Here is a 144179-nt window from a genome sequence, read left to right as displayed (position 1 = left end):
TTAAAAGTCAAAGTTTAAAATTCAGCATAAAAACTTATAAATATCTAATGGGCTTTGAAGTACTCATGGAATTTAGGGATGGATTAATGTGTCCAATTTAATGGTCTCTAACAGATAGACATCCTAAGTCTTCCTTCAGGATTGGTGAGGTACTATGGCTTTGCCCAGAGAAGATGATATCTAACACTCTCAGAAGGATATGAATTGCATTCAAGTAATTGAGTGCAACTCAGGCTCACATATCTGTTAATGCTCATCACTATGAGTACTTTATTATTCTTCACTGATTGGAGAAAGAATTGAAATGTTTGTTCTCTATGACTTAGAAGTCAATAATTAGGGATAAGTAGATGCCTAATGTGGTTAATAGATGTGGTAAGAGCCTGACAATGTACTTCTCTAGATATTATATATCTACAGATCCTAGAAAAACAGATGAATAATTTTCAATAGTATTGTTCTTTGTAAGATTATAAAAGATTTTTATAGAGCTGATTTTCCTTTTCTAAGGGCTTTTATTTGCAGCTATGGGTGTCAGACGAAGTGATCCTTTTGGGCTCCTTTCCCGAGAAATTAGAAAAAATATATTCTTTACAGATAATTCCTATAAGTGACCTGTATAATGGAATAACCATAAACATAACATCACTGCACACTGCTCTATTTGCTATATCTGACAAGGTAAAAACAATGAGCATATTAGTTCATCTGTGCAGTTTAGCTACCCTTCTAAATAACAGTTTATGCTTGGCTAAGAGTTTTTCCTGTTGTAAGTAAAAATCTCATGGAAATTGATTGAAAGGAAGTTCTTCAAAGCCTTTGAGGATATAAGCAGTCACACAATTATTTAATTTTTAGGTTGCTCTTATACATATAGACCACTTAAGTAATATTTTTTGAAAAATAAGCAAAATTAAAATAAGGTACCTAGTGAGGACTCCATAAAACACTGGCATAATAGGAGTTCCAAATCGTGACTTTACAGTTGCTACTTGGAGGAATAAGCACCTATTTTCTATTCATTTCTGTTTAGGATGTAAACCACAGTATACAATTAATTAATCTCTCTTAATTCCTATACTGATTTGTGAATTTTATTAAAAAATTCAGGTTATTAGTTCAGTATCCACTTGTCAGGTGCTAATATTGCTGGGTTTTTTCATAAGTGATGGAGGATGGCTTCATGTGTGACCAGCCTCCAGTGTACATCACTGAATCTCTGTGAAAGATACTCCACCCATCAATATACTGCCCAAGGAAGGACAGAAAATGGTGAGAGGAGTAAGAACCATCACCAAGTTAGCCTATGGCAGAGAAGAACATCACTGCTAGCAAAGCTGTTTTTGAAAATCAGCAGTTCACAGATCAGTGTCAACAGGCCTGTCTGACTATAACTGTATCTGTGTCTCTGCTAATGAAAGAAAGTTTGAGTGAAGACTGACAGTAATTCTGTCCAGTTCATTGCTCACTATTAGTAATGAGATGTTGATCACTTCATTCTAGAAAACAGATATTGCATAGTTCTCCTTGGTTTTGGGTTGAATCTCTCTTTGAACATGTAATATTCAACATTTAACTTATGATGTACTTGTTTATAAATCCATGGCTGGAGCTATTCTGTCAACTGTGTTGTTTGAGCAGTATTAGGCTTCTTTTTTTCAGTAGGAGGACTGAACGAATTACTGAGGAATAATTTATTAGGGTCCCCCTTTTTACTTCCACTATCAGTTCTAGAAATATTAATAGGGTGGTCGGTTGAATTCCTATCCACACATCAAACTGTGGATTCTCTGGGCTAGCTCTTGTGGGTGCTAGAGCGACATACTCAATTTGACTGCTAGGGTTCAGGTGCGTGTCCGAGAGATTCTTGAGAATGGTTGCATTTTCCTCTTAGCAGTATTTTTCCCATATTACTGATACCAGTGCCTTCCAGCATTTATCTTTTCTTTGTGGCTTACAATTCCAAAAAAATAGGAAGAAGTTATGTGGGATTAAGTGTTTGTTCAGGTTCAGCCTTTCATTCCACATTTTTCTTGTAGTGCAAGAAATGGAGCAAAGGTCATGTCCCCTTTAATTTGCCTTGCTTACTGTATTATTTTCTTAGCTAGCTTGCTGTACTACAAGCAATAAGGGCTTTAGTTATGGATGTGAAACTTCAATAATTTACAAACCTACAAAATCCCTCAGAGGCCAGTTGTACTTTATTATCTCAAATTAATTCTTTCCAACTGATAGGCTCTGTGAAAAGAACCCTGAAGCTGTAGAAGTTCCAACAGCTGTTTTTCCTGCCCTGGTTTTAATGATCAGTATTATTCATAACCCTGTGACTCACTGCCCAGTCCTCCACAAACTCTGGTCCATGCACTCCTAATTTCTGTGTCCTGACATCTGTATCCAGGTGCCCATAACACTCTGCTCCCATGAAATGAGCTTACATCAACTCAAGCACTGTCAGAGAGATTTCACAGTGTCAGAAGCAAGATTTTATCCAATAAAAGTAATATGAGTTTGTTGAAACTCACTTTTTATTTTACTTATTAATAAAAACAAAGACCTATTTTGAGGCACTGTAACTGCTGCTACCACTAGGAACATAATCAATACTCAAAGTAATAGAAGCAGCTTGGGAATGTGGTTTCTTTGTGTTGACTTTACTATTTGAATCACAACATCTGAATTCCTGAAATAAAATAGATACGAATTTCTAGCTGCATGTGGAGAGAAGCCTAAGAATTAACAGAAAATGACACATCCTCAAATATAGTATCACTTAAAAACTCTTAGTTGTGACACATGTTGCAGGAACATATTTTTTAGGGGTCAATTGCAACAATCCCAAGACACTGAACTGTGGAAATAGCACCCCCTGCCCCTGAATACCTAGTTCATAAAATTGAATTTCATTGTTTGGTTACTACAAGAACCACACAATGGTTTTGGGGCACACCCTGTTCTTTAGGAACTGACTGCAGCTCCTCTGCAAGCTTTGGCAGGATTTCAGGTAATTTTATGTCTCCCCATCACTTCCTGCATCACAATATTGAAATGTGGTCAAATGTTTTTTGTTTTCTTTTCTAAATTTCCAGTCTCCAGCACTTTCTCATAGTATTGGAGTCACTTTTATTAGAGTAAAGTTAGGCTCCACTCCAGGAAATGATAGCTATTTTGCCCACAAGAAACTTTCAGATTACATGCTTATTTAAAACAGTTTTGTTTATATTCCAGAATGCTTGATTCTCTTCAACAAATTAACTTAGTAAATGGAAACATAATTTTCCCCTCCTCTTTTTATGTCTGTTTATTTAAAGTCTTGAAGGTTCTAGCAGATAGCTTCTTGTCAGAGATACTAAGTGAGCAAACTAAAAAGACTGTGCTCCTAGACCTGCTGTTTGTGAATAGAAGAACTCATGGGGGCTGTGATTGTAGGTGGGTGTCTTGGCCACAGAGATCACAAAACTACTTGGTTCAATGTGTTTAATGTAAGGAGAAAAAGAAAAAAACATTTAGTGGATTATCCTGAGAATTTGCTTTTGAGGGCTTTCAAGTCCATGGGGGCAGGTCTGTCTTTGAGAAGTTCAGGAACAGGCAATCCCATTGCAGTGTAAGTGAAGCAAGAGGAGCAAAAACTCCCTTGGCTGAGCAGGGAACTCCTCATGGAGCTCAAGAGGAAAAGTAAACTGTATGACCTGGGAAAGTAAGGTCAAACTTTGCAGGAAAGTTACAAAGATGTGGTTCATATATGCAGGGGGAGACAAAAAAGGTCAAAGTTCAGTTAGAGTTGAGACTGGCCAGCGATCTGTCAGACAACAAGAAATGCCTTTTAAGTATGTTAATAACAAGAGGGCGTCTAAAGAAAACATTGGACCATTACTTGTTGAAGATAGTTAGCTGACTAACTAGGGATGAAGAAAAGGTGAAGGCATTTAATGTGGCTTTTGCCTCAATGTTTAATAATAGACCTGGGGCTTACCAATGCCCTGAGTCTGTAGACCCACCAGTGCAGGAACTGTGAATTTCCATTTTTGGACACTGAAGTTGTAAGGGACCAGCTGTATCAGCTGACTGTTCTCAAGTCCATGAGGCTTAGTGGGAATTTTTTCAGTTCTTCAGCATCTATTAAAGATCTTGGAGGTTTCTGCTGGTTGGAAACAAGACAGCAGTATTTCAATTTACAAAATAGGTATGAGGGAAGAGCCGGGGGACTTGTAATGGTTTAGGAATGGTACTCCCCACTTCACTGCCACCATCGAGGCTCTCTAAATCATGGGATGCTCTCTCCCGCCTCCACTTCCTCTCCCCCTTTCAGCTGTGGTGGAGTAGAGTGGAGAATTGAGGGCACAGAAGGTGAAGCTCACAGGCTAAGGTAAGAATAATTTACTGAAAACAGCAATCAAATAAAAGAATCAGTAACAGCAACAAAATTAATAACAAAAGCATACAAAAGAGAGAGGGATTAATGTGCCAAAAAGTATGTTGTGGAGCCTACCACCTCACTGCACCCATGTCACCCCAAGCAGGAAAGAGCCCATCCTTCTGGAAAGTGACTCCTTTCCTCCTTTCCCCCTGCTTCTGGCAATGAGCTGGTATAGAATAATCTCTGGGTTTCAGGAATGCCCCCTCCAGACTACTGAAAAAATTACCCGTGTCCTGGCTGGAACCAGGACAGAACTAAATTGAGTTCCTAAATAATTATGTAGAAGATTATACTAAGTACTATTAAAAAGCATGTACAAACAATGCATCACATACAGTCAGCATGGCGTTACAAAGGGAAAATCTCGTTTAATTAATTTGCTATTCTTCTGTGTTCAGGTCCATCTAGTGGAGGAAGGGAAGGCAGAGGATATGGTTTCCCTGTATTTTTATTAGGCTTTCGATACTTTTAAGGGAACTTTCCTGTCCTGGCAGTCACACTTGCACCAGTTGAGCTGGGACAGAAAGCCACTTCAGTGGGCAGCTCCAGAGCTGCTCAGTGCCCTGCTAACTCCCTACACACAGCACACTCACACTATCAGACAATACTTCCTCACTGACTCAACACCGTGTTTTCCAGAGTAGAATCTCAGACATCTTGGTCCTTAAAATAATTTAATCTTGGTGCAATAACAAAGTAACAAAATCACAGCTCATGCTGGGTGCCTCCCAAGACGGGTCCTCAAACAAAGGAACCCCTGGACTTTTATACTGTCACCAGTATAGGCTTGCAAGAGTCTGGGGTCCTTAGCTCCTGTTGGGTCTCTGAATACTGGTCCCCTGGCTGCAGGTCCCTCTGCCCTTTGTTAAGGAAAGGTTAGTAATGTGGGGCCCCTTGCCTGGAGCTCCTGTCACCCAGAGCTCAACCTGCAGCTCCAGTGCAGCTGGACCCAGGGTTTTCTGCACTGAATCTATTCTTCAACAATAGTGTGTCACAGTGTGCTAAATCCCGGCTGGATGATAGCAGGGGTGTGACAGACCCCCCCCTTTCCAGCTCTGCAGAATCCCAGCTGCCAGCAGAGGTTCAGCCCAGGAACAAAAAGACAGCAGCACAGGTCCTGGGGTAGAGCTGGAGTAACTTCATTCAATGGCTAAACTCCCCAGGACCCCTAACTGAGGGCAGACTCTAGCTTATAAAGGGGGCTAAGCTTATAAATGGGGGAGGTCTCCGGGGAGGATACAATCTTTAACCAGTCGGGAGAACTGGGGGTGGAACACAAGGCAGGGAATACAGTGTGTAAACCAATGAAGGATTTCAAGGGAGGAAAACAGCTTAAGTAAACTAGTGGGGTTTCAAAGGATACAAAACTGACGGGAAAGTTTCTAAAGGGAAGGGTAGGTTCGGGGAGGGATTGACATTTAGTGGAAGGAGGAGTAAAATAGGTTCTGGGGAAAAGGGTTGGGACAGGAGGAGTTAACAACTGGGAAGGGGATGGTTTGAAACTTGTGGAGTAGCTAGGTAGCAAACAGAAGGACTGACACTTAACTGAATAAAAATGAGGGAGCAATTTTAGAAACATAAGGTACAGAATGGGAGGCCTGGGCCAGTTTAAATACCAGGAGAGGACAATACAGAGGGATTGCAAAACCACAAATTAAACAGTGAATATGCCAAATAAAGAAAACGAGCTACAACAACAGTGTCCCTCCCAATATCCTTCTGGACAAGTTGTTGAGATGTGAGATGAGGAGTTTCATGGAGAGGCGGGTGAAGAGCTGGCTGAGGGACTGAACCCAAAGGGTTGTAGTGAATGGGGCAACATCTGGTTGGTGACTGGTCACACCAGAGGTTGTTCCTCAGGGCTCCTTTCCAGGGTCAATTCTGTATCAGTGCTGGAGGTGAGGGCACCACTAGCAGGTTTGCTGATGATGCAGACTGGGAGGTGCTGTGGATTCCCTTGAGGGACAAGAGGCCTTGCAGAGGGATCTGGATAGGTTGGAGCACTGAGCAATCTTAAATGGGGTGAAATGGGTCAAGTCCAAATGCTGCATTCTGCACCTAGGAAGGAGAAGCACCGGGCACAGGGGTGAAGTGGGAGAAGGGTGGCTCAGGGTGGGTCAGCAGAGCCCGGGCAGCCCCAAGGACAATCCCCATCCCAGAGCGCCCAGCACGGCACAGCCGGCCCAGGGACGGGATGGTCCCGCTGGGCTCAGCCTCGGGATGGCCTCACCTGGGGCCTGCTGGGCCCTGCAGGTGGAGAAGGATGGAAAGGTCCTTCTGTGTGTCCTGAGGAGGGAAACAGCTGGTGGGGGGGCTGGAAAACATGTCCTGTACGCTAATGGAGGGGTTTGGCTTGTCTGGTTCAGAGAAAAGGAGGCTGAGGGTGATCTCACCACTCTGTAGCTTCCTGAGGAGGGGAAGGGCACAGGGAGGTGCTGAGCTCCTCTCCCTGGCATGCAGTGACAGGATGTGTGGGAATGATTCAAAGCTGTGCTGGAGGAAGTTTGGACTGGACATTTCAAAGCATTTCTTTACTGAGAGGGTAGTCAAACTTTGGAATGGGCTTCTTAGTGACTTGGTCAGTGCCCTTGCCTGTCAGTGTTTAAGAGGCATTTGGACAACACCCATAATAACACAGCTTAACTTCTGGGCTAAGGAGCCATTCAGCTTTGTGAATCAGGAGTAATTCTACTAAACCCAAGGATTTTATCTTGATCGTATTCATTTCTAAAAAAGGAGGAATAGATCTAACTTACACAATGACTAGAGAAAGCATTTTAGTAAATGTGTAGGATATATTCTATGACTATATGATTTGTCCAAGCAGATTTAAGTTAGACACAGCGCCTGGTGTAAGCAAGAAAAATGCCTCTTCACCATCCAGGTGCAGTCCTATAAATACTGTTTCTGCAGTAGCAATAGTCTGATCCTCTTTTATATTCCTCTAGCAAGAAACAAATTTTCCAGAAGTCATGGGAAGCCTCAGAAAAGATAACACAGATTGAGGATGGATCATGGGTACAGGTGGCATGCTACTGTTCTTCCCCAACATTAAAATTGTCTTGTCTTCAGTAATTCCCATCACCATAGGAGAAATTTTCTATTATTCAAACTGTAGCAATCCTTGTTTCACAGTGGAATGTATGTTGTCTGAAAGTAGAGGCTGGCATTCACACATAATTACAAGTTTAATGCAAAGCTCAGGAATCATTCAGTTGTAACAATGATTCTGATCAAATTTTTACTGAAATTTTACACATTAGTCAAGAATGTTTAATTTGTAGAAAAGATTACTAGAGCTGCAGATCAAGGTGATTGTATTGCCTTGTCCACAGGTTGTGCGAATGTCATAAACTTCAGGCATGAAAAAAAATCAAGCAGATCTAGTCCCTGGGTATGATTCAGCTCATACTTGGTGACAGTTATATGTGCATGTGGTGATGGAATGCTGTGCAAAAATATCTGACTTCCTGATGTTGGAAAATTAATATAAGCAGTAAACTTACCGTCCAGTATTCCTGGCAGGCTCTGTAATGTTTCTAGGATTATATATTGTCAGCAGTTTGCTGACATAAATAAAGACATCTATTTGATGCATCTCCAGGTTAATTAAAGCTGCATCATAAGACCTTTAATGCGGAATCCATCTTTCAGATTGAGACACCTCGATTTATGTGGTTATATATAGGTGTCTGCATGTGCACTGTACTCACCCTTGTATCACAGACACTGGGGCTCTAGGGCATACCCTAGAGCTGACCCCAGCAATTCAAGCCACAGTATAGCTTATATACCTTCAAATACCTTTTTAATAGATTCCTCAGTTCCTTTGCAGTATCAGTTCACATTCCAAACATTTTCCTAAGGCTATTTGCAGGCCATGAACCTGGATGCAGTGCACATGCTATGGAAATTAAGGAAATTATATAGAGATTTTGATTTATTAATGATTAATTGTTCTCTGTCAGGTTTCTTTTCTCATTTTGTGCTCTTTAAAACAAGTTTTTGACAGAGTAATATTTTAACTAATGTAAATTTTAAACAACTAGATAAATAATGAAAACCATAAGCATATTGGAGTACATCTTATTTTTCATGGATATTATCCATAATATTTTATCAGAGGTTGCATTTGCTCTTACGTAATGGAAAAGCTTTGCAGTACCATTGAAAATGATTAGGAGCAGCAGGTTACTAAACAGCTAGAGCTTTCACAGAAACTGCTATGGTATCCCTTCTCACTTGATTTAATATAAAGTGAAATGTGCTTGACTGGAACATATATGCTTTGACTATTGTGCTTGAACCACATCGCAAAGGCAGAATTGAAACCATACGTTAATGGAATGCGGATATTGATGACAGGAAGGATGTTCTCATAAACAGAGATTGGAATCCATATATCCCTCCTCCTTCTGCTTGTTTTCATCTGCTGGCTAAGTAGAGGATCCCACGACTTAGTTTGTATCAGTTCTTGGAAACAAGCCCAATGGTACAGTGGACCACAAGAAAGGTAACTGCTTGGGGACATCAGCAGAAGCAGCATCAGAGGTTGTAAAACATCAGCACAAATGTGAATTTTTGCAAAGTCCTGTGTGTGAGTGCAACAAGGTGCAAATTTTTTTAGTGCTAGTAGGCACATTTTTCTGCTGTGATATTTAATTGCTGACAACATGCACATGAGAAAGCATTCAGTGTCGAGCAGTTAATTTGTCTTCATATTAGTGGTGTAATAGCTGTATAATATATATTTGATTGGTTCAAGACAAGTTTTATCTGAATTTAAAAAATGGCTGCTGTGAGATGACTTTTGAGGAAATAGTTCTCATCCTGACAAAGCAATAGGACATTTTTGCAAAATGTTCTTATTTCATAATATGCATAAATGAAACTGGCATCTATTTTGCTGCAATTCTGTTAATGAAAGCAATGGGATTATTTTGTATTTAACTTCTTATTAATTAATTAAGAGGCCTGGTAGTAAAACCATTAAACACTATATAAGAATTTTCACCATTTTAGAAAACTTGCCAGAATGACTTTTCATCCCTGTGACCCTTAAAAGTCAATTGGCTCTCTTCTGAAGTTAAAACTGCGTTAGAGTCTTGTGGAAGACTTTTCTAGAGCTTTAGCATAAAGTAGTATCTTGAAATGACACTTTTCTGCTAAATCCATGAAACTTCCCAATGATAGTTAGAGAAACCTTATCTACAGTCTGCTGGTGGTTGGGTCCTGGCCTTGGAGACTGGGCAGTGGTAGGAGCTTGTGTGCATCTCTTTGCTTATAGCATCACTTTGCCTATAGAACCTGTTAGTGGTGAATCTGAATGATGGGGTTGGTGTGGGAGAGAAGGCTGTGAGTCTTAGATTTGATTGTTCCATCTCATGTTTGACATTCACAGCTCCCATATTCTGTTTACTAATTTGTCACAAACGGGATGTCATTTCTGTTTACTAATTTGTCACAAATGGGATGTCATAAAAAATAAACATAGAATACAAGCACTTCTCCAAAAAGATGGTGATTAGATATTGGTTGATTAGAGAGAACGATTTTAAATATGTAAAGGACATATTTGTGAAATTATTCTGACTAGAGTATAAGCAGTGTGCCTTTCAGAGTAGAATAACAAAATTCACCTGTTGGACATATTTATTTATTTATGCTTTTGTTTCAATGAAAATCTATTCTGCTCTTCTCTAGCCAGTTCTATGCTCTCTCCAGGCAATTCTTGATACAGCTAATGTTTCTTTAATGTCAATATCCAGATAGAATATTCCAGTGAGAATATTTGAGGGCAAAGAAAGAGTAAAGATTAAGTTTTTGTTTTAAGAAAGGCTGACACACAAGTGAGATGCGGCAGGATGAGGGTAGGTAACACTTTAGAGGGAAGAGAAAAAATAATTTTGTCAGGAAATGCAGTAAGTCAAGAGAAATGTCATTCACAATGAGCTGAATTTAACTAGAACTTTTCCAGATTTCTCCTTTGTATCATGCTCGTTTTTCTTGTCTCTTGTTCCCTTCCTGTTCTGCATTCAGTAAAGTGAAGAAATTCCTAAATAGGTAGAAAGTTTATTCTGTTCTGTAAAAATAAGCAAGAGTAGAGTAAATAGTTATGTCAACTCAAGGTCCCAGTGTTCCCCAGTTAGCTGGAAAAATTGTTCAGAAATAGCTGTTTAATTAAATTTTTAAAAGGTAATTATATGTGCATCTTTCTTTATGTGTACAAACTCAACTGCTTAGTGCTACCACATTAAGTGAAAAAATTCAAGCATTTTCTTCATTGAAAATAGCTGAAATTCCTCCCTGGGTACTTACATAGAAGGGTTCAGAGGAAGTGATGTCTGTGTCCCTCTCTATGCCTCTTCCCCTTAAAAAAATCCCCAGACAAACAAAAACCAAACAAACAGACAAACAAACAAACAAACAAAAAACCCTCCCCAGAAAAAAAAAAATCCCAGATACTGTAGAACTCATGCAATTCAGGAGCAGTAAGACAGCTGGCAAACAGAAAGTTGGTGGAGTTTGCTTGTATGGCAAAACCTAAATCTTAATTTGCAGAGTTGCAGATACTCTTCTAATGTCTTCAGTTCATCCTCGGAGCACAAACAAGATTTCAGCTGATTTGTAAACATGAATGCAGAAGATCCAGCTGTGGGAGGAAATGACTAATAAGGAATGCATGACAACTTAACTTACTGTTGACTTCTTGGGTGACCAGTTCAAATAGCCAGAGGATGTGTTAACTAAACCAACAACCAGATTCCAGTGGGTGGAGGTTATGACAACATTTGTCTTTCCAATCCCATGGCTGCTGACACAGACACAGGGTAGATTCCTGCTGGTTTTGTAGAGTCTCTGACACATGGAGCAGTCTTGAAGTTTGCAAAGCTCATTTTATCTTTTGGTACAGAATAAGAGCTGGGGAGAAGAAGTGATCTAAACAACCAAATAGTGAATAGCTCTAAGCCCGTGCCGATTTTACCTATTTCGTTTTGACTTAGAGCAGGTTGAACATTTTGGCAATTGCCTAGCAAGTTAGAAAACCAAAACTTTATTCATAAAGTCACTTAGTCAAGATATCCTAGACAAAATGATGCAAAGCATTAAAAAAAAAAAAAAAAAGAAAGAAAAAAGTACAATGATTCTTCTCTGAGCTTTTCAGTAAGACCAGATCTTTCTTACTGGAGTACCCAAGTACGGTGACCAAGTAATTTGGCAGGCTCAGAGAGGATTCAAGCTCTTAAGAGTCTCTGCTGTGCTCAACAAATCATGCTGGTTATGGATATTTTACAAAACTTTTTTAGGACAGAAGTCAGAGGAATTACTTTAGAGACAGTCATTTTAGTCACTTCTTTTTTAGAAGAGTGATAAAATGATCTGTTATTGTGACATACCACTGTACTATTGATAATCACTGTTTCAGCCTGTTGCAAAAAAATCCTTCCACTAATGACAAGGAAGGTACACAGCTGTCCTTTTTGTAATATCATGTTCCATGAGAATGAATTTTCTCCTCAAAAGTTTCTGTTAAATTTGGAGGTATTGCTTCATCTTTTTTTTTTTTTTGTAAAAACTGAGGGAAAAAGTATTGCGAGATAATTACCTCTGCTTACCTAGCAAGTCTAAATTAGAAATCGTGTTCAGATCACAAGTGGAAAGTGCCGGAATGCAAGAAAATCTGTTTTCCTATTGTTTTTATTTTTATTCATTCCGGTTTTGTCATTACTGCAAGCTGCTTGAGCTGGATTCCTATAAATCTATGGAGCCTGATGGGATTAATTCAAGAATTCCTAGATCCTTCTGATGTTGTCTCCAAGCTCTCTCAATGATTTTGAGTGGTCTTGAGAGTCTGGAGAGGTCCCACTGGACTGGAAGCTAATGAATATTGTCCCACTTTTCAGGAAAGGCAAGAACAATGACCTTGGAAACTACAGGCCTGTCAATCTCTCTTCAGTACCTTGTGAAGTACGGAGAAGATTATTCTGACAGGTTTTGAAAAACAGCTGAAAGACAGTTCAGTCACTGGTCACAGCCAGCACAGCTTCATGAGAGGCACATCCTGCTTAGCAAATCCGATTTCCTTTCATGACAAGGAAAGGGAGACCTCAATGAATAATAAAGAACTGGCTAACAACCAATTATATGAAGTTTAACAAGGGAAAATGCTGGATTCTGCACCTAGAATACGCCAGCTGTGGATGTATGGGCAGATTGGGGAATGCTGGACAGCAGTGCCATGGAAAGGGCCCTGGGGCTCTGGTCCATGGCAAGTTGAACACGAGCCAGCAGTGCCCTGGCAGCCAGGAGGGCCAAGCGTGTCCTGGGGACATCAGGGACAGCATTACCAGCCAGGCAAGGGAGGGGATTGTCCTGCTCTGCTCTGGGGCAGCCTCACCTCGAGTGCTGGGGGCACTTTTGGGTGTCACAGTACAAGAAATATACTAAACTATTAGAGAACATTCAGAAGTGGACAACTGAAATTTTGAAGGGTCCGGAGAGGAAGTTGTACGAGGAGTGCTGAGGTCACTTGATCGTTCAGCCTAGAGGAGTCTGAGGGGAGAACTCACTGCATTTCCTTGTGAGGAGAGAGTGGAGGGGCAGGCACTGATCTCTCTGACCAGTGAGAGGACTCAAGAAAATAGTGTGAAGCTACATCAGAGGAGGTTTAGGTCAGATGTAAGGGAAAGGTGTTTCAGCCAGAGGGTGGTTGGGCACTGGAACAGAATCCATAGGGCAGTGGTCACATCAGTAAGCTTGCCAGAGTCTTAAGATGCTTTTGGACAATGCTGTCAGACACATTGCATGACATTTGGGGCTATCAGAGCTTCCCCTGTTTGCAGACTTAACTGGTGTTAATTGACTTGTGTTCTATTGACAGTATATTATTTTTAAATCTAAAATCTAGACCATATACACTTAAGTATAGCACCTCTTTATTGATTTTTTGTACAGTAGAAAGATGCATTTCAATAGAAGTTACTGTAAGGTTCATTGATGAAATATGTTCCTGTGAAATAGGAAAGCACTGCAGAGGGATCAGGATAGGCTAGATCAATGGGCTACATCAATATGAGGTTCATCAAAACAAAGTCCTGAGTCCTATACTTGGGTCACAACAACCCCAGGCAATGCCACAGTCTGGGACGGAGTGGCTGGAATATTGCCCAGCAGAAAAGGACCTGGGAGTGCTGGTGGCATTAGCTGAACATGAGCCAGGGTGTGCCCAGGTGGGCAAGAAGGCCAATGGCATCCTGGCCAGGATCAGCCATGGTGTGGCCAGCAGGGCCAGGGCAGGGATTGTCCCCTGGACTGGGCGCTGCTGAGGGCACACCTGGAGTGCTGTGTCCAGCTCTGGGCTCTCACCAGCCCTGGGCCCTCAGTGGAAGGAGGACACTGAAAAGCTGGGGAGAGTCCAGAGAAGGGCAACAGAGCTGGGGTGGGGTCTGTAGGAGAAGAAAGACTTACGAGGAGGGATTTAGGGTCATTTAGCCTTAAAAAAAGAGGCTCAGGGGAGAAAAATCCCTGAAAGGAAGCTGTAGTGAGATGGGGGTTTATATGGTGAGGATTATATTAGATACTAGGAAATTTTTTTAATGGAAAACAAGGTCATACTTTGGAACAGGCTTGCCAGGGAAGTGGTAGAGTTATCATGTTCATGGCACTTTTGGACAGGGTTTAGTGGTGTCACCATGGTGGTGTTAGATTGAATATTGGATTTGATCCTTGGAAGCCTATTCCAACTGTAACAAATCTATGAGTTTATGATTCCATCTATTATATTTTACAAACATTTAGAATTAAATTTGGCCAATATAAGTCAACAGAACTGACTTACTGACTTTTCAATGAAATCCTGACTTATCCCAGTTGAGGTCTAAGGTCATAAAAATGTAAATCCATTACATTTTTTTCTGAAATGCTAATTTTGAAAATGTCTGAGAACTAAGCTACAAGTTGAATATGAATGGATTTTGAGATGTTATATACTGAGAGACATTATATATATATATATATATATATATATATATATATATATATATATATATCTGAGTGACATTTGTATATATATATACTCTCTGAGAGTAAGTTACAGTCATGATTATGGCACTGGACTAGGAGTTAGAACATCTCAGACTCAGGCATGTGTAAAAGATGCTCACATTCAGCACTGCTAGTTGTGAACTGACTGTTTTCTGGTATTTGTCAGTTTAGATTATGACAGAGGGAAGCAGGTGGCTCAGGCATAACCTTACACCAGCATGTAAATTCAGCCTCTTGATCGCACGCCAAAACAAAGAAAAGGTTTTCAAATCAAACTGCAAAATTACTTCAGTTGTATAGACCCACAGTTCAAATATGTAAAGCTCTGGCAAATGAAAGGAAGTGCTACACTTGTATTGCTTGAATCTTAAACCAATTGAGACTGTAAACACTGAAAACATCTGCACATTAGAAGGTGCATGAAAAATTTATTGTTAAAACTGTGTGATGTTTTTAGCTAATGTGAAAATAATCTTGGGGCTTGTTTTAAGGTGTGAGTGAAATTCCAGGGATAGCGTAAGCAGATTGTTGTTTTTCTTCCACCTGTTGGTTTTCCATCTGAATTTTATTTGTTCTTTCTTTGCTTTGCATCTTTATATATTTGTTTTCTTGTTCTGTGTCTAATTTTCTTTGCGTCTTTTGAAACTCACTTTCATATCAGGATTGTCTCTGTCTCTTATTCCCCTAGAAAGGAAACAAACATGACAACCACAATGTTTGACATTTAAATAAGGAGTCCTTCCATCCTTTCACAAAAAAGTACTGGACTAACTGGTCTTGGTTATGCTGTTTGAAACATTCAGACTTGCCAGGAATACTGAACACTGCCTGTCTTCAGATACAATAATGGTTAACAACCTATTTTTTTTGCATCATAATCTTTTCTATTCCCATCCAGGCTCTATTGTTATGGCTTTTAAGTCTTCTGCAATTTTTTTTTTTCATTCTTGGTCTGGTTTTTATTTTTCCTTCTACAGTGGGAGGTAGAAGACAGAGTGATAGAAAAATACTTAATTAGCTATTAAAGCTAATGATGGTTTCAGTACAAGACAAAGAGTCATGGAAATCATAAGCTTATCCTTTCATACAAAATTATGAAATTACTGCTATAAAGTTAGTAATTTCTTATTATCTAAACCATTAGATATTGTGTATTCATTCATAGGAGACTGAAATAGATTTATTCCTTTAATATAAAAGTTCTATGCAAGTGAAGATCCAATAAAGTCCCTTAATGATATTTAGCTTTTAATTTAGCCAGACCTGAGGGATTAAATTATTCCATGTGATGTAAAACCAGCAATTTATCTTAGGCAAAAATCTGCCTTGCCATTCCAAAAGCAATAATACTGTGCTTTGTTTCTGTAGCTTTAGTCTCAGGTAGACATTTTTAGGCTATCTCCTGTGCAGTTTTTGGTGGATCAACACCATAGCAGAAAATAAAGTTTTTCTCCTTGCAATTTTGTATATAGTGTGTGGAGATGCATGGTAACTGAATTTGGCAAAGAAATGTTACAAGATAAGGAAGCAAGTCAAAAAGAAAATATGTAAAAATTTTAATGTGATGAGTTACAGTATCTACATACATTCTGTTAAATATGTTTTCACATTTTACCATGTTTTGAAAATCAAAAGATATACTGAATTTTTATTAAAAATATTATGCCTTAAGTTTTAATAATCCTGTGCAGAGTACTTCAAGTGTAGTCTTGATCCAGTGTAGTAGTACCTCTGGTGTAGTCTTGATCCACAATAGTTCAGGGAAGTTCTCAGCTGATAAGGTTGGAGCTTCACTGGGGTGGCTGTGAGGCCCTTGCATCTGACAGTGGTGCCACTGCTGTGCAAGAGACTCTGTAAAAAGGTGTAGGTCCTCACCTACAGTCCAGATTTAATTTGATTGCAGTAAGGACTGGGAGTAAGATCAAAAGGAAGGAAATGTTAGTGGGTTTTTTTTGTAGGTTTTGTGTGTATGTGTGTGGTTTTGGGGTTTTTTTGGTTACTTTGTGTTTTTTTTTTTTTTTTTTTTTTTGGTGGTTTGGGTTTTTTGTTTGTTTGTTTTTGTTTGGTTGGGTTTTTTTCTTTTGGTTTGGTTCTTTTCTGTTTTGTTTTGTTTGGTTTTTTTTACATGTAAAGAAACACTGAAAAATAAGAATAAGAATTGGCTGTAATAAACTTCCTGAAACAAAGCAGCAGTAAGGTGGAAGAAAAATAAGGATTGAAGTGAGAGGTTTTGTAGGGGTTATTATTGTTAATCAGTTAGTTCTGCTTGATCTCTAATGGAAAGAGAACCTTCCAATAGGAGTGGACTAAATGAAAAATGGAAAAGGTACGAAAAGAAAAGATGAATATGACAAACAAACAAACTGAATATTCCATTCTCAAAATTCTTAAACTGAACATTCCATTCAAAATTCTTAAACTGAACATTCCGTTCTCAAAACTGCCTTAAAATATGAGAGAAGTACTAAAGAAAATTGCCCAAAAGTGAATGACTCTTTTCGATTCAGATTACAAGAGTTCTCCAAGCAATGATGAAATTTTAATATATTTGCCCCCTTGCACACTCAAAGTGCAGAAGCTCTAGGCATGAATGCAACAATGCAAAGCAGAATATAGAGCTGCTTTAAAACCTGAATAATTGCCTACTCAATAATAACACATAAGACGTTTGATATCTTTCGGAGAATTATAATGTAGTTGTAAAAATGTTTTCCCAGACTGACACTTAGGTATTCAATCCAGCAGCACATGTGTTTTCATAATATTTGAAAAACCTGTTTGGTTCTTTTTCAAATTACAGTAGTGCAAATGAATAAATAGAAATAAAACTAAAAAGAAAGAAAAAGGGAGTTACTGCTTTCAGATGTTCTTCCACACTTCTCTTAACTCAAGCATTGCATTGTTTTATTAAATGTAATTTTGGAAGCCCTTCCAATCCACTCTGTAGTGGCTGTGGATTGGTACTTTTGGCTACTCAGAGAAATAAACATTTTGAAATAACTAAATGCATAATTTTTAAAAAACTACTCCTGCACATTTTTAGCCACAACATACCCAATGAGAAATGTCAGGCAGTTTTAAAACTGGAACATGTGGAAGTTTCACTGAGACAGATAATAATACACCACAACAGGGGTGCACATTATCAGATTGCTGGTAGACTTCTTGGATGTGTTGTTAGTCTGGAGACCAACCTCTGAGAGACTTCAGTGTCTTCAGAAGTGGGTTAGTAGCCTTCATGATTTAACTCCAGCTAGCAACTCAGCCCCACACAGCCACTCAGTGCCCCCACAGGGGAATAGGCAAGAACACTGGAAGAGTAAAAGTGAGAAAAGTTGTGGGTTGAGACAGAGACAGTTTGATAGGGGAAGCAAAACCTGCACACACAAGCAAAACAAAACAAAGAATTCATTCACCACTTCCCATGGGTGGGCATCCCCTGGAAAGCAGCATTCCTCACAAATAACAGTGACTTGAAAAGACAAATGGCTTCACTCCCTCCTTTGTCCTTCTTCCACCATCTTTACATATTGAGCATGATGCCCTGTGGGATGGAACATCCCTGTGATCAGCTGGGGTCAGCTGCCCTGGATATGTCTTCTCCCAGCTTCTTGTGCACCCCCAGCTTCCTCACTGGCAGGTTGGGGTGAGAAGCAAAAAAGACCTTGACCCTGTGTGACTAAAACATGTCTGTATAGTCAACACACTTTTCAGCACAAATACAAAGCATAGCCCTATACTAGCTACCTTAAACAAAATTATTCTAGATAAAATCACTTTAGAACATTCCTGTACATCATTACTAACTTGTAATTTGCAAGTTAACATATTTTATTTTGCAAGTTAACATATTTTATTTACTTTTTAGAGTTCCACATATATCTTTTCGCTTTGAACAATAAAGATCAGGAAAAGAATAATTGAAAATGTTTATAATGTATGGTGCATAAATGTATATAGGTTTTATAGTGGTTTAAGTAGTTTAAGATGCAACAGCTATTATTAAAAAAAATTTAAAAAGCAGCAACTAATATGGAATTGAAGAGACCTGCTTTAGCTTTTGCTTTAATTTAACTACCTTTTAATGCTCCCTCCTATTACGGGCTTGATGTTGCACATCAGTAGATGATAGAGATTAAAAATTGCTCAACTGAAAAAAAATCTTGTTAGGGGTTTTAAATGTTTCAGTCTACTTAACTCATTGAAAATATGTGGTTTGTTCAAATGCTGCGTGCCTCTTTATGGGCAGAATAGAACTCCTTTCCAGATCTCCAGTTCTTGATACGCTATGTAAGAAGATATATGACCAAGATTTTGGTTTTCAGAATAGGTACGTGCATAGAATAGACTTTCACAGGGATAGCCGTAGTGTAATCACGTCAAAGGTATTTTGTTATCTCCCTTGTCCATTCTGTTTATGCTCAGTCAAAAAACCCATAAATTTTGTGGATGTGTATATTGTTCCTGCAAAATGCTCCCCAAGAAACTGCAGAGTAGTGGTATTACACATCACCTGATTCTAGTGTCTTATGTCTGTTTTGGCTTTTTTTTTTTTCATGGCTACAAAGTGTCATGTGTCCAAAAATGCCTCTTGGTGCATCTGAAAATATGTATTTCATTCCCTTGAAAAATAAGGGTGAGATTTTTCTCACCTATTATCTTACCCAATGTGACTACCCCAGATGGTCAATGGCAGCAAACTGTTACCTTTGGAGATGGTTTGTACCATCCTAAAATGTCACTTTATATGTCACTGAATCAAGAATAGTCCCAGTTACCATTTAGATGTCTGAATACAAATCAGATAAACATATATTTATAACACTACCTATAACATCTGAACCAGCAAGTTTAAAAATGTACTTCAGGAAGGAGTTTCCTACTGAGCACATTTTTTGTTTCAGTGAAATATATGGAAAACAAAGGTATTTTATCTCTGAAAAGGCAGTGGAAACTGCAAGTGTATCTGCTTAACCAGAAAGAATGATGTCAAAAAATCAAAGTCAATTTTAATTATTTACGTCTTTGTGGTTTGACAGACTGTCCATTGCAATTAAAGTAAGATAAACCCACAGGACTGCAGTATCATTCCTGTAAAGAATGATAAAATTCTTCCAGATGTCATGAGCAACTCCTCGTCAGTCTAATATCAATTTATTTGGTAAGGATCGACATTTGCATCCGGCTTTTCCAGTGGTGTGAAATTACACTAAATTGTTGCATTGCAATGATACTCCTAACTGTTTGAAAAAATGTATGTTTGTGTTCTCAAACTGTAATTAATTTTCAAGAGAGTATAAACAAAGTAAAGAATTCATTTTGATGTGTCATAGTCTAGTAAATTAATAAATGGAAAACAGGGATGCATTTTCTTGGCTGTCATCCTAACTGCAAGTTCTTTGTAAAATACCTGTTACTGTGTGTACTGCTTACTTAATGAGTACTGGGAATACCCACTGGCATAATTGGGTTTTTTTTTCATATGAGGGAAACTGAAAATATGAAAAGGTGAATTTTCTTTGAGCCGTGGAGATCTCTGAGTACAGGTACACACTGAAGGCTGATACAGAGCAGAATTATTTTATTTTCTTCCAATTTTTTAGTGCAAGCTTGTCAGACAGGATTTCTCAGTACTTTTTCTGGAGGACAAATATAAATGTTATAAAAGTTGTTTGGTTTATGTGACTTTAAATCTGTGCTGTCTTCCTTTTCTGTGAATTACATTTCGAACTTTTAAACACCTTCAGGTTTCAGAGACAGCAGCCATTTTTCCTTGAGTAATGCTTGAAGGGAAAACACATACCAATTTCCCACATTGCACTGTCTTCTTTGTTTAGCTCATTTTGCAGCTTTCAGATTGGAGCAGAGCTCAACACAGATTCAGGTTCAGCAATAATCCCAGAATTTTTTATTTTTCTAGTCAATTTTTTATTTTGCTAGAATGGATTCAACAGGAGGATTTAAGAGAGCTGTAGATCCTTGGACATGGCCTTGTATCATGCACACTCCACATCTCTACATGTGCTTACAAATTGCTGACAGCAATTTTGTGGCTGTGTGCAGTCCAGGTAGCAGTAAGAAAAATTTAAAAAGAATGGCAATAGCTGTTTTTCTGAAGATTTTGCAATGAGCCACTTGTCATTATTTTAAAATCAAGCTGGCAACACTAGAATGTTGTCAATGAAGTCAAAACAAATGGTAAGAAAAAATGTGTGACTCAGAAGTTAACAGTATTGAATCCAATAATAATTCAATAACACTTCTATAGAGTAGCAACAATATTTTTTTTTTTTGAATGGAGGAAAGTTATGCTGTATGTTGCACTAAGTGAAAGTAAAAGCAGTATTTCTAAACATACAGTCACAGTATTAAACATACAGCATTGTCAAGTTCTGTGGAATTCGTGTGGAATTAACATATTACAGATTTATTTTCCTAATAAAATGCAATCAAAAAACCAATTAAATGTAAATCCACCATCCATGAAAAAATAAATGGAGATTTTTTTGTAGGCATTTTTAAAAGCATTTCCCAACAATCCCTTTTTACTATTTAGACCTTAAACTGAAAATTTCTGATCAAATTTTCTCAGAATTTTCTTCAGAATGACTTGAATCAGATTCTGGACAAGTTTTTTGCAGACAGGAGGGATTGCACAGTGTACATAGTAGTCATATTTTTCAGATGGTGCTTATTGTCCTAAGTATTTTTCAGGTATATCTGAATAAATAAATAAATAAATAAATAAATAAATAAATAAATAAATAAATAAATAAATCCAGGTACATCTTTTAATTAACATATAAAATTATTCTTGCACAAGCTACTAAATCAGGCAGTTACTCTCAGGTGGTAAGTTTTGCTGTTGTTGCGTTAAGTTAGGAATATGACTGTGTTAAGCCAGCTTAATTTCTTGTTAGAACATTTTATCAAGATATAAAATAAATGAGATACAGATTCTGCATACAAATTTGGTCAGTATTACCTAGATAGAATAAATCATTTGTATCTGAGTGTATCACTAGATATAAAATATGAAGGTTTGACCATCAGATTATTTCTTCAATTTTTGTTTTTCACTGTCAACCTCTCAACTCAGCATTTCCAGCAATTTCATGTTAGGATGTAGTCTTAGTAGGCCACGAACTAAAATATCTTGCTGTTGATATATCTGTAGACTGCCTTTTGTTTTATATGGTTCTTTCCATCACTGATACTATTTTCAGATCTAGGTGTTGTGCAATGAAGCAGAAAATCCTCTGCCTTCCTCTACCTCTCAGACCCAGAGCCACCATGGTAAAAATATTAAGATTAAATGTGTGGAATACATTCTCAGATGTCTCAAATGAAACCACTTTTTATGGAATTATTATTGGGAATTATTTAGGAGTAAACAAAGAACAAAAGCAGGAAAATATAATTGTATTAACAAAATTAGTGTGTATTGAAATTGCATTCTAATATGTAATGACTTTATGCCTGTAAAACGTTCCTAAACCCGACTACAGCAAATCAGTGCTTTGTGCCTTGTGCTCTTTGTGGTAAGTTTTAAGAATCCAGGGGTAACATAATTAAGTGCCACTTGCCAATATTTTCCAGTGCTATGTAAAGTTAACTGCGCATATAAAACATATTGTCTCCTGCTGCTGACTTTTTATTGTCCTGTATCTGTATTAAATGCTGAACTGGTATGCTTAAGGATATAATTCTGTGCAGGAAACCACAATAAGGTCTGGGAGTAATTGCAACACAAGATCAAGATCAAAAGATAAATTTTTTCAAAAATCAGTTGACATTTTTATCTAAAGGGTTTTTCTAAATACAGTAATTCTGATGATCAGTTCATGGATAAAGGTAAATGGGAGTGAGACCAACTGATAGTTAATGTTGCCACATACCTAAACAGTTATATAGGGCTTGATCAAGCCATGACATTGCCTTGTCATCTGGCTCAACACTTAGTTTGAAAACCATTTTGTAATAATGTTTTACAATTCTTCCAGCCATGAACACTTTGGCTTTAAGACTAGGAGTTTGGCTCAGTTTTCCTCTGATGGAAAAGTTGTTCATGAGAACAATTGCCAGCCCTGGAGATCTATACAAGACATGGTTGAACATGGTCTGCCTTCCATTATAGTTTGCTCCAATGAAGATTTTCTTTCTGGTGTATGAGGTCAGGAGAAAAAAAAAGGTTAAATAAAAGAGGCCGTTTCCTCTTTGTTTCATTCAGCAGGCCCCTTGTCCTTGATACAAATTGAAAGGTACCCTAGACTCCTGAATCTTGCTATTTTGTACAAAATACCCTTTGAAATACTTTTTAATTTTAATTTGGGAGGGAGAAGAATTGATTTATGGTTATTGATTTATGGTTCCAATGTTTCAGAGACAATTCAAATTGAGTCCACAGCAACAGAACAAGCATCATTGTAATCCATACAGCATGTGCCATCTGTAGAGGATGTAATTGCAATAGTGTTATAAGCTGTTCTCTGTTGGCCAAACATGTGGAACATTCTCTAGATGTTCTATTTGGCTGAAAATGTTTAATGCCGTGGTATTTTGATTTGGGATGAACATTCAGGAACAATGTTCTGATCCTAAGCATTGAATAACAGCATCAAACAGAGCATTTAAAGATGGGCTTGTAAAACACAAGAACTTATAAACTGCATACAGGCCTCCTTGTTGTCAGAATGGAGAGGCTGCACTTTAGGGCTTCAGTAGGAGATTAATGAAATATGCTTAACTTCCTGTAGACAGATTAATCTCATCCTGGTCTGAGATCTTAATTCATATCAGGGAGTCCAGTTTGACCAAAGAAATAACAAATGAGCAGCTAATTTCTGTAGAGGGTAAAGCGTATAAAATATCAATTATTGCTTTTTTAATGTTAAAATTGATTGCCTAAAATTATGCCTAAACTTTGAGAAGTCATAATTTTTAATGACAACACCTTACTGTCATTTGTTGCCTTGATTATGTGTACTGTCTTCCACAACATAATGACTGGCAAAGTTGTTTTCCCTATCTATTACTCAGAGGTATGCTCTGAGTAATTGGCAAGCATGAACTTTTCAGGGATTCATCCATCCCTTCTGGAGCAATTTCCATTCTGTGTCACATCACAGTTGCCATATATATTTTGTTCATTTGTGTTGGCTGAGGTAAGATTATCTGTCCAAATCCTCAGCTCCCAGGAGCACATCACACAGAAGAAAAGCCTCCTTAGGAGGCAGCATGAAGCTTAGGTGGTGGATCACAGTAAGGTGTACAACACATCTAGTGTTGGGAATCCTGACCAAAACCAAAGAAGTGCCTGTGAAATTTAAGCAGTAACCAAATAAAGTTGGCAGATTAAAAGTGTAGAAGTGTGTAGTGTGTGACCTTAAAGAAAAGAAGGCTGAGTAATAAATTTCTTCAAAAACCTACCTACTAACCACATGGTGTTTCTGAAAGCCAGGTAAATAAAATTATAATTTTTGATGCAGTCACCATATCTGCCAAAGACACAGTTTTGAATCTTTCTCGCAGGCATTTTTATTTATACTCTCTACATGTCTTGCCGAGGTCCTATACAGCCACTCTGGCAGCTGAGATTTGAGGTCAGAATTTCAGTCCAGTGTCTTACCCACAAGATTACCTTTATGCTTACACACTAGAGACATCCTTTGAAAAGTTTGGTCTGTGTTTAAAATTGCAAACAGATTTCCTGTCTTCTACAGTAAACATTTCAAAGAGGGATAGCTTTTGGTTCGAGGTGACAGAGTATCTAGCACTCACAGTTACCCTTCAGAAGTGGAGTGTAAGGCTGCAATAATGCATTTAACATGGGCTTTCCCCATTCTACCTAGCTTCAGCTAGAGAGGTTCGTTCTGTAAAAGCCAAATAGAACAGCACTTTTATATTTTTTGAGATGCTTTCATCATTTGAGGTTCCTCAATATTTCAGTGCTCATACCACTCAAAGACAATGCTAAAATGCATTTTGAAAAGCAATGTTTTTTGACGCTCTAAGTTCAGAACAGGTAATTTTGTAATTAAAGACCTATATTTAAATTGCATCAGGGCACCAGTCTTGAACTCTTAGTTTCAGCATCAAGTAGGTTTCTGTAAGACACTGTTTATATTCAGCAGCTTGCTCTCAGCACGTACCGTAACATCAGTGCCTGTGCAGATTTTTTGTCTAAAGATAAGCTAACCTTCATACTGCTCATTTATCACTTAAACACAACCCAATGTGTTTTATAGATCTTTCTCACTTCCATTCCCTTCTGACCTGCATGATGAGTATTTTTACCTTTTGTTTCACTGGAACAGTGGCCAAGCGAACATCCCTGACTGCATGTAGCAGAAGTGTTAGCAGGTGTATTTACAATGTCTTCTGAAATATGTGTCACAAAATTGAAGTGTGCCGTCTTTTTTAGCTATAAATTTTGCAGACCTTGCAGCTGAAGACTTGCTGCCTTTTTTTTTTTCAATAGGTTAATGGAATCTCCTGAGTATTTTTTAGAGTAAAAAGCATAGTCTATCATTAAACATAGCATGTGAAGAAGAAAATTAACACTGCAGAGTGTAGGTGTAGAAGTGCATGGTATGTGATCTTAAAGAAAAGAAAGCCAAACAAAACATCATTTATAAAACCTACCTACTAAATGTATAGTGACAGTTAAGTAAGTGACAGGTAATTAAAGCAATATCTTGGTACTTAGTCTTGCAAGTACAGTTAAAAATCTGTTTAAAGAATATGAGTTCCCTGAAAATTAAGGGGAAGAATTGAAGTGTACTGGTATTCTTGATGTTCTGCACATCACTGTGATGGGGTTGTAGTCAGGGACAGAGTTCTAGGCTCTGTGGATTGGATTCAGGACATTCTCTACATTAAAAAGCAGCTTGATGTAGGCATTAGAATCACTTTGTATGTCTGAAGTGGCACATATCATCACAAGGAGAATAAAAGAATGAAATTCAAACTTCTTGTCAAACTTCCCATCCCTTTTACAAAGCATATTGATTCTAGTGTTGTTCAGAGTAAGCTGCTATCATATAATTTAACAATAGCATGTTTTTAATGATGACTCTTGTTTGAACAATATTATTTTCACTTCTGAAATTTGGCTATTTTGTTTACTAAGTCCAGTAAAAGTTAATCTGCAATTTGAAAAATAATTACAAGAAAACTTCTGGGTGGCATACAATTATGAAAAATTCTTTCAATTTTTCTCTTTTGTTGAGTTCAAGATAAATATCCTAAAATGGGACACTGATTTTCCTTAAAATATTCCAGACTCATATAATCATTTAGCTTGGAAAGTACCTTTTAGGTTGTCTCATCCAACCATAAACCCAACACTGCCATATCTATCACTAAACCAAGTCCCTTAGTGCCACAGCTACACATGCAAGGTGGGGACTCAACCAGTTCCCTGCACATTCTGTTCCAATTTGAAAAACCCTTTCAGTGAAGAATTTGTCCCTATTATCTAATTGAACAGGAAGCATTTCAGGAGTGAACTCCCATCGCTCCTGTCAGAAGGCAGAGAAACAAAAACCTTAAAGGCTCTCTAAAGCTGAACTGAATTAACTATCTCGTAATAATAAGCAGTATTCCTGGGTATTTTTGTTGTACAGTATTAGAAGTAATGTTCAGAAAATGGCCTGTTACAGCAGACAGGCTAACTACTTATTTAGAGATATTAAAAACAATATCTAAGATAGCTCTAGATTATTATAGATGCAGTTAGCTGTCTGTTAGACACTGAGGCTTGGCAAGTGTTGGAGTAACATAAACATGTTACATGTGTTACATGTTAGAGTAAACTAACTAAATTAAACAGTTGTCTATATGAGGTTTATATGAAAAGTGAGCCAATTTAGCTTGACTTACTTTCTGGCTCTCGAGAAACAAATGTATTAACTAAATTGTTAGAGCAGAAAAAGGATAGGACATAGCTACAAGCCTGTAGTGAGTAATGTTGGAGGGCTGAGAGAGGAAACTCTTAGTTCATACAAATTTTGGCTCTGTGTCTGGGTTAATATTTATCTGTACTGGTTATATGCTTTCCATGAAGCCCTCTGATCCATGGTCAAGCAAGTTAAGCACTTATGAAAATGAGTGAGGTCACTGATTGTTGAAAATTCTCTGAACTATTGTTCACTGACTACATGAATAGGAAATGTGCAAGGACTGGCTTGGAAAATGCAGGAAAGGAGCTGGGGACACATATGCAACTGAATGTCATGTACAAAAGAGACAAATGTCATTTCAGAAAGTTATTAAAAGAATGTCTCTCATTACAGTTAAGATGTGTTTATTTTGTGCTACCTTATACCTTGAGCACTTTTAGGGGAGGGGACACCTCTGCTGAAAGACACAGAAATTGGAGATAACTTGTCATAAATAATACAGATGATAAGCAGTTTAGAAAACATGACTTCCAAAGCAGGTATGAAAGAATTTCATTTGTTTAGTCTGGCAGAGAGAAAAATGAAGACGGGTGTGATAACAGGCTTCAAATGCATAAAAGGTTATTGCAAAGAGGATGGTGATCAAGTGTTTTCATCTCTTATGAGCTAGTTAGATTAAATAGTAGAAAGGGCCATTTATATGGGATTCTAAGAAAAACTTTCACATCAAAAGGCCAGTTCAACACATAAGCAAGCTACTTGAAAAAGCAGAAGAATTTCCATAATTAAATATGTTAAACTGTTGGATGAATGTCTGTCAGACATTAGGTATAGATTATACCTTGGACAAAATTTCTGGAATAAAAAATTATCAGTTTTTTATCTCTAGCTTGCTGATAAAATAATAGTGGTAGTAATAAGTATTAGGCAAATAGAAGATTAATTGCTTGTTTGTTTTACTGGATATTGCCTAATTTTGTGTGTGACTCATTAGTAAGGGATTCATAAGAAACAAAACTAGCACAAATTTTTTCTTATTTGCTATGTTCCTGCAGCAAACTGTTGTCTTAATGATTAGATGAATAGTTTTAAATTCATTTGCAGATTAAATAGAAATGAGGATGTAAACTAATGTTTAGTAAATTAGGCATATATTGTTGCTAGATTTGTTTTTCTCATTCCTTTGGACTCTTTGGGAACTATCTACAAAGAGTATATTCAAAATTATTGAATTAAATAATATCTCTAATAAAAAGCATACAAATTGCATTTATCATCTGAAAGACATGTGGGTCAACTCCATAATATATAAACCAGTCAGTGTTATACAATTTCTGCAACAAGATTTGTGAACCAGAGAATGAAAGTACTGTAATAGCTAATAGACCTCAAAGGAAATTTAGACCTTATGAAGTAAATTAGATTTTCTTTAACAAGATAACAAGTTTGACAGATAAAAGTAATGTGTAGATATACTATATTTTATAAACTTTCCATTAGTCATTGTATCTTATTTCAGTAAAAAAAAAATCCAAATTATGAAGTAGCAGCAAAACACATTGGTAAAAAGCAGTATTCAGAAAAAAACCCAACTGAACATACAGGAGTTCCATATTAGGCCTGCTGTTAGGGTTTTAATCACTGCCCTGGACATAAATATCAATTTATCTGTACAAACTGACATCATAAAAAACATTTTGTGGGAAAAGGCGATCTAGTGTTATGCTCTGATTATAAGTAGGGGTGAAAAAAACATTTTTTTTTTTATTTTTATCTTTCTGGAAGGATACTGTAGACACTAGAGATGCTGTAAGAAGAAAAAAAACAAGAGAGAGAGAGAATTAAGAGCATTAAAATTTATCAGAGGAGAAACAACTTGCCTTATGAGTTGAAAGAATTTTTACTATTTAGAAACACAAGGAGTGACTTGATTTTGGTCCTTCATAGAGTAAAACACTAGCTCTCTCTGCCTTTTAGCTACAGTGAAAAAAAAAAAAAAAGAAAGCTGAAGCCAAGATTTACAATAAACCAGAAAAACACAATTTCAATGAAGCATGTGACTGGGACAAAACTGGACTTTGTCTCTCTTTAAATACTCTTGTCAAGATAAGATCATTTTCAAGTGGATATACTTCAGTCAAGCACAAATTAGACAAAAGTCTCTTACAATCTGGTTGAGAAAATACAGCCATGATGGAGAAATTTGTGAAGACAAAGTGATACTCCATTCTTGTTTCATGGTTTTTGGATGTGTGAAGAAGGATAAGAAGATAATTGTCTTGTTTGCAGGTGTAATTACTGAAAAGTTCAATAACTGAATATGTATAAAAAACTGTTGTTCAAATACTCAGGATCAAAGGCACGGCAGTTGTGGTAGTGTGGAAGCAGTGGTTCATTCCAGCAATGGAAGCAGCATGAAGTGTGTCCAGGGAGTGGTGATCACTGCAGACAAGAAGTTAATACAGATAATTGCACAAGACCAGGTCTGCCGGCCCCGCTTCTTGAATTTTCTGCTTCAACTCCTCTCTTCTGTCTTGGCTTCACTACTTGTTTCTGATTTTTATACTTCCCTTGCTCCTAGTGGTGTTTCTAGGAAGCAATATTTTGGGATGAGTGAGGGCCTTACCTGAACATGCCATCCACTGACTGCATCAGATCTGTTTGGTCTGTTTGCACCTCTTTAACTACTTCCACTGTTGGTTAAAGTTGCCATTCTTCCAAAAAGTGAAGTCTGATGTTGTGTGGTGACAGCTGCCAAAGGGAAGTACTCCTTGCCTCAGAAAGTCCCAGGATCTTCTAACCACATTCAGTGGCAGAGCTCTTGTTCATGATGCATGCTAAACTGTCTCAGGGTGACAGGCTCTGTCACGTACCCAGGTGGGCACAGATTACTGCAGAGACCTAATGCTGTGTCTCTGTACAGTATTGGCTTATGCATTTTTAGGGCAGAGTAAGAGTGAGAGTGTGTCTTGTTCAGTTCTACCTAGGTGGCAGGAAATCTGTTGTGGATTTCATGCTCAATAAAAAAAAGACAGGAAATGGCACAAGATTTCTGTGTATTGCAATAGTACTCCCAGCAGTCCTCTGTTTAATTAGGGCCATCCTTGTTACATGGTGCTTGTTTAAATGTAATCTGGCTCAAGTTAAGAAAATTCTCCATATTTATATAAAACACAATAATGTTACCAGGAAAATGTTTACAATGTGGACAATCTGTGAGGGCTTGAAACAAACAAAATCACATTTGATGTAATATTTAGAAGCCAATAGCAGCTTACTTCTAGGATTGATTTTGAAAAAAAATTTCAACTTCTCCCTAAGGCTCAGGCACTGCCCAAAACTTAAATTGAAACTTTGCTGTGAGATTCTGCATGTTAATTTAACTCATTCTTCCCAATACTCTTATCTTCCTGTTGTGTTCCTCATCTAGTCACATTTAAATTTTTATGTTGCTTTCCTGACATGATGTCTGTCCTGGCCTAGCTGTGTGATCTCCTATTCATAACACTCCACATGTCATCTTGCTGCACTCTGGGCATACCTTCTAAGATAAGGAACACTGCTCTACAATGTTGTTACAATCCCTTTTATTCTCACGTATTGTAGTTCTGAGGTAAAAATTTGCTTAAATGAGAAGCAACTTGAGGTAAATTATTTTCAGTCAAAGTTTTGTGTGTCTTTAAATGTATTCACTTGCCCCTTTCTGCAGCTCTTTGTTGACATAGGTGATCCTGCCACTTCTCAACAACACTGAGCATTTATGTTGGTCATTACAGTGCATTGCCAATGTTCATGTTATGCTTCTCTGGAATACATGTGGTATTTCCTTCCAAAGCACAATAGAAAATTATTATGTTTTTCTCACTAACTTTGTTTACTAAATTAAAATAATGAAGTCTTGTTTGGATACTGTATTCCAAATGGGTAAATATCAATTTACTTCTAATTCTTTCCTTAGCCTTTTGAGTAAAAAGTGCGGTGTTCTGAAATACCATCATGGTGACATACTTCAGGGGTTATGCCCTATTGCTATTTGGCTCAGATGCCAGCTGCACTGAGTCCCTTCATTATGAGCATTAAGAACACAGCTGCTCAAATTTTTCTTCTGTCACAGGGCTTGGCACTCAGTAATTGTCTTTCTAACTTCACCCACCCATAAAGAAGAGGATTCCACTGAGAGTTTCCCTAATAGGTCTTACATGACTTACAGGTCTTGAGATATTAGCTATGATTCTTGCTTCTGCCTTCAGTATGTCTGAAGGGGTTTTGTTCATGTTCCTTCCTTTAGGCTGAAGAGAATAAAATCCTCCAAATGGAAACCTGTATAACCTTTATTTTTTTAATAAATCACTATTTGAATTTCAGTAAAAAAGCCTAACCTCCTTAAGATACATCTTAGAAGTATGCATAATAATACTTCATTGATGGCACTCATTTATTTGTTGTTCTCTGTCATATTCCACCATTTCAAAACATAGATAAGTAATCATACTGGATCATTAATGTGTATTAACTTTTGGTTTTTGGCATCCAAAACAATGGAGTTTTGAAAACAGGAGTAGCTGTAGTTAACATCTGTACTTATGCTGTGAGCAGCAAACTGACAGCTGCCAAATATACAGAGAAATGGTAAGGCATGCCTTAATGATTTTGAGGTCCAAGACTTTGTCAGATGGAGTTGTAAGAGTTGTGGAGTTTAGAGATGGACATTTCCTTTGAAGGTTGCTGATTAAGCAAACTTCCTACTTGAGTTGTAGAAGCTAGAGCAGGGAATAGCATGGATGCTCCTCCAGAGCTAAAGAAATGAAACTAATAGAATGAGATTAGCAGGAAGCTACCAATGGTGCAAGCCTCTGTGCTTGTGTGTGTTATTTGTAACTGTTGGATGTAAATGTTATTACATAGTATATACATAAACATATAATTAATTTAAGAATATGATGTTTAGAATGTGCAGCACACGATGTATTTTATGATATATCCATATCTGTTAGGGCTACAATTAACTGGAAGAACAATTTTTCCCTCTTCTCTCTGTATTTTAGTTATGGGGAATCTTTGCCATGCTTGTGGAGTGCAAGCAATACACAATTGTCATGAACATCGTGTATTTTCCCTTTTTCACTGTGTATATTAAAATTGTGATACAGACTGTCAAAAGAAGAGACTGCAAGTGGTTGAGCTGTCCCCAGTTAAATAGAGGACTCTATGGAAAGAATGGTCAGTCTGCTATTTGATCAACTACAACACTTTGTTTAAAATTATCTGAAGAAAAAAACCCATTAAATAAACACTACAATGTATTAAGCTGCCATCAGAACAAAAAAATACATTAAATATGAAAAATTTGTGGAAGAAATTTTTCATTGTGAGTGTGGTGAGGCACTGGAACCGGTTACCCAGAGAAGTTGTGGGTGACCCATCTGTGGAAGTGATGAGGCCAAGCTGAACAGGGCATTGAGCAATCTGGTCTAGTGGAAGGTGCTCATTCATTCCTCATTAAAGGGAGGGTGGGAACTAGCTGATCTTTAAGATCCCTTCCAACCCAAACCATTTCATGATTCTGTGATTCTATTTACAGGTTAATTTATAGTGCTGTTAGTTAAAGCTGAAATAAGTCAATTTTCTTGAACAATATCCGTAAGTCAACTCAGACTAGGAGGACATGCATTTTGAGGAGTGGGTTAATGAGGAATTTTATTCTGTGTGACATCATTCTTGTAAGAACCACTGAAAAATATAATAATTATCTATGAAAATAGAAAATTTGCTTTTCATGCAAGTTACTGAGTACTGAAAGAAGGTACTGACCTTTTCATTTTGTAACTGCTTGTGTCAATATTTCCTCCTGCAATCAGTGTGCAATGGAAGCTTGAGTCAGACCCAGATTGCATCTCTCTACAAAGGTTAGTAAGATGGGACCGAATAGCTTACTGACATTTCCTGTCTGTCAAAAAACCTTGTTCGTTGGCTGCTTTTAGTCACTCTGATTTCTTCTACTTAGAAAGATTTTAAATACTAATGATTCTCTCCTGTTGCAACACACTTGCGTGCAGTAACTGGGTAACTGTATGGCTCTGGATAATTTTAAGAGGATTTCTACATATTACTGGCTTGAGTTTGAACTTGTTGGTAGCAACTGAAAGTTATGCCTGCAGCTAATTTTCTTGTGTTTTATATAGATTCAGTAGATGGTTAGTTGGATCTTACAAAATATTGCTATAAGTTACTTTGGAAGAGATCTGCTTCATGCTTGTGTCTGCGGCAGAATCAGCAATGTAAACCATTCCTGATCGCTCTTCCATGCTGAAAACTCAGTAAGTTGTACGATTATCTAGATCAGCTTACTTCAAAACTCTTAGTATTAATGAGGTTTCTCCAAATAACTTAACTTGAATTTCCCTTAATTCAGTTTGATAATTTTATTCTTAAATTACCTGTGGTTAAAATAGAGATATTTTGCTTATCAACCTACCAAAACCACCAGCTCAACATATTTGGAGAAGCAATTTAATCTCATGTTTCCCCAGTAGTTTTGAGCTTCTACTTCAAAATCAGATGATGTTATATGTGCATGGTGATATGGAAATGCTCTCATACGATGATCATAAGAATTGAGGTTTTTTGAGATTGTTTTATTCTTTAGGATTATAAATTTCTTTCTAAGATCTTATCTAAACCTATCCTCCTTCAGCTTAATTCAACTTTTCACAATTCTCCCTTGTGAAAAATTTCTCTTCAGCCTTTTTGCACACCCCCTGGAAGGCAGCAATGAGGTCTCCCTGGAGCTTCCTTTTCTCCAGGCTGAACAAACCCAGCTCTCTCATCCTGTCACCACAGAAAAGGTCTTTCATCTCTGTGATCAGCTAAGTGGCTGTCCTCTGGATTTGCTCCATCATGACCACATATTTCTTGTGTTGTGGACTCCAGATCTGGCCAGAGTACTCCAGGTGGGGTCTCAGTGGGGAGAATCACCTCCTCTGACCTGCTGGTCAGGCTTCTTCCACCCAAAATGTGGCCATCTGTCTGTCTTGCAAGCAGGTGTTGTCCTGTCATGTTAAGCTTTTTAACCACAAACATGCCCAAGTATTTTTCTCTGGGTGAGTCTGGATACATTCTCTGCCCTGTCTGTACTTTTGCTTGGAATTGCCCTGGCCCAGGTGCAGGACCTTGCACTTGGCCTTGCTGAGCTCCCTGAGGTTTGCATGGTCCCACCTCTCAATCCTGCCCAGATCCCTGTGGATGCCATCCCTTCCCTTCCCTGTGTTGACTGCCCACCCAGCTCAGGGTCACCAGAAAACTTTCTGAGACTGCCCTGGATCCCACTGTCCACGTCCCTGACAAAGGTGTTAAAATGTGGTGGTCCTGATATGGAAAACTTCACAACATTATTAGTGCAACCATGCCACAATTTTTTTTTTTCTGCTGAGGAGGCCATCTCTCAAATCCATGTCTCATCAGTTTACAGAAAAAAAAATATTTCTTCTAAAATGTTTTGTCTCCAACAGTGAGCACAGAATTGTAGCCAGAGGGATTAGCAGAAGAATGGGGAAATTTTATAGTATTCCTTAAAGTACACTTCCAAAGCACTTAGAAACTCAAGTACTTCTTGGGCAAAAACCATGTGTCTAGTATTACACATCCTCAGTGGACAAGCTCATATGACTGTCTGAATCTTACTGGCATTCTTTATAACAAAATAGATGACAAGTTTGAGGAAAATCTAATACATGTAAGTCTTAAAACTAAGCATAATGTCCATCACATGAGTGCTGAGGACTAGTCTGCTGTTATATCCAGTCCTGCGTTTCACAGGCAGGTTTCAGCAATGGCTGTGTTTGCAAGGTTCTACCAGAGGGTTTTAACTGGATTTTCTTCACAAATGAATTTTCATTTTTAATTGCTATAAGTAGGAGGTGTTGTTAGAAACCTCACGCTGTATTGCATTTCATCTGCAATGAGAAAAACTGTGTCAGGCCTCTGACAAAAGTCCAAGGAAAATGTTAAATGTTACAGAGTGGAGGGAAGAAACAAAGGATTGCGGCAGGTGGCTCAAACTCAGACGCTGTCACTTTCTGACTGTCAATGGAATTGGCTTCACATTCTACACAGGTACATGTAATCAGATTCAAGTTTGACTTTGTTGACTGTTATGACTTTGTTATGAAGAATAGTTGGGACATTACACCAGTCAGGGGAGTAAAGGGCCAACCAGAGCTTCTGTATGAATGACTTCCTCAATCTTGAGGCCCAGGCATTCATCTTCTATTTGATGATGGCTTTCAGCATGAACATATGCTGAACCTTGCTGCAGGATTTTGTATTAAAGCATTTTAACTGTTCTGACACTGTACCTTCCTACTGTATCTACAAATTACCATAGAAATGTAATAATTACGGCTATCAGCAAGACTTTTCTCTCACACTATATTGTTCACTTAATAACATTTAAGAAGCAATCAGTTAAATAAATAAATGGATTAAATCTTATCTGTCTCTGTCAGGCAAAGGATACAGTACTCATTTAATATGATAAACAGAGCCATATCTCTTCTTTTAAAGCTGGAATCTTATAGCTTAAGTTATATTTAAGTGAGCACAAACTGTGTGCTAAATCAGTAGCACTCAAGAAGTTGAATTGCCTGACCATAAGGAAGAGAAAGAGACTGATCCCTTTTTTGACAAGATTGCTGATATCTGTATCCTATTTCATCACTGAAGAAAGATTCAGTCATAGACCAGGATAAGTCATGTATTGTCTACCAGTTAATAAGAGCAATGAGGTTAGTAGTAGTAGTAGTATAGTAGTAGTAGTAGTAGTAGTAATTCTAATAATAAAAATAGCAACAGCAGCAACAATAATAATGCTAATGACTCCTTTCCTCGAGTGCACCATGGAAAAGGAAGGAAAGAGGCAAATATATTTTCATTTGCAATGTATTTTGTGCATGGTTGTTGTTAAAGTTACCAAGTTATCCTCAATACATACTTCCTTTTTGAGCCTAATTAGTACATTTACTGGTGTTTGTGCAGTTTCAGGGGAGACAAGGGTTATCATAACACTACAGGGTCACAAGCTCGCTGTGTCATGTCCTACGTGGAACCAGAAATGAGAGTTGTCTGTTTGTGATTTTGATGACAATATGCTGCAGACATCAGTACTCTAAGTTCCCTCAGTGAACTATTTATTAATATTGCTGATACACGTAAAAGAAGGAAAAAAACAGAGGTAAATACCTTAAGTGGACAAGAAATACACCACACACAGCAGTACAGGAGTAATGCACATTTTTGAAAACATGGGCAAGAGAAACTTCAAGAGTATCTCTAATGTAGGAAAATATAAAAATTATCTGGACATCATGTAAACAGTGGGAAAAAAGATATCAATTTTTCATTACTCACTGAATCACCCAGCAATGTGCACTCACAGCCCACAGAACCAATGGAATCCTGGGCTGCATCCAGGGCAGTGTGGCCAGCAGGTTGAGGGGGTGGGTTCTGCCCCTCTACTCTGCTCTGAGGCACTCTGAGGTTGAAACCTCACTTGGAGCACTGTGTTCAGCTGTAGGCATCCCAACATAAGAAGGACACAGAACTTCTGGAGCAAGTCCAGAGGAGGCCACAAAGCTGATAGAAATGGAGCACCTCCTCTACAAACACAGGCTGGAAAAGTTGGGGCAGCTCAGCCTGGAGAAGAGCAGGTTGTCTGGACACCTCATGGCAACCTGCCAGTATCTGAAGGGAGAATACAGGGAAGCTGGAGAGGAGCTCTTTGACATGAGCTACAGTGATAGGTCAAGGAACAATGGGTACAAACTGAAAGATGATAAATTTAGGTTAGATGTATGGAAGAAATTCTTTACCATGAGTGTGGTGGAGCAAATTGCCCAGGGAGGCTGTGGATTGCCCCAGTAGTGGAAGAGTTCAAAGCCAGGCTGGGTAAAGCCTTGAACAGCCTGGTCCAGTGGGATATGTTCCTGCCCATGGCAGAGGTTCCAGGGATTAGATGATCTTTACAGTCTATTCCAGCCCTTAACATTCTATGATTGTATTCTGCATTAATGAAATAGCATACAGTGACGCACTAAAGGTCCTGGTGAGGAATTTCAGGAGTGGAAATTATTTTCATTTGTACTGCAGTAACTCAGAAATCACTACTCCCTTATCAATTACTTGAGATTTAGTCACAGTTTGTTTCTTTTGCCTTTCACAGGACCATGTTTTTATAAACTGTTGAAGGAGACAAAGGACATACAAGTTTTTTTTCTGGGATTGAGAAGTTAAAATACACAAAGCAGGTATGAGATGCACTGTGATTCATTAAAATATTCTAAACTTATTCCAAGAAAGCTTCCATATGGTTAAATATGAGATTCAAAAAGTTTGGGAGGTAAGGGTAACTATGAATCATAATTTATTTGTTGAAAGCTAATCAATTTTTCATCTTCTATTTTTTGCTAACAATGCCATAGGAAATATTTTTTCTCTGTTTCTGTTACTTGAAGTTGCATTGAAATTTTTTCAGTCAAGGATTTTTTTCTGAAAAATACCATCAGTATCAGCGCATTGACTAGCTGGAGCAGAAAGTGTTGCATGTTATATTTTTCTTTCGCCAATTTAATAGGAAATGAGGAAGATGAATTTGGTCCCACAGTCTAACTTAATGGACTAAATAATGATACTTGATACTTCAAAAGAAGGGTTGTTTTCATACATTAGTTTCAAGATCACTCCTTGAAACAGTTACTGTTTGTCTGAATAGAGACAGCCAATTACAGGAAGGGCAGGAACTACAAAGTAGTGCTCCTACTTCTAAAGCTTGCCAACCTTTGGTAAACTTCATAACCTGAAATGTCTTGAATAAAGTCTAATACAAAATATAACTATTTTTCCAAAATTATTAGTACATGCTCTTCTTTCTAAATCCCTTTTATCTTTCATCAGTCATGATGATGATTTTCATGCTTCCTCTAAATTCATTGCTTTTTTCCACTGTATAAAATTAGGTGGATTCAAATACAGGAAGGGTCTGGAGCATTTGGTTGTTATTAGTGTGGAGAAAGTGGCCTCACACATACAAATATTAAAATGATTTTTGTTTGGGAAGGATACAGCACAAAATCAGAACCCGTAATACAACAGATCTTTTTCTTTTTATTTTTATTGTGCAGTACAATTTTAGGTTAATAAAACAAACAAAGACAATACTTTTATTCTCTAATCCCCACATTTTCTTATTTTTATTTAAATATAACATACTATACATTGTTGCTCAGTGATTTTGGTATCCCTTTTATTTTCTAAACCCCTCCCCCTGTTTTCCTTTTACTCAGGAGACTGTTATGCTCAGGGTGACAGAAAACAGAGCTTATGGTTGAGGACCTGGGATACTCTAATATCTGCAGTTTGCTCCCACTATAGTGGGCGTTACAGTATACCAAACACACAGGAATCATTGATTCCCTCAAGGGTTTTTTATTTTGGTTAATTTTCAGAAACCACTCTTCATGTCACAAATGGCTCCTGGCTCACTTTGGGAAAGTGATATTTCCTGATCTTGTCATTTGAGCAGCATGGTGTTTTGAGTACTATGATAATATTTATGCATAATCCTCCCCTGACCAAGTCATCTAGGTAAGTCTGTAAGAAGAGAATTTCATTTGTACCTTAAATGTTCTTTAAGTTGTCATTCAATACTGCATTCATCCAACTCATACTGAAGGTTCAGTATGGGTGGTCCATTATGTCTTGTCAGTTTTAATTACTGATTACAAATTTAAACAACAGAGACTCACTTTTATAATGGTAGTTCAGTTTTGCTGTACGCTGCAATTACATTTAAAATCTGAAATTCTTATTTCTCTTTCTAGAAAAATGTCATTTGTGAAGAAGAAAACTGGAGATAAAGTACCATGAAGTACAAGTATCAACTAAAATATGTTGTCTCTCAAAGAATTCTTAGTTTTAAAACAGCTGACTTTATTTAAGGACAGGAAATATAATCTGACCATTTTGTATTTTATGGGAAAGCTTTTTTTTTTTGCTTTTTTTTTTAAACAGCTAATATTTAAATAACAGATTAAGATTGAAGTGCTGGTTAAACATTGACTTAAATAAGTTATAGAAGATTCCAACAACACCAGCCTTTATAGAGGTTAAACATTCTCAAAAAGACACATTATGCAAGGCTCTCCTTTGTACCAAAATACAGTCTCCAAACAATAAAAAATAAAACCAACTTTTTCACAACGAGAAATATTGAAGATAAACTGCAGCATCAATATAATCTTATAGTTATCAGTTAAAGTATTTAAAACAAAATAATATTATACTACTTTTGTTTCTTACTAAAGACACTGCAAAGGCTTATTTATTTATTTAGTGGAATACAATGTGAAGACAGTGGTACAAATTGTTTGATGTACTGTTTTCTATTTATCTGCTCTAACAAAATGAATCTCAATATGGTTACACTGGTGAGCTATCCAGAGCTCTCTAAAATTACTGCGTAAAGCAAAATATAAAACAAACCTTATGTACCTTTAATTGAACAGACTTCATATTATGCTTAACTTTATTATACTGCAGTTGCTCAAGTTAAGCCACGGGACGAGTAACACTTCATAAAAATGTGCTGGATATTATGTATTTTGAGCCTTCAGTTACTGTGATGGTTATGAAAGGCATGCTAAAGCTGGACACCAGCACAGCTTTTCAGTTGGCTCTCATATATAATATACACGTGAGTAATAATCTCTGAAAAATGCAAGAGCATGATTTTGGATCGCAAGAGGATGATTTTGGTCTTGCAGCCCTTAGCTAAATATCCTTCCCACTATGTGCCTCTGGTTCTTCAAGTTGGTACCAAAGGCAAATGGGTTGAATGAGAGTATCAATTGAGTAAGGTGTGCAGGACTGTGTTGCCTTCTAGCTTACCTTTCAGTGGCCAAACGTTACGCTTAGGAATTACACACTACTGATTTATTTTAACACTCACAGTCTCAGTGATTTTAACAGGGCTAACCACATCAGGGTTCCAGCCCAATGCTTGCAGCAGAATATCACTGATATTCTGATAGCAGTGTGTTAGGTCCTAGCTCCAAACTGAAATCAAAGTCAGGTGAATATACACACAGATGCATTGACACCCAAGTACAGATGTGGCTCCTTCTCTCAATTTCAAAATAGCAGAAAGAAAGTATTTCTTGAAGGTTTTTCTTGAGTGCTGATAAGTAGAAAAATTTCTCCAATATAAAGACACTCAATACCATAAATCCAAGCACTGCTTGTTTGGTCTTATGCTTAAGTGCAAGACAGTTTAGGAAAAAATGGAGTTTACACTCTAAATTCTGCCTTTAAAGCCTTGTCTAATTCTCTGAGTACTTCTGAGGTTCTGACATTTTAGTAAACCTCTCTGTGAAGTACTAAGAAAAAGGGAAAATAAGAAAGAAGCAAATGAGGAAACATTTCAAATAAAAAAAAAAAAGATATTTAACATCCTATTAAATAAATAACTTAGAGAGAAATAAAGAGAAATGAATTTAGGACATACAAGCAAACCATACTATTCATTTTGTTAGAACAGTTATACACTACTTTGCTTATCCTATCCATTCGTCCACAAGGCTTCTCCAGAAATGTCATTATTTGTGCATATGACCCAAGTGCTTCCAGTAAATGCTTGTGTGTCTAACTGTTCATTGAATCATTAGGCTTGAATGAGCAATTAAGGACTTTGATAAGAGTTAGTATTCCATAAATAGCATTCCCCATGAAGATCACGCAACAGATTGTCTTATGTCCATCAAGGTCTGTTGCAGTGATTAAAAAAAAAAAAAAAAGTTCACACTGGCAATAAATTCCATCCCCTTTGATCCAGCTTCATTTTGATTATAAGATACGACAACGAACTAAATAAAGGTATTTCATGTGCCAGCAATAAGTACAAAACCTTCAAAGGCTTCCCCTGCTCTCATTTCAAACATGCAGATGTCTGTGCTACTTCTCCGCATCTACTTTTTAAGAGAATTACCAAATATTCTTGACATAACAGCCTTTGGTTCAACTGCGCCAAAAAAAGTTTGTTCATCTACGACATGACTACCATAGGAAGAAAGTGAGCTGAAGTGTTTTTCCTTCTTGTTTTCTGTCCTCTCTTTGTGGTTCCCCTCCCATTCAGGGCCACAAACATTTGCCTTCCATTGTGCTTCCAATTTAAGGATGCATATGTGTTATATCCATTTTCTTCTATTCTTTCCTTCAATTTGCAATCGCTATTAAACTCCTTCTGTTAAAAGAAGAAAAAACCCACAGATTCAGAACAAACACAATATTTCAGCATGCTGAAAACAAATACTTTTAAAAAAATGTTTCAAAAGATTGTAGTCTCTTGTATATGACGCTCTTTTAGGATTCCACAGTGTATTTAAATGAAAGTTTCACAGCATATAAAGCATCATCAGTTAGACTGCAAAAAGTGAAATTAAAAAAAGATATAATTAATAATTCAATGCATAGATATACCAGTTAAATGATGTAATTCATTAAGAACTGAAAATAAACTTCGCTGTGTTGGAAGATGGCAAGAACATTAAATCAAGGTCTCAGTCATAAACTCAAAATCATAAGGAAGCAATCTTGGATCATAAATCACATTTCATTTAAAAATATAACTCTTAAATACCTTGCATGAGATTATTGATACCATATCTTAAACAAATAATAATGGAATAGGACTATTTCTTATTTAAAGTAAGAATCTTTAGACCACACTGGTAATGAAAAGGGGATATTTTATTTTTGGATTGGTGCAAATCACTGTTATACTGCTATCAAAATTCATATGGGGCCTATTCTCTTGGCTGACCTGAAAAGAAGCATAGCCTAAAAAGGAATCATGTATGATCCCATATCTTATTGACTAAACAAGGTTGGAAGTAATTTTATGTATGGGACCAGGAGAATCAGTTGTCAGGCCGTTAGAATGAATCAAAAATACAAGCCTGTGGAAGCATGTAGGGGAGCCTACTTATTTTTCATACTGTTAAATGTAATTTTACATAGATACACTTTTCTATAAAGAAGCCAAGAATAGTTCTTTTCATAAACAAGAAATTCCTATATATAAAGCCATTCAATTCAACAAACTACTTATATTGCTTTTAGGAGGCTTTTAAAACATAATTAAATTAAAATGAAAAATCAGCATTTTGTTTTTCCTGCACTTCAGAAAATAATGTGCCATTGCATAGCTCAGGGAGAAGCAGGTCAGAATCTCAGAGTATGATACACTAACTACATGCACTATTCTAAATGTGATCATGAACAAGACAAGAAATAAGTCTGAATAATAAATCAGGTTTTGTGTTATTGAAATAAAGTTAAATATATTTTCCATACCTATTTATTTAAATTAGAATTTTTATACTAGTTAATGATAAGGACTTTGATCTAGTGAGAATTTTGTGTGAACAGTTTGTTTCCCTTAGTTGCTGCTACAACTATTGAAGAACTACTTGATGGTATTGCAGGCATTCAAATTAAATTTGGCTCCCAAAGTGCTCTTTAATTTTAGGATTAGTAGTTATTTGAACAATGATCAGTGGGGAAGACATTATCAAGGCAAGAAGCTTTATAAGACCTCTATAGGCACCTCTATTGCCTTCACCACAAAGCAGCCATACAGATAATTTACCAGTTATTTTCTGTAATATGTCACCTCTAGGATCAAGGTATTAAAAAGGGAGGTGCTCATCAATCACAGTTCTAAACCACAGTAACTTCTCCTCCCTGCCAATTTGTTAAAGAAGCTTTAAAAAGCTAATTTTGTTAAAGAAACCTGTGAGTGAGTATTTTCCCCCTCATTTTAACCACAATCAGTCAAATGGAAAAGTATTTCCTTAACATAGAAAAAACTTTGCTTGTTTTCCTAGATGCAGAATTGTACTCAAATCCAACTTATATTTCTATTTTTAGATACCAGAAAAGATGATGTTTTGATGTGCTTAAGAAGTCTTACTGGCAGGGGTCTGAGTGCTACACAGGACTGCTTTGCTCATTTCCAACAATTTCAGTATAAGTCTGCACCAATGTCTATTGTGCACGTGCTCAAGGGTGTTTTTACAATTTTATTGGTTCTGGTTTTGGTATTGGTATCCATCTGCAAGCTGCCACACTGTAGTAATATGAGGCTAGTGCAAGTCCTGGGATTACTGGAAAAATAGTAACAGAAGCATTCTTGAAATTGCTAAAGTATTATGGAATTGGTTTTGATAAATCATTTTGTTGTGATTTTATGATGTGAATATTGAAAAATTATCTCAGCTGGAATTAAAAAAAAAGGCTTCCCACATTCGTATCTTCCTGTCAACACTATTTGTAATACACTATGAATTACCGAATCTTATGGCAGCAATTTCCATCTATGGTACATGAAAGCTGCTTCGATGTCTTTTGTACATATATAGTGTTGGGACAGACTCTAAACAGACTCTCACCACACCAGGCAAGGCTGACAGCTGGGGTAAGAGATTCTGGCCTGGGCTTTGAGATGGACCATCACAAATGACTGAAGTGCACAACTGAGATGTGTGAAGTGAAGGTGGAGATCTATGCCAAAACCTTCACCTACGTACAGAAGCATACCCATGATCAATGACTGTACTGAGTAACTCAGTACACAGTTTTCTCTCTCAATAAGCACTGATCATCCTGTATTTCTGACCAGTATAAATCTAGAAATTAAAGCTACATTTACAGGGATATAAGAAAAATGTCTTTGTTCTTCTCTCTCCTAATGTGATTCTTTGACACTGTTGTAGAGTTTAGAAAACCAGATGTAGGTGACTAGCCACAGTGCAGGTGAGGGAGGCAGTGTATATAGTTTGCATGAACTAAACACAATCTGTAGAAATGTTTCCTTAAGTAAGAGGGCAAAATAACAAGAGGCCCCTTGAGTCTCACTTGAGATTACCATTACTGCATTTTTTCAGCAGAAATAGGAGGTTTGCCTACATTGCTCAACAATAAACTCAGTCCCTATATGTGACATCCTTTCTGTAAAGCATATGGATGATCTGAACATTAAGCAACCTGCAGAATGGCTCATAACCTTTCCAGGAACTGGAACAACATTGCAAAACTGCAAACCAAACCAGATGTGATACCAGAACAATCTGGTGTTTGTGTAATCATGGGGATGTGTGAGGATTCATTTGAGTTTAGTTGTTAGATTTATAGATCACATCACTTTCTATTAAAAGTATTTGGTTAGTTTTTGAGTTTCCTTGGGTTGGTTTGTTTTTGTTTGATTGACTACTTTTAGGTGTTGATATTTGGATTTTTTTCCCCTGAAAGTATCTGTAACCCCGAACTTACACCAATACAAATTAAGTATTTATGGACAACTTTCAAGTGTTACCTGAATTCTGCTCAGATAAATCTTAGCTGCTGAAATTTCAGTTCGTGTCTCTCTGTACTGTCCATAATATTAATCATTAGTTAATATAGTCAATTTAAAGCCTGCTACTCTAGGAATCTTCTTCAAAGTTTTAATTTATTGCTTTGGTGTGTTTACTCCATCAGCTCAAGTTTCCATGATTTCAGGCACCTTTATTCCTCTCTCCCCCACCCCTGAACTTCTGCTAAGTGTGATTGCACTGTAGAAAAAAACAGTGAAAACAAGCCTTAAAGATTAAATTTTGTGAGACCCTCTCCACTGAACACTCCTTAATAAGGAGTGTGACTGAGGCAGTAAGCATGATAAGTCCCAGCAGCTATGTTGGTATGACATGAGCTTAGCAAACAACAGGAAGCTTGTGGAGAGGAGTGATCCTGGTTTATCAGAGGATGAAATTCTGATGAACAGCTCATTTCAGCTCTAATTAGTAGCAATACAGAGACAAGCAGTGTTTCAATAGGCAAGGCAGGGAACTGTGCTGACTCCTGAAATCCATTTGGAATGTGAAAAGGTACTTACAGAGCCGTAGACTTTTCCTTTTTTGTTCATGGCTAAATAGTAGTTGCTCTTAATAGACTTAACCGCCACAACTCCAATTTCTACAGATGTTATCTCCAATATGCCTAAAAAAATAAATTGAGCTATTTAATCACTTTGTTACAGGATTTTCTCACTATAGAAAGATAATAAACCAGAAAAATACAAAACTTACAATATTCAGGACCAACTGACCAAAAAATTCAGCAGAAGTATTCTTTAAACCACTGCAAGAATATACATAAACACTTTTTTCAATTAACATGTTTCCTAACCCTGCATTTTACACCCCATAGAAACAACTTCCTTCTTCCTAGCATAGATTTTACTATAATTTATCAGAAGAGATATTGAAACCATAGCATCAAATTAAAAAGATAGCATATATCAATAGAATATTGGATTTTTCCCGGTCTTTAAAACCCTAGGTAAACATTTTTTTCCTTGTAGAACATTTAGATAAACTAAGTCTCTTGGTTGCACTGAGCTGATAAATTCACTTTTGGCAAGTGTGTTGACAATGTGGGAAATAGTAAGACCAACACTTATGGCCACACTATCTTTGTCTTTTAGATATCAGAAATATTTTTCTCTGTTTGTAATAAATATTATTCCTCCCTGCCCCGGCTTTAAAACAGTCTCTTTCTGTCACATTGGATGGTTGAAGGGACCTGTAATGGGAAATACACCTTTTCATCTCTTTTTTCTGCACAGGAATATACTGATTTAGGAGTAGGAGACTGCATGCCTGGCTCCAACATTTGTCCTGTTCTCCTGACATTCATGTAGCAATAGTCACATCAATATCCTGGCTAACTCAGTGTGGTACACCAAGAGAGAAATTGCAGGAGAGGCAAAACTGTCCTCCTTGATCAGGTTGTGATAGCTTACACATACCAGGGCCATGCCAATGATAGAGGCAGATCAGGGAGTCCATATTTGCAGGGCTCTAATCTGTATTATTCTTAAAATGTTGCTCATTTTCTCAACAAAGAAAAGCCAAAGTTGCTTTCATGATCTTCTGAAAGAGCATTGTTACAGAGGACTGAGCAGCTCTCCCACAGGACATCTGCTAAAGTAATTGTGCTCAAAATCAGAGTAAAGTGGACTAACTTGTGGATAGCAAACTAATAGGGGGCAAAATCTGATCCAAACACTACTACAACACCATGATTGACATTTTTTTTTTTTTTGTGTGTGTGTGTTTTCCATGCCAAAAAGTGATGGGAAGAATTCAGTTAATTCGTTCTGCAGAATTGTATTCTGAACTGTGTGTGGGTCCATTTCTAACACGAGTAACATGACAAAAAACCAAACCAAACCAAAACACAAACAAAGAAGTAAGAAAAATATTGGTGTAACATGTGCCATCATAAATTTTTATGTTGAAAGGGATTAAACTGGTTGAGATTTTGCCATACTATCCTTGTAACAATAACATCATATTAGGCTATTTCAATTAACTATTTCACTAAGAGCTGAAGGAGAGCGGTGCCTAAATAAAAAACTTGTACAGAATTAACCCATTTTAAGTGTCTTGACTTGAATGATGGACATCACTGCTTTTCAGTAAAATGCTTAAATAAAAACAATACAAGTATAATTAATGAAAACATAGTCTGGTTTTTCTGATAAAGTTTGTTTGCAATTTCATACTCCATTATATTCCTGGTGGAGCAACTGTAAGGAGTCATGAGGGGAAATGTTAATACATTTATTATATCCACAACAACTAGCTTGTTTTTAGCTGGATAAGCTCTTAAGCTGTAGCCAAACATAGAAAAAATGTTCCAAATTATTGTCAGGATGATAATATCATCACTAGTGATCCTGGATTTATTCTCACTGAGTGTGTGCTGTGTACTTGAAAGTTGAAGAAGGTATAATTTTTGTTGACAATTTTGCATATTCTATCCTCTACAGTATTTCATTTGGGAGAAGTGGATATTTTAATGGATATTTTTCTTTCAGATCTGTTTCATCTTGATCTGTTAACCCTTGGGAAATAGGGACTTAATTTGATACTTTGATACTTTGCTACTCTCTGTAGTCCGCAAGAGTTACCTGCTAGTGACAAGCACAGTTACAATCTAGATTTTGTCTAGATTGCAAATTATTCACTGTGTTTAAAGATCTTCTCAACAGAGGAATCTCTAATTTGATAGAAATCTTTTGAAGGCAATAGGAATCTTTTATTTTTTCAATGATGTAGACAAATTTCAAAGATCAGCAGTCACCTACTCATCTGACACGAATCTGCAGGAAAGCCTAAGAACTTTCTAGAACTTTGAAATAATTTAGTTTGAATAAAAATAAGTAAAATGAATTTGATGTAAGGGTGAAAATATGCATTTGATTATTCTTGAAATATTATTAAATTCGCAGGAATATATTTAAAAAGAAAATTGAGATATACAGTATGAAGCTTAAAACTACAATGGTTTCCTCTTTCCCCATCTCCCTTTCTTTTTTTTTTTTTTTAATTTTCCTATTCTATTCCCAACAGTATTAACTTTTCATTGAAACTCTTTTTTTCTATCTCTAAGACTGAAGCAAAAAAGGCATTTCAATATGCTTCCTTGCATGCCTCTTGTATCTGATTTTATACCATTTCTTGGGCTCAGGTATTTCCATCCCTAAAGACTTAGGTACAAGAAGATCTCTGAGGTAAATAATTTCCATGACATAATGTGACTTGTAATTATTCTTGATAATAGGTAGTTGAAAAAAATTAATGTTATTGGGGTAAAAGTCTTAGGAGTTATTTATTCTGGTTTCATGCTTCTTAGGAACTTGGAAATGAAAATGAACTAATTAAAAAAAAAATCAAAATGTTCTGGCCTCTATTATTGCTTTAAACCAGATAGCACACTATAATTTTATAGCCATAACTCTTTAAAACCCAACAATTACAACGAATCCCCACATCCACTGTAAAAGCATAGCTTTCAATACCCAAATAATTTCCAATTATAAAGATTTCAAATATCAAGATGAAATGTACCCTGTAGCTCTGCATGTGCTCTCTTTACAGGTCCCGAAGGCTTTAAACATATTCCAAATAGAACCCAAATGCATTTACCTTAAATAAACTGTATTTTTATAGTTTATAAAAGGGATCATTATACATATTGTAAGGCAACAGAAATCTGTTTGTCTTCTTGCTTTGCACAGAGGGTCTGTAAAAACTACAAGTAAAAATTGCACTTCCTTGGTTATATGTTAATTAAAAATGTCCTATATTTTATAAAAATGCTGATAATATGAAGCAAAAAACCTACACAATATCCTAGAAATGGAATGAAATTATGTCAAGCAATTCTTAGTAAAGGCAATTTGATAGAATATCAGATCTGTTGTCAAGGCAGAAGCACAGTGGATGTAAATGTGGTCTGCCACAAGGAACACTTCATTCTGGGACCAAATTCAAATTCTTTGCAGTGTGGGACAGTGCTCATTTTCCTGTAGTTGTATCATTTGTGTAAGGAGTTCTGATAAACCCTTTCAGAACACCTCCAACAGTAGTTGCAGTCCTATCTATGCAGAAGAACAGAACACCATGCACCTTCCTACAGCATTCAAAGATTATCCTGTGTATGCAGCAATCCACAAACAATCCCTCCCCTATCTGAGTTTTCTTCTTTCTGCAAAAATATTGTAGATGAAGAGTGAGTTCAGCTGGATAGAATGTGATGATGACTGAGAGCTTGTGAAACCTTTTGGTTTCCTAAATGGTGACAAGAATCTGTAGGGCCCATGAAGGAAGCTGCAGCTCCTGGCAGGTAGCTGGAGAAGACAGGACTTTGTGTGGCTGCAGATAAACTGACTTTTCAGAACTTTGGCTTTTGTGCCCAACAGGGAGTTTCTCTGAAGGGATACCTTTGTCTGCCACTGGCTTAAGTCAAAACAAGTTGGTGTTCAGGCATAATGTTGAAGACATGCTAGTTCAAAAAGCTGTTCTTAGTAGGCAGCTTGAAAAAAAAGTGGTTTGAAGCAAATCAATTTGTTGGATGTAGTCATGGAAGGGTGAAGTGCTAGGGTACATGAGGACACTGCCTCTGTTTCTACTCTGTTTCACCAATTAGAGCTGCAAGTTGAAAATATCCCCAAGTGACAAATTATACTGATATTCCTATATTTACCTGTATTTTGTGATAATGGAAAAAGAAATATGATGGATTAAAAAAAAAAAAAGAAACCTAGAAAACTGAAGATGGCAAGCAAGTCTTGCCTTGAAAGCTTTTTCAATTAATGCAAATGCTTCCACTGAAAGGTAATCTTACAGACTTTGTGCTTGAATTTGAAAGGGAGCTTAAGATACAAATCACACAATCCACAGTGCCACAGTTATGCACAGAAACCTCAAATAATAACCAACCGGAATGGTAACCTAAGCTTTGACTTAAAAATTAAAGTTTATTTGAAGTTAAATCAGTTCTGGTTTTAACACTTGATTCTGGATTTTATTAATATTTGATTTTTTTTGAGACTGCCATCATTCCTACTGTAAATCAGAAGTTAATGTATTTAAGACCACAAAACAATCTGCTAATGTGCCATATTTAGGTCAACTATAGCCAAAGAATCAATGAGCCATGAATTATCCAATGCCCACATCTAATACATTTGGATAAGCCTGAGATATGTATCTAAACTTATGGAAAGTTATGGTAACAAAACCTTTGAGCCTTCCTATAGTATCAGCAAAAGTATCAGCATAGTCTCCTCTAGTATCACCATAGTATCACCATAGTATCAGGATAGTATCACCATAGTATCAACATAAGATGTGACAACTCCAAGGTGCATAAAAATCACATTAAAGACTAATTATTAGAGCCCGTTCTCAGATCCACACAGTCTGTACCAACTTCCTTTTCATCTTTTACTGCTTTTATGGCTTTAATTTCAGAGCAGGGCGCGGATGACTCAGTCAATGGTTCTCTGTAGACCAAGCAAATTGAAGGGTGGCACCTGGGATGAGAGAACCTCTTAGTGATCCATAATGAGAGCTGTTGGTTAGCAAAGGAGGAGTTTAGATTTAGCTACAAAATTGGCAGGAATCAGTTAGCTGGTCTACATCTGGACACGTAACAGAAGCAATTAATTCAGGATCACAGCCTACATTTTTCCCTCTGGTCAGTGAAGACAGCCAACTTCAAAGGACATTTCTAAACAACACCATTCCCTCTCTTAAGTTTCCAAAGCTAGATGGGTTAAACTGAAGCAAAGGAAATGCTGGAAGTGACTTTGAGGACACATCTATCTTGTCAGTTATGATGAGTTCAGTTGTTCCCTCAAGGACACCATGTCTGTCACTTTCATCACTAACGCACAAGCATCTTCTCAGATTTAGCTGAAGTGGTAGGGAATATAAACATGTTTGCTTCCTTCAGATGGATTTAATTCACGTTGTTGAGATGGAATGGCTACACATAGAGCACACAGTACCTGGTTCTGTTAATCAGCTCAGATTTCTTGAACTCTGTGTTTTGAGCTAAGATGGGAAGACATAAACAGCTGCATGAATGTTGACAGAAATTGTTGATGTCTGAGCATCTCAGCCTGCTTGACCCAACACTGCAAGATTTGGTAACTTTCAGATTAGACACAGACAGTGCAGGAATACATTATCTGATCTGGTTTTGGGACAGAGAAGATATAAGTGGCGACTCATACTAACCAAGGAAGAGCAGTGATTCATATGCCAAGAGAAAAAAAAGGAAAACAAAACACCACGACAGTATAGTACATATGATTAGATGCAGGGTTGCAGTTATCTGATTAGATCTCTTGACAAAGATGCCTTAAGGAATTTCAGCCCTCCCTGGCTTCTTTTTCCTGCCTCTGTGCTGAAGTTCACCAACCCTTCAAATGTAACTGTTTGTGGAGCAGCACTATAAACAAAATCATTGGAATGATCTGGCTTGGAAAAAAACTCAATAGAAAACAAATCAGCCTTAAACCCTAAGGACTAAACAATCCAAGTTTTTGCAGTCAGTTTTAGTAGTATATATTTTCTGGACCTTCTAGTGCTCTCTTTTTGGTCTCTTTCCAGATGACTAATTTTTTTGAACTGAGGTGCCCAAGACTGGACCGATGTTCTAACTAAGGCCTGATGGGTACTGACTTGAGCAGAATGACTACTTCATGTGTTTATAAGGAAACTTGGATCCTAATCCAAATCCTAATCGAAACTTGGCAGTCCATGTATGTTTCCATTTTGTAGACAGGACCAGGCACTCAGGATTTCTGCCAAATCTTAAATTTCCATGTCTCCACAGAAACATGCAGGAGAATGGAAAGCTTATAAGTGAGTAGTACAGATCAGTACATTTTCTAAAGGCTGTATGGACCTGCCTGGGTGAAATCCCAAGTTATCTTTGACATTCATGATTACTTTATTCACCTCCTGCATTTTGCCACTTATATAAGATTCAAAGTGAACAACTTTAATTGGAAGAACCTGGATAGAGGTAAGGCTATTCCATCCATCCCAACAGACTAGGGAGGGATAACAGACAGCTGCACTGCAGAAGAAACAGTCCAAATGCATGGTGGCTGACAGAAGTATCTGTACATCACCTGCAATGTGTCCTTTCCCTCCTGGGGAAGGGAGGAACTCCTAGCTGGGTGGAATGTATTGGCAAGAGAACTAATGTGGGGAAATCAGCTAGCAGATACAATACCTGTATTTGCAAATGGGGTGCAAATGACAATTAAATGGAGCCAAACAGTATTTAGACACTGACAAATACAAGCAGATGGAAGTGCGCCAGGGTGCTAAAGCAGCCAGAGTATGTACAAACAGATTAAAAACTCTCATGAGGCATTGTATAGGCTTTGTGGGACAGGAAACCCAGTGTGCTGCAGACGTCCTCTGCAATTTGTCTACCAACAATCTTTATCCAAATGAGAAGTTTGTTGTCTGCTGCTGTCTGACAAGACTGTCTGACACATACTGTGGCTGCTCTATCTAAGGCTGCTAGATCAACAGCTAAATGGGACAACAGTTCTCTTTCATCAGTTTTGTTTCATTTTGGACCTCATTTGTCCTTATGGTGGATCATGAGTCCCCTTTGTGCAAGAAAACAGAACTGGAAACATATGGTCTGTTATTTCCCCATCTCAAACACTTATCTTATTGTGGAAGGCAGGAGACAGAGGCATAACTACCTGCATAGCTATCACAAATCTTGGCAGTGTGCACTGCACTGCCTGTGGCAGGTAGGATCTTCTCCTGAATATCTATGGCCACAATAACTTAGTAATAGGGGAAAATGGAAAAAAAAAAATCACAAAATTCTAAAGGCTCCTCTTTAAAAAACCATTAAGAACAGTTTCTAGCAGTATTCTGCTACTGCTGTGTTTCTCTGGGAAAAAAATGATGTTTTAGTGTTTTCCCTGCAAATCAGAAAGCTGCCAAACACACTAATCCCCAACATCAATTAGTTGTTGGTTCTAATGGTTTATGTCTGTCTTTGCCTCACACGGGAAGAAGGAATCCATGGTATTTTAAAATATGGGATCCACATGTTTATAATGAAAGATTACCCCTGGACAGCTATAATGATCATTACTTTTCACATAATTATATTTGGTGGTAGTTACTCATCAACACTTTCAGCAGTTTTCTTCTGCAATGCCACAAATATTCCTAATGTTACTTGATCATAACAATCACTTTTTCAAGAAAAGTTTAGAAGGACTCTGGGAACAGAATGAATATCTAAGAAGTGTAGATTAGAGCAGTTGTATGGTATGGGTAACCAGTATTTAGAAAATCAATGCAAACTGTATTTCACTGTATCTAAAAATTCCTTAAAATTCACATCTGTTTTTTGTCCCTCCTGGCTTTTTTTTCCTCCAGAATTTTTTTTCTTAGCCAGTCTGGATATGATCAAATAAAGGCAGACCTCTGACTTCAATACTTATATTTATATAGTTTGGGACAATGTTGTATATGATTTGATGGGTGGCTTTGAGTAACTTATAACCTAGTTGGTACTTTGCAAACAAGCCACTGTCTAAACTTTTTCAGACAAACTATTTGTCTGAAAAACAATCTTGGAGTAAAGAAGGATAAATTAGTTGCATGTTGTTACTATATGAGAAGATATTAAGGCCAGCAGTTTAGCAGCTGAAAAAAACATAATGACCTCTGATCACTAGTTTACTGTTTTATCCATTAATTGCTTTTCTTTCTCTGACATAAATAACTTTATGTACTTAATGCATCCTAAATGGCAACCACTCAAAAAGAAAGCATTCAATAACTGTATTATTCTTGTTGCAATACTATGTGACCACTTCTCAATATTTAATGCTAGTTTTTTTTTCTTTGTCTTACCTATTACGTACATTTCCTTCTTCATCAAAGGTATGCAGTAAAAGCATGTAACAAGGTTTGTACTCTAGCACACATTTGTAAACCATGGCCTGCTACGGTGCAATCTGATATATGTCTTGCACAGTGTTTTCATCTTTAATACTTGACTGTTTCTAACCTGGTTAGACCTGGTATCTTCAGACTGCTAGTACAAACAGTTCTTTTTAAACTTTGATGAGCACTGATAAGTCCTGTCTTCTTAAGCATTCATTCAACACCTCATAAAAAAGCAGGTTTACAAAATCGTCAATCTTGCACAGAAACTTAAAAGGCTGATCTGAAGAGCACAATCACTTCACACCCTTCTGCTTTTATTATCTTCAAGTCTCCTTCTATATTATTTCCATCTTCCCTGCTGACGTCTTCAGATAACAGCTAACAAGCATGTTTTGCACAGAGGATTATGTGATCTAATTGCACGTGCTTGCAACTCATGTCTTCTCCTTTTATAAAAACTTTGGTTCCCTAGACTGGATTGCTGAAATTTTTTGGGGCTCCTTCTCCTCCAGCTGTGTAAGCGTGTGCACAAATGCTCACTAAACTATGTTTAGGACATTTAAAATACAATCCACAAGGTTTGATACATTATTTCCAGTTTTTCTGCTCAACATTCTGTAATTTATCAGCAGAAAGCGCACTCAGCCAACCAACCACAATCAACCACTCAGCTGACAGTGAGTGTGGTTTGTGCTGTCATACCAGCAGAAGCTGTGTCAGGAAACGTGTAGAGAGCAGGCAAAGAATGTCCCATCCTCTCTGCACATTTCTGTGTCAGGGTCAGAGGTACTTTTGCTTTCACCACTGCCTAATGCTGCAAAGAGAACCTGTCCCTAGGCCATTTGAAGAAAACTGTCCAGCAATGATATTCACACCTTAAGGGGCTGGTCTGCTGTGTCCCTGAGAGGGCTTGATTCAGTTTTCCTCAGAATGTTACCACTAGAGACTTCACCTGTATGTCAGACACACCTGTGGATTTTCTGTTCTGAGTGTCTGACATATTGTGAAGGCTGTGTGGCAGCCCACCACTTTGGTCTTGGTGTAGTCTGATGGCAAGGTCGTGTAGGCACTGCTCTGCAAGGTCTGGCATCAAACTGTTAAAAAACAAAGGAACTGAGACTGGCTTGGTCTTGCTTATATATATGGTCCCTGCAGTGAATTATATTGAAAATTTTATGGGAGTTGATCCCAGTAGAAAATAGTTCATGCCAAATAAAGCTAGGTGTGAACTAACGTGTGCAGTGTAAAACAGGAGGGCTGGATCCAAAAGCCACCTTGGGAAATAAGCTATTTGACAGTGTAGACCTGCAGACAGCTTTGGAGATGAGCAGCTGAAGAACAGAGCTGCCGTATAATGGGATTTTGCTTGTGAATGCAGAAATACCTGAGAATGTCAGATAAATGGTGAACATGCTCCTTGTATGCCTGTGCACAGACATTAAATGTAAAACTCTCTACAACTGCTTGTGCATCACCAACTCAATAATTGTATTTCAGGTTCCATCTATTTTTCTATTTTTCTACAGGCTGTGTAGCTGCTGTGTAGAAGAAAGTAAAAAAATAAGTTAGGGGTAAAAATAGGAAAAAAAAGTAATTTTTCTTGGGAAAGTACTCAACAAAGTCCTGGTATTTTCTGTCCTCAGTGTATTCATTAATGATTTACAGTAATGCCATGAAAACCCTTCTAATTATACTAAATTATTCAGGGTACTAAATCTGAAGGAACTGGGAATAATTGCAAAAGACTCTCAGAACCCAAGCTGATAAGGCAATAGAATTCCAGAAAAAATTCAGTGTAGGTGAATGTTGTAAAAAGTGATGCACACAGGAAAATAACATTAGGTTTATAAACATGGAATGTGTTCCAGGATGGCTTATGGCCCAGCTGCTAGCTCTTGGTCTTACAATAGCCACTAAAAAAAATTGGTATTTACTGGGGAAGAGTAAGGAATATTTAGGAAATGAAAAATACAGCCACAAAGTTTAAATTCATCCATGACTTCATTTTAAATGCAAATGCTACCATTGTCTCTTGTTTCATAAAAGAAAGAACAGAACTGGAAATGCTACAGGAAAGAGCAACATGCATGATCAGAAATAATGGTTAACTAATACTTTTGAGGAATACCTAAACTAATATTTGAGGAATACCTAAACCACTGGGCTTTGCAGAGTGGAACAGAAATGGCTTCAGTAGCAAAAATCTGTAAGACTAGGTAACTTTGAGAAAATGAAAAAGGAATATATACTATGCACTGAATCTTAAATGAAATTACTGGCCAGAAAACAACACTTTAATGTTTAAAACAAAAGAAATTATTTTTTTTCACACTTGTCAGATTACAGCAATCATTGTTAGGATGTCAGTTTACCTCAACTGAGAAGCAATCAGAGCTTCTCAATTAATTCCAAAAATATGTTCTTAAGACAAGCAAATCAATATCATCATTAGTCTCTGAGCTGCATGCTGATGCACACTAGGGAAGTATAGCAGGCAGTCAGCACTGTCTGCTTCTTCTTCTCCTCTTGGGGCTTCTCCCACTGCTACTGTCAGAGTCAGGAAACCAGACTGACCTTTAGTCTGAAGTAGTGGAGTCACCCTTTAATTCTTACATATACATTCCCCCATACAGAGAAATGAAAAAAAGCAGAGAAGCAGCCTGCAAAGACCAGTCAGGAGAAAATTTCATTAAATCTAATCTGATTTTAAAACTGTGTAACAGGTCTCGTCATGAAAATGGCTATGTAGTTAAGCTTTTGACACAACCACATTACATTATCGTAAATACCCTAGTTTAATATAAATTTATTTTAAGTAGGATGAAAAACAGGCTAGAAAACTGTATTTAGGCAATTGTTGCCAGTGATTCACTGCAAAAATGGAATTAAGTTGAGGAAACACAAATGCAGGAAGAAGAAGAAGAAGATAACTATTTTGCAGAAAAGTTTCTGAGTGGTTACTGGTGTACAGTGTGGCCTTGAGGGAGGAACATGAAAAGTGAAAAGCTTCCTGACACATCTAAACATGTTGAAAATGCGAAATTAAAAATCTTTCCATATAATCCAGCATTTGGAAGGATTCATCTGAGTTCTTTGCTTGTTTCAAGGTAGCCTAAAGAGGGCAACCAGCATAGTGATAGGCATAGAAAAACAAGATTTGTAATTAATTGAAAGTTAAATAAAGTTTATCTTAGGAAGAGGAGAGTTAGGAGGAAAAAGTGCGACAGTAACTTTCAAGTACTTCAAAATTTTCTGGGAAAAGGAGGAATATTCCATGAAAGAGACCACAGAAATAATGGGCTCAACTACACAGAAGAGTAAGAGAGGATGTTAAAAATAATAAGATTTTAATAAGGGTGATAAAAACTCTCTTTATTCATTAAAGATACTTTGGAGTGTGTGCAGACTTTAAGAGCAGGTGATAAAAGTGTCCAGCTGAGTTAATGATAGATATTTTGTGGGACAATGGGATGTACCACATGATCTCTCAAGAATGCTTCCAAGCCCATAAAACTCTGCTTTCACACACAGGAAGCCAATCAATTATTTCTGAATATGCTGGACTTACTACACTAAAGAACAGTATTTTTTACAGTATGTGCATTTCAATGTACTTACAGTGTGCATGGCGTGCTGCTGATTTTTCACTACAAAAGAACCAGTTGTAGCTACTGTATGGTATTTCTGGTTAGTTCACTGGAATTCCAGAAGTGCAAAGAAACTAAAAGACCTAGGCAGCAGCAGAAGGTGGTTCAGATTTAGTGTAGTCCTAGGCAATAGCAGGAGTGTCATCATTCACATTTTGCTCACAAAAAATTCAAGACCATAATTTTTTCACATTGCATTGTCTTCATAGATTATATATACTTTGGATACTTGCCTCTAAATTGTTAGATTTATGTCCCTTATCCCCATGTTCTTCATTTGCTTATTTTGTGCTTATGATCAAATCCAACATTAACCATATTTCCTTTTTTGCTTTATTAGATAAATAAATCAAAATGCAGACTCAAACACTGCAGTCAGTGCTGTTTATACAAGAGGCATTGATTTCTGTAAATAAGTAATAATTGACAACTGTACTAGTTCTGCTAGACTGGAAAGTGAAGGGACTTCTACTTAAAAAAGAAAATAAAAATGGGTTTGAATACTGGTAAATCCTAGAGAACCTGTGATTCACCACATGAAAACTGAACCCCCAGCTGCAGCTCCTACAAGAATCACTAATTTGTGGGTCTCCTTTTACAAATCAGGCTGACAGACAGCAAGTATCCTACAAGACAAAGCATTTAGTGAACTAACCACCTAGGAAAATTTGATTCTTAATGGCCATTTTTTTCTGCCCACCTCTATAAAATTACTTCTTATTTCCTATTCTTTACTTTCCAGTGCCTCTTTTTATCCTGAAGCCCACACTGTAATCTCCTCCCCCTTCCCTGTAGACACTAACAAAAGAACTTGATAGAAACAGATTAAGTTGAAACAGGTGACTAAGGATCACAGTGGCTTCCTTTAATCTCTCAGTTTATTTATTTGCTTTACATATTTTGCTGTTTTAAACATTTTGTGCCAAGACCACGCTTGGGAGTTCCTTGCTGGTTTTAAACTAGCACAATTAACAACAATTACAATACTGCTGAATCTATTGTCATGCATCTGTTCAATCATAATTCACTTCCATGCAACTACAGAGCAGTTGAACTGCCTGACTCCACTCAGTCCCACCAGTTACATTCTCAGCTGCCTATGAAAGCACAAAAGCCTTCAGAGAGAGCAGAAGATAAAAATCTGGAGGGAAAGATAGAAGAAATTTTTCCATCAAGGTAAAAACTTTATTCCAAATATTTTCTGACATAGAGTAACATAATTTGAAACTATTTGTGGTGATTTTTAATTTCCAGGTCTTGTATATTTCACTTGCATAGGGAGCAACAGCAAAGGCTCTGTAAAATCTTTAACAGGACAGAGATGATGAAATCCCAGTTGGCAAACCACCTTTCCAGCTCTCTGGTATCAAAATGGAACTGTTCTGGTGCAAAGGGACCTAGCATGTTGCCTTAAGTATCTCAAAGCTTCCAGTGCCATTGCTAAAATATCATCTGACAGGTTCCAGTGCCCACTGACCTCAGAAATCCCTTCTAAATGATCTGACAACTTTATATTCCAATCTGTAATGTCAAAAGGAACAATTCCAGTGCTAAAGGGGCACAGGAAAGGGAGAAATGTGGCCACATTCCCAAAGAAAGGCAAGTTACACACAGTCAAGAAGATGGTGAATTTCCAAAGGGTGGTGTAATAAGTTTATGCCAGACTTACCCTTCTCCTCAAATTCCATTTCAACAGAACATGTGAGACAAATGGGTAAGTGACCAGGCTGTCACTGCTCTCAGCTATTTCACCATTTGTTTGCTCAAACACATTTTAAGTCCAATGCTCAGAAATGGAAAGATTTTATTGAGAAGTATGCTCTGTTTTAGAGAGACTTCAGAGAAGCCTTCTCTCTTCTTAAAGGTGTAACACATATAACCAGCAATCAGTACTATCACAAATTATACTGCAATATAATTTGCAGTTGATACTTCAGCAATTCCTGGTTTCTGTGCTACTTGTAATGAGACATACATAGCTTGGAAAACTATACAAAATACATTCTTGCAAATCTATTATTTGTAAATTTTTACAAATTGTAAAAATTCACAAAATGTAAATTTTTACAATTTTTAATTTACAAATCTGTAAATTTTAATCTGTGGATTAAAATCTACCAGTTTTCTTAGTGAAGAACTAAAAATTTGTAACTTCTCACATTTCTTGCCTAGTTTCTCATTGGAGCTACATCCTCATTTATATGAAAACTCTGAGTTATTCATTAACAAAAGTGAATGAAAATTTCCAACATAAGTGAAAGTTACTAGGAGAAGCCAACTAATACTTAAACTTCACTTCTTCAAGAAATCTGGCTTACGTCTCGGTAACAAGGGTCTAAGGCAAATCACTGATGGATTTGTTATGGGACCACTCTAAAATGTCTTCCCACTCTACTCTCATAAAAAGATTTTTATCATGTACTTTAAAAACAGGCCATTACCTCTGTAAGTGTTAACAGACATGCCCCTGAATGCCATTCCACTTATTTTTTACATATTAGCATACATATTGCCACACCTGGAAAGCGTGTGACCCTCATTGCAGGATCATTAGCAATCAGAGCCAGTAAGATCAGTTTGGGAAGCCAGCAAACAGTTGATTCTGAGGGTTGATTGATTTGCTGCAGTGACCTTGCAGAATAATAGCAAAACTTGAAAGAGGACTCTGCTGTCTGAGATCTATGTCAGTGTTTTACCTGGTGACACTACAATAATTAAAAAATCAAATTTTCCTAAATATCTCAAAATATTTGTATAGCAGTGTCTCATTCCCAGCTTAACAATTTCAGTGTTCTTGGATATAGCAAAGATCTCTAGATGCCTTTTCAATTCAGACAATGCTCCAGGTTGAAAAAGCCTTTGAAGGTCTGCTAGTCAAAACCTCAGGGGCCAAATCCAAAATCTTCATCTGTTGTTCTATTTCTTGTTTTTCATTATCTATGTTATATCTGATGTGGCTGTCTTGAAAAAGAGTTAAGTGACTCCTGTAACTGAGGATCACTGGAATCCATCTCTATCAACTACACCTTTCCAAACTGGATCTGTCACATGCAAACTGAAACCTCAGTGGACGGCACTGTGTTGAAACTGGCATCAGGTTTAGAATCTGGTCCTGATTCCACTGTAAATGAATTAGAAGCATTACACTCAGAGAAGATCACCGACTTTTGACAAGAAGGTGGCTAATGGGGCACTGTAAAACACATGCAGAAGACAGTGACAGCTGATTCTGATTTCTCTTCCAACATGTGGATTATGTTACACTCACCCAAGCGCTGAGCTTTCATCTCAAGCAGTCGTGAAGGTGAAGGTTTCTAGGGGTCTCATTCTCTAATTATGCCTGACTTAGAATTCACTTAACTTAGACTAACACAGATAGGAAGTCAAGTTCTGTTAGCTGCTCCACCTTTCACCTTACCACACATCTGGGAAATATTCAGATCAAGATCATAACCTTGCATTTTGGCATTAGCTACCTAAAAAAACATTAAGATATCACCAACAATTTGCCTTTGACTGGGAAAATTAGAAGCATATTTGAGATGTAAACACTGTTGTGGCACTAATATTGCTGGTAATGATTAAAGGCTGCTACTTTAACTATAATGGAATAAACCAAAACTGACAGTCTCAGTCCATGCCCATTTTCAATTTAAACAAGATAAGGAAATCCCAGTGGTATATCATATTCTGAGCAAGGAGGAAAGCTGGGAATATTCACAGATGAGTATTTTCAATGAGGTCTACAAATGGAAAGAAGTATGTGTGAAGTACTGTAACAAATTTGTGGTTGCAGAGCAGAAGTGAGGATAGTACCCAGCTCTTTCTGCTGTAAGAGGCCTCTCTACCACTTGAACTTATAATTGTAAACAGGACCTGTGCACATCCTTAGAATTGTTGCAGTAGAGGGTAACATTCATTAGCCAATTTGTTTTGTATTAATTAGTCAACTCATTAGAATATGCTGACCATAACTACATTTCAAGAAAAGATATCAGCAATCAGAAGGTAACAATACAGGAATACCAGGGGAAGCATACCTGGGGCATCCTTCCACGTGCAGGAATTGGGGAGTCTCAAACTCCCTTTCCTCTGCAGTTTTCAATTCAAACTACAGGACTGGAGTCTAGAGTTGGGTCTGTGTTAGGCAGGATTTGCTCCAACAATCATAATGGTTAACTCTGCTTACTTCTAGGATTATTTCGGTGCTGAGGTTTCTGCTAATTAAAAAAAATTTAAAAAAAGATTACTGCCTAATGTCAAATACCTAGAGGCTTGGCAGAGATCAAATTGTAGAAGCTGAAGTCAGGGTAACTCACTAGGAAAGAAACCAAGTAAGACAAAACTTTGGATTGGGATTTGGTACCACCTAGCAAACAAAAAATTAGGTTGTTCTAAAAATTGATGTCTAATCCAAGGTTAATGCTTATCTGGTTATATGATTAGCCATAATCATATGCATAGATGCTAAATGTGGAAGTTACCATTCTCTTTTATAGTGTTAAATGCAATAAGTTGCAATACATGAACTGTCAGACTAGATGCTATTTATCTTTCCATACCATAAAGAACCCTAGGGTTTGGTTTATACTAGCAAATTTTATCTACTTGTGTTTTTTTCCTCTTTTTACCAACTTTTCAGGTTAAAACTATAATTCTTGTAAAAAAATCCGAATTTTATACTGAAACAATTTTTTTTAACTCATCAGATTTTCACATTAATGAGCAGGAAAACAGTGATCGTGTGAAATCATGAAGCTGTATGTGCTGCTAAAGATTATGAAATGAGATACAGCAGACATTAACAAAAGCATCTGTCTTGCGTGTTTAGTTTCTTAAGCCTTTGAAGTGTTTCAAATATCAGTGGAGCCTTCTTCTCACCTTCCCTATTGCCGTGCAAGTTCAAAGAAAACATGTTACAGAAAAGCTGAATTGTAACAAGAGCTTTCTAGCAGCTTTGAACTGCCACATACAGTTTAGCAATTGTAAGAAATGCTATAATACATAAGTTTATTAAATAGTTGTTGTACTAATTGGTGTTAATTTAACTTCTACCCTGTGGTGGAAAGAAACTATAGATGCTTGGGGACACCAGGAAAATACAGGCTGTACACTGGCAATAGGATTCATTGTGAAAAATCCATTCATTGTGAAAAATTCTAGAAAACAAATGTAATAAAAACTTCAGGCAGAAGAAAGCATAAAACACTAAGTATGCTTTTTTTTTTTTCAAGATAAAAATATCTATTTTATCTGTAACCAAATTTGAATATCATTGCCTCTCATTGAAGTGGTGCACAAAGCACATAGTTAGCACTTTAGAAAGGGTAGAAAAATATACAAAAATTTGAGGCAGGAGTTTGCCTTAAGAGAGAATTTAAAATACCACAGAGTAAACTGAATACAGATCTTCTGAAACCCTTGGAATTCATCAGCGGTTGTGACTAGAGAAACTTGGGTAACATCACTTACCAGAACAATTAGAACTACAAAGATTTTGCAACAGTTGAGGCAGTAAAGAGAATATTTTAAAAGAAAAGATATTTTTTCTGCTTGTTAAGACATCTCAGCATCTGAGAGAGCAAAGCAAACCTACTTTTGTGACAAAGTCCCATGCAGGCTAGGAGCTCGCACTACTCAATTTAAATAGTTCAACTTGAAGGTAGTGCCGTTAGGGACATTACACTGTATCTGAGAAATAACTCTTCCTCCAAAGACGCAAATAATGTGTTTAAGTTTATATGTTTTATAAATATGTGCATGCTTTTTTACCTATGTTAAATGTATTTCTTACATAAATTTATGTCTATTTTGTATATATGTAGCACATTTTTATCAGAGGAACAGTTTCCTATTTTGCACTCGTACTGTTTAGCAGGAAGGGATTAGCACCATGGGGCATTGGAACTTGATGATCTTGAAGGTCCCTTCCAACCCTGACCATTCAATTTTTTGTAAGTGCTCACCATGCCACTGTGTTAGCTCTGCAGAGGGAATCAGCCCAGTGGCTTGATTGCTGTTAATTCTCAGTCTAGCTTGTTTAAAGCTAATCTTAAAAGCTTTGTAATACTGTAGTGAACAAATTGTCTCTTCTCTAGACTAAGGCTCACCCTTTCTGTCTCAGTAATTCTGATTCTCTGTGCTTCTGGGCCATTGGTCCAGTTGAGCAATGATGCTTCCACTTTGTTCCTATCTTATCTTGTCTTAAATGGTAGCTTTTTAGACTGGCATCTGGCTGCAAAGGCTAAGTTGCCACAAAAAGTTTTACATTACTCTTTACTTAAAGGACACCTGAAAAAAAATAAATAAGTTCAGTGATAAAACGGAACTGACAGATGTAATATCTTCAGCTATGCACCTGCAAGTGTCTAAATTCACTCGTCACAACGTTAAACTGCATGCAGGAAAAGGGATTATTTTCATATGTGTGTTTTTGCATATGTACTAAACGTACTAACATTGTACACAGACATGCTTATTATGTTGCTGGTGTTAAAACAGAGATCAACAATATGAGTGCTAGCTACTGATGTCATATATATATTTACACACACATATTGAGCCTTCCACATTTAATTTAAATATGCTCCTTAGCTCTGAAGAACATTTACCTGGATGCAAAATCCCTGGTATATTTCCCATTAGAGGCCAAATTGCTACATAGCTGTCAAATTGTTCATACTCTCAAATTGAATTAAATGGGTATAAAATGAACTAGCCAGTGATATTAGTATTTTTGATACAAAAAATGATGTAGAAAAAGAAAAGTTAAGGGATTCTACATGCAAGAAAAATGATAGTGACATACTGAAAATATTACATGTAATCCTGGGGCGCAGGGTGAATTTGTTTCCCTTAAAATTTGATATATTTTAGCACAGGCATGAGACATCATTTATCTTCCCTTCTCATATTTCTACCCGCAAGACAGATGTCAGTGTTGTCTAATGGATAGATCTTGTCTAAGCTATTTCCCATCTGGAAGCAGGCCAAAAAAAAAGTAATAACAGCTAGAATGAGAAAATGATATATTTCAGAAAATATTCCAAGTTTTCACTAATTATGGGCATCTTTTCAGCTTAGTTGTGTTTAGCTAACTTTTACCAAGCATCTATGAAGACTATGACTTTGTTTTTGTGTCATCAGATAATACATGTGATTACACATACATATCCCTGAGATAATAATATCCACCTCTGATAATATTTATGAATATTAAGCTCATTAATGTAGGTGTTTGAATCCTTTTCCATACCACAGAAATTGTCTGCCAGATGTCCATGATTTTTCTGTGTATTATAAATAAGCAGAAACATCATTAAGTGACATCAAAACAAATACATGTTGAAAAGAGAAAGTGATGGACTGTATTCTGGTGTGCACTCCAGCACAGGGCTGAAGTGTATTCAAAAAGGATGCTCACAGACTAATTGCAATTGCATCTACAAAGCACCATCAAAAATATGTCTGGACAAGGGACTCTTAGTTAATAAAGAGATGACAAAAAACCTTTGGCTTTGCTATAAGGGAATTGTTAAATGTAATTATAAAGTGCAGTATCTGACAATAGGTGCACAAAATGGCTGCATTTATTGATTTTCTTCCTGTGAGCCATCATCACAGCTGACAAATACAGTGGTGACAGCAGTTTTAGTAGATATGTCATCTATAGTCAAATCTCTTTCTTCTCTGACTTCTCCACCTAAGATATTTTCACTTGCCTGGAAGTCTTGTTAACCGTGGAAAAAATCCACTTGAAAAAAGCCTGAGGCCCCTGAAAAAATCATGAATAATTAAAAGTTTAGTGACTATAGCAGAATTATTACATAACACAGTACACAAAAACACAGTTCATGATACAATTTCCAAGGCAACATTATTTTGCCTTGATTATTGCAGAATATTTTATTTGTGCCACTTGGCACAAACAGGGTGGGCATATAAGATAAACACATAATGAATTTCAAGACTGGCTTAAATCTAAAAAGTTCATTCATTGATAAGTCTGCTCCCCTAAAATCACTGTGGTATTCATTCCAGCCCTGCATCCCTCTATCTCTTTGGAGTATTTTGCCTCCTGGGTATCTCGTGATTGAGCATTTGGCTCATAGGTCCATCAAGAGATACTATGATTGTAGTCTGGTGTGCAAGTCTAAATGCATCACTGGCCTTTTTTGTACTGTGTTTTGGCTGACATAGAGTTAAATTTCTTCACAGTAGCTCAAATGGTGCTGTGTTTTGGGTAAGCAGTGAAAACAGTGCTGATAACACAGAGATGTTTTAGCTACTGCTGACCAGGGCTTACAAATCCAAGGCATTTTCTGTCCCTCACACTGCCCCACCAGGGAGGAAACAGGGCAGCACAGGAAATTTGGAGGTGCCACAGCTGGGACAGCAGACTCCAACTGGTGACAGGGATATTCCACTCCATAGAGTGTCATGCACAGCAATAAAACTGCTTTGGCGAGGGTGTCTGGCCAGGGCTGCCATTGCTCAGGGCCTGGCTGGGCATTAGTTAGTTGGTTTTACCCTTCTGATTTTCTCCCCAGTCTCGCTGGAGGAGGGAGTGATTGACCAGCTGTGTGGAGCTTTTGACTCACCAAAGTTGCTTAAGTAATTCTAAGAAGTAATTCATGGAATTTGCTCAAGTGGTCCTATGATTCTATTATTTAATAAGTTTAGCTGTATGACAACATATTAAGACTGAAACTAAAAATATGATATTAAATGGATTAGTGCCTTTGCTAATAAAGTCAGGTGTCAAATACTTAAATAGTAAAGGATGTGCATGAAGCCTTGTGTCAGAGTTTTAGCAGAGAAAATAACTTCATTTTGATTTATTCAACTTATTCCTGTCACTAAGTCATCCATTCAAAATTAAGAAGTGGTTTGCACTTTGAAAAATATTGGAATTTGTTACAGGAAAGAAATAAATGACTAACAATAAGAAAAAAGGTGTCAGAAGATGAGTTCTGCTACTTAAGGAAAAAAAAATAGGAACAGTAATGAGAATCAGCTAGTTTAGCAACTAACTGCCTACTTCTCTTTTGCTTAATAAATCAGTTAAATGAAAAGCAATTTTGACAAATTTTTATGCTTCCAACAGAATGTACATCTTGTGCCTCCAACATAATGTCATTTAATGTAATGTAACTAACAAAACAGTGTTAAATTGTTGGGTTTGAATTTTTTAGCTACATGCTGATTTCTTTCCAAATGTGGCTTGACAAAAGGCATATGTAAATGATTATCTTGCAAATAACTAACTTATCATCCACCATTTTCTAGCAAAACCAGAAATGAAAAATAATGAATCTGAGTAGCTGTTCATGAAGTCATATAACTATGCCTATAAAAATCTGCAGATACTTTGCGGTTCGTAAAAAGAGTGTTAAACGGTACCAAACACTGAGAATCAACAAAATTACTAAAACCAACAAAAGCAAAATTATTATTTTTAAATTACATGTTCCTGTTGGATGCTCTAAATCATATTAGTATAAAGAACTGATGGCAGTAAAGCTGAGTTAAGTTACTTGTTGTGTGAAGCCATTCTCTGTTTTCAAATTATAATGAACCATAAAAATTATTGTATGCTTGGGATAGATGACAAAGCATCAAATTTCTTGCTTTGTCTTGGAGACAAGCATGGATCCTCCTGAAAAATGATCTTAGATAGCAATTTCGACATGACTTTGAACTCTTCCTTGCCAGCATCTTAATTTGAACACAGTTTTATCTCAAAGGGTCTGCTGGACAAATGGCTGTCCTCAAATATTTTGCTCTCTGACATCTGGAGGAATTGCAGAAATCCTTGTGTATATTAAGTTCAGATGACGCATAATTACAAGATAAGAGGAATCATTTTGTCTCTTTTTTTTTCTATGTATAGATTCATCTCCTACTAATGCATTTACATTCACCCTTTGGATTGCATGAAGACAGCAAGGTTACAACTTGACTTCCATCTGCTGATAAACACGGACAGACTGTGACCCTTTACAGTGCCCATGTCCTTGTGTGGGACGTGTTATTTTTCCCTCCAAGATGAATTCGAATATTTTTTTTTTAAGAAAAGCTTCACCTGGCGAGGTGCTCCAAGGATGCAGGGCCTTAGAGGCAGGTTTTGGTAAAAAGGTGGTATCCTGAGAATTCTGTCCTGTGGTAGCTGGCCACACCTGTCCATTAAATTTTCTTTACAGAGTGGAATAAAAAAAATACATGGAATGCTTTACCTCTGGATGTTATCAAGAAAGAAAATCACCCCAGCAATGTTGGGTTTTACTTCTGATTCAGGAGAAAGACTAGTCTTAGTAATTCTGAAATAATATAAAAATCATAATATAAAGTTTTTCTCCACTGCATTCACTGAAAATGCATGGAAATAAATGGAAAATGGCATAAAAACTTAACATGCTTTTTCCAAAAGAGTATAATGTCAAGGAAATCTGATAACTTTCTTTCATGACTGGTTGGTTGGAGTTTTTTTGGAAGAAGGAAGATAAATGGGATGCAATCTATCTGGCTGAACTTCAGGAAAGTTGATACATATTCTGTGCTTTCGCTAGTAACTTAGACAACAATGCAAATTGAACTGGTTGTGAGACATTGAAAAGTCTCAGACATATTAAAGCAGTTGTAGTATATAAGAAGCATTTTATGAGACTAGTGAGTGGAGAGGTGGGGTGTAATTTGGTCATTTAAGGGGGATACACGTTTACACATCTGGGGTACTCTGAGAAACTGCACTTAAACAGGTATTCTGCCAAGACAACCATGCTAGAAGTTGATTTTTCTGGAGCTGCCTTTAAACAGAATTTTAAAGATTCCATTTAAAAGTTAAGGTAAAGAGTTGCTCTTGCAGACAAAAGGCTCTAATATCAAACAAAATAGAAGTCAGCTGTATGAAATATTTTTTCCACCTCCTCACCTCACAAAGAGGTACCTGCTTTTCAATATCACATTATCAATGCAGGAACCAACTCCTCTCATGTAAAATATTGTTTTACAAAGGAGAACTGGAACTCAAATGTTTAAGCTAAATGTTGTTATTGTGAACCAAAACTGCAGAGCAGTATTTCTGAGTAATTTAAGAAAATAAATCTGATTCCTAATGCATTTCTTTAATTAGAAATTCATTAGGAATCAGATTTAAAGTTAATGGGAGCCAGTAGAAAAGTTTCTATGAACTTCAGTCTGGATCCTTTAGTGGCACATATCTCAGTGAAGTCCATTTCCTTGCAACTCAAACTCAACCCTCTATTAGACATATATTACTTTATCACAATCTGAAAATATACACACCACACAGAAAATGTCTGTAAGATAAAACATAGCAAAATTATGTATTAATGTATGTTGATGATCAACTATGTCTGTGCCAAATACAACCAACAGTTGTTTTTAATCAATCTACAGTGAAGGACATATTTTTCTTCAAAGAAAAAAATTATAATCACTCTATCAACTGCTCTTAGCAAACATATATGAGGGGACATTTCCTATTTGACCTCTAAAAGGGAAATATTTGAATACCAAAAACAAAACAGCAAAATACTTCCCACTCACAAAGACAACCAAAAACTGAAGTAACTCAGTAAAATAAAGGCACCAAACCCTCATCTACTTGATATCAAAGCTGCTCCCTTGGAATCAGTGGACATGCTCTTTTATGTCACTGTGAGGTACTGCTCCATTTATTAATGTTCTAATGGTAGTGTAAAAAGTTTCTTGAATACAAAGTTGTTTGGACTTTGTGACCATGATGATGCGTAAATGCATTGGTGGCATGTAACAGCCTAATGAAGTATTTGATTTTTAGAATTTCAGTGATTTAGTGACTTTCAAATGGGGATATTCAGAGCTTCTATCACTTTTTGAATATTGATCATAATCTACAAAGAACCAATGTCCAGAAAATGGTTTTTTTTTTATTTCTCTGACACCATATTTAGAGACTACTTGAAAACACACACACCCAAATGGCATCAGCAACTTCAACAGAGTTAAATAAGCCTGAAACCAAAGCATGCACGAACCAGTCTCAGATTTGTCCTTTGCACATTGCTACATTATTGCAGTAGCTGCTTAAAATAAAATGTCACTGTAAGAAGAAAAAGTGAAGGTTTTTCCTTGCTGCTGAGGAAGTAATCTCTGCTGAGATCTGCTATGCACAAAGACCTCCCTTGGAATGCCTCTGTCAGTGACTACCAAGAGCACTATCTTCTCAATTGATTATTTTGTATGAGATAAAATCTGGATGACACTCTTAAGACTTGAAGGTTGTGAAAGGTAGTTCAAGTGTTGCTGTAGAAGTGCCATTCTTCTTCAAAAATCAGTGGTTTACACTAGTGAAGTGTAAACTGGCCTCAATCCCAATGAAGTCAATGGCAAAACTACAGCTTCTTTGAAAGAGAACATTATCAGGTTCTGCAATTCCAGTTGCTGCTTTCTTACTGTGGTGCAATACAACAAACAGATGCATAAAATTCACTGAGGACATGGTATTGTGACTTTATCTCTGTCAAAAAACTAACTTCTGCCAATTTAGGAAAGAAAATGAAAAGAGAATATTTTATTACTCTGTCAAAGATAAGACATTGCATCAATGTGTCATGGAAAGATACCTTTGATTTAAATTAGAAGAAAAACGTTTGTCTTGGGTTTTAGAAAGAGTTCTCTAGTGATTCCCACCAAAGAAACATTCAGAATGACATTTATTGCTTTTTCTTTTAAGGTTTATTCTGAAAAAAAATTCTAAATAAAAGGCATAAAATGAACCAACTGCTGAACTTTCTGCTTCCCTTTTAGTCAGTTGCAATATTTAATATACTGCCACTAAGTAACTCAAGCAAGAAGAAGGTCAAGAGCCCTTTTCATGGCTTTTCAGTGCACAGCTCCCTTTGTTCAATTTAATTCTCTGAGTATTTGTCAAGAACCAGCCTCCCCTGGTTCACCTTTCAATAAATTTGTTAAATGTGTTTGGGGCTCAGCTTACTCCAGAGCATGTTGCAGTTGTTCTACTCAATCTTCTCTTACACTAAACTTAGAGCTAGGGAAGGAAATCTTTTGTTCCTGAAGCAGAAGCAAATGCTTCATTTTGTAAGGTTAAGGTCCTACAATTAATACAAGAAATCCTGAAATCCCCAGCCTGATGAAAGTTCATGACCTGTCCTTTTCTGGCTTTTGTTGTCATTGCTTTTCCTAGAGACACAGGTGAAAGACTTCACTTGTACTGAAAATTTTCTTTCTTAGTGCTGGTACAGCACCTCAAAAACCAGCCCTTGTGATCCCGCAATCCAGCTTCCTCACACAAAGAAAATTGCCTCAAATCACCTAAACAACTAAAAACCATGAAAAAGCAGCCTGACCTCTTTTAAGTATACTATCAAAAATATTCAGTATTTATTTTAATGAGAAAACTGAATCAGGGTAATGCTGCTATAAAGGAGAACATACCTCATGTATTTGAATTACAAACCATACAAAATTCAGTTAATTGCAGAAGCAGAAAATCAGATTCTTTTATAAGTTATTCTTCTTAGGAAGAAGGAAGTTGTATGCCTAGGTGCTTAACTACATTTAAGGTGGGAGGGCAGGAAGGCTCTGCAGAGGGATCTGGACAGGCTGCTTTGATGGACAAAGGCCAATCATGTGAGGTTCAACAGGGTGAGGTGCTGAGTCCTGTACTTGGGTCACAACAGCCCTGGGCAGTACCACAGGCTTGGGAAAGAGTGGTTGAGTCCATTTACCCAGAAGAAAGGGGCTTGGGGTGCCCAGGTGGCCAAGAAGGCCAATGGCATCCTGGCCTGGATCAGCCATGGTGTGGCCAGCAGGGCCAGGGCAGGGATTGTCCCCCTGTACTGGGCACTGCTGAGGGCACACCTTGAATCCTGTGTCCAGCTTTGGGGTCTTCATTAGCGTGAAGACTCAACTGCTGCAGAGGGCAGTCTACTGTCCAGAGGGCAACAGAACAGGGTGAAGAGTTTAGCAAACATGTCCAAACATTCCATCAGGTTTAGGAGCAGCTGATGGAATTGAGGCAGTTTAGTTTGGAGAAGAGGAGGCTCTGAGGGGACCTCATCTCTCTCTACAACTGCCTGAACAGTGGCTGTGGCCAGAGGAGGGTTGGTCTCATCTGCCATGTCTCAAGTGAAAGGACCTCCTATAGACCACAAGAATTAACAGCCCCAGGGGCTAGGAATCAGGCAAGGAAGGCAGGAAATGGACATGGCTGAGTAGGGAACTGGGGGTCAGACTAGAGAAAGAAGCGAATGCATAGACAGGTGAAGCCAGGACAGGTGATGCAGGGAGAATATGGACACAAAGTTCGATTACATAGGGATGGGGTGAGGAAAGCCAAGGACAAGCTGGAACTGAACCCAGCAAGAGATGCAAGGAATAACAGAGCTTTGTGAGTCACAAAAGGGAGGTGAAAGAAGGTGTAACCCCATCTGGTGAACAGTGCTGGAAACTGGTAAGAATGGATGGGTACTCAACAAGATTTTTGCTCTGCAGTAGCACTTGTGGAGTAATAAAACACAGTGAGATGATGATGATGTTCAGGCAATTTTAAGCATTTAGAGGAGAAGAATTCTTTGAAAGCAGTCCTAAAAGCAAAAACTCAGACTTGAGCCAGATGATCAGCATTGGTGTACCATTATGAGGTTTCTGCATGGACACCAATACTTCTAACAGTTTTTATATTAAATCATCATGCAATATTGTCAAAAACTACTGGTTTAAGAAACATTTTGGCCTGTGGGTATGAAACCTCCAAAGAGCTCCAAGAAATGAAGAAAAACTCTTAGCAAAGCAACTTTTATAACTGGGCCCCATGAGTGTGGTAGGAGTGGACTATAAGTAGTCCATGCACCCTGCAAGGGAAAAGGAGGCAGTCACCTGCTATCTCCAGCCAGGGCATCTGCCTTTGGACCAAGCCACAGTCAAAAGTCACAGTGTGTATTAAAAAGGCCTCTTGCATCCCAGGTCTCAGCTGAACCAAGCCCTTCTTATTCATTTGCTTTTCCACCATGATTTAAAAACAGTATTTCCTCAAAATAAGAGAATGAGAAACATTTGCCAGAAAGTTATCATCTAACTGAGCTAAGATCTGTTTGTACTGGACTAGAGCCAAAAAACTTCTCAGCCCCTTGCAGCATATTAATAGCAAAAGTCAGGTACACATCTAAAATTCCTGGATTCAGCTTGCAAGTTAACACCGCACAATATGTCCCACTCAGGCTGGCTCTGGCCAATCATTATACAACGTGAGGCATTTTCAAATTGGTATTTATCAATTTCAGGATGACCCCTTTGCTCTCGTATTTCCGTGCCATGAATTTCTGAGGAGTGCTGACTTCAGAGCTGACAAAGATGCCAAAAGCTGACTGCTCTCTGCCCCCCACTACGTACACAGAGCAGTGCAGTGCTCTCATCTGCAGGAGTCAGCCAGAGGACTCTGTTTTTGTTGGTTCTTTGCTTTCTGCATGGCTGAGGTTTTCAACCCTCAGAGTCACCAATGTGCCTCCAGGCTGGAGCTTGTAATTAAAGTCTTGGTGCCAGGATTTTGAACATTCTATTCTGCCTCTAGTCAGGATGAGGAAACTTTCAAAATAATTATCCAATTTTAAAGACAAAAGTAACAAATGGGTATCCAAAGAGCTGTAAGGTTCAATATAGACTATTTCATTATACACTTAATACAAACACCAGGCCTAAGTTTAGCAGTGATTAAGACTGAAAACTCTGCAGAGCTAAAAAGAAATAAATCTGTATTGAGGGAAGCTGCTGTGGTGGGAAATCTGCCCTCTACACATTACCACCCACAAAGCCATATGGGGATTCCATGGATAAATATGTGACTGCTAGTTAGAGCTGGGTGGGAAACCATCTCTCTAGCCCAGGAAACATTTCCAGATTTCAGAAATGTTCTCATTCTGCACCATGGAGGCTCACGAAGCTACTGCTAGCACTGAGATAGGTGGGCATTTGTGTCCAAAGTAAAATACATTACAGAGCAAGATGCATAGTAAAAAGATAGGCTTCAAAATCTAGAGAGTTGGGAAGAAAACAATTAAATGGCAGACTTTCTGATCCCTAGAGTCAGATAGAAAAATTGGAATAGGGTACACCTTATTGCACTCCTGACCAACTGGCAAAAATAGCATACAGGAGGATGAACAAAGCCCAGAAGAACTACAACACACTCCCCTTTTTCCCCTTTCTCTTTTCAAATACAAGTTCTTTATGGATTTTAGGATTTGGTCATTGGATTTTTTGGGACTGAATATCACTGAACAAATCCAGACCACCATAATCAAGCTGGTGGCCTATGCCCTGCTGCCTTCTTTCCTAAAGGCTCTGTGGCTAGAGCCACAAGAAAAACTAAATGTTCTCATGTACGCTCTTGACCAAATCACAGAAGAAATCCCATTCCCAGGTCAAATGAATGCTGATGTGAGCTGCTACAGTGCCTCTCTACTTTTCACTAACCAAAAGTTTTCATCACAGATTACCAGCTACATCAGTAGACTGCCAGTGGACCATTCAATGCCTCATTTTATAAAGGGTAAACAAACTCCATTTCATATTACCTATAAACAGGTGAATTTTCTGCATTTTAAACAGTAAAGATGGTAAAAGTCTGCATTTTACTGTTTAAAATGCATTTTCTGCATTTTAAACAGTAAAGATGGTAAATTGGAAGGCTAAATGGTGGTAAATGATGACCACAATTATCACTATTACTTCAGCTAGTATTCAAGACTATTTGTCATGCAGACATGAGAAAGCTGATTATGTTATCCTGCTGCATCATATTCAAAGCACTACAGGATTTTTATTGCTTCCTGTTCTTCCAGAACATTATTTAATTAGCTACACTGCTCCGGCTTTGAAAATTTGAAGTACAATTGCTATATATTACTCTCTTCAACAGGTTGATGAATGTTAAATTTAGTTTAGTTTTGATATTTCAAATAATAGACATGTAAAATTTAGGATAAAAAGGGTTTTTTGACTGGTGTAGTGTGCCTGTTTTGTACTTTTTGGCACACCTTATAGTAGGAGAAAAACAGTACTTTTTCCAAAGCCTCATGATTTATATAAAGAAAGAACAGTCTTCTCTAAGGATAAAAAACATTTTGGAAAGCTGTGTTTGAATCCAGTATTGCAGTATCATCTCAACTAAATGTTCATCCTATATATATATATATATTATATATATATATATATATATATATATATATATATATAATATATATATATATATATACAGGAAAAGAACTACCGAAGCACTTTGATAAACTTGAGTGTCTGTTGCATACAATGCAAATATTTTAGTAGCAGTGAAACATTGTCCAGCTGTCTCTTCTAAGCTTTCAATCCAGTTTAGCAGGAAGCCAAGTGGTCCTAGGCTGCTACATAAATTTGGTGACATCTGAAAGAAGTGGTGTGCTCAGTTGGACAGACTGGTTTTGCATGGGAATATGTCGCATTAGGAAAGTTACAAAGCAGCTGGAGATTTAATACAGAATCTGTGATGGATAAAATCCAGGGCTACTGGCTGTGCTACTGACTGCCTTTACTCACACCATCTCTATTCAACCAACACATGCAACATATTAACAATGCAATAATTAGTACACATTCCTGTCTGCTATTTAAAACTTGACTCCCAGATGCTGCTTTGGTCTGATCTCAGTTTTATTACCTTTGATGATTCCCTGCACTTCATAATACCAGACTCCATTGCTGTTCATTAGGTTCAACAGTGGTTAGGCAGACACTAGCTGAAGCCAGGTTTCTAACAGAAATGCCCCTGCTTTTATTTCATGTGTCTAACTTCTGTAAATTACTGTAAATTCTTCCTCCTAGTTCCCTGCAATATATGTTCATGCATATCTGGGCAAAACAACTGCAGCCAGGAGAACAAAACCAGGCAGTTAGATAGGACAAATTACATAAAAAAAGAAAAACAAATCAAAACAAAACCAAACTGAAATGAAAATCAAACCAACCAAAGAAAACCCCCTCACCCAACCCAGAAAAATCAACCCCCCCACACACCCCGATTTTGCAGAAAACCACCTTGTGTAAGGTATCCTGGTATCCTACACCCTCCTCTACCCTTTTCAATTCCCTTGGTTTCTGTATACTGGTAACAGTACAAGGCATCTAATGCCCTCCTACAGCTGGGCAGTAAGACCTCGTCTTCTATATGAATACTTCTGCTAAGCAAATGTTCATGATCTATATGGCAGTGATGATATTTTTGTTTAAGGTATTAAGGTATGCACATTAACACTGATAATGACAATGTCACTGATAATTGATGCTGACGCTGATAATGTCATGTCAGTTGGACATGACTTTATCAGTAGATACCCAAAGGGTTAGTTTCTAGCATCAAAGATTTTAGATTTCTTTCAATTTAAAATAAATATGAAGGAAAAGGTTTTATACAAATATAAACTGTCAAGGTTTGGATTGGATTGACCAAAAAAATTATATTTAAAAACTTCTTTACCAGCTTCTTTGTTTATTCCTGTAGCAAAATATGCTACGTTAAAGGGGGAAAACCTAATTACCTAGTTTGTAACAACTGGAAATATTCACAGTACAGCCAGAAATTTTGAGGCTTAGCAGACGTTGACTTTAATGAACATCCTGGGACTGAGTTGTTGCAAGTGTTTATATAAGTCATTCAAAAAGGAACAGGGCTGGAATTTTTGTCTGCATGGAAATCTTTTTAACATTTTTATTCAGTAAATCCCAAACTAGAAAACAAATGCCCAGAAGAAAGAGTAGTATATGTCTTGACTGACAGCACAAACCCTTTGAAAGTGCTAATGTTGATTTCCAGATAACTTTATTTCAATTTAGCTTAAGTAGATTACATTTTCAAATTTTGACTGACTTTCTTTTTTGCCTCAGAAAATGTCTAAATTCACTTTCAGTTTTCTGTTATATTCTTAAGTACAATTTCAATCTTTTCCTAGCTTTTCCTGATATGTATTTTACAAGAGGGTCATCTCTCACTGCACAAGGAACATGAATTTAAGAATGGTGCAATGGTCAAACTTCTGTTACCTACGATGAGAAATTTTTTAACATGGACATTTCACATAATTTTCTGTTTCCAGATATGTTTTACACTTCTCTACTTGCTGATGGGATGGAATGGAATAAACAAACAAAACCAACAAGCTACTCAAATTCTTTGGATCAGACAATGACTAATTAAGTGTTAGTGTCCATGAAGTGTGTCAAACCAAACAAGGGACGACCGGAGCCTGTTTGCCACACTCTTAAACCTACTTATGAAACATATAACTGGTCATCTTGATAATGGAAAAATAAACAACAAACAACTCATTAAAGTTGGGGTGTGCAGATTTTGTTCAACTGAAAGTGCTATGGCAGCTCACAAAGAAACCAAAGCTGATCCTGCAAACTCCTTCATCTGCATGATATTCAAACTCAAGAAAATTATCCAAGTGACTGCAATAGGTTTTTGAGATAAAGAATGAGATCCTTAAAATTGTACATGTACTCAAAAAAATGGAACAGGCCATACTCACTTTGAGAATCAAGACCTCATCTGACATAATAAGGTGTGCAATATCCCATGGACCATCTTCTAGAAGTGAATATTTAATTCTCCTTTTTTGGCTTGCATTATGAGTTATAAGACGTTTCCTCCAATATGTGGTTGTGGGAACAGCAACATCTAACATGTCCAAAAGGGATGTTATCTATACACGATTTTGTGTGAAATAAAATCTCCACTTTACACTGTTTTATTTCAAAGCAAGCACTTTCTGACTGTCCTCTTAGAAAAAACTGCTGTCACAATGCAGTTAATTGCTATTTTCAGGCATTATTATATCAACAGCCTAGTTGGTTTCAATTAATATGAAATAGAATTCATCTTTCCTTCCACCCAATGTCCTAAAAAAAATTAAATACAAACTTAATTTAACAGCACTCTGCCAAAATTTAATAATTTCATTAACTGGACTACCTAACACTCTTTCATTACACAACATACTAAATTATATAAACATAATTTTTGGCATATGCGTATTTTAATTCAAGACCAGAGTTGGACAGCACAATGAAACAATTGGCAAATCACAATCTTATCTTGGCTTTTGTAGTAATAGTGTCCAAACAAAAGTAGACATTTACTGGCAACAGCAAACAGCAGAACTCACGTCTTTTTCTTTTCACAATTCACAGTATCATGTTGGCATTTGTTATACATTTCTAAGCACATTTTGACAGCTAAAAATGTCCCACATCATACCTCACCATAATGGCTGTTTTACATTATATTTTTGTATCTAATCCACTTAGAAAAATGATGATCCAATTATTTTTGATACAAAAGAATTCCTTAGAAATTCTGGTAATTAAATCTAGCAACCTGGAGAATTCCTTGAGTGTCCTAGGATTTTTTTTTCTGTGATCTCATATAGGCAAATTCAAGACAGCTCCTATGTAAGCAGTGTCCAAGTTGCTTCAAGCATACGAGCCATATCAAACAGATTTAAAAGATTATTGTGCTGCTGCTCTGAAGAAGCAGGAATGAGGTGAGACAGAAGTGAATTGCCACACTTTGAGCTCACTGGCTGACCTTCCAACCCTTCCTCAACTTGTTCCTGCACACTCCAAAGCATAAAACTGCCTCCTCTCTCTTCAAAAACAGTAAAGAAAATGGTGTTGGAATGTAAGAAAACATAACAAGAGATAAAGGGAAGCAGCTACTTGCCCTTTCATTTCTTTGTTTTATATAGGAGATAACTGATTTAACTGGAGTTTGGTCTGAAATAATCTTAAATGAGACACAATTGTCCTGAGGACTGCATTTATTTGAAAACCTTATGCTTTCTGTTTTTTAACCTAACACCTACATGGATTCCATTAACATGAGAGGAGTGATTTATCAGGATGTTTGCACTGCACTCTTGACAACTCTTCTGTTTAAACAGTTTTAATATTTTCCCCAAAAACTTAGCATTCAGTTCTACAAAGAAAAAGAATTCTTAAACTTGAAAAATATGCCTGCAGAACCTCAAAGGTTCTTGACAAGTACAATATATGCAGATGTTCTACCAAATTTACCACAAGGTTTTATTAAAAAAAGAGAAATATTAAGTACTCTAAAATAAAAATGAAGGATTTAAAAAGGACTGTTTGGGTGTTAAATGTTTTTAGGACAGGTAGGAATCTTTTTACTTACATATTTGAAGGAAATATCACACAGAGGCTATGCAGCTGACTTACACATTCATTTCTGTGCATAAATGGGTCATACAAGATGCACAAGCATGTATGGAAGCTTCGAAATGCAAGTACAGGGGCTGGGCAAGTGCAGCACTCATGCTTTGCTAATGATAGCTTCTCCCAGATTGTTTATGTAGTGTGCTGAGAGTGTCAACTGATGTGGAGAGTACTGGAAACTTTCAGGCGTAATTAACCTCTGCAGCCTCTTAATGTAGTTTCACCTATAATCCACAGGTCCATATCAGAGAAGAGCAAAGAGTTTGTTCAGGCCCAATTGAAACATTTCACAGAGAAGTGACTGATTAAAGCCAGACATACAGACAGTGAAAGAAAACAGGAAAAAAAAAGAAAGAGAAAAAAAAAAAGAGAAAGAAAAAAAGGAAAGTCATGCGGTGCCCATTATCTCCATATATCAGCTGCAACAGTCCACCCTTCTTCTGTGACATCCTGATGCATCAGGGGAAGACTAAGAATAGCTTTGGTTGGTATATCCATCTTAGAGTGACAGGAACAGGTGAAATTATACCCAAAGGCTTCAGGAAATACAACTTTTTGTCACAATATTTAAAAAATCACAATTGTCAAGGTTTTCTTCTCTTCCCTCATCAACACACAAGCAAGAGACCTGTATTATGTCATAGGCAGACACACAACCCCACAGAGCACACTTTCATAAATACAGATGTGTTTCTACCTTAAAAAAGATACAAATTCATGACAAATCATTCTGGTTGCTCAGCTTGCACTATATCCAGAACAAAAGGTAGTTGTCTTGCTTCTCCTAAAAAACATGTCAGGGAAAGAAATGCATTGCTTGGGAAGAAGAAAACAAGCATATTTCCTAATGTTTATACTAAATCCATTCACTTAGCAGGAGGAATGAAGTAAAGGTGCAGCTCTGCCTGACCCCCTCTACATGTGGGACAGAGAGAGAACGACCCATGGGAAGGTTTCCGCAAGAAAATGAACAGTTCTCTGTGCAGTGTTAAGCCATAACGGGTATGTGCTTCAATTCTCTAGTAGTTCTAATTCAACAGGCCCCAGCGACAGAAGCTACCAAGCACTGTCTGGAAATGCCTCCTACTTCAGCCATACAGGCATCAGAGCCTTGAACCTCAAGTACTGACTTAGACATTTCATAAACTGTGAAACTCCTTGCCTGGACCAAGAACTTGGACGCAGGCCTGTGCAAAACACAACATAGTCATTCTCTGCCTTTAGCATCATGTCAGCAAAGAGCTTGATTATTTTGGCAAAGAATACTACAACTGTCTTCTGAGCATTTTTTTTTCTTCAATTCTTTCCTTTTTTGAATTAGTAAGCTGTACATGGAATTTTTATAACCAAACATTATTTCATTTGAAAATATCACTAAATTAATTTCATTTTCCCGTAAAAGTAATGGGCTTCAAACAAATTTGCAGTTCAACTTTCTAAATATTATGATAAAATCAGTTTTTTATGCTTCTAAAAGAAACAGAGGAACATCTTGTCAAACTTATGACAGTGAAAAAGAAAATTAAATTGGACAGTTTTCATGATATATTTCTAACTAATTCCCAGAAAATATCATGCTTCATCTAAACTGACATTATTTTGTACTTTGATTTTGTAAGAAAATCTTTCTCAATAGTTCTTATTCACTCTATTTGGAAAAAGCTTTGGCATTTCAACATATTTAAGAAAGTAGGGAAAAGAAGTTTTTTCCCCAAAACACCCATGAACTAACATTATTTCACTTTCAAATTTCACTTGGCCTTACATGCAAATCAATAAGATTTACATTTTTGACATTACTCAATCAATATATTAAATCCTTTTTTGTCTACATCACTCATTTTTCTGCATCACTGCATGCCAACCACCATTCTTGACAGGGTACTTCAACCTTTTCAACCCTTTGCACTGTCAAATGCCCTGTGAGCCAGGCCTGGGCCACAGAACAGTAGGTTCTGTTTACTTGTGGGAGTGAAAGCAGCCATTGCCAAGTGGCAGAAATGAGGTCTGTTTCAAGGCTTACTAGTTTTGATAATCTTGGTATCCTTCTTTTGGGTCTTGGACATAATGCACAGTTCTAGTTTAAGGCCAGGGACCTGGAAGCAGTTCTTGAAACACAAGAAATGAAAGCATTACCTCACAAGAAAAGAACATGTCCAAACAGATCCAAGCAGAAGATCACCAAGAAATACTTCAAATTAAACTGCCCCAAAAAAGGTATTAAACCTGGGATTGTAAAACAAGAAATCTATGTTTTTAGGCTGTGACATAATAATTAAAATCTCCAACAAGACACATAGCTCATTAACCTATGTGAATGTAACTACCTGGCTTTGCATTCAGAACTAAGGGAAGATCGCAGAATAACAGAATGTTCTAGTTGGAAGGGACCCACAGGGATCATCAAGTCTAACTGCTAAGTGAGTGACCCACACAGGGACTGAACCCATAACCTAATATTTGTTATTAGCACCATGCTCTGACCCACTGCATTAATCTCAGGGGCAAGATAACAGGCTGTGTCTTAGCACCCTGTTCTCTGCTTAGCAATGAACTTAGCACATCAAATTTAGCAGAAGAAAATAAAAAGGAGAGAATACAACTGCCTCCTACATGTACATTGAGTAGTAAACTGTATAAAATAAAATTTTTGGGTCAGTTAAGGATACTACTTGGCCAAAATAGCTTGAAGAGCAGCTCTGATTATCATAATATCATGGAATCATTAAAATTGGGAAAGATCTCCAAGGTCAATGAGTCCAATATTTGACTGAACACCTTGTTGACTAAACCATAGCACTAAGTGCTACGTCCAATCATTTCTTGAACACTTCCAGGAATGGTGAATGCACTGCCTCCTTGGGCAGCCCGTTCCAATGTTTAACCAACATTTCAGAGAAGAAATTCTTCCTGATTTCCTACCTGAACTCCCCCTTGTGTAGGTTGAGGCCATTTCCTCTTGTCCTGTTGACAGTGTTTTGGTTGAAAGTCAGAACTTTTTGTATCCCTTCTACTGTGGAACAGCCTATAGCCAAAGTATGGTGAGCAAACCCATCTGGAGCTGATTGAATTTGTTAAACTTCTGAACAGACTTATACAATGAACACTAGTGATAACAGGAGCTGTTGTTAAGATTTCCAGGAGGTTTTTTTTGGTCCTCCTTTTCTGTAATTTGACACATTTTTAATTAACAGACAGACACTTATTAACAATATAACACACAAATTTATGACAAATGCCTGTGCCAAGGCTGTTCCTGGAACAGAGCTCCCCAATCATCATAAATCACAGAGCTGTGCTGTTTCTTTCTTGATCCTGGGACACAAGGCCTGCCTGGCTACTTTGGAGTGATCCACCAGAGGGAAAGATAAGCAAACACTTTTCATACGGTAAGCTCACTGGCTAACTATTACATGGATTTACAGAACTTCCCTATTCCAGACCAAGAGCCACTTGTGGTCCAAACCACTTCCCACCTACTCACATCTCCCAAACTGCCACAGGCACATGCTTGTCAGTGGGAGAGGCCATCTGGGAGTGCCCATTTTGTGGATGACACGTTCTGGAAATATGGTAAAGATATCCTTGCTGCCAGGCATAGACTGCTGTTCCACAGAAACTGCCTGCTGGAACTATCCAGTAAGAATGGTTCCAATATGGTTTTGCCTTTGAAATTTATGGAGATAATGAGAAGACAGAGTTTCTTCAGTAGTTCGAAGGAGCAAAAAAATGAGTTTAATGTAGGAATTCAGAGTGCTCCTGCCTCCTCATTGCATCTTGCAGCACAATAAATTATTTTTTAATTTCCTTTTCCTTTTTATCCCACAACTGACCTTTTCCTTTGGCTATTTCAGCCTTCTGCAAAGCTGACATCTGCAACCTCTTCCAGGACTGGCACAGCTCATGAAATCAACTAGTACTTACTCCTAGACTAGGTTCTAAGGTGGTATTTTAAGGTGTTGAAAGAATACTTTTGGTAGAAATTGAAATCACAGTGGGAAAAAATTGACTACTTTACATTGCAAATTTCAGAGATATACTAGAAATACACAACTGAAATCCTGAGATTTTGGGCTGGGTCAAAACACCAACATCTCTCCAGACAGTAAATGATTTTGGTAATTTTATTTCAAATGTCACTCAATTTTTAATACTCCCTTTACATTTTTTCCCCTTTTAAAACATCTCACATTCCCTTTTGAATCATGCCTAAAGAAAAAGAAAATATATACCAGCCACACTTTTATGCTATTTCCTCAGATGCAGCTTAGCTGCTCTCCAAACACTGCAAAGTATTCTCGCTTTAGGTAACAAGATTAGAATGGCTGAAATCTTGTATTTATGCCAGTAAAGCTAAGATGTGTAATTTTGCTTGTGGGAAGATTTGAAATGCTAGCATGAGCTGGTGAGATTTAGTAACCTCCAGCAGAGGAGTAGAAAAAGTTGCTAGAGGGCTTCTCCTCTACTCACTTCTGGTAATGATTCCCTGATTGCAATAGTTTCTTTTCAGACTTGTTTTTCCTGTCTTTCTGTAAGCAATTCTCCTTGATTCCTGGGTGAATATATTTTCTTCTATGAAATCTCTCCTAAACATTAACTTATCCATACAAGCTTAACAGCATGAAAAGGAGGCAATTAAAACTATGAATTTAGACTCCATATGCAAAATTTTCTGGTTTTCAGACTGTGTAATTTCAAAGACAGACTCTCTACAGATGGTATCTGTAGTGAATACATTAACAGCACTTTAAACATTTATCTTTCCTGATAAAACAAACTCAGCTCCCAAACTTTTCTGAGGGATACCTTGTGGGTTACACGCAGCTCCTAATTTTGCTCATGAAGAACATCTCATTATCAAACATTGACAACTTTCTTAACTCCACTGTCTGAAGGGCACTTTTACCAAGTGACAACACTTTCCAAAACCACTGTATTTTGACAGAATTGTCTATTGTCTCTAGTTAATAACTTTTGTAGACTTTTCCTCTACTTTCTATATCTTTAATAAGATAAACTATCTAGATTTGTCATCTAGTCTGTCAAGCATATACATTTATGTTGGAGAAATATTCTGCTATAAAAATTGAACAGAATTACCCTTTATCCTCCTATTCCCCTCCCTATTAAGAATGAGAACATCATCCTTGTATTGTGAGCACAAAACAATGAACAGAGTAGAATCATCAGTCTTTGGCTTTACAGAGGAAAAAGCTTGAGTAAAGATAAAAGAGTGAAAATCCTGATCTTTAAACTCTGCCTCAGTCCTTGCCTCCAAAGAAGAGGAAAATATCACAGCCATATTTCAAGTTTGGATTAGGGAATCACTGTATAGATGAAAAATTCTAACATTAGATAGTCGATCTAGAACATATTACTAGATTTTCTGTAACACATGAGAATTTAAGTACTTGTTAGAATTGATTTTGCTGCAACTCAACAAACTTATGGCTACTACTTACCAAAAGTAACCACTGAGTTATTCTTCTGAATATCACTACAGTAAAACAGTCTGTTAGCCCAACACAGGACTGTAATACTGCCTCTTTCTAAAGAACTCTTACCCAGTTGAAAAGTTCACCTTACCATATCAGTTATTTTTGTTTAGAATATATTAACTTTTTGTTCCTAATGGAAGCCAGTTAGAAAAATGAGGGTGAGAGGTTAAACATACATCTGGTCTCCCTATTTAACATAGAGGTTTATCTTTTGCATGTTGCTGATGATAATTTAGAAGGGAGGGGGGCGCAAAGGAAAAGCACATTTGTATATTTTTCTGTTATGAAAACGGCAGCCTCCATTTTTCATTTGACATATGAAATAGCTCTGCCATAAAAGCCCGTGCTTTTCAGCTTTGTGTTTAATTGTTGGAGCCAAGAAAAGGAGGTGCAGAAACAAGACAGATTTTACTTGGGCTGGTAGGACATAGTCAGCTATAGCAAGCATGGCTCTCATTATGTTTAAGTGAATTAGTCTGTTTCCTTTAAAAAAAGGAGGGGGGTAAAAAAGGAGAGATTAACAAGCCACCAAGGACCTGCTGTAAGACTTTGACACTTTTAGTGGCTTGTGACAAATGACTTGTGAGTATTAGCTCTCCTTCAGAATCAGAAAACAAATCTACCATTTGGATAAGGAATGCAAAAAAAAAAAAAAAAAAGCAACAGCAACAAACTCGGCTACAAGGTCATGATGACTAGGACTCATTACCAGTGGAAAAAGAGAGCTGAAGAACAGTTAAGTTCTTTAAGTGACTAAACTCTGAAATTACTTTTGGATGTCTAGAAATCTCTAACATTTTTCATCCTTTCCTAGGTAAAAAATAGGTTACAGTCTTTCTGAAGGTAATCATGTGTTCAAATATTGCAACAATGGCATGTATTTCTACTTATTCTCAAGAGGTGTTTTGGGCCTGGGATCAGCTTAGAGGCTCTTCTCTGGACTCATTTCAAGAGCTAAATATCTTTCTCAAGCTGGGACAAAATATAAGTGTGCTCTTCAGTTAGGCCCCTAAAGATTCCTTGGAAGCTTCATCTTATGTGCTACATTATCTGCACTGTCCTGCAATCTACCCTTGCATTATCAGTACATCTGAAAAAGGAATTTTTCACCTAGAACTTCTGTTTAGCATGCAAAATACATCTATAAATGAAGAGCTTATATATACATACTGCCTCTTTGGAAAGCAGAAACATTCTGAAGCCGTCACAAAAAAGTTTAGTTGAAAACCCAACATTAAGAGTACTAGTAAATGGCAGACTGCAGCTGACTCAAACACCAAAATTACATTCCCTTCCCCATTGTTTAATGAAATCTCATTTATAAGTTCTAATATAAAGTACAAAGTAATAGAAAGAATTCATGGTTTTGTCTACAGGTGTTTTTGTCTTACCATTAGATACTTTTTGAATCTGCATTGCTGCGTGAGCATGTGTGTAAACCTCACATCTGTGACTCTTGTTCAAAAAATTTTGAACTGTGATTAAGTTTTGGAGGTCCCTGGATAAGAGACCTGACTCCACTTCCCCCAGTGGCAATTTTTTTTATAGCATTATTGAACTTAATAGTTCAGACAGCACTAAAGTTCTTAATGAATATAAGCATTGTGTTTTTCATTTAAAAAAAAAATTCATTTTGGGTGAAAGAGTTACTGTAATTCAGCTGGTATTGAAAAACTGTATCAGTTTTTATTGCATCCTTAGTATAGTTGGAAACGAAAAGATTATGTCTTTGCTGACCTTTATGGTCTACTGTATACATGTATAAAATTAACAAAACCAGAAAAAGGAAGAGTTCTACAGAAAAATTAATATAGATATTTTAATAAAGAATGTTTGTCTCTAAATACTCATCTTTGCAAAATGTTTCCTGTTTCATAAGGAGAATCAGCTGTAAGCAGAGTCCACAAATGCATGTGTGGCAGAACTAAAGGAATAAAGCAAGCATGGTGAATTTTGAGCAAATCTGGATAATGCTTTGAGGAATTATTTGGTGTGTGGTCTGAGGCAAGAAGCCACAGAGAGGGGGAAGTTAATCTTATGTACTCCCCAGCTGCAGATATGTCTTTTTGAGCGCTGACTGCAGCAAGAGAAACTGAAGAAATGACCAAGAGACCAGATTAATTCCACATGAGCCAAGTGTCAGCCTCATTATAAGTGTTTTCACTAAAGTTGAAAAGACTTTAACTTGGATGGCTGTCATTTCAAAGCAAAGTTGTGACATGTAGAAGTAATTGTAATAAATTAAACTGAAAGAATAATGCCTGTGACACTAAAGGGGAAGTATCAATAATTTAAAAAATGGTATAAATAAATAAAACCCAAACAAATAATTCCAGTAGGTTAACTCCAATAGATTGACAGCATTTCAGGGAAATTAAGGCACTTCCAAAAGTACATAACAATAAATATTAGGAGGATGTCATGCTCAAATTTAATTTACTTATATCACCGACAGTAAAGAGAGTGAAATAACAATTACATTTTAACATGGAAATTATACAGATCCCTGAGCTGAAACACCCTAAGCTTCATATCTCCAAAGCAAAAGAAATTTTAACATTGCTTGTGATTATAATGTTCATACAGCAGAACCAGATCCAGTTTTACAGGACAGATCCAATATGTGCCTCCACTCCTGCTGTTTGGTTAGGGGATATTTTTGACATTAATTTTTGTTCTTTGCTGTGCAAGAAATCTGTGGGTAATCTTGACATCATGCTTGCAAGAAGGGTAATATTGTAATTTTATTTTTTTTTCTTCAGAGTTTTTTGTTTTGGAAGACAAAAATACTGTAGTCTGACAGAATTAGAAGTAGCCTATTCTTCCCTGCTCTATCGGAAGACAAAACTGCCCTTACTATTCCTTATATCCAAACCTTTCAGTGAGAGGATGATTACCCTCTGGGTTTTTTTATTCTTTTTTCCTGGCACTCATCATGGTGTTACTGGTGTATTTAGAAAATAATTGCCTTTCATAACACCCTTGCCTGTGTAGGAAGTATTGCTAATTTCATTTTATAAGCAGCAAAGAGCCAAGGAGAAATTAGACTCAAATTTTGAGGTGCAATGGATAACCAGCATATAAGACCTAATATTTCCCAATAATTCATGGAATTCCTTACACTCAAATTTTAATTCCTGCAGACTATCTTCATGCCAAATTTTCCAGTCTTCTACCCTCTCTCTTTCAGCAGATTCCTACTGTGTGATGCTTGAAAATCACCATGAGGAGGACTGTTAGGATTCCCTCATCTTCCTTTATCCCCTCAGTGTTTCCCAGTACATGGTGAAGGACAATCATTCCCACAATCCTACACCATTACTCCAGTCTGTATCTGCTTCAGTCTTGTTTTGAGACAAAAATCCACTGTCGTCATTAAGAATCTTTCTAAATTTCAAATACCCTGCAAGCTCTTCTAGGAAGAAAGCTGGTATTGGACTTTTCTTTCCCAGACAAACTCAACTGAATAGCTGCTCTGTGAGGCATTTCATTCAGATGGAAAGTGTTTTCTCATCCAATGCCCTATAGCAAGGTATTCTATACACTGCATTTACTGACAGTAATCTTTCTGTCCATAGAGTGTTCTTAAAATGTTCTTAGTACGTCAGTGCATTCAGTCTTGTAGTTTCTTGATATACAATAATCACCAACTTTTAAGCAATCAGCAGTCACTGCTCTTGACTGGTTTATGTCATATGAGAAAAGCAAGTACCAAGGAATAACTAATATAGAGTTGCTACATAGTTTAAATGCCATGGCAGGTACAGGCTGGGTTCCAATTGCCACTCCTCAGGTTATTCAGACACAGAAAGCTGTGAATTACATGGTCTGTTCATAGTGCCTGGAGCACTATTTTCTTTTTAGCCTTGTCCCCCTTTCCCAATCCAGCAGTATTTCCCACAGGATGTCATCAATAGGAAACATCATTATTCCCAGAGTAGATGGAATCACCAGTCTGCATGACAGCGCAGCATCTCCTTCCATCATTCTTTGCCCAGGAGTAGGGTTGCTGACAAAGCAAAATCCAAGAAAAACAGCAAAACTTACTGTATTGGATCTACCTTTAAGCTTCAGAAAGGGCATAACTCGTACCTCTCAGTACTTGCCTTACTGAATTTTCTATTAGCTGCTTAAGTGGTGTAAAGAACTCATTGGACTAAGAAGTGAGTCACTGCTTCTGTGTGCTCATGACTGTTCAGAAGCAGAGGTCATACTGCTTTATGAATAAAGGCTATCATATATGACTTTAAATGTCACTGTTCATAAGAACTGGACTTGCACATGTGCTTTCATCAGCGTCCTCACTTCTAGGAAGCTGAAACAATCATAATTTCCTCCCATTTCTTGCATTCTATTCACTTTCTAAGCTATTTCTGTCAGAGCCACATGAAGTGAAAATTTAAAGGGCTTGCAATGGTTTGTGGGTCAGAATGCCTAGTGAAACTAGGTTTGTAATAATTTTCTGCTCCAGTTTACATATGGTGGTGCCTTAACTCAGCTCTTCAGCTAAAGTATGAACTGTTGACCCGGCTACTAAAACAGTAGCACCAAAATTACACATGTATGGGAGTTTATATTTTCAGCATCTGAGAGACAGAGTAACCAGGCCTAGACACAGAAGCAGACTAACAGAAAGTAACCCCACCTTGGGTGATGGGGTTAGCTCTAGGCTCATCTTCCGTATCTTTTCATGTCACCATTAGTTTTGCAGTTACTAGATCCTCAGTGAGCACAGAATTTCTGTGTTGCAGTTACTAGCACTAGTGTTTTGACAAGGGAAAGGTGTCCTGTCATCAGAATGTGAACCACATGCACCACTCTGCTTCCTCTGAGACAGGGCAGAGGGGCAGAGTCATGAGCCCAGGTTACAGTTCAGGGGAAGGTTTTCATTAGCTTGTCTCCAAGGGAAATGTGCCACAGGTACTAAGATAATTCATGAGGATAAGAGAGGTACTTCGAGATCAACTTACAGATTGCCCTGTGGAGGATCAGAAGTTGGACACAACAGTCATTGTGAGACCCTTCTGACTTGGGATATTATGCAGTTCTACAGCTTTATGACATGTTTTATACTTCTGGTGTTTGCATTCAGGAAAAAACAGAGAAAAAATAAGTATCTTGGAAATAAATGAGAAAAAGCTTTGTTGTGTTGAAGTTAAAAGGCTGCCTTAGACAACACTGGAAGCTTTAGCATCTCCTAAAATGTCATAATAAAATTGTGAAAAGAAGACACTAAACAGCAGTCTTATAAAATATTAATTGTGTTAAATGCAGTCATCTCCTATTCCATTCTTCCATTTTCCCTTGTTCCCTGCAGCAACAAACTTGTAACTAAGTATCTGCTTCAAATCTTAATGATAAGCTTGCAAAATATAAAATATTTGATAACAGACCAGCAACCAAAACGTTCTATTCCACCCAATTGCTTGCTCCAAAAATCAAACCACTTGGAATTCTAGGGTAACTTGATGTCCTTCAGGTATATTTTTCTCTTAATAAGTAAAGTTTGTAGTATTAGCATACTGAAAGAATTAAGAAAAACCAACCAAATAAAACCCCGACTTTTATGCAGAGCTTGTTACTCTTTCAAATGGTTTATTACTTTCAAGGGTGAATTCACCTACCCTTCCGCTTGCAAGTAGTTGATACTGAATTTGATATTAGGAATAAAGCAGGTTATTAATCCTCTTGAAGAGGATAAAATGAGGAAGAAAACCCTAGAGCAGCTACAAAATAGTATCTAATATCTACAGAATAGGGTCAGAGAAGACACAATGAAATTGGGAGTGGAACATTCATATCCTAACACCAAGTACACACTTTTATACAAATTCAAAAGGCACCTTAATGTCTTCATTTTTTCAGTCTGTGACAAACAGATGTTACAGTGAGATCAGACAGGACAACTCAACATCACTGGCAGTTCACAGCTGCCAAAAGGGGTAAGCCATGCTCCCCCTCTCCCCACTTCTCTCCCACTCATGACACATGCTGCCCCTATTTCTTTCTTGTCATCCTTTCTGGTACTGATCTGGTACTTGTCACACATCCCACCCACTTCCTCTAATGTGGGCGCAATATCATTGATTTATACCCAGTCTCCACTTAGCACTGTGCCTTAATTCCAATTAAATAACATCCTGAATGATTCCAAAATGCTTCAGCATTCCCTCCCCAACTCCCACACATACTGACTACAGCTGCACAGCTGTGTGTCAGGAACCTAAAAGAAAACTTACATTTCATTTATTTCTATGAAATGTTTGAACCTCTAATATCAGTGGCAGAAGAAAGAAAAGAAAAGAGACTTCTCACAATTCCCCCACCCCCTACAATCCCCTCATTTTCATTTCTGCTCCCCACATATGAAGACGAGTCAGGAATGGCAAAAAACAACGCTGTCCTTCACATATGTTTTCCACCATGAAAGGAGCAGGCATCATATTGCTTTCCTAAATCAAGGTATATGAAAGATCTGATCTTCTTTATTTTAATATGACATTCACAATCATTCATGTTCCTACTATCCATAACCTTTTCCTCTCTTTGACAACACCAAAAGTTATGGAAGAGGGGAAAAAGAAAAGGAATAAAACTATTTGGTGTAGTTTCAACATTTCCTTTTTTTCTTGAAAGTCAGCTTCGATGTGTGTGAAAATTCCTCTTTAACTGTAGAAGATATACACTCTGACAGATTATTTAGAGGTAAATGTGAAAGGGGACAGGCTAATAATTCTTTAGGCTAACTATAAAATAGGGGAATGCTTTACAGCTGACATTGTGAGTATATCAACCCAGTAATTGGATGCACGTGTTAGTAGCAGTAAAAAGGCACTGTCCAGTTGTCCACCTTACATGGGAATCTACTTTGAGCGTATTCCTTGATTTACTGTTGCAATTAGAACTGAATGTTCAAAGAAAGAACACAAGTGACCTAATTTAAAAACAGTGCCTTTAAAGCCACTATTTAGTATGAGACTTGGCTTACTTGTAACCATTTCTTTCCCCTGCAACTTCTATTTGTTGCACTGTACTCATGAAGCGCCAAAATCAATTGTAATAACCTGCTCAATTAATAAATTCACTTTTAATATCCATCCAGTGATTAAAGATTTAGCCACTTCCTCCTGACTCCTACCCTTGAAGATTTTAATTCTCTTCATAAACACAGAGAGCTTTCCCAGGCTGACTTTTCAAAACTTCATGAAACACTGTTTCCTGTCTCCTTTTTACTACGTTGTAACCAACAGAGATGTTTTACAACAAATTGGCACAAGAACCAGAAGCAATTAGGAGAGCTAGGGAAGGATCCCTCTAGTTAACAGAACCGATGTTGGAAGCACCATTAACTAATTTTCCTGTTAAAGCATCTGAGTAATGAAAGGATGCAAGATAGCAAAATATCACAAAAAAAAAAAAAAAAATTGTCAAAGAAGGCAAACTTGTTTGACAGGTACACACAGTTAGACTAGTGGCACTAATACACCTACCAACTGAGGAACAAATGTGCTAAGATTGACTAAACCGGTCCTCCACTTCTTATTTGGTAGTTTGGTACACATGGCCCAAGCAAGGGTTACTTTTTCATGCAGCCTCATCAAGATGACACTGGTTGGCAATGCTGATAAACGAAGTATTTTTGATGTTCCAAGTGACAAAGAGGCCATTAGGTGATATACCCCAGAATATTAGGATACAGTAGTTCAGTGATGTAAACAACTGCAAGCAGCAGTAGCAAGTGTTTAAGTGAGCAAGCTGAAATTTCAACCTGGTGCTAGATGGGAAAAAGAGACTGTAAAAGCTTGATTTAAAAAGCTTCCCACCAAATAGAAAACAATGTTTTGTCATGGCATATCAATGTCAAGAAGGGAGTATATAAGAAATCCCAAACCGACCAAGTAATTTCTCTGCTTTGTTGACACTATCATCCTAAATACTAAGCCTAGAAATAGAAAGAAAACATTATTTACATATACCTTTTTTTTTCCGATTTAGGATCTTTCTTGTGCAATTACATTACTTTCTCAGAGGAAAAACCAGCAATCGACATCACATGAGTTGCTGCCCTATGTTCATACAGGTACCTGTGATTTTTAACTTAAGACATAGTTTAACAAGATTTGCACATAGAAAAGTTTTTCTTTTTTTTTTTTTACATGAAAGGCTCAGCAATAAATGAAAACTCCCCTATTGCAGGATCTGATCTGACTCTCATTTGAAGTGAAAAGGCCCCTATTCACACACACAGTTCAAAGACATCTGAAAGTCATCTTAAAATGCCTTATTTCAAAACAGAGGATCTTATCCTATGAGTGAATGCATCCAAGATGTTTCAGAAGTGCAAGCACATTCTATACTGCTCACTCAGCTAATGCCCTCTTCAAGGAAAGTTTTGGCTGAGCCACTACCTGTGAACCCTCCCATTAAAACAGAAACATGGCATCTATAAATGTGTATGTCCCTTGTTTTCTTTCTTCTGGCTTTTAGGAACAAACTTCCAGTTGCTCCTAACTCTTGGGATTTTTTTTTCCCTAAGTGGTTATAAGTTAGATTTATGAAGACAAAAAGACTTCTTACAACTGTGTATTTTGAAAAGATTTATGACAGGGCTACAGTATCAGCATGGAGGGTCCACAAGGCAGGAATGCAGTAAGGGTAACAGGAGAGTGTCATGTAGACATTAAATAGTACAATTCTTTCCACATTCATAAATCCTAAGTGCCTACGGTTTTATACTCCTGGTTATAAATTATATAACTGAGTTCTACAGGCAAAAAACAAAAACCAAACCAAACAAAAAAAAAACCCCAAAACCCAAAACCAACAAAACCAACAAAACCAACAAAAACAACAAAAAAACTACCTGAAAGTGAGACATCATGTCCTTAAGAACACACACATTTCACAGTAAGGAACCAACTTTTCCAATTACTTCACTCATTATTATTTCCTATTTAAAGTATTTTGATTGGTAAAGCCATAAACCAGAACTCTTTGGACAGTAAACAAGCAAAACACTAGTACATCTTTAGAAAAACTGCTAAAAGTTCTCACATTAATTTACAAACACAAATGATAAGGAGTCAATAATCCCAAGCAGTTAATTTACAAAATGTTCAGTAGCAAAAGAGTGTATTTTATCAATTATTCTTATCTGCTTGGAGCTTCATAACTGGTGTTAAGGTACCTATGGCACTTTATTATTTTTCTGCACCAGAGGTATGGTGAAAAAAATGAGTATCAAATGAAGTACACCTAATTAAAACACATTTAATGCTATTTTTCTGAATAGAAAATAATCTATAATACAAATACCTATTTATATGTCATGTATGTATGCACACAATTAAATTCCTCATTAGTAATGTTCAGCACTTCTAGTAGTTGAGTGGTTGTTTACAATCTTTTGGGCTAAAGAATGAGGGTCAAAACTTTCTTGCTTTCACTCACTATGTTGTTAAGCTTATCCCACGCTAACCAAAGCAAAAGAAAATACTATCAAGGACTACAAGAGCTCCTAAAGCTTAGTATAAAAGATAATTGAATACTCAGAAGAAAAGCCCGGAATCGGGTAGCTTGTGGGAAGTAGCTAATTATTTCTTGTTAGCTCCCCTGACATACACTTTCATTCTGCAACAGTGCCTTTTTCTTGAAATAGTCCATTGGGCTGGTCAGAAGACAAATTAATAGAATATCTTTCCTTGGAATGGCTTTGCTTGAACTAAATTAGCTAACACAGTTAAGGATGCAGACCCCTCTTGTCCACCTCTTCGAGCAGAGGTGACACAAGGCAGTGGCTGTGCCGCCATCTACTGTAGGTTTTGCATAGCACTGCTTGGTCCAAAGCCCGCAGGGATCCCTCCAGCAATCCTTCCCACTCATCTCCAGGCTCAGTGACGAAGACTGCACTCCCTCAACGTGTACCTAAGTAAGAGCCTGATCTCGCAATCTTTGCTCAGGCAAAGAACACCCTCCACAGACTGCAGGTCAGCTGCTGCTAATGAAGGATCGTGTATTTTGTTATTGTTCTTCAGCTAGTAAGGTCTGTCCTGCAAATTTGAAGTTTGTATGCCTTATAGGACTGTGAACACCTGCCTTAGAGGCCAATTCAAAATTGTATAGCACTGAGACATACATTTAAGTTTTCTTGGACCCGCTTATCATTTATCATGTAGTTTTAATGCATGTCAATCATTAATTCCAGAGAGATTCTCTATCTTAATCAAGGGAACTGTCAGAGAGGGAGCAAAGTCAGAATCTGCACACATGCAGTTCTCTCTCAATTTTAGCAGATGTCTTAAGATTCTCTTGAAGATCCCAGAGCTCAAGCTATAGTGAAAGTTCTTATAATTGCTCTTTGAAGGATTTTTGGATTCATTTGTCCTTCATCTAGTGTGTAAGCCTCCAGAAAACATGGCAGGTCTCTTTATTTGTGCTTGTGAAGGGCTCTGTCAAGAACAGGGGCAAGGGACTTCCCAGCTGTGGTGCTGCAGGACAAGGAAGTAGTTGTATTTTGAGGACCAACTTCCAGATGTAAGGAAAATAAAATAAGGTGTCCTACATCTGTCTAGTGACAGACACCTCCAGCCATGCCAAGTGCTGCAAGTTCTGCCACTCTTCTGACAGAACAGTCAGGAGCCACCTGGTACTCCACAGGTAGAGAAAGGGTGATGGAACAGTTCCAAGCAATCAAGTCAGAATACAGATGCCAGAGAAAACTTTAATTTAGTGCACTGTACACAATATTTATAGAGCTAACCCATGAACACTGCTTGAGCTGTTTAAAGGCTGGAGACTAAATTCTGTTTTCTGAATGTTTATTCTGAATTTCTCCAACTGTTCTTCTTACTTGACAGTGCTTAACTGGCAGAGAGCCATGAAGGCTGTTGTCTAATTATACAACATATCACGATCTTACAGACCTACTGATAAGGCTTTACTGCAGCATAAATGGATTTTAAACATTAGCATATGAGAAAATTAGCCTCCAAATTAGAATATTTCAGTCTTGTGTGTCAATAGTCACTCTTATTTGTTTAGGAAAACATGGTTTCAGAGGGAGAAACTAATTTTAGAGATTAAATAGCCTGTAATGTTAAACAGGCTACAATTTAGTGGCCTCTCAGGCTAACTCCATGCATGGCAGAAATCTATTCACATATAATTACTTATTTCAGACCATGTGAGAGATACCATATCTTTGCATGGAATCAGTCCAGCTGGGGATTATAGTAGTATTATGATAACACTGCTACACATGATGCTGTGAAAAACACAGATTTTGTGAATTCTCTTGCAACATTTTGCTACAAACAGCCTTGAATAAAGGAACAATAAATATATATATTTAAATGGTCTCAGACTATGTTTTTACAGAAAAGACAATTTCACACTGCATATTATAATGATTATTAATCAGCAAGATAAAACTCTGACTTCTGTTAGCAGGATGGTAATAGTTTTGAGCTGAAGGATGTACACTAGGTCTGCTGTTGTGATGTAAGTACAGTAGGGAAACCTAAAAGTTTTAACATGATGGCAGTCCTTTCTTCACTGCATGTAATCTTCAGTGATAGGATGCAGTTATTTATAATAAAGGCATTACTTTGCTTTTATATAAAAAATATTACATTCCAATCTCTTTCAGCAGATACTCTGCAGATGTGACAGTAACCATGACATCACTGAGAAGGCAATTCTCTTTCTGATGACTGACTGAAAAACCACGACGCACCATGCACATCCCCTCCCACATTTGTGGGGAGTTGTTCTTGCATGTAGCCTGAAAATGTAGGAAGATGTATTTGTGCTTTTCTGTGTATTCTACCTCTTCTTGGCAGGATTTTGCAAAACTTCAAGCTTGCAGAGAAGTTTGCTCATTGAGCAGTTCTGCTGGTGAAGCGGGACTGCTCAGATGAACTTCTCTGAGTTCACTGCTGTCAGTGGGCACTTTACAGCCCTTTTTGGCAGCAGTGTGTTATACAGAATGGTTTGATGTTCTCAGAGACGTATGCAAATCTTTCAAAATCCCATTTTAGGGGTGCTGTTCTCCTCCAAATCCAAAGGTAATCTAAGAAACACCATTCTAGGACCTCATTCCACACAAATTCATCAAGTTAAGCCTCCCTCACTTTTTTAAGAATTTGCCTTTCTATGTAATACAGAAAGGAAGGTGGTAAAATTCAGCTGCTTTGACATCTAAAGCATTTACAAACATTAGAGTGCATGATAAAGCATGAAGTTGCAAGGTGGAGCAAGTGAAGCAGCTTGACACATGATACTCCAGCCCTTTTCTCACTGTTCCTAAGGTTATATTATGGGTGTTTACTAGAAATACAGCTGAATTAACAGCAGTGTCTATCATATAGCATGGCAACCTGCTGAAGAGCTCCACATTTTATACATTAGCTAACAAGGATCTACTTAATTCACTTTCAGTTGTTTTAATTTAACAGCAGATTTATTCCCGGGTTTATCTGGATTTACGTTAAACAACACAAGAACCAAAATATGGTTCTTTACCAGTTGAAGAAAGCCTTAGAGTTTCCTCCAGTTGCATAACAGAGCTTACTTTCTCAGCATGTTCCTATAGTGGGACATAGTTAAGATTCGTAAGAGAAAGCAATACATTGTGATTTAGCACAGTCCAATTTAAGACTTCACAGGCAGGAAAACCGAGTAAAGGGTACATTTATAGCACTAAGCGAAAAAATACATTACCAGGAGCACGCTATTACTAAAGCATCTAATTACTTCTAGAGAAAAGCTCGAAACTTCAGCTATGGAGACTGCCATATGACTTTTGCTCCGAAATAATTTATTAAAAAAAAAAAAAAAAAAAAAAGAAAAGAAAAAGAAAAGGACAATGAAACGCGTGTGAGGTCTGTGGGAAGGCAGCCCCAGATGTTTACAATGGAGCGAGTAGCGGTATAGCGGCGCTGCAGCCCGGGACCGGCGGGGCGCAGCACGGCACCGCCTCCGCCGCACGGCGGGCGGCAGCGCGGGCGCGCACCGGCTCCCAGCGCCGCCGGGCACCCCCGCTGCGGGGAGCGCACCCCGGCAAGAGCTCGGCCCGCAGGAAGAAACACCCCTGCTCCGGGAGTGGGGAGGAGGGAGCGCGGAGCGGGCGGCTCGGGGAGAGGAGCGTGCGGGCAATCGATTAATTGTTCCAATGCAGCGCTCTCGTCAAGGCGCTCTAATGACAGGGGATAATGATTTTCAGATTCAGGAGACAATGTCCCCCACACACTCCCCGCCACTTCCTTGCAAATCTTTCTAATTTGCTCTTCTGCCTGGCGGAGAAACAAACGGTGCTCAGCGAGGCCATTTGCAAAACAAATGTAACCGGAGAGATTCGCAGATACGGGCTGGCCGGGAGCGGCGTCCCTGAGGAGCCGAGCGGAGCCCACCCAGCCCTGCCGTGCGCCCCCTCCCCTCCGCGGCGCCACCTCTCCCTCTCTTCCTTTCCCTTCCCTCCCCGGCCGGGGGCTCGGGCGCTCGGGCCCGGGGGCGCAGCGGCCCCTGCCCGGCAGAGCGGCGGCACAGCCGTACTTACTGAAGGGGCAGTTCTCCTTCTTGGTGCCGCTGACCTTGCCGTTCTTCTCGATCTTGAGAAAGTACTTGTTGTAAGAATAGAGCTTCCTCTTGCGCACGTCTCCTTGGAGGTGATTGTAGCTCCGCACGTGTCTCCCCGCACTGGAAGGAGAGGAGAAGGACGAGGGGAAGGAGGAGGATGATGAAGAAGAGGAGTTGGTGGCCTCCGGGGACAGCATGTCCTGGCCGAGGTCATGGCAGGTGACAGGCACAGAAGACACCAAGAAGAGCAGCAGCAAGCAGCAACAAGGCAGGTGGGAAAAGGCTGAGGCACCATTTGTCAGTATCCATTTGCACATTGTACTGAAACTCTGGGCGCTGGAAAATGTCTTATCAAATGAAACATACTGGAAGGGTAAAACCTGGTAAAAGGCAAGTGGAGAGACGGTGGTTGCTGCTTCTGGTTAGATTCCTCTGAGCTCTGATCTGGCCTGAAGTAAGTGCACCAACATCCATAACTCAGGGGACAAATCGCCTCAGAAGTTGCTGCCTTTTAATCCTTCGAGTCCTCCCTCAGAAAAAAGAGCTGTTGGTTGTTGGCTTGGTTTTTTGGATTTTTTTTTTTTTTTTGGGGTGGGGGGGTTGCTGTGGTTAATCCTCTTTTCTTTTTCCCTTCCCCACCCCCCCACATGCACACACACTCCCCAACCTGGTTTGAGACTTTCCAGTAGTTATTTTGTTCTCTTCCTCACTCCTTTCTTCACCATCTTAGATGCAGAAAGGTCTGAAAAATAGATGACAGCAAAGTCAATGACAACAACAAAAACAACGAGTAAGATAAATAATAACCAGCGGAAAGGGGTGCTGGAATGGATTTTTCACACATACACCTTTACACACACGCGCACTCACACTTTGTGGCTTTGCACCTTCTTCTGATCCCCACCCTCTTGTCTTTTTGCAAATCCCAAACCAGTTGCACAACTCGTCCTTTTCTCACTGACAGCCCCAGAGGAGGAAGTTTCTTTGTTTTGCTTTGAATTCTCCAGAACAGTATTTAAAAAAAAAAAAAAACCGAGAGAAAGAGAGAAGGAGAAATCCCAACTTGTCCCCCCGCCCTTCCTTTCCTTTCCTTTCCCTCCCCCTTTGGTTGTAAACAGGTTGGAAGCTGTAGCCTAAATGTCAGCGATTACAAGTCAGAGGTGGGATGTGCCTCTGGTGGTCAGCCCTTATTTGCAGGGGGTCAGGCAGTGGTGGGACATCTGAAACCTTTTTGCAGCTGCAGCGAGCAGTGCCTGCTGCGGAGGCAGCCCCGGGAGCTGCCCTCGCTTCCTCCCGGGCTGCGGCAGCCGCCGCCTTCGGCTCGTTGCTAATTGCTCCTAAAGCGCCCTTCTCCTCGGAGCGCCGGCCACCAGCACGGCTTAGAGACTCATGCTTTACTAATTTCCCTGTCTTCCAAGTTGAACCAATCCCCTCCAGGGAGGCTTCCCTCCCCCTTCACTCTTCCCCCACTCTCTCTCCCCCCACTCAAAAAAAAAAAAAAAAAAAAAAAAATCTCAACCAACCAACCTCCTCTCCTAAAAAACCTCCCCAAACTAACAAAAACCAACCCCCAAACCCCCAACTTGTTTTCTGGTGGAGGGTTTTATTTTATTTTTTTTGGCAGTGAAGTGATTGAGAAAGCCACCTGGAGCTTGTTGCCTGCTAGATCTCCCCCTCCCCCCCGCTGGAGGAGGGGTTGGGTGGAGAGGTTGGAAAGGAGTATATACTACAGGCAGACCCTGGAAAAGCAGATTATATGCTGGTCAGAGAGAGTAAAAAGGGAAGAGACATAATTAGCTCCTTTTCCTTCTTCTCTGCCAGCTTGCATGGAGGTCTTTCTCCCTCCGTCAATGAATCACTGATTTCTCGCTTCCGTTGCTGAAATAAAAAGTTCACACTTTAGCCTGCTCTTCCTTTTAAGCCTCTAAAGATTTATTGTGTCTCTTTCCCCACCCTCACTCTCCTTGTCTCAAAAGAAATCAGGGCCCTAAATGACCATTTTCTAATTGCTAACATGAGTCGTTTACTGAATCACGCGTCTGACTTCAAAGCAAGAGAGATTTTATTGGCATTGCAAAGGTTTCCTCATAAAATCTGTCTGAATACTTTGCTGTCTTTTTAATTTTTTTTCTAAACTAATGCAGCTTCCCTTGCCAGAAAGAAACAATTTTTCCATTTTCAAGGCTATTTTAAGCGATTTTTCAAGCTATTATTTTCCTGGAGGGGCATATGTTGTTGGTTTTTCCTATGATTCCATCTCTTCTAGTGGATTTATCATTTCACATACTGAATGTTATGACAGTTTCATATTTCTAGCCCATCACTGAACTGTCAGCTTTCCCTGCAATCAACAAGCCTCTTCCATATGATATACTATCTTTTAACACCAGAATAAAGCAGCAGGAACTGACAGGGTATGGGCGGCATACAAGATATTTTAGTCAGTACTTAGCATTGTTAAATACCTGTTTTGGAACAAGAGTGGATGGAACATTTGTTAAGAGAATGGAAACCAGGGAAATAGGTTCAGAAACACAGTGAGTAGCTCAATAAGTAAACCCAAAACTTTTTTGAAATATAGACAGTTAAATAATGCAGATCAGTGGAATGCAATGGAAAACCTCCTATGTGATTCCATTTGGCATTTGGACTAATTCTTAGTTTAAACAACAGAAAATGCAGGAAGAACAAGCAGTTCCAAAATTAGACAGATTCATTAGATTAGGATGTTAAATATATTGTTAACTTCACAACAGAAATTAGAAATTATTTTCTTCAATTGTGGTGTTTATTCTGGAGAGAGTTGGTTCCTAAATTTATGTGTTCAGCTGCTGGGGGTGACATTTAAACAGCCTTAAAAATGAAACCATTTAATGTTAGAATCAATATGTTTTACGATGTTGTTTATGGTACTTCAGATTATTTATTCTGCATGTATTTGCACTGAGTGCAAAGCATTTCAGAAATCTTTCTTTTTGCAAATCTGATTTAGGCTTTCCTTTTGCCAAAGGCTTTTCCTCTTGGTAATTAATTTTAAAATAGTAGAGAAACAAGAAAAAATGTAAAGCAAACCACTCCTTTCTGTGAACGCCTGACAGCTTACATGTGTGTCTATAAAGCTTATGTCAATGTTTGAGTGCTGCCTGGGTCATGAAAGACACAATACATTATTTCTGAAATTGATGAAATTTTAATTCCAACAGCTTAAATTATAAACAATTTCTATAATGTCTTCAACTTTTAGATTTGAGGATGTCTTTTTCGTTTTTCTCTTTTTCCTGTCAAATGTTGGAAAATAGAGTTAATTGGCATTTTAAGATCTCTGATGGGAGTTAGAAATAATTTGGGGGTTAAACAGCTATAGTTAACCCTGAAAAAATAGGTACTGTCTTGAATTTACCCAAGAAAAGTTCCGCTTGAACCTATTTCTAGCTCATGACTATCTATGTATTGGTTGCAAGATTTTCTGCTTAAAAACAGAAAATTCAACATGCACAGAATTTCGCATAAGATCTGCTGCTGGCAGGTGCAATATTCAGGGCAGTATTTTAAACTACTGCAACTCATAGAGTTCTTTTCTATCCTGTGTGATGACAAGGAGGGCATTTACAAAACAGAGTCCAAATGAAAAGCTGACATAGCTTTTTAGATTATATCTCATTCTTTTTTCTACCTTCTGTATAGCCTTTCTTTTATAGCACAGTTGAATCCCTAAATACCCCACTACTTTGTATTGTCAGGTCACCTCTTAGGTTAGCCTGAGAAAGCCTGAGAAAAGTTCCACAGGAAAGATCCACTATTTAACGGAATTCAATCTGTCCCAATAGATTTGAATCACTAACATAAATGTATGAATGTAGATTATATCTCTGTAATGAGGCCTGAATCATTCTCAGTTACTTCAAAGGCCTGAAATTCAACCTTCCTTTTTAGCAGCAACAATCAGACCTTAATGGGTTCCTTTATTAATTGTTCCATTGCTAAGCTTGAAAAGCAGTTACCTTCAGTACAAGCCCTAGATTAGAAATGGTACCTGCTGCTCAAAAACAGTAATTCTGTTTTGCCTTTTACCACTGCAAAATTATGTGAAATATCTCCCACACTGCAGTTTTATAAAGGATGAATTATGGTTACCCATCCAGAATGAATAAAGAAAGCACTTTCCAAAAAAATTTGTAAAAAGTAGAAAGTACATTTTAAGAATTTTCTTTTTGAGATGTTTTCTCTTTAAAGTATGTTTAGGGAAATGAGCTGTAGAGATGAATTTTAATGAAAAATAGGCTAATTGTTTTAAAAATACTTATAGCAATAGCTTATGTCATGTCTTTGTCTTTTCATCAGCAAGTAGGGATATTTGGGGGTTTTTAGGTTGGGTTTTGTTGATTTTTTTCCCTAGTTAAGTAGGTGATTTGGATCAGACAAAGATTATTTTAATGTAGTTGGAATAAATTTTGCCTTGCATGATTTCTCTTAGCCAAGGTCTTATCTTTTTGGTGATGTAAATAAGTTCTGTTTATGTCTTTGGGTGTTAATATAATCAACTTATATTGATTATATAGCTCCCAGATGTCACTAGCCACTCAGTTTGGATTGCTAGATTGCCATCATGAAAATTTGCTGCTTACAGTATGATGAGAGATGTACATGCATCTTCTGGTCATAGCACCCAATTCTGTTCTTATTCAAGGTATTGGAGAATTGTCCAGTGATTTCATTGAGAGGGATTTCAGCAAGGATTGTTACTGCCAGAGAGGCAGCTCTGCCAGAAACAAGGTGTAGAATGCCAAACACCATTGACAGCTCAGATGCCTCCTTCTGTACATCAACTTCAAACTGCAGAACCTGGTATTATTGTAAAACACTGGGTCACAGCATAGCTGATTCAATTAAGTTGGAAAAGAACTCTGAGATCAAGTCCATCTGTGACTGAACACCACCTTGTCAACCAGACCATAGCCGAGTGTGACATTGAGTCTTTCCTTAAAGAGCTCCTGGTGACTCCACCACATCCCTGGGCAGCCCATTCCAATTTTTAATCACTCTTTCTGTGAAGAAATTCTCCCTAAAATCCAAGCTAAACCTCCCCTGGTGCAGCTTGAGGCCATGTCTTCTCTTCCTGTCACTGGTTGCCCGGAGAAGAGACCAACCCCACCTGGGCACAGCCTCCTTCCAGGCAGCGGGAGAGAGTGACAAGGTCACCCCCGAGCCTCCTTTTCTCCAGGACAAATACCCCCAGCTCCCTCAGCTGCTCCTCACAGGACTGGTGCTCCAGACCCTGCCCCAGCTCCATTGCCCTTCTCTGGACTCTCTCCAGCTCCTCAGTGCCTTTCTTGCAGGGAGGGCCCAGAGCTGGACACAGCACTCCAGGTGTGCCCTCAGCAGTGCCCAGTGCAGGGGGACAATCCCTGCCCTGGCCCTGCTGGCCACACCATGGCTGATCCAGGCCAGGATGCCATTGGCCTTCTTGGCCACCTGGGCACACCCTGGCTCATGTTCAGCTGCTGTCACCAGCACCCCCAGGTCCTTTTCTGCTGGGTCACTTTCCACTCTGTCCCAGCCTGTGGCGCTGAATCTCTGAATTACCAAGAAAAGGCAGTGGTACATAGCAGCAGCAGCCATCAATGAGACAGGTTGTTTGATTTGGGACACAGTGCTACTTGCTGAAATATTTACACTGTGTAGTTCATGCCCCCTAACAACAGGGACTAACGGCCATTGCATTTTATATAATAAAATATGTCTTAAATCTTGAGGAAAAAATAGTATTTCAGGTTTTTTCTTCTGAAAAATCTGCAAAATCACAATTTAATCTCTATTTTATATACCTCTGTGACATCCAAAAAGTGTCAGAATACTAATATTATTCCAATGTTATGTATAGAATCAGGTATATAAACTCTTAAGTTGTCAAAGGTCAAGCCTGCAGGTGGTGTAACTCATCAGTATTTTTGTAGCTGGAATAAGACATATAAAACCAGAACACTGCTTTAGCTGCCTGTAGTGGGACTTGGTAGTGACAGCACGCTCCTTGCTGCTCTGTGTACACTCCTTTCTAACAAAGTATCTAAAAATGGAGAACTCAAGCAGAGTTTAGCAAAGGTTAATAAAATGCCATATTTTACCATTTCTTTTTTATTTCAAAACCACTTGCATTTCTAGGTCAGACATAACAGAGACATGAAAAAATCTGTCTGAGATAACCAGAATGAAGTTCAGCCAGAGCTGGTTCCACCAGCCTAGAGTCAGTGGTGAGATGGCCAAGTGCCCTTGAGGCAGGCTGAGTCCTCCAGAGATGAGTGATATGCCACTCACTCGCTGACATCTGGTGGAAGAACAAAGTGTTGGCTGGGCTAGCACTACCACAGGTGATAGGTAATGATTACCTGGGATATACCCCATCCCATGTTATTCTTTTGAGAAACACAAACAAAAGGTAAAAGCCCTTAGAACTGCACGGGTCATCATATTCTGAATAGACATATAAATTGTGGTACCAGGAGGATTTTGCTGCATTACTTAGATTAATAGTTTGTGTGTCTCTCTCATGGATGCATTGGTAAAACTGTCCGAATGCTGCGCTTCAAGCAAACAATTAACAAAGTGGTTTACTCTCCCTCTCTAAAATGCTAATTGTAGTTATTCCCTCGAAGTACATTCATGGTAACGTTATATCTAACAAAAAAAAAAATTACAAAGAGATGTATGACATTTGGAAATATCTGGATAACCTTTGTTTGGTAAATACAGCTATTAAGAGAAGAATAAGAAATAAGTAAAAAATGCATTCTGTGAAGGTCAGAAAGAGGAAATTACAGACCCTGAGCTGTAGTGCCATAAGTAGCTATGTGTGTGGGTTGGACAATGACCATGTTTAGTAATGGTCTGCTGGCAGCCAGTTTTGCTTACTCTGTGGCACAAATATAATCAAAAAGGCAGTATTTTCAAGGAGGTACTTTAATCTTAGAGGATTTGTTTTTCTTTTTTCATACTACCGTGAATGAGGACCACTTAGATTCTTCTATAAATATGAGCAATTGAGAACAAACCAGCCAGAAAAAGCCAAGAAGAGGTAAGAGGTCCATTAGGCCTTTGCAAATTATTTTCTCCTCCCACTCAGTGTCATCTAAGCCTACATTTTCCATGGAGAATCCTATTAAAGCTTTGAGGAAATATTTTGTGCATTCTAACACAAATTCCATGTGAAACTAAACACCTGTGTGTATTCTATGTAATGTGTAGTGGCAACAGTAATTATTCCCCTCCTCCCCTTCCTCTGCTACTGTTTTATCTATTTATACAACTTTTTCTCAAGAAACACTATAAATATTTTCACTAGTCCAGGATCCAAACAGCTGGTTCCAGCTTCAGCTGGAACAAGGTGTCATCTCGTTGGTGACATTGAAGCTTCAGTTCCCTGGAAGAAACTTTCCAGAAACAGATAATATGGTAGCCAAATGTCATCTGTGGGTCTCTGAATGGTTTCTGTTTACTACAAAAAGTTGTTGATTTTTTGTTTGTTTGTTTGGGGTTTTTTTGTTTGTTTGGGGTTTTTTTGGTATTTTTTTGTGGGTTTTTTTTCGGGGTAGGGTGGGGGGGAACGTAACAAGTAAAAAAAGTTATACATGCTTTTTCACACACCAGGTAGAGTACTGGCTAGTTAGCACCTTTTAGGTCTGTACCCTAAAAGGTGCTAACTAGCCAGTACTCTACCTGATTCCAATCACAATCCCCTTCAGAAAGGCAACAAAGCCATGCTAAAACTCCACAACTCCATCCTTCTAGAGTGCTACTGAAAGGGAGTGAATAAGTCACTTCCAGGCTTTGCTCGTGGAACTATTTGAAACAGAGCTGACAGCTAGGAACATCAGCCCAACAGCTGAACACGCTTGCCTCACCACAGGCGACCAGGGTAGCCAGCTGGGCTCCCTCTGAGTTGGTTAATAGCTCACACATTGCAGGGGGAGCTCACACATTGCCTCTTCTTTGTCAGTTAATTTGTAGCAGTCACTGGAATAACTTCTGTGAGTAAGCACCTCTCAGCGTGAGGAAGGGCGATGGAAGTGAGCCCTTGGCTTGGCAGAGAAGCCTGGGGCATGGCCGAGGAGGAAGGGACAGCTCCCCATGTCCCATGCTGTGCAGGCAGGACCGGAGCTGCTGCTAAGCCAGGCTGGGCAGGTGTCAGGCTTCTCCAGTGTGGCATCACCCAGGACATGTGCAGCAGAGTGTCTCTCACAGGGGACATTCCACCTGCATTTCCCCATAATTGCTGTGCAGGGCTGGACACCACCCTTCCAAAGACTGTACCTTTTCACTTACATATGGCAAACGTGTCTCACCAAAGATGCCATGAAGGCAAGAACCAAAAGCAGAGCCAGCTCAAACACAGAGGACTTTTTCCCTAAATGCTTTGCAGCTCAGAACATACTTGTACCTTAATACTATATGTAAGAACACAATGACTCAGATGTAATTGCACAGCTAGATACACTCCTATTATTTAGGCCTGGGTTTCAAATAATAGCCAAACTCTGCTGTTTTCTAGTCTCTGTATCAAGGAATGAGTCCCCCAAAGTCAGCTTATTGCTGAGTTGTGATCTTATTAAAGATGATTTTTGTCTGTTATACAGTACTCTCCAGCTGTGTGTTATGGTTTTGAAAATGCAGCTTAATTAGTTCTACATTTATCAGCAGATTATTTAGCTTTTTATTAAGATCAAACACAGAGAAAAAGGATAACAATACGGTATCTTCTTTCCAGCATTATTTAAAATGTTTGCAGCATGTTAAAGATTTAAGCAACCCTCTGAAGAGCAGTCATCCATTCTGCAAGGTTTAAGGAGATTATTTTTCTTTACAGCATATGGCTAACAACTGGCCACACAGATCCAAATCATTGCAGACCTTACCATGTTGCCAGTTACTGATGATAATGATTAGCTCCCAAATACCAGATTTGGTAAAATTGACGTCGCATTTCATGTATCCTACATGCAGTTCAAAACAAGGAACTTTGAAAATTACACACTTTTTTTTCTTTTGCATGTCAATAATTGTTAAAATACCTTCCCTGTATATTTCTAAATATGAGCAAAACTGCTTCAGGTCTTATTTTCTGGTTAATAGCTCTGGTTAATTTTTGGCTTTTTGTTCGGGTTTTTTGTCTGTTGATTTTTTTTTTTTTTTTTTTTTTTTTTTTTTTTTTGTTGGTTTTGTTTTGGTTTTGGTGGTTTAGTTTGGCTTGGTTTAGTTTTTGGGTTTTGGGTGGATTTTTTGTTTGGATTTTTTTTGGGGGGGGAGTTCTTTTGCTTTGTTTGTTTGTTTGTTTGTTTGTTTGTTTGTTTGTTTGTTTGTTTTTGGTGCAACTCAGACACATGTACCCCCTAAAACAGACTGGGATTTGTGATACCAAGAGACATTAATGACCATAACAAGCAATAGAAGCCTGTATATATATGGTAAAAGAAGATTCTGAGTAGCTTTCAAAAGTGTATAAGAACTTCATGCACCCAGAGAATGGAGGAGGCCAAAGAAGGAAGGTTTCTTTCTCAATTCTTCCTCATTGACCCTGCTTGTGATGCTGCCTTGCCTCTGATCTTCCCTCCAGCTCTGAATCATCAAGTTCTTCTATTCATGTGATTACTGTGCAGAGAATGTAATCTTGGAACCATTTATATCTATCTAAATGATATAAACAGGAAAGGGCCAGTTATTTAGTTGTGGCAAATGCTGTCTGTTGACTGCAAAAAGTGCTATTTGTACTCAAAATGCTGTCTAAGCAAAGGAGAGCATATGGAATAGGTAGGCTAACCTATTAAATCTACAGATTAAATATGGGTAAATATATTTGTTTAGCTTCTGAGGCATCTAAGACCAGCGCATTTAATGCCTTCTGAACTTCTGTTGTACAAACAGTTTAACAAAACAATGGTGACCCTTGCTTCAGAGTTCCCCAGGTCGGCTTTGCTTCTTGGTGCTTTTGTCTGATATACATGAAAAGGCAGAAAACACTTCAACTAATTAAAAATTCTATTATTTATTTATTTATTTAGTTAGTTAATTAGTTATTTAGTTAGTTAGTTAGTTACCTACTAAAGTGGCTGGTTAATGTTTTCTACAAAAAACTCTGGGCATGAGAGAGGGCTAGCTAGATTCATTACTGAATGGCATTTAAAAGAATTTATAATAGCATTTACAGACAGTGTATTTATTCAGACAATTTGTATAACTACAATTTGACTACTAAACAATCTTTCTATGGTCATGTATATATATTTGTCAAGAACTCATAATCAGATAAACCACCAGAAGACAGGGTTCTGAGGAGAGGGAGAAGCGGGAGCTCAAGCAGTTATTTTCTCTATGGTTTGCAGAAAATTGCTCCTCCAGAAGTCTTCTCCACAGCTGCAGTGGACAAGTTATTCCCTGGTGGCCTTCAGAAAAAATGTCTTGCAGTTATTTTAGTATCATCTGATGGGAGCTAAGGAGTAGCCATACATCCTCAACATATAAACTTGTCCTTGAAAATCTGTTCAGAAACTACTGTGGACCCTTAAAACAGCCCATCCTATTCCTGACATTAAATGTTGGCAGAGAAATGGAGGCTAGCATGTTGACTCCCAGCATTTTGATTGATGAGTGACACATATAGATGTCATTTCTGAACTGAATAGAGCTGAGAGTAGGGCGCGGCCAGTCACCAAAAATTACTACATCCAGACTGGACTTCTGACAAAAGCAAACCAATCAACATCAGCTAATGTGTAAAATGTATTATCCTCTACAACAGAACTAAATATACAAGTTCTGTCTATGAAGAGGTCACTACTGAGACTGATGTCAGAGAAGTAAATACAAGTCAACTCATGAAATCATGACATAGAAAACACTATCCATAAATAAGTTCCTCTAATCTGTTAGAAATCTTCAGGCAAAACTGGGCATGGCTCTGCAGGGCTTTGAACCCTTTGCCAGCCTTCTAGAAAAGTTCTTAGACAATACAAAACTGGGAGGAGTGGCTGATGCCCTGGAGAGCTGTGCAGCCCTTCAGAGGGACCTTAACAAGTTGGAGACAGGGCCAGAGAACTGTCTGAAGTTCAACAGCAGCAAATGCAGGGCCCTGCACCCCATGCCTCAGTACAGACTAAGGGCTGAGCTGCTGGAAAGGTCTGCAGAGATGGGCTTGGGGGTCCTGGTGGACAACAGGCAGGCCATGAGCCAGCAGTGTGCCCTTGTGGCCAAGAAGGCCAATAGTATCCTGGCTGCATTAGGAGGAACAGTGCCATCAAAAAAGGTGACCCTGCCCCTTCTGTTCAGTCCTTGTGAGTCCATGCCAGGACTGTTGTGTCCAGCTCTGGGCTCCTCAGGACTAGAGAGACATGGAACTCTGGGAGTGAGTGCAGGGGAGGCCTGCAAAGATAATTAAGTGTCTGGAGCACCTCTCTTACATGGAACGGCTGAGGGAGCTGGGACTGCTAAGCCTTGAGGTGGCTGAGAGGGGACCTCATCAGTGTCTGTCAGTGTCTGCAGGGAGGGGTCAGAAGAGGGACCAGGCTCTGCTTGGTGAAGTCTGAGGGCACAAGGGACAACGGTCAGGAACTGATGTACAGAAAGTTCCACCTGAACATGAGGAAGAAATTCTATACTGTGCAGGTGACCACACACTGGGACAGCTTGCCTGGAGAGGTTCCGTAGTCTCCCTCAGTGGAGATATTCAAAACCTTCTGGACAAAATTGTGAGTTATGTGTTCTAGGTGCGGGAGGGAGGCTGGACCAAGTGATCCACTGTGGTCCCTTCCAACCTTACTCATTTTGTGATTCTTTGTGGTTCTTACACCTGTGCTTAAGCAGCTGCATATACCAATAAATTTCAATATGACAGCACCTATGTTCAAAGCTGCAGGTGCAGTTAAGTTCACCATTTCCTAGTCATAGTTTCAGCTGGCCTGTAAAAAGTTTATCAGATGAATTATTTTTATAGAATAGTATCAGGAGTGAGATGATAAAACTTTTAAAATAGTAAAAATTATCCAAAATGTAAGACTCAGAAAATTATTTTTAAAAGGCACTTTTTAAACTCTGAAAGATACAGAGATTTTCATAACTGGAAAGAATGGTACCAAAGTAGCCATTATGCTTCCTGTCCTTTCAGAAGAAATTCTTTACTATGGGCTGAGTGCTCAGCTGTTTTTGTGAGCATTGCAAAGAACCAGTAGGTTGTTTTATCATTTTCATAGGAGGCTTTAAAGGCAGTTAGAAAGGAATTTGTTGGCTTGTTCCAGGCTGACTTGATCTGATGCAAGGACCTGTTTAAATGATTACTCAATTCTTTATCTATATTTTTTCAGATTTTGAAGAAAGCAAAGAGATTTGAATTAAAACCTTAACAAAATGCTTGCATTACTAAGTGACAGCTTCTGCAAAACTACAGCGCAAGCAAGAACATAACAAGCTTTCTCATCTTTTCACAATAATTTATTTTCCATTTCTTTTTATAAGGATCCTCTCTAAAACTCTAATTTTGCTAAACTTGGAGAATGAACAGGACTCAAATTTCAGTTGATTCTGGGTGGATGACTTCAACAGATTCTGTGTGGTTTTCCTGCACTGACCAAGCTGCAGAAGATGCATCAATGTGTGGCAATTCTAGAAATTCCCTGGAAATTCCCAGCTTTAACTAAGGAAGATAGTAATTATTGCTCATTCAATGTATGCTGATTTCTTTTTTCTTAAATTTTTAAGAAAATTTAAGAAAAATTTTAAGAGACTTAAATTTTTGCCAGTGTTTGTAATTGTCCTGTGTCTACAGCCACTAAGAATTTGATTTAGCATTTTGTTCTACACAGTGCACTGAATATATGTGAAACAGTATGAGTATCTTACTGAAAATGATCAATACTGTAACAAGATTATTTTCATTTCTAATCCTTGGTGTTTTTTTCCTAGCTAAGTAAGGGTTTGTTCTTCAGTTAAAAAAAAAAAATAAAAAATGCTAACAATCCATTAAATTCTGGGATATGAATTTCCCCTAGATTAAAAATGACATTTTCTTTAAGTACTGATTTTTTTTCCATAATAATTTCTGTCTGATTTTGATTTAGAAAGACAAGTCAACAACATTTAAAGTCTTCAAGACTCACTATTGCATTACTGCATCATGTGAATAACTTTGCTTGTTAAGTGAACATTTGTAACCAATTAGTCTGAAGAATGCATCCTTAGAGCTGAGAAAAAGAGAACCTCATCAGACCCTTGTTCTGCTGTCTTGGGCATGGGTCTGCTGTGACAGCATAGGTAGGAACTGTGTGCCATGCACCAAGGTATTTAGCTGGGGATGGTGATAGCAGATAATAACAGGCAATCTGAGTTCCTTTTACTCCTCTGGTACTTGAGGAGGAATGTTTTGCTGATATTATCAGCCCTCATAGAAAGGGGATAGTTAGTCATAAGATGGTATCTTACTCAGAGAGAGAGCTTATTCTGTCATGATGCTGTTTATTTGCCACTCTTTCTTAAGGCTATGTTACCAATCCAGGTCCTGTCAGTTGTCCAAGACCAGTTCTGAAGCCTGTTTACTCATAGAACCTCTGCTGTTTTGAACCACGTCAAAGATTGAACAGTGCTCATGGGATTGAGACAGATTTTATGATATTTTCTATTAAGATAATGGATATGAGAAAGAGGGAATTGCACTAAGAATCGGATCATCAGATATCCAGCATTTAAACAAATAATGCAATAATAAAAACTCAGGAAGCTGTAATTTATACCAAATCAAACTCTTCAGAAGTGTTCATGCATACACACACCCTCACTCCTGACCCCTCCTACCAGATGCTTTTTGCAACTTTCGAGGAATTAGCTGTCATAAATGTGACAGCAGGATAAGATACTAAGGACCTGAACCTGACATATATAGTGTTTGACTCAGATTTGTTGTGGATTATAACTTGACTGCCAGAATGTCATTTCTTACTGGTAAATTTAAGATACCTAAACATTCATTTTTATGAGAAAATGTATGAACTACCAAGGTGGAACCTGAGCTGAAACACTGCAAGAACTGCCAAAAATTACTGGGTTTCTGGAGACATCTTCATGTCAAGAGTGTCAAGAGAGTTTCTGTGCAATGCAGGTACTATAAGAATCTGTTCACAATAAAGGGCTTCAGCACTTGTGATTTTCATCATCACAGTCCCTAAGTATGATGCTTGGTTCCCCTAGAAGGAGCTACAGCTTAATGCATATAATTTGTTGTCTGTATAGCTGAGAGAATGACTTCTACCTAGCTACCTAAACATCAAACAAGATATGGTTTCCATATGGGGGCAAGATCCCTCCTTCTCATTTGAATTTATACACATTTCAGGTAAATCTTTGCTCAAATGAAACAGGAACCAATAATTTGAAACAGATCTGAAAGCAGAAGTGGTGATCCCTTTTCACCCACAGTTCTTCCTAATGTGATAAGATCTCTTGTTTCAAATCCTTCTTGAAGCAGATTTTGTTCTTATCTTCAGTACAGAAAAGGACTTAAGCCATGTTAGGAGAAATCACTATCTTCTTAATCAATTCAAATGTAATTTTTCTACTTTGTGTGCCTGTGTCCAAAAAAACACCAGCTGTTGCCTAAGCCTAAACCTCTCTTCTAGAAGATCAGGATTCCAGCTATTGCTCATGGTGTGTTTAGGCATGTTATGACTGCCTAATGAAAAATGAATCAATGGCAGTTCAAACAGGCATTGATAATCAAGTCTGTCTTTATTTTCAATCAATTTATTTGATCGTTAACACTCAGCGGACTGAATCCCTCATGGAAATAGGGAGATTTATTTTCAGAACTCCAGCATGACATCTGCTGACACCATGATATATATGTATGTATGATATGTATGTACTAGTGTGCTGCGTTCCTGTCCAGTTTTAGGTGCTCAGGTGCCTTTTAACATGGTAGAAGTTGATCTGTAGGTGCCAATGCACCTTTGTTGAAGCCTGATGCTCCTAGGAGCACTAAACAATTTTTGAGCAAAGGCTTTCAATTGATTAGACACCTAAGTCTGCCTTAAATCCCATTTTGAATTCTGCAAATAACCCTGGTTTAACATTATTTGCCCAAGGGTGGCATGGTAGGGGTAAATTGTCTCCCACTTTCCCAAATTATATTTTGTCTTTACAAAGGGTAAGATCACATTAAAAGATATAAAAATTGCAATTTATGACAGATTACCAAGACATCACTTGTGATGTTTCTCAGAAGAGATCTATTAAATTTATGAAATTGAGCTACAAGTTGTTCTTGTGGAGGTAACTCAGAAGGTCAGTAACAGAAACAAGAGCAACCCTCCAAAATCTGTCTGCTACTTTCATCTGTACAGCACATTCTTTCTTCTCATATAGTGTCCACTTGGAATTGTAAAATATGGGAAAAATTAAATCTTGCTCATCTGTGTATTTATTATTTTGCTCTTTTGTTTAACTGATGTAGTTTAAAATTTTAAGAAATAAACCATTGATTTTTCTTCTCTATTTCTCAAATACATCTTTCTTTTTAAATTAATACCAGCCTTGTAACTCTGTAGCTTTGTACATGGTAGGCTTTCTTTAAAACATGGTTACAAATTTACATCCGTTATTGATAAAACTTCCTTCTTTTCATAAATACTAGAACCATGAGTAACTATCATGTCTATCAGGTCAATCTTATGTTTTACATAAGTTAAAACTTAAAATTGCAGAAAGTTCCTCTTTCCTGCATGCATGTATCTTCCACATAATCACTGCATCTAATAACTTGCGGTTAAAAGGAGCTTTGCAAAATCCTCCAACAGTGGAGTCAACACTATAAGGAGGAACATGCTTTGAGTGTGACATCCACTGTCTTCTGGACTAGAAATTTATGAATCTATGCAACAGCCTTATCCCCCAAAAATGAACATTTATACAAAGAAAATATGTTCCAGTTACTTAAAATTGAAGAAATTGGTATCTAAATTCAGAAAATTTATTTTTGGATGAAATGTAGAAACTTTTAAATTTTATTTTCTGCTGTATTTTTTACATTTTAATCTTCTCCAGCAGTTAAAAAGAACAAAAACTTAGCTGAACTTGTGTTCCTAATCAACAGATGCATTCAGAAACAGATTTTATCTTTCTTTGCTCTTTGTGTCCTGGAAAGTGGTTTTTTAACTCTGAAGAAAGAAAGATTAGTTTTAATCATACAGAATCCTGTGCAGTTTTCATCATGAAGGTAAAGATACCAGAACTGATTCCATTGCAATTTTTTGTCTTAGAATATCAAACCTGTGGAAAATATTAATGTCAGATAAAGAGAGGTCTCACATCTCTACATTGCTTGGTTTTGCGTGTTGGTCAAAGTGTTTGCAGAGGATCAGAACTTAAAATGCCTCCAGATGTTTTTTTTGTGTGCCATTTTTCTATGGAAAACTTACTTGCTTCATTTAGTGGGAAAAGAAAAAGGGAAGGAAGGGAAGGGAAGGGAAGGGAATGGAAGGGAAGGGAAGGTCCAGAAGGGGACATTGAAGGACGGTAATCCGTTCCTTTCCTGTCCGTGTTCCACTTCCATGGCCTTTACGCCGGGAACTGTCCGTCCTTTCCCTGCCTTTCCTGTCCGTTCCTTTCCTCGCTTCCTTTCCTTCCGTTCCTTGCCTTTCCCTTTCCTTTCCTTTCCGTTCCTTTCCTTTCCTTTCCGTTCCTTTCCTTTCCGTTCCTTTCCTTTCCTTTCCTTTCACTTTCCTTTCCCTTTCCCTTTCCTTTCCTTGTCCTTTCCTTCCTTCTGCCTTGTCTGTCCTTGTTCTTCCTCTTCTTTCCTCTTTCTTTCCCTCTTCTCGCCTATCTCTCTCCCTTCTTCCTCTTCTCTCGCCTCTCCTCTGCTCTCCTCTCCCTCCTCCTCCCTCCCGCCTCCCTCCCTCCCTCCATCCCTCCCTCCCTCCCGCCCTCCCTCCCTCCCTCCCTCCCTCCCTCCCGCCCTCCTCCTGCCCTCCTCCCTCCCTCCCCCTCCCTCCCTCCCGCCCTCCCGCCCCCCTCCCGCCCTCCCCTCCCGCCCCCCGCCCTCCCTCCCCTCCCTCCCGCCTCCCTCCCGCCCCGCCCTCCCTCCCGCCCTCCCTCCCTCCTCCCTCCCTCCCTCCCTCCCGCCCTCCCTCCCTCGCCCTCCCCTCCCTCCCTCCCTCCCGCCCTCCCTCCCTCCCGAAAAGAAGAAGAAGAGAACGAAGACAACGAAAAGAAGAAAGAATGAAAGAAAGAAATTTCCAGGCCTATTGGTTGCTTTGAGCTTGAGATTTAGACCTTGGATTTTTATTTTCTTCCTATGACAACTCTAGAGAAAAAGTTTCTAAATAGTGAAGAAAAGACCAAACAGTTTGTCTTTTTTAAAAGTTTCTTGCTGGAAGTTTAAATGTCAGCAAACATTAGAAATAAACCAAATATTTCAAGAAAAAATGCACCTTGTATCACTTCCTTCCTAATACTTTTGGATGCTGTATACCAACATGTCCCAGAAAAGTGCTGCCATCATAAAATTTTAAATTTAAGTTGACACACTGAAAGAGATGGCATCCACACAAAAGACTGTTTACAATTTTTGAACCTACAGCCTGTTACATCAGCTGGAAAAAGGTCTCCATTATTATCTGTGTTTTCTGAATCAGGCTAACTGTGTTAACTTGAGGTTCTGTACAAGCCTTTGCCAGAGTAGTGACCAGATTTTGGCATCCCAACCTGTTATTTGTAGCAGAAAAGTAACTTTGATGGTGAGTTTTGACATCTTTCTGTGCCTGTCCCAAGATTTCAGTTTCCAGTAGATGGTTTGCCTCCCATCCAGTCAGCCAAAGTCTCCTTTAGCTGCAAGAACAGCACCCACAGAAGAGGCAGTACCAGGCAATCTGAAAGATTTGGAAGGGAATTTGTCTTGAAGGATGTCTGTTTTTACCCTCTTACTCTCTTGTGGGTAGTTGATGACAGATCAACTGCACAGCACTTCAGCAGAGGGAAAGTATTTCTTTCATTCTGAAAGACTGTCCACCACATTACATGATGCTAAAAGTGTATATATATATATATATATATATATATATATATATTATATATATACAACTATAATAAATGACATGTACAACAACATATACAACTATAATAAATGACAGGTTTTGCCCTGCTGAGGGACTTTGATTTCCTGGGTGGTTGACAGAAGAAAATATCGTTAAAGTACTCTATTACACATCCTTTTATAAAGAAACCAAACTGGTAACACAGGCTGTTACAGTCAGATTTACCCCTGAACCAATACAGTGGCTGCAGAGTCTACTGTGCATATCTTTGATGCAGGACTGTTTTAAAGAAACCTGAGACCCTGCTGATAGGTTGTCATTTTAGGGCAGCACCTATAAATCTTTGAAGAGATTTAACATAGCAGAGGTTGGGTATACCACAGTATTTTCTATTTCTCTACTATTTGTTTTGTGCTAACAGCCTGAGAAAAATTTTTTTTTTTTTGGAAAAAAAAAAATTCTCAGGCTGTTAGCACAAAATTCTTTGCCTTGCTGGAACAGTTTCGGTCAGAAGAGTCATGCAAGTTTGTCACTTTCCTTATGAGAAATTTGCAGAGGAAATTGTGCAACTTTGGCTGTGACATTGGTGTCACTGTTGCTCAGAAGAGCTCCTTAAAATACCTGCTATAATTGATGCTTATAATTGGTCCTTCTTTTATCATATACTCTCATAGAAACTCTTCGAATATACTGAGTTGGAAGGCACTCACTGGGATTGTTGAGTCCAAATCTTGATCCTGCACAGAATCCCACCATGTGTCTGAGAGTCTAGTCCAAAAAATTCTTGAACTCTGTCAAGTGGGTTCTGTGTCCACTTCCCTGGGGAGTCTGTTCCAGTGCCCAAAGTCTTTCTGGGTGAGGAACCTTTTCCTGATTTCCAGCCTAAATCTCTGCTGACACACAATTCACACCATTCCCGTGTGTGCCACCACTGATAATCAGAGAGAAGAGATCAGTGCCTGCCCCTCCACCTCCCCTTCTGAGGAAGCTGTTCTTTTCCTTTAAAATCCAGCTCTAAAATGAGTGGGGCAATTAGCCTTGTTGTAGCTCAAGTGGGATTTCCTACTTAGAGACCGTCTTCTCTTTCCAAACAAACAAATAACTAAATAGTACCAACACAAAAGGCTGTTGAAAAACATCACATGCATGGAGATTACTGAATGACTATAAGACCTTTTTGATCTTTCAGCATGGACCTCTGAACCTAACAAAATAAACAGCCCAGATTATGTCCTAATTGTTCTTTGTGAGCAGAGCTGCAACACCTGGGTGTGTGGTTTCCCTTTATAAATTAAAAGGTCAAGCTTGCCCCACCTCCCTTTAGGAAAACATCCTGTGCCTACGCTCTCAGTGGCCTTAGGCAGCTAATCAGTTTTGCGCCAGTGGGCTAGTGGTGTGTGTGAGAGTCTAGCTCGAATGTATCATGGCCCCCTCCCCCATCGCTTTTAATCTCTTCTTGTTGTTTCCTTTGTAAACATTCTTACTATTTAATCATTAAAGGGATGATGCTTGACAAATGGGAGCACACGCATATCAAGCCCTGGGCTCTGCAGGCAAATGATGTGAATGAATTAATGTGAGCTGCACAGAAATCTGCTCTGGTGTGTAGAAGGGACCTTGCCTCCCTAGGTCTGGAAACAGAGACTTACACAGTGAGTATGAATTCCCAATCACACCAGGATGCTGCAATAGAAATAAAATAAGAAGAGAAAATGAAAGTTTCTTAGAAAATGGCAAAAATGGTTCAAGGTTAGGGTGAGTATACTGGAAAACTCACAACATGCTACCACCATTTTTATTTTCTTTACAGAGGTAAAAACGTTCTTTCAGACTACAGTGTTGACAGTCTGTTGCTTCACTTCTCTGCATGGTATGCGGGTCATGGTATACTGGTCTCTTTGAAAGCACATTATATTTTAAAAATAACTATTCTTACAGGGAAGATTTCCCTTTGGGAATAATAATAAAAAAAAAAGTGTTTTGGAAAACAAACAAACAATCCAAGTGCTAACAGAGAAAATGAGAATATCACATATATGTATTTAATGTTTGAGTCTTTAGTCAGCAGAATGCTGGCCTGCAGCTCACAAAACCTTACATAATACCTACTGTAATATGTAGATAATAGTAACATGTGACTGAAAAAGATACTTGTTCCTTGGAAGGAAATAAATCTAATATTTCCTAATATATGTATGTAGCCACAGAATTTTTCTACTAGGCCTTCTGAAAGAACTTTTGAGATATTTGGACGGGATGTTATAGTGGCTGTTGAACTGTTACATTGACACAATTTAATTTCTGAAATGTGAGTCAGAATGTGTTTTAAGCTGTCTTGATTGAATTTTTTTGTATGCTTTTCTTCAGAAAGAAACCTTGTTGGTGGTGTCTCATACACTGGTCTCAATGGTTGTCTGAATTCAGTTACTGGGCATCTATAGTTGATGGGGTTATTTTTGTTCCAAAGATATTTGTTTAAATCTTTGCATTGTATTTTTATTTGTATCCCATCAAAATTTTTTTGGGGTGGGGAGAGAATTTCCCTTCATGAGCAGAATGGTATTTCAAGTTTCATCTTAAATTTAGAGTTCTGTATCAACAAAATCCTTCTTGGGGAGCATCACCACATAAATGCACAGGAATAGGTGAAAACAGTGGCATGTGAAATCTATTTAAAAGTCACCAAGGCATTATTTTTCAACATGTAATGATTTTTCAGAGGCTTTAACTGAAAAATCTGTAATCTCATTATCATTTCTGTAAGGCAAATAATCTGTTTTATCCAATATAGAAATTATTTTTATGTATAGGGATAAAATGTGTGGTTATATATATATATATATATATCTACATCTATATCTATTATCTATTATCTATCTATCCATCTATATCTATATCTATGCTTATATCTATATAATCTATATCGATATCATCTATCTATATACCATAGTGCCAATGAGCTAATTTGGTTGAACTGGCAATAATACCTCACTTCTCTTTCCCTAAGCTTCATATGCTACAGTGTTCCCATCCTTGTTTGCACTCAAGTTCTTTCTAAAGGCTTGCTACTAACAATGACAATAATTAATGAATGTGTTTGAAGGCTTCCCAGTACATCCTGTCATTTCAGAGCCTGTCTTCTACACTGTAGGCTCTGAGAGGCAGTATTTATTTTCATGTTTTGTCTTATGCAATGCCAAGCAATTCATTCTGTTCAACAAACAATGAAAGTGGGTGAAATTTTGCTTACTGTTACACTTTTGCAAATCTGAAGTCTTTTAACTCCATATAGAAAGGAGAAAATGAATATGCTTCACATGTATTGTTACATGTGAGTATGTACCTGGGCAAAGCAGAAGCAAATTAGATTTCAGGGTGAGGAATTAATTAATTAAACCATAAAAAGCACACTGGCACTAGCAAATATTTTTTGGGTCATCTGAAGCATTCTGTGTATGATACGTTGCTTAAGAAATAGTAGAACATAGAGTAATAAAATTGTTTAGGTAAGAAAAGAACTTTATCATTTAGTCTGACTGTAAGTCTAGCATTACTGAGCCCACCACTAAACTGTGTCCCATAGCATCACATCTACAAGTCTTTTGCCCTACTCTGAAGTCACTCCAGCACCTTAGTGTCTTTCTTCCAAAATTTCTTCCAAAACTGAATACTGGATTCACTGCCCTGGTTCTGCTGGCCACAATATGACTTATCCAGGATGCCGTTGGCCTTTTTGGCCACCTGGGCACACTCTGACTCAGGTTCAGCTACTGTGGACCAGCACCCTCAGGTCTTTTTCTACTAGACAGCTTTCCAGCCACTCTGCCCCAGCCTGTGGCACTGCCTGGGGCTGTTGTGATCCAAGGGCAGGACCTGGCACTTGGCCTTGTTGAACCTCACTCCATTGGCCTCAGCCCATGGATGCAGCCTGCCCGGATCCCTCTGCAGAGACTTCCTGCCCTCCCAGCCAGCTTGGATGCCACTGAAAAAGGTACTAAGGGTGCACTTGATCTCTTTATTCAAATAATTGATAAAGTTATATATTCCAGTCTAAACCACCTGACTGGGTTAAACCATGACAGGAATTTCTCTTCCACATGCTTCAGGAACCTTCTAGGCTGTTACCTCTCCTTTGTATTATATTTCTAGCAGAACCAGAGAGGTTGAAGTCTCCCATGAGAACAAGGGCTAGAGATTGTCAGACTCCTCTGAGTGGTTTACAGAATATTTCATCTTTCTCTCTGTCCTGGCTGGGTGCTCCATAACAGATTCCCACCAGGATATCTGCCTTGTTGGCCTTCCTCTGATCCTTACCCATAAACACTCAACTCTATTGTCACCATCATTAAGCTCCAGACAATCAAAACACTCCCTAAATTATAGGGCTACCCCACTGTCCCTCCATCATTGCCTATTGAATTTAGATCTCTGTGGCACTGTGTGTTTTTAGAATCGGTTATTCCTTTTGTAACTCAATAATGGTTCGGTCCTCGGCTCCCCCCATGTACTTCCCTCACAATGGTTTCTCCCTATTTCCTCCTTTTTGGAGCTGCCCCCTGCCCTGCCCTGCCTGTCACAGTAACCACCCCCCTTTATCTAGAGAATTCTCTGTGTCAGTCATTCCTTATTCGATGTATGATTTGCCCCTGGGGTTTTTTCCCTCCCCTGTGTGATCCTCAGTGGCTTTGCTGTAACCCACGCTCCTCCCTGGGTCCTCGTTATTGGTTAGTTTTGTGTCTGCTCCCATCACACCCACTCTCTTTATCACCGCGCCCCCCCCCCCCCACCCCCGCACACCCCCGCCACCCCCGAGATAGCCAGTGTTTGGCGCCTGTACCTGGCATCGCAGGGTAAAATTCAAAGATCCTTTGCTTTGGTACTTCGCAGCCAAGTTCCTGCCTGTGCCACCCACGCCACAGATGTTAATCACTACCCCGGGTTCTGGAGGGAATCCGGGAGTTGCACTTTGTGTGGCCATCTTTGGCCAGACCTGGGGACAGCCAGCCGGGCTCCCCTACAGCCCCAGCGGCCGCGGGGAGAGGCTACAGATCTCTATTAAACCACCCCAGCTGTGCAAGTCTTCACACCACCTTTCCAAGGTGTCAGCTGCATGATGGTTTTCTTACTGCTATGGGCACTGGTGTAGCTGCACTTCTCTTGGGCTGTTGATCCCAACACCTTTTTGGCGTTAGAAGCCCTAATTCCTACGTCACCACTTTCAGATGGTTCCATGGTTTCTAACAGATCAATAACCCTTGCTTCTTTGCAGTTGCATGGATTTCCATCCCCCTCTCTCTCCACTGAAACAGCAAGACTGCAGGACTTCACTACCACACTGTCCTCTGACATTGGCATGCCACCGTCAGGCCACTCTAGGGAGCCTGATTTCATCCCTTTCATTGTTCAAATCGGATTTAAAGCTCTTTCAGTGACCCTACTAACTCCTGCACAAAGATCCTTTCACCCTTTGAGACAGGTGTGACCTTCCTGTTTCGATCAGGCCTGGTGCCACATGGACAGACCTGGGATCAAAACCCCCAAAATTCTGCTTATTACATCAGGCTTGGACCCTGGTATTAATGTGCTGTGTCTTCTCTGACTCGTCCCTTATCAGTCCCTGAAAATGCAAGGATAGAGGGAAAACTACTTCCTTCTGATCCCTCTCTTCTGATTTGCCTCAGATTTCTTGTTGCAACTTCATTGCTTTCAAGCAGAAAAATGGATGATACTCAGAGAGCAGTACCTGAGTGGGAATATTTCTTTCACATCTTTAACCTGGGCCCCAGGCAGTCAGTAGTCTTCCCTAAGAAATGGGTACAGTTTGTGTATGTGGCCTCTGCTCCCAAAAGAAAACCTTACTGTCCTTTTTTTCCATATTATCACACTTTCACACTACATTACATGTCTATGTATTATAACCCAACACTGAATGAGTAAATGCAGTCCCCTTCTCCCCAGTCTCAGTTGAGCTCTTTCAAAGGCTAAAGAATTTTGTCTGACACTTTTATTGTCCAGATGGTTTGTGACGTGTACATGTTACAGATGTTATATTTGGAAATACACTGATTATCAAAACATGTCTTGTTACTCACTTGAGCATTATGACTTGATGCATAGATCTATTACAAAGATTGATAGTCTTAATAAATGCTAATCTACCAATTCTGTAAGTGCACAGAGATTTTGTTGTTGTTGGGGTTTTTTAAAAGATGCTAGATGGCACTGCTAGTCCAGGCTTTATTTTGAACAGCTGGGTTTCATAAAGCTAATTGTGCAGTTATGAAAAGGGTATGTAAAGTATTACTTAAACTTGACAGCTAGCACATTCTGAGAAATATACACCATCATGCAAACAATAATGTTTCCACTGTAAGGGTATTCAGGTTGGGGTCTATAAACTCTAGTTAACTGCATTAAAACTTGTTGTACAAATACACTTGTGTTTGCATTTTGTCTGCTGCATTTCTTCTTCACATGCCACCTCATTTTGTAGTTGTTGAGTTATGATAGCATGGAAATTGTTTCATGTTTAATTTTTTTATTCAAAATGTTGCCTGCGGGACTTTGAATGCTTTTTTTAAATTTAAGAATTAGAAATCCAGTAGTGAAAAAATATACTTTTTTTTTTTCTGAAATAATTTCTTTTGTAAATATTATGCTACCCATGTTGAATGTCATAAAGTAATTATTTTGCAGTCTTGCATATTTAAGGATCTTGCTAACCATAGTGTTCTTCTTTTTATTCATTTACTGTAACTTTTGTTTAGTCTGTGATATATCTTTCTCTTTATGTTAGGGATTTGTTGCCATTATCTGCCAACAGGTGAGGGTTCCATTTTAGAAAAATACATTTTACAACTAAAACATGAGTAGAGAACAAAAAACCCAACCTTTGCAGTAAAAGACTCCAGTAACACGCGAAGTTGCTTCTGCTGCATAAAGATTTGTGACTTGAAAAAGTTTACACAATGTTATTGACTATTCATTCTCTGTTTAGTTAGTATCAAATTCCCTTCTTTTGTTAATTGTGCAGTAAGCTTACAAAGAAACTGCAAATTCTCAGCCTTTTGGGCAGACAGTTGGATACCATGTCTAAGTGTTCAGAGCAACCAAACGGAACCTGCACCGTTCTGACCACTGGCTGGGTCACTGGCTGGGGCTTAAAGACTCACCTGAGTAACTCGAGAAATCCCTTCAATCTCCCCTTTTGATTTGCCTTTCACACGCCAGTACTTTTTATTTCTTCTCATCTGTCTGCTATCATGTTAACAAGCAAAGGAGAATCTCGGCAGTTCATTGACAGCATAATAAAATGGGATTTAGATTTCAGTATTTGAAGAATGGCCTGCTTTTAGGGTTTTATGCTTTTGTCTTGTACTTGTATTGCCCCAGTGATCAAAAAAGCCTCAGACCCCACAATGTACGTCATCGGCCCTATGAATTGTTCACCTGAGCTGCCCAGTCATAACTGGCAGATCATATAGCAAATAATGAACTTTATGCCAAATTTTTCTTATTTGTTTATAAAACTGTATTATTAAATAATGAATATTCTGTGAGGCTTTTCTCAGGCAATCATTTTGAGCTAGAAAAAGCTGAAGACGCAAATATAACTCAACACATTTGAATGATTGCCCTCTATTAGAGTACCCCAGTTGTGCAATTCTTCCCATCACTTTTCGTTATTGCAACTGTCTAATATTTTCCTTCTTCACAATGAGACCTGCTTCTTTTCCACGCAGTGTGTGCTGGTGTACCTGCATTTCTGTTGGGCTAATGATCCTGCCACTTTTTTGGGGTTAGAAGGCCTAATGCCTATGTCGGCATTTTCAGGTGGTTGAAAACAGCCCAGCTGAAAATTAAGTGAACTGATGAGGTGAATTTGGCCCTCTGTATCTGCTTAGGAAAACTCATACTTCCTCTTGGAAACCCAATGCAAATGTAACCTAAGATTATTGCTTTGAAAATCTGTACTAGGTGATGCTCTCAGGTACTAAATATTTCATGACTGTTGAGAGATGTTGCTTGATAAAGATGTGTTTAGTTCCTAGATGAAAATAAGCACTGCTTTGTAAAAGGAAGGCAATACAAACATTGGTAGATGGTTATTTATTTTTGATGGGACAGCTATAGTGCAACATAGCACTGACATATTTGCAAGTTACTCTAAAATTCTGCCAAAAAATTTATTTCATATTTTTACATCAGGCTGCATCACATTATTTCAAGTGATTCTTTTGAATATATATTTAAGTTAAATCTAATATATTTTATCTGGAAAAAAGAGTAAGGAGACAGGTATCTGTCTGAAAGCCAAACATTCTAGCATTTATTGAAAAACTCCATTTATATATTAACTTTTATGTTTTACACAAAAGTGAGGTTCTCCATGTATGCTGGCTGCAAATACAGTGATGTCTATTAAGGTAAACAATTATGTGTATTAGTTTGTCAGCTGTTCCTAATTCTGCATAATTTAGATGCTGTGAACAGGAGAGGTGTGCATTATTTATCAATAATGTATGTGTGGATTAGTTTCATGTGAGAGAAAGCTGAGTAAAGAAAACCACTGTAATGTGCTCTATCTATTATTAATCAGTGCAACAGAATAACACTTAAAATATCCTAGTATGAAATAAGCATCAGTAACCATTTTAGACTTGTGACTTATTAGGTATTGTTAGTGATCCTTGTTTAAATAATTGTGATGCTATTTCTAATAATCCTGTAATGTAAGATTTGGTGTATTTTTTTAAAACAATTATTTTTTCAGGTGGCTGTTCTTATTTTAATCTGTGTCAGCAAGGGAGAATTTCAAATTCTGGCCTTCATTCTCCAGAAACTCTTATTACATAGCAAAGCACTTGCTGAGAATTTCATAGGTTTCCCATATAGCTACAGGGTGTAAGCAGAAGACTTTCAGTGCAAGGTTAGGTCTGAAAGTGGCAAAAGCTAGCCATATATTATGGAAACTGCATTCTTCTTATCAAACGAGTGCCTGGAAAATAATCCAGAATTAGTATTGGTTCCATGGATGGTACCTTCCATCAGGCTTTGATGTTTTATGTATTTTAGCCGAGATTTCAGAAAGAGATCTCAATTTGAAAAGCTTGTGGAATGCTGGGTGGGTAGGACACTCAAGCATGGCCCCCTCATGAGAGGTGGGGATGTGGGCATGTGCTGAGACATGAGTTTTCTGCAGAAAAGAAAAGATTCACTTTTTTGGATACTTCTGGTATCTGATCAGGAGACTGGGGATTTGCACACCAAGCTGCAAAAAGCCTTGTTTCTTCTTGCTGTCTTCATCCAGCTCAATAAATTTCCAGGTTTTTTTGTTTGTTCAGTGGAGAATCTTCATTCAGAGAGTCTTAAACTGTAAATTCCTTATCTGACATGATCATCATACTAGTCAATACCTGGAGGATTTTGGGACAGACAGAAAACCATGTTTTCATACTCTGCATGTGTTCTCTGATCTCTTAGTGTAAAAGGGAAAGCAGTTATACCACACATCTTTCAAATTAAAGGACTTCCTATTGCATTTCATGAAGGTCCTACTTCCACTGGTGGTCACTAGACATGCTCAGAGAATTAATGCTTGCTGACAGAGATAAGAAGTATGACCCCAAATCTAGAGTTCTTTTACCTGTCTCTAAGTATCAGTGTCTGAGGTAAATGTCCTGTTGACAAAAGAGTGAGTAGAATCTATTCCATAGTTCTGAGCAAGCTCTGTGAGAAGATCAGCTTTGCAGCTTTGAACTCTTTTACCTATAGTGACATGATCTCCCTTGACTATAGAAATATTTCTGAAGGCAATGCCAGAAGGGGGTATCTGTATTGTAGACCCCACAGCTCAGTGGAAGGATCTTGGCTCCAGTCTCTATTTGGCCACAGGAAAGTGTAAGTTAAGTAAGGCTGAACAAATAACATTTAAGAAAGAAGGTATTTAGTCTTTATAAAGAAGGTATGAATTATATTTGATAGAAAGGGTATTTAGCAAATTATCTATCTATTTTAGATAGAAATTCATAAGAATAAAGGTGCTGCAAAATTTAGGAAGATATTGAAGAAGGATTTTCAGGGCTACTATTTTGGAATTAAATTACGAAATTGCTAAATTGTTCTCAAACTAGCATCAGGCACCTTAAGCCTATTTTAAACACCATATAGCTATTCTGTTGATTTCAAGATTTGAGTCTAATGCTAAAGGCCTGATATGCCTGCCCTGAAGACGGACTTTTGCCATTACATGTAAGAAAAGCAAAACTGGCTTTCATTTCTGTCCACACATAGTAAATCTGAGGTATCAACAAGCCCTTCCTAACGCTACAGTACTTTTTAAAAAACTGTTTCATTTTTAACCAAGTTAATTAGTTTCCAAGCGAGTAGGATGCTTTTATACCCTCTTAATATTCTCTTTGCAGTGTGTTGGTTGCCTGGGGTAGAAGTGTTTTTAATTAACTATATGTGATAATGAAAACCATGAGAACGACCTTATGCAGAAGTTCTCTCTTTCTGATGTTACATATAAAACAGCGGAAGTCTTAACAATATTTAACACACAGCTTTTTCTTTCCTCCTGCTCCTTCCTCAACACCCTCTAAGCCACAGCTCAAGCTAATAAGGGAAGTGTTAGACAAGGTTGCACACCAAGATTTTAGTGTTTGTAAAGCGTATCTAAGCAGAGGATTTGACTATTTTTGCTGGTCGAGACAAGACAATCTGAAAAGAGATGAAGGGACTGCAGCGAGAGCCGCTTTGCATACTGTGATATCCTAGGGTGTGATCATGCATGACAGTCAAGAACGTGTATGCTTAGGGCTTTTAACAATACAAGTGGCATGCCCTGCTGCACTTGCACATTTGTTATTTATTCAGCTAGCTGTGGTTGCTGTTGGATCTCTCCTACACCCTGAGGCCTGTGAGATGGATCGTAACTAGCCTGTTGGGATTTAATAAGATGGCCAGTTGCTAGGGGTTGAGCAAGCAGTACTGACTCTCTCTTCTGGAGTCTGTGATACAGGCCTCATTTTGGTGTTAATTCCATTGCAAAAATACATTTGGATACGGATGATTCTCATGTTCAAACACACATCACAGGATGTAGTCCCTAGTAAAGATATGAAAGGATCTGATTCTGCTCCTAGGGAAATGGACGGGAGTTTTGCAATTTCCTTTAATTAAGGAATGACTGTAATCCCTGAAAAAAGGACACAGCCCTAAAAGGAAGGCATATTTTGCTCTCTTACATGAATTTAAATTTCTGTTAAATAGGTGAATTAAAGCCTTTGCTAATATTTTAAGGCTGTTAAGTTTGTATGAAGTTGAAAACCTCAGCCTCTTTCTGTGTGTCAGTAGTGGGCAGAATTCTGTAGACTCTTGGGGGCTAATGGCAATCTCCCAGCCTGCTCTGTTGTGAGTTCTGAACTCTTGGCAGAAATTATTCAGGCTTGCTTTGGCGGTGCAGAGGATGGCCAAAATTCCCTACAATAACACAGAAAGGCTTAAAGAATTAGATGTCTAAAAATAATTGTGGCTCTGCTGCTGAAATATATTCAAGAGTATTAAGCTTGCTGGATATTGTTATACATTGTGTCAAGAGGACACAACACAATGTGGTTTTCTACTCATGAGAATTATGCTGCAGACTATCACTGGAGCACGAACTTGAACCCATGCATTACTATTTGGCATATGCTACAGCATAAGATTTGGGCATATGTTGTACACCCTTGTGATCTAGTTTCTTTCAGGATCAGAGCTATGCTCAAAATGGAGAAGAGGAATCAAATAAAATTGAGAATTCATTAATTCTCTATTGTGCAAAAAAAAACAATCTTCAGATTGAAGGAAGTTTAGATCAAAACAAAACCTATTGTAGATCATAGATTTGAGCATTGCAAACTAAAGCTGAAAGTACTCTATAAACTGTTTTGAAGTGAAAATAATTCTACAGCCATTGAAACTGGTGTGTGTAGCCCTTCTAGGACGATGGTATTTAGGGCTTTCTAAAATGCCTGCTGTGTCAGGCTAAGAATTTCTGTTTGTTTGTTGGCTTGTTAGAGTTAGGGAAACACTTTTGTTACTACATATTTGTTAATTAATTTCCCATCATTTGGCAAACAGGTAAACATTTCAGTGCAGGAATATATGTAATCACTCTTCCTGGAGACAGAAATCAAAAAGGTATTAAATAAAGCTGAAACAGCCATTGTCAACAACAGAAGGATAGTGGATAGTGCAATGATGAGATACAACTGGTTCCATTCTATTAAAAAAAAAAAATCCCATTCTCTGAAACCACATATTTATCTGTTCCTTCACAGATGCTCTACTACAAAAGTGCTCAATCACAGGGATCAAAAACCCTCCATACATTCAGATTAATGTTTTTCTGAAGTAAACATCACCTAAGTGTTCAAAGGAGGAGCAGTGGCTTTGAAAAGGTGTTTGGGATAACTGCAATGTTATAGTTATTACTGTAATTTACCACAGCAGTATCCTGATGACAAACAGACACATCACAGCATATCACCTTTTGGCAGATAGCTTCTGGGCCATCATGTGCATCTCTACTGTGCTTAGGATTCCAGAGTATAAATTTTTGTCAAATTTCTCCAGATCTATCCAAAGGACATTGCTATGAGAATTACTGAGAAATTCAGTAATAATTTTTGCCATTGGAAGAAAAGTAGGTGATCATGCCAAATATGACTCAAAGCCAGTTTTCTATTTGTATTTAAATATTACTATCCTGATAGAGCTTAAAACCTCTTATTGCTTTAAAAATCAAAAGTAACACTTTGTCAGATGTGAGAAGTATGAGTCAATTTTCTACTGGCTAATGGCAACCCCATCTGTAAATGGAAAACCCCATATTTTAAAAACATTTGTTACTAATTTAATGTCACTTATTTGCTTAATTAGATGACCTTTAAATTCAAGCCCAAATTATTTTATAAATATTTAGCTTTCGAATAAAGCTATATCCAGATAGCAGTCATTTGATAGGAACCATCTGCAACATTTGAACTTTCTGCATGTTAAAATGCTTTTTTTATTTTTTAATTCTGAAGGAAATTTGGTTTTTTGACCAATGCTGACAACGCAGCAGCTAAATTAGATCCCTCCTCTATGGCATGATAAAGGCACACAACTGAGACTAAAGTCAAGGCCAAGCTTGGATAGCAGCTCTGAACCAGACAATTGCTGAAATGTCCTATAGGCCATGCAGAATTTGGAAACAAGAGAACTGTTGAAGGGAGATAAAAAAATCACACAGACATATACTGATTTAGAGATAATGATTCCTCCTGAACTCAAGTTTTATACAGATAAATCTCTGTAGTACATAAAGATCTCCATTATATTTTGAAACTTGATAACCAATCCTTTCAAAAAGGATAGTAAAGCAACTCATGGTAAGAAGGCTCTAGTGAAAATAATTTTTTATCAGCTAATAAGGAAATAAACATTTTCCTGGAATCCACATGTCTAAGGTGGCAACAAATATGTCTTTCAGTCTCTTATGACTTCTGCTCATTTTATCTTTTGTGCCTTCTACTGATATTCCCTTTAACTATAGCAATGCCATCTAGAATTTAAAAGAGAAGCTATTACCAGATGTATTTCTTACTGTTTCACCTGTTCAAATTGGATTTAATAAACCAAAATATCCCATTACATGAAATGAAAGATATGTATTTCCTGACAACAATAAATACGGTTCAAAAGGGCTTTTATGTTTTCTTTGATGGAGATTGTGTGTGTCGCTGTCAGATTTTAAGATAAACATCTGCAGAGTTTTCTTGATGGTGTGATGTCAGGTGCACAGAGTAGGACTTGATCCTGCTCAAATACCATCAGTGAAAGGTGCTTACCCACAAGACATGATCTTCAGGATCAGACCATCTCTGGTTTTTGAATAGTGAATGTAAATTATTGAGCTTGTGGCATGCAGTCACTTCCTATATAACTCCTATCATGTATGAATGATATTTTACACTTCAAAAATGACTGCTCCTAGTGTAATTGCTCATATTAGAAATGGGAGCATTTTAGTTAAAGACAAAGGAAAAAAAGCTAGAGAAGCAATTGCTTTTTTTACCATCAGATACTTTTGTTATATCTTTCAGTTGTGATACTGATATTTTGTACAAATACCAAGACAATTTATTAAAATTGTGGTAATATCTGTGTTAGTTCATTAAATACTCATTTTTATTTTAGTACAAACCCCCACATTTTAACGAAGCATGTTTGGAGCTTAAGTAATCCTCAGCTTTTTTTTTTTGCTGTGTTTTGCATTTCCTCTATCTTGACTTTTTCAAAGAAACCCTTCCTATGTCAACCTCCTTATGCATCTGTTTTTCTTCTGTAGGTTGTGTTACTTGTAAATAGCTTCTAATCTTCTGGTCATAATGAGCATATCTATTTAAAAAGTTGTTGAGTCTGGACTATCTTTACAGCATTCCATCCAAGTCTTAGCTGCTTGGCAGAGGTTTAAAAATTCTTATTAACATAAAAATAAGGCACCAATTTCTCCAGTTTTCCCCTTACTCTGGGCGCTTGAGTGGGCAGAAGATGAAATTCTTTATTTAGCAAACCCTGCAGGGCAGAGTGTATGAAGATCACAGCTGTCACTACCTTTTGGATCTGGATCTTATTAGTGTCATCAAGCAGTGAATCCTCTGAAACTATAGGCTGGACTTTTCCTTCCAGGTTAACAGGCCTCAGAATGAACTCAAGTTCGCCAAACTTTCTGCAGCTAAGTGCACAGCATAACTCAGAGGTTTTCTACAGAGCCTAAGACAACAACAAGCAGGATAGTTCCAATGCCATGGAGCCTTTTGATGTCTGCAAACTGACTGCAGTGTGAGTGTGAATCTCTTGGGGGCTGCCCCTCCTCCTGACCATAACCTGCCCTTCCAAAAGGGAGGTAAAGTTGCTCAGGCTGCAGTCCTATGGAGGTGAGACCTGGATTGCTTTTCTGCTGTCTAAGCCAGGGCAAGCTCTGCCTTTGCTACCTGTCCCATTCTTCCTGTCTTTCATGTGAGATGGTCAAATTGGGGACCAGGCAGGAGGAATGCAAAATGCCTTTATGCAGGAACAGAATATATAAGTAAACAGCTAACCTAGAAAGCAGGAGGGTTTAGAAAAGGGACAAAATAAAATCACTCTGACCTCACTCCTTCCCCCTGCTTTTTTGATTTTGTTTCTTTGTTTCATTTGGTGCTTAATGAAGAGGAAGTTAATTTTTATGAAATATGTTCATGATCAATCTGATAGTTCCCTTTTGTAGTGTATTATACTTCCTACGAGGATGATGTAAACCTGTGAATTCAGCTTAAACAGATATCCTATTATAATAAGCTGAACATGAAATGCTTGGGAAAATACAGCTTTAATATATAGAGATTTCCATATCTACAGATTTTCATGGCTTTTGTGCCATGGAAACTGGCTATCTATTACTAAAAGATTTTTTCAATAACATTCAGTAGTTATGAACGTAATGGTTAATAAGAATAATCACATTGCCTAATGCCAATTTTTTTTCAGAATGTCATCAAATTGCTGGTAAGAATGGATGGCAAGAAATAAATGTAAAATAGACTCTCTTTTATTAGAGTTCCTGAGAGCTGCTATTTTTAAAAATATTGGATTTTAGTTAACAAGTACAAAATACAAGAAATAAATACGAGACATTAGCAACCCCAGTGTACTCTGGGCTGATATGGAGTTATAAGTTACTGTAGATGGAAGTGTCATCTGAAAGTTACACTACATTAAGCAAGAACAACACCAAGACACTAAAAGAAATTTCCCATAAAAAGGGGTGGAATCTTTCTCTCTCTCATTGCTGCTTTACATTTTTTGGAAAGTGGATCTGCTTGCCTATAAAAACTCTGTTTATTTGTGAAATGGGAAATAAGAGACAGTTGGATTCCACAGTTTAGTTATGTCAAGATATGTAATTTTTTTAGATGAAACTGAGGTACACAGATATAAAATGTGAAAGTGTAGGATTATAGTCCAAGTTTCTGGCTTTCAGTCCCCTAAGGAAACAGACATCCTGTCTCAGTGAATTCTTGTTCTTGGATCCTTGTACAGCAGTGATGCCTGCAAAGAAAGGGGAAGAAGGTAAAAGGTACCCTGAAAAGAAAGAATCATCCATATATTTTTGAACTAATCAGCATGTTAGGGAGTAGGGCAGCATAAGCCTGCTGACAGACTGATGCTAGAGCAAAGATTTTAAATTTTGTCTCGTTAAACAATCCTTCATACAGATCTGGAGCCTTTCTTCTAAAGGACCCATGGGGCTTTTCCAAATGAATCCTCTATTGAATGTTTTCAAAGATTGCATTAACTTTAATTTGATCCTATTTTGAAAGCAAAAGCATCTTCAAAATATACATGAAGATCTATATCCTCTATAACAGCAGCAGTACAAGAAGATTGATGTATGAACTGAACCAAAAGAGAGTGGTTAAAACTGCTTTGGGACTAAGGTAAGTCATGTCCTGTATTTGTTAAAGAACGGGTTAATGCCACAATTTTGTCAAAGAGTACAGTGGTATTTGGTGATGAAGAGTTATTTTATTAGGAAAAGAATCTGTTCAGAGAACACTGCCACCTAGCACCATATTAGGACATCAGTTTGTATGGCTGGAAGAAAGAATGTGACCTATTCACCAGCCCTACTCACCACAGAATCCTGGGTTGGAAGCCTTCCACCCAAATTTGGCTAGAGTTAGCTCTAACATCCTTGTAAAATGTCAAAGTCAATCTAAGATGGGGTAGTTTGTGAGTGTCTTTTAATTTCTCCCAGAAAACCTCTCTATTTGAAGTCTGATTTAGCAAAAAGATGGTCAAGGGAAAAAAAAAAAGTCTGTCACTTCTAATGCAAAAGCCTGTTCAAGTTTCAGTGGTGGGCTTTGTGGGATGTTGTATTTTGGTAAAGACTGGGTTTTTGAGACAGAAATTCTTTATGAAAATTGAACAAGATTTGGAAGTCTGAGCTGAGTTCTGATTTGATATCCCTGAAATCAACTTCAGATATTTCAGTACTTTAGTTTTACTCAGTTAATTTATGATGTTTTTTACTTACAAGTGCTCTTGGCCTGTTCTGGATCATGAACTTGGAAGTCTTTTCACCACTAAGCAAAAATTTTCTCCTGGAACTGAAAGCTGCTTTCCTAGGGGGGCTTACTGGAATTGCAAGCCAGTTTACTACAGTTTTCCAGACATCACATTTGAAAAAAAAGTGAGAGAGGAAAAAAATCCAAGGTTGTAAATGACACTTTTAAAAGAACTATGTTGCCCATCTTTTTATTCGAAAAGTCTTGGTTTTGGGCTGTAGGAGATATTCCTTCTACTGGTTGAAGGGAAAGGGTAAGAAAAAGTATATCTGCCACCGACATACATTTAAAATATTTTCGCAACAGAAGTTTAAAAATTTGTCTGAAGAATTTAAGTCTGACATCACACTAACCAGACGAAACAAGTTTATGTAAATATAACAACATTACATACTGTTGATTGAACAGAATCTTTGAAAGATGTAAAAATGAATCGTGGGATTCGAACCCTTGTCTTCTAGAATATAATTGAAAACAATGAATGGCATCTACTCCTAATTAAATTTAATAAACCCAAATCAAAAGCCTGAATAGCAGTAAATAAAAATTTAACTGGTCAAAACCGGGTTAATGGATTTAGACTTTTATCTTGCTTTTAAGAGAGTTCCTGATAAATTCGCAGTCTCCATTTGCGCTTGCCATAATTGCTTTGCAGTTTGGATACATGACCCAAGTGTTTCTTCTGCTCAGCTTACACTGGCAGGGCCTGCTTTGGGTTTGCCTCCATTTGCTGGCTTTGGTCTGCAGAGTTGGGGGGTATGGGATCCACACAGCTGCAAAACAAGCACTGCTATGGTCTCTGGTTTGAACAGATCAGAGAATGTTGGAAGAAAGAATTAAACTGGTGATAAAAATTGCTAAGAAAGTGAAGGAGAAGGCTGCCAGAAACAAATTATCCTTCTCATTTTCTATGTGAGAAGAGAACAAGTACTACTGCAGATTATTTCTTTGGCTCTTCTGTGGTCCCGGGGTATTATCCTTGTGATTTCTTTCAGGAAAGTGTCTTTGTTGACAGTGCAGTTTGAAAGAGTACAAATGAGATGAACAAAGAGCAGTACAAAAGTTGTTCTTGTGAAATACCAGAAAAATTAGAAGACTTGCTTTTTCTCTGTTATATATTCAACTTGTTGGACACCAGTTTCTTACATGTACACACATTCAAAAGGAGGAATTTTTCACCAGACTGTGTTTTTGTACTTTTCCCCCCTTTTCCTAGGGAAGGATTTATCTTTTTTCTTGTTACCTTAAGATGGAAAAGGTAAGTAAGGAAATGAGCAGTAAGGGGATATTGATGCTTAGTGGACTCAAAAACCTCAAAAAGTGGTGAGATGAGCTGTTGAATCTCATGATTCGGGCAGCCTTTTTGTAGGCCATCTAGATTTTTTTTTTAATTGTTAGCAGTTGTTTACTTACTTGTGCTAGATAAGGATGCATATAGTTCTAAAGGACCTTCTTCTTTTATTCTTAATAATTCTGGAAACTAAAATTTATGTATGAAAATATGAAAATATGAATGGCTACACATATGATAAATTCTAGTTCCATTTATCACTGTCTTCTATAAATTTTCCTTTGGAAAGACCCTTCACATCTTCAGAAGTAAGACATTACACAGGCCAGGTGTTAATAACCACACTAAGACATGTTCGGCTTGTAGTTCTATCAGCAAAAATACAAAGTTAAGGAGTTGCCTTTCAGTAGACAAAGCACATCCTCTGAGATTTCAGAATTATTCAAATTGATGTTGTTGTTCTTGAAACATTAAAGTGAATGATGAAAATGAGGAAGCGGGTGCTGGCCAGAGGTTAGCAAGAGGCAAACAGTGTGCAGCCATGTCCATGCAGCTATGCTGCTTTGCCTCTTTTGCTCATGACCTGCAACGCCCTAAACACTCGAGTCCTGGATCTTTGTGGAAAAGCAGTTACAAGCTGTGCCAAACTCTGTGATGCTTTTGTGCTCTGAATACATGTCCTCCAGGGTCTAGGATGAAACCACCGCATTCATTTGCACTTGAGTAAAAACTACATTGTTTTTGCAGTCATTTGGCATCATGTTCAAAAAATATAAGGTCAAATTCGGCTCTAGTGTTGCAACTCAAATGATTTAAATGGCATTTTGCCCACCTACATCAGAGCTGGATTTGGCCCATCATCTGGATCTACTTAGTGAATACTGTGCTAAATGTTCAATGCCTTGCACAGGGTTTTAGTTATGTGCTTACCATTGAATTAAATGGGAATTGTATTCTTAGGAACTTATCCAAATTATGAGGCTGTAGGACTCTGAAGTGAACTTATTTTTCTTAAAATTTTTTCAGCACCAAGCACACTAGAACTTAAATTACTTCTTAAAATTAATGCATTTTAAAATTTCACCTAGATTTATTAGTTAGTGGATATCTGCAGTTCTGATGATCAAAGCAACAGCACGGTAAGTCAGAAGTCTTTGGAAATAGATTCGTTACTTGTCACCATCTGCTGAGCTAAAAGTGATCAAGTAGTTTTGGTCATATTTGTTTTTCATACAAAACTGGGTTTTCAAATGCATTTCATTTTTCAAGAAAAAACTTCCTAAAAATCCCAAATGAAAATTCCAAAAATGTTTTCATTTTTGATGCTCAGAATGTCTTCCTTTGAAAGAGCACACTCTTATTGGTTCTAACTCACCTAAAACAAGTGCTTGACATTACTTCCTCCAAGATCTTTATAAAAACAGTACACTGATGAAGTCTTAGAATGAGAATCTGGTTACTTAAAGCATAAAAGCTTTCTAGAAGAGAAATTTGCAGAAAATTTTGTTTTACAGAAAGAAATCTAAATTTCATAATGTCGTTCCATTCGTGGCTGATATTGATCTCATTAAATCAAGTAAAAGCAATGATGTGGAATTGCCTAGCTAAGGTGTTTAGATTTATCTAGTGTTGCTTTCATGTAGATGTAATTGATCTGTCCTGCCTATTTCTAAATTAATCAATGGTGTCCAAATATCTTATGATTTGGGGTAGTGTTTCTTTTAGACTTTTATAAGCTGTAAGTATATGTGAATTATTTGTGCTGAGCCTTTCTTTGCTGTGTCTGGAAGATCGGTTGCTTACAGGCTGTGTGAGGAATAAAGGAAAATCCGGAATGAGGTAGGAAGGACACGGTGAACCTGTCAGGGGTGAATTCTGCAGCATTTACACATAAAGAATACTGATTAATTATGGAAAAATGATCCTCTAAAGTCAGTGGGACAACATATGGAAAAGGCTATCTCTACATGAGCTTTCTAAAAGCAAGTTAAATGAAGTAAAGTTGCAAGTGCACAGAACCAGGGTTGAATTGAGACAGTGAATGCACTGATGTGAAAGTAAAATCTTTGCTCTACATGGAGAACTGTAATCCTGAGCAATGTACAACTGAGGATACGAAGGCTGACCAAGATACAGCCTGTCAGAACACAGACCAAGGATCATTGTATCTTGCTCATTGTAGCTTGGTCTGCAAAGGTAATCACAGAACAAGAGCTGGGAAGCTCATGTGAGTCAAAGATCTAGAGGATGTTTTACAAGCCAAAAGGGTAGAAAGCAGCAATTGTAATTAATTGAAAACTTGAGAGATTTGATCTGGTACAGCATTAGGACAAGCCACAGCATGTTATGGACAGAAAGTCAGCCTGTAGGATTTTATAGTGTATCACCTAAAGATAAAAGAAACTAAATAATGAGCTGCTCAGTCATTCTTTACAGGCATAATTTTTTTAAAGTATGACCAAAACTGGAGAATGTGGTAATTCTGCTTCCACAGATAACTCACGACTGCTAATAGCTTTCTCCTGTAGCAGACAATGTAAAGCATTGGGAACAAAATATATAAAATATATTGTTCTGACTGTAATTGAAGTGAGGAAAAACTCCCTGTGGAATGCTCTGGATTCTCCAGAGAGCAGTAACTCATGTATCCTAAATCTTTGGGAATGGAAGACACTCTCAAGTCCTTAAGTTATTTCAACTCTTTATATGGAAGAGAGTATAGCTATTTGGTAGGAACTGGAAACATTCTAAAGGTATCCAAATAAGTGCTTTCAATTTAATGTTCATCCTTTAACACATGGGAAGATGAAGCAATTTGAAAGTAATGTCATCTGTGCTACTGCACCTCCAATCCCAGAACTGACTGTTAAAAAGAAAGAGGGGAGGAAATTCACCATTCTTCAAGAGGGGAGGAAATTCACCATTTTGAGAGAAAAGACTTTGTACACTCTGCATGCCTGGGCAATGCCATTGTAGTAGCAACTAATTGAGTGACTTTTGACAGAGGAACAGCAAAAAGGATTTGAATTGGTGAAGAAAGGATTTTTATGAACTAGATTGTATTTAAATTTCCAAGTTGATCCTAGTCACTTGCAGCTTCTGTATGGGAAATTACTTTTATGCAATGCTGAAAGTTGCTGTGGGATTTGCACTTGAATAAATTGAGCTTGATTGGTGTGGAGTTTGGAGGCTGCAAATTAAATGCTTAAAGTCTTGGTGAAGACTATAAATGCTAGAACATAAAAATAACAATTTTTTACTTTTTTAGTGTTCTATTATCCATTGCTTTTACAGAGCTTATTTTTATACTTCTGCTTGTTTTTTTGCTAATGTAAAAAGCACTGGGAATTATGAGAGTCCTCTCTAGGTAGTTTTTGTGGCAGTGTTCTTACATATCTGTCTGCAGCTCTGTATTCCTGAATATAAGGCAGTTCTGAGCTGCAAGTAAAGACAGTAGAAAAACAAAAGAAATGAAAATAATTATATTCTCAACCAGGGAGCAGAAAATGCTTGGCTCTTGATTAGAAAAAGTAGCCAGAAAAAGAATTCCAAACTTAGACACTTTTGGAGAGAGCCTAGTCCAGTAATTAAGAAACTAAACACTTATTCTTGTTGATTCCAAAAGAAAGAGCTCATTTCTTTGTTGGAGACCTGGTGCAGAAATTTAAGAAACAACCCAGAGGGATGAAGAGGGAATTTGGAATTTTCCCAGCAACTTTTTTGCCTAATAGAAGATGGCTTGTGGAGGAGAAATTGCTCAGAACTTGAGAGATTTCCTTGCAGCTGATAGATCTGGTTAAAGTTGCTGATAATTTCAAACAAAGAACAAACAATCCTCTCTGGCAGAAATTTAGCAGAAAATGAACAAAACCTAGCCAGGAGACATGCTATTTGGATTTTGGAAAAAGAAAATTGGAAAAAGATAAAACTTCTGTTGATAATTTTCTTTAAATTAAAAGGAAGGGTGTTAGAGAATGGGCTGTAATCAGAAGTCTGGGTAACAAAATCTACCAGTTCCTACACCACTGTCTAATGTATTTTTTTCTTTTCAAATGGGGAAGAAGAAATCTGCTTGTGCTACTTGGATTCTTTACTTCCAGTAATGAATAATTTAATTTCAATAAGAAAGCCTTGTAATATGGAGGTGGAAGGCAGATGGAGGTTTCAGGTGTGATTTTCACAGTCACAGAATATTCTGAGTTGGACCGGGACTCACAGAGATCATCAAGTCCAACACTTAAGTGAAAGGTCCATATGGGGCACTCAAACACCTGACCTTGGTGTTATTAGCACCACACACTAAACAACTAAGCTTATCTTAAAGTCTTTTTTTTTTTTTTTTTTTTTTGGTAAATGTATTGATTATCAGGACTCATAAATGTAGCAGGAGATAACTTCTCAGGTTCTGCTAGAGTAGTACAATGTGCAGCTCTTTAAATTGAGCACCAATAGTGTTCTGAGCACTGCTTCAGTAGAGGTCTACCTATATGCTTTTCAGATAGACTGTTAATTTAAAAAGCATGACGGCTGTTTTATATTGGTCCCCCAGAAAATGCATCCAAGAAGAATTGAAATCACAATGATCAAGTCCTAAGTGATAACTGGAAGGCAGTGTAAACACACAGAAAATTTTACATTAAATGGATGGTGCAATCATACACATTAGGGCACACAGGACTGCGTTTTCAGAAATCACTTTCAACTTCTGGGTAAAATTTAATCCTGAATTTTTTTGACACCTAATTAGCTATAAAAGTTCCTTGCGCTTACATAGCCTGTAATGACAGATTTAGAATAAAAATTTCTTCTGTGGAAATAAGATTAGTAGATTCTAGGACTCTTTCCTTCTACTTACCTGCCTGACCAGCTCAATATAGAACTGGTTTACAATTTGTTGTGACCAAATAACCTTTCACCTAACAATATATTGGTCTTCCATATTTTCTTTTCCCATGTGGCTTTTATTTTTAAATCTGGTTGTTTCAGTTTTATGCAGGCTGTGTGAAATGGCAGCCTAACATCTCTCTCCTGTTCTTGTCACTTTTCTCCTGACAGCCCCTAAAGCCAGAACACAACCACAAAGGTCCTGCCTTCTTTTTGTGCACTTCCATTCAGACACAGCTGCCTGGCCAATGCTATTGTGCTCTTAAGCCCAAATAAAGCCTCTGGACTCTCTCGCTCCTCCAAGCCAGCTGCCTTTCCTTGGCCCTGATCCCATGTGCTGAACCTGAAGAGCAGGTTCCAGCGCTAGTTGTATTCTTGCAGCAAAGGCTGCAAATCAGACAGCTGCCAAGGGGTGACCTCTGAGGCACACAGCAGTGACGTGGCAGGGATCAGATGGAGCTGCTGTTGTAGGAGTGCTCCAACTCAGGTAACCCATTATTTAGGAAACTATTTAAGCTCAGCAAACCAGTTTTGAAACATCTGCTCCCAAACCTTTTCTTGTGGTAAGGTTTCAATAATTGCCAGCCCATATAGAAGAATACCTTTCAACTCAGCTTCTAGTTGAATGGTTCAGTGTATGAATGAAATATTAAAAGCAAGGACAGGTTTTTATAATTAATAGATCCATTCATAACAGTAGTATAGTTTACATGCTTTCCTGAATAATTATTTATTTAATTTTACTATGATAGTCCTAAAACTACTGTGATGTGTAAATAGCACAAGCCTGTAAGTGATTATTTTAGGTAAAGGAGTTGTTAAAGCATATATTCTAACAGTTACTACAGTAATTGCTTTATAATTTTTAAAGTTTGTAGTGTATTTCTTATACTTTTGCTAACACCTAGGTTTTGTGATTATAAGCACAGTTCTCCTTTTCTTAAGTATCTCTTCTCTCCACTGGTATGTTTTATAATATATACACACACTTACTTTCTTTTTTTCTGGCGTGAAATTGAATTAGCCTTTTTTGCTTCCCATTTTTGGCAAGAAAATAAGGAAAGTCCTGTTCCTTCCCATGGAGAGTGATTTCAAAGCTAGATATATCACTTAACATTTCTTAAAACTTCTTTTTCTGTTCCAGAGCAACTTAATTTACAGCTTTCTATATTTACAGTGTTTCATAAAAAGAAATTTTGTTTGGCTTTGTTGAATAAAAGCTGAACAGCTTGAAGTGAGCTATCTTCAAAGTAACAAGAATATTGTGCAAATACTTCAGAAAATCAAATAAAATAATCATAATCAAATGTTGCTCAATTGTGTTTGGATCCTACAAGCTAAACTCTGATCAGACGTTACAAGCAAAATGCTGCAAAAGCTGGGATGGGTTTACTGGTGTTCTCTCCTCTGGACCAAAATTAATAGAGATTTGTGTTCCAGCTAGAATCGTTCCAAGAACTTTGTGAACAAATTTAATCAAGTCTGCTTTTGATGCTACTTTAAAAATATATTTATTTAAAGTAAGACTTTCATATCTTAGCCCTGGAAAGGTTGACCTGCTTTATTACCAATCATGGTAATGATTGCACAGCTTTGTGTTGCTACTTTATATTGGCAGCCCAATATTTAGTGTTGTTTTTCATGATACACCACTTCATATTGGTAAGAATATCATCTTTTGAAAAAAATATAGGGGAAAGAGAAGACCAGTATGTGTTCTGAAAGATTATAAGCCTCAGAATATTTTTGTATTAGCATTTCTGCTGTAAACTCTGTTAGAAAGATTTTTATTTACTTTTGATTTATGTTGCTTTGGGAAAGCTTGGTTTTTTCTACTTCTGTATTGCCTTTCTGACACAGCTGTGTTGTTTCTAAAGATCATCTTTTTTCATCTTTGTCATTGATTGTTGTGGTTTTTTGTGTGGAGAACACATGCTACAGGATGAGACTTTTCTTCATGTCAGTGTTCTTTATCTTTTTGTTCTTTTTTGCCTAGACTGTCCTGAAGGTTTTTCTGTGTGCTGAAGTTTCACCCAAAGGGGACAAGGTATGCCATTTTTGCCAGCATCTTGGAACTAGACAAATTGATAATATAATCTCATAACTGCTCTGTGTTGCACCAAATGCTCTTGTTAAAAGGGGGTTTTCAAGAATGAGTGTGCTGTCGATGGTGGTCAGAGACCTGCGGCCTGGGAGTAGGGGTTGTAAGGGAGGTTTTCACCCTTCCACTAATGCTTCAAAGTCTTCGAGATATGAGAGGTCAATTTTGGTATCCCTTTATGAGGAGAACCATGTGCAAATGTACCCTCTCAGAGTACCCCAGTGCTTCCTTCTCTATGAAGAGCTGGCCAGGTTATATTAATGAATATGACAGCAGAGATATTTTGATAGTTCTTCTTCTAATCTTTTTTATTCTGTAAAGAAGTTTCAGCATTATGTGTTTTATTTTGCCTTAGAGGCATTATATAATTTTGGTTTTTATGGTGCCTTGCATAATTAAAATGATAATTTTACTAAGGATTTAATTTCAATAAACACCTTGGCCATTTCATAAAGCATAAGGTAAACAGGATAATTTCCTCTACGTCATGTTGTTAGATTCAGACTTTATACTATTTTTTAATCTTACAAATGGTTCTGTGTGAAACTAGCTTAAAAAACCCACAAATTTATATTATGTATTTAAAACTGTATGATTTTATCTGGTTATAGATGAAGAGACAGCTTGAATAATGGTGCAACCTGAAAAAAATATTCCACAAGCTTCTACAATTTAAAATTTTGTATAATAGGTAAGCTCCTGAAAGTTGAGGGAGTGGAACATAAGGTATTCCTAGTTACTACATTTCTTTTCTTTTTATTTTTTCAAATCCCATAGTGTAAAATGCAAACTGGAGTTCACATCTGAATCTTAAAATGTCTTCCTCTGCAGTGGGCCACACTAGCCATGTACGACAATATCCTGCCTGGAGAAGTTTAGACACAGGAAACCCTTTGGAACCCTGATCCTCTCCTGACTGTAAAATGGTAAGTGTGAGCCAGCAAGGTGTTGTTTGTATTTGAGTCTTGACTTTACACTTATTACTGTGCAGAGCTGCAGAGAACTGGAAGGATTTTATGGCAGCATGGTGATGGTGCCATTGGGACTGGTCAGTGTGCACAGTCCTCTGCTCTGAAGGTCCTGCATCCACCAGGATCAAGCTGTCTTGTTTTCCAAATCCTACACTTTACCTGACTTTCCAAATCCTCACTTGGCATGACTGATGGTCCTACCCAGTCAATTTTACCATTCTTGGCCCTGCTCCTGCAAATCACTTAACTCAAGAAGGAAGCAGGTTAAGATGAGGTTCTAAATAGTTGCTGTTGAAAGGATAACCTTCTTGTCGGTACTAAGAAGAAAGAGCATGCCACATGCAGGTAGGAGATGTTTTTCTTCATTCTAAGCCCTGCATAAACGAAATTACTCCTCTCCTGGTTCACTGGCTCCTGTGGGGCTACTCATTTGATTTAGGAAAGTAGAGTTTTTGCCCATATGGAATTTGAGTCTTAGGAGTGATCTCCTTCTGATTTAAAATTATTACAGCACGTCTGATTGTATTTACGGTTCCAACTAATTTTTTGCAGATTCTTTAAACTATATTATGTAATCTGTGTTTTTACTTTTATTGCTCTTCCTGAAACTGTAAAGTTCTTGTTATTGCTGTTCTGAAAATAAAGCATCTATGTAACAAGACTATCATATTTTACATTTTTTGGGACAGCCTCAAATTTAAAAAGCATGTCAAGGGGAATTGCATAATAGAATGAAGAATGAAGACCTTCCTTATTGCGCTCATGGGAAGACAAAAATCATGATGCCTAACCTGAAGCCAACTGAAGTGATTTTGGAAATGGAAGGGGAAGGCTTTCCACTGGCTATGGATCTGTTGCGTTCTATATTTGAACAGTTTGAAAGCTGATTGCTTTCATCAGCATCACTTCAAATTGTTTATTGAAATCTCAGGTCACATATGGAAATGTAAAGTTTCTTGTAGTATGTCACTAAAGTAATTTCTGAGAAAATACATTCTGATTTTGGAAGAGTCTGTCCTAGAGAAAGAAGATCTGGAATCCTTGGAGTTGCTTAGGGAGTTGGTTGAGTGAATTTGAGTAAGTACCCCAGGAACTGCATCAATAATGGCATAGAGTCAAACTCCAGGAATCAACTGAACTTTACATAAGCTAGTTGAGAGTTGCCAAAATGAATCACTGCAATGGCCATTCAGTCTTCTATATTTGCCCTTTTTATTGGCCTTTTTATAGAAAAGAAAAAGAAATTGGGCTCTTTTCCTGGTTTTTAGGGGTCAGTGATGAAGCTACTACAGAAAAAGAAAATGAAAGAGAGCAGAGTAAGCCAACAACAGATTGCAGGCATACACACAAGATTTCTCCATGGTCAGGAGGACTTATGATTTCCTTTTATGATTTTTTTGGCCAGAAGAGAGAGCATGTTTTGATATTTGGAGAACTGTACAAACTCTATTAAAACTATTGCAATAGTCAGAGAATACAAAATGGCAGCAATTCATTGAAAAAATTATCATCAGACTCTATTACAGTTTTTTAAAAAAATTCCTGTTGTTAATGATAAATCTGTCTAAACAAAGATAAAGTTACTTCAACACAAACTTCATTGAAAAGCTCATGCTGAATATTTTGTGTGGATTTGTCCCTCTATTTATCTACAGGGTGAGTGTTACAGCTCCTGATCACAAAACCAGGGCTCTCTATATCCAGTTGCTACAATCTGTAGTTTGAGATTTCCAGGTCATCTCTTCGAGGGGTTTTTGTTGTTAGTTTTTCTTACTTTTTTTAAGTAGAGGCTATAGCTGCACATAATAGAGATTATTGAATACTCAGTCTTAATTAAATGTGATCTGTTGTCAAAATGTGGCTCCTCAGGCTTCACTCTGTTGCTTCTTATACCACCAATAATTTCCAGAGTGCTCTATAATCATTATACAGAATCTGTGAAATCAGACTACAAAAATATTCTGTCTCTATCTTTTCAAAGTCCTCTTCCACCACTTTCCCTACCACCTACCATTTTGGTGTGATAGGTCCAAAGAAATATCCATAGGAATCTATAGTCTTAGAATTAAATTTAAGATGTCATAGAATTCTGTCTTACTTCCAGGCCCACCAGAGCAACTAATACAGCTATTTTTTTCCAAAATCTGTTTTTAAAAATCTATCTTATGGTTCATCCTTTTTTCTTTAGGATTTTTTTTTCTTCCAGGACATACTTTAATCTGATTGTGTACAGGGATGACAAAGTAGACATAAGACAATAGCATGCGCTTGACTCTGTGGTTCAATAATAGTAGTTTTAATTTGAATAATCCTAAACCATATACAGGCAGAAAGGGTTGAAGCATAGACAGTCAAGGGAATCTAAATGCATACTTTTGTTAGCATATGCTGAACGTTACACCATTGTTTTTGCTGTGTGAATAGGCATACAAGTTAAATCCCAAAGTCTATTAAAATTCTGGAATCCATTTCACTTTATCAGTATGAACTTTTGGATAACCCTTTTTATTGCTTGCAGAAAACATTCTAATTGATTTAAAGCTTATTAAAATGTATAGCAGATCTTTTTTTACAAGAAAAAAGATACTGTAACACCCCAGTGGACAACTTCTGCCTTCCTGCTCCAGTTAAAAGACTAGCCAACTTTATCAGTGCTTTATCTTAATAAAGGTTAAGCAAGTTTTGCTGGAAGTGCTGGCAAGTAGATGATGCTTGACTTTTTTCTCCTGGACTGAAAAATTTCGAATGACAAAAAAAACTTTCAATGTAAGTCATTCATTATATGGTGAAGACATCACTGTAGTAACACTATATTGAGAAGTTCCTCTTTATCTTCTGAATGCAGAGATATGTGTCAGTGTACACCTGTTTGAGAAACCTGCACTAAAATGACCACAAACAAGTGCATAAATTTGAGATGCTTTATGCAATACATACTATTGCTTTTTGCTGTAAAACTAAAGGAAATCTGAGTCATTG

General features: G+C 37.8%; 1 protein-coding gene and 1 long non-coding RNA gene across 5 annotated transcripts; one reads left to right on the top strand and one right to left on the bottom strand.

Moving 5' to 3' along the window:
• Positions 1-37495: 37495 nt before the first annotated feature.
• FGF10 (fibroblast growth factor 10) lies at positions 37496-98167 on the bottom strand. Of its 4 annotated transcripts, none has more exons than XM_050987261.1 (4): positions 97981-98167; positions 96734-97495; positions 44342-44445; positions 37496-40651 (listed from the first exon to the last, which is right to left on the bottom strand). In XM_050987261.1, exons 2-4 carry the CDS (start codon positions 97068-97070, stop codon positions 40454-40456), a joined length of 639 nt encoding a protein of 212 aa, XP_050843218.1. In that variant the 5' UTR covers positions 97071-97495; positions 97981-98167; the 3' UTR covers positions 37496-40453. The 4 variants fall into 4 exon arrangements, with proteins under 4 accessions (XP_050843218.1, XP_050843219.1, XP_050843217.1 ...); XM_050987262.1 differs by lacking the exon at positions 97981-98167 and adding an exon at positions 97600-97841; XM_050987260.1 differs by lacking the exon at positions 97981-98167 and adding an exon at positions 97624-97841.
• Positions 98168-140123: 41956 nt separating this feature from the next.
• Positions 140124-141128, top strand: LOC127061010 (uncharacterized). The gene is made up of 3 exons (XR_007780378.1): positions 140124-140175; positions 140841-140920; positions 141061-141128. It is a non-coding gene; the product is annotated as an uncharacterized LOC127061010 (long non-coding RNA).
• The last annotated feature ends 3051 nt before the right edge of the window (positions 141129-144179 follow it).

The sequence above is a fragment of the Serinus canaria genome, chromosome Z (assembly GCF_022539315.1).
Source record: "Serinus canaria isolate serCan28SL12 chromosome Z, serCan2020, whole genome shotgun sequence".
Taxonomy (NCBI): Eukaryota; Metazoa; Chordata; class Aves; order Passeriformes; family Fringillidae; genus Serinus; species Serinus canaria.
This window is presented reverse-complemented; position numbering and strand designations above follow the sequence as displayed.

What these genes read in the sequence shown, in the direction of transcription:
- FGF10 (XM_050987261.1), bottom strand. Translation starts at nt 97,070, where the DNA reads ATGTGCAAATGGATACTGACAAATGGTGCCTCAGCCTTTTCCCACCTG. An exon ending in GAAGGAGAACTGCCCCTTCA is followed by an intron (nt 44,446 to 96,733) that starts GTAAGTACGGCT and finishes TTATTTTTTTAG; the next exon opens with GCATATTGGAGATAACATCT. An exon ending in AAGGAAAAGTCTACGGCTCT is followed by an intron (nt 40,652 to 44,341) that starts GTAAGTACCTTT and finishes TTCTTTTAACAG; the next exon opens with AAGGAGTTTAATAGCGATTG.